This window comes from Mytilus californianus, unplaced genomic scaffold (assembly GCF_021869535.1).
Source record: "Mytilus californianus isolate M0D057914Y unplaced genomic scaffold, xbMytCali1.0.p SCAF_1, whole genome shotgun sequence".
Classification (NCBI taxonomy): Eukaryota; Metazoa; Mollusca; class Bivalvia; order Mytilida; family Mytilidae; genus Mytilus; species Mytilus californianus.
Window position 1 is genome coordinate 116,609,775 of NW_026262581.1, and position 121,896 is coordinate 116,731,670.

General features: G+C 32.8%; 2 protein-coding genes and 1 long non-coding RNA gene across 5 annotated transcripts; all 3 read left to right on the plus strand.

Moving 5' to 3' along the window:
- The first annotated feature begins 20,599 nt into the window (after positions 1-20,599).
- LOC127731988 (uncharacterized) lies at positions 20,600-57,110 on the plus strand. Of its 2 annotated transcripts, none has more exons than XR_007995959.1 (6): positions 20,600-20,641; positions 21,003-21,129; positions 22,095-22,149; positions 34,751-34,868; positions 38,054-38,364; positions 53,027-57,110. It is a non-coding gene; the product is annotated as an uncharacterized LOC127731988 (long non-coding RNA). The 2 variants fall into 2 exon arrangements; XR_007995958.1 differs by lacking the exon at positions 20,600-20,641 and adding an exon at positions 20,648-20,854.
- A 5,141-nt stretch (positions 57,111-62,251) lies between these two features.
- LOC127731701 (N-myc 2 proto-oncogene protein-like) lies at positions 62,252-66,453 on the plus strand. 2 transcript variants are annotated; one of them, XM_052240512.1, is made up of 3 exons: positions 62,252-62,471; positions 63,068-63,577; positions 64,548-66,453. In XM_052240512.1, exons 1-3 carry the CDS (start codon positions 62,348-62,350, stop codon positions 65,195-65,197), a joined length of 1,284 nt encoding a protein of 427 aa, XP_052096472.1. In that variant the 5' UTR covers positions 62,252-62,347; the 3' UTR covers positions 65,198-66,453. The 2 variants fall into 2 exon arrangements, with proteins under 2 accessions (XP_052096472.1, XP_052096476.1); XM_052240516.1 differs by having other exon boundaries at positions 62,257-62,456.
- An 11,642-nt stretch (positions 66,454-78,095) lies between these two features.
- Positions 78,096-120,766, plus strand: LOC127731660 (tRNA dimethylallyltransferase-like). Its single transcript, XM_052240430.1, has 12 exons — positions 78,096-78,255; positions 85,053-85,193; positions 86,321-86,419; positions 96,751-97,028; positions 101,448-101,590; positions 103,188-103,299; positions 105,721-105,839; positions 110,062-110,139; positions 111,678-111,787; positions 114,110-114,221; positions 117,580-117,631; positions 120,459-120,766. Exons 1-12 carry the CDS (start codon positions 78,130-78,132, stop codon positions 120,730-120,732), a joined length of 1,644 nt encoding a protein of 547 aa, XP_052096390.1. The 5' UTR covers positions 78,096-78,129; the 3' UTR covers positions 120,733-120,766.
- Positions 120,767-121,896: the final 1,130 nt, after the last annotated feature.

Consider the following 121,896-nt stretch of genomic DNA (forward strand, 5'->3'; position numbering starts at 1 on the left):
ATCTCCTATACCACTGACTGGATTTTATAGAAACGTTCATATATTTTTTTTTTATACATAATGCCATTGTGCACTCCTATTATAATTGTTGAAATGATATTTGGAGTTAGCCATATCTATGAAATAGTATACTGGAAACTATGCACCTTGTAAAGCAGCTACCCCATAACCACTATTGGATTTTAATGAAACTTCCACAGAATCTTCAGAACTTAATGGTTTTGTGTTTTAATTTATTTTATTGATCCTAATGGTTTTTGGTGTTTCCCATAGCAAAACATTGACTTTGCCTTATCTATTCAAATTAGGAGTGTGTGATTTTTTAGCCTATCTCATATCTATTTTAGTGGTTTATTTAGTTTTGAATTCTTGCATGTATAAACTATCGTATATTCCTTTTTTAATCGAATCAAATGAAAGAGCAATACCAAAGATAATGGAAAGATTCCTTTGATTTAAAACAAGATTGATATAAATTATCACCTTTTATCATTTTGAAGGTATTAATATTCTTATTCTTATTTATTCTTTATGAACTCTAAGCTGTCCTATTTAAATTTGCGCCAAAAGATATACGTAGGTAAACAACAAAGAATTAAGATATACCAGTATAAGAGATTTTGTTTGTAAACAAAGGATAACTGTTTTGGCGGGATATCCTTTACTTATACTGCATGTTGATGACAATAGCTAATCACTCTTAGACGCCATTGTTTTGAAAGGTGATAGCTCTTCATTGTTGTTTTTATTTACACAAGGACATATAAGAATACTATGTGTACATTAAAACTTTCCCCAAACAATCCTGCCCATTGTCTTTTCAGAACAAAATCAGTAAAAACAAATTAAGCTGACTAATTGCAAGTTAATTTGAGCCTTTGAAATGCATGTTTGAAATAAAAAAAATTTTTTAAAGTTTTTCTATTTAACCCATTTGTACTGTAACATTGGTCTGCATATAAGAAATGTTAATTCAATTAATAGAGAAGCATTGCAAAACATAAAACATCAAGGTTGTTTAAACTTCAGTTATTAAGGCTCAGTTAAAAGCTGAATAATCTATAAAACAAGCTGCTTAATTAAACAATTATTTAAAATTGCTTGAACCCTTGTTTTGAGGGGATAAAAGATTAATCGTTTATATCTAGGATAAATATATATATATATACATATCTTTTTTTATGTTTAGAATTTTGCAGTTGTTTTTTAGCTCAACTGGCTGAAGGCCAGGTGAGCTTTTCTCATCGCTTGGCGTCTGTCGACATCATTAACTTTTACAAAAATCTTCCCTCTGAAACAACTGGGCCAAATTTAACCAAACTTAGACACAATCATCATTAGGATATCTAGTTTAAAAAATGTGTCCGATGACTCTGCCTGCCAAACAAGATGGCCAACATGGCTAAAAAATAGAATATTGGGGTAAAATGCCAGTTTTGTCTACTGTATTATCTTGAAAACCACTATGAATAGAGAAAATCTGATTGAGGCAAAAAGATTCAGAACGTTGAGCTCTACATATTGTTCATTAACATCAATACTGTCTGACGGCTTCTAATAGGAGTTATTGACCTTAAATGACGAATTTTACTATTTTTAAAATTGTTATAGATAGACAGATACTTAAAATAGCAAAAATGATCAGCTAGACAAGATCTACAAATAAGTCAACATGGCCGAAATCTTCAGTCCACTCCTTATTAGAGTTATTGCCCTTAAACAATGTTTTTTACCAATTTTTTGTGTGTTTTCCTAATGTCTTATAAACTATGTTAGATAGATAGAAACTTTAAATAGAAAAAAATTATCAGCAAGACAAGATCTACAAATGAATCAACATGACAAAAATCATTAGTCGACTCCTTATTGCAGTGATTGGCCTTGAATGACGATTTTTCCAATATTTTCTTATTATCTTGAAAACTGTAATAGATAGATAGAAACTTTAAATTGCACAAATGATCAGCAAGACAAGATCCACATTAAAGCCAAATGGACGAAATCTTCAGTCAACTCGTTATTGGAGTTATTGCCCTTAAATGATAATTTTTTACATTTTTTGCATTTTTCGCTATTATCTTGAAAATTATTATAGATAAATAGAAATAATTTTAAAAGGAAAAATTATCAGCAGGATAAGATCTACAAATATGTCAACATGACTGAAATTGTCAATTAAATCTTAATAAAGATATACCCCTATAATGATGATTTTTTTTTTTACTAAAAAGTGGCCATTGTTGAAGATGCAGGTGAGCGACACAGGCTCTTTAAAGCCTCTAGTTTTTAATATATTTACATCAAGATGTCATTAAAAGTAATTGGATATTCTTCATATATATTTCTGTACTATAGAATAAGATAAAATCCCTGAAAAGACCCCCCTCCTAAATTATTGAAATCTATTCTTTTGGACAAACCATACCATCTTGGTGTAAATTTGATAACCCAATCAAGCTAACACTCTCACGGGTGTATTGAATACATATTCTTGCATTGTTGAATCTGACAACACTGCATATTGCTAGACAAAAGCTAAACTACTACACCAAACTCCCATATTCAACATCCTGTCACAAAATTTAAAATCTTATTTTAATTCTAATTTAGAAATTTCCCTAAATCATTTATATGTTTCAACCTCCATATAAATATAATTAACAAAGATGGCGGAACGTAAACAAACCACCTCGCCCGCGAAATTGAAATTTTTCTCTTATTTCTTGGCTTATTGTACTCTATAGTCCGCACCCCGTCTGGAAGGTCCAATTTTGGAGAATAAAACCGCGGACTATACAAGCCTTTCTACGGTAACAGTTTTCATGAATAAACTCCCATATTCAACATCCTGTCACAAAATTTAAAATCTTATTTTAATTCTAATTTAGAAATTTCCCTAAATCATTTATATGTTTCAACCTCCATTAATTTCAAATGCAGAAAAATTATTGAAGAAATAAAATGCCCCTTAACAGCTAAAATCCAGGTTAACTGGAATATGATAATAGTTTTACATGATATGTGACAAAGCCTCATCTGAAAGGTTCATTGTATACTTTATGAGGTATAATTTTCACAGCAAATGAAATGTGTATCATCTGTTTGTTATTAGTAGGAGTATGATAGTCACTTCATTGTGTAAAGTAATATTGGCTTACTTGGTTTATCTATGATATGGAATAAAAACAAATGTCAATTCTTGTAACAGATTTATAAGTATCATGTTAAACACAAAAGTGAATGCTTCATTTACGTAGTCTATTCTTCATGTGTCTCGACACTAACTTGTAGCATGTTTCAATAGTTGTTGGAAGAAAATGACTTATAAGTACTAACACTAAAAAGCAAGGAATTTGGTAGTTTGAATACTTCCAAGTGACTTACCTTTTTAGCTCACCTGGCCAAATAGGTGTAGTGAGCTTTTGTCATCACTTGGGGTGTGCATCCATCATCCGTTAACTTTTACAAATATCTCCTCTGAAACTACTGGGCTAAATTTAACCAAACTTGGCTACAATCATTATTAGGATATCTAGTTTAAAATGTATGTCTGATGATCCTGCCTGTCAACCAAGATGGACGACATGGCTAAAAATAGAACATAGGGGTAAAATGCAAGTTTTGCCTATTATTTTGAAAACCGCTATTTAAAGAGAAAATCTGACGGGAGGAAAAATGTTCAAAATGTAGAGCTCTACCTATTGTCCTTTAAGTCAAAATGTCAGACGACTTCTTATAGGAGTTATTGCCCTTAAATGACAAATTTAACAATTTTTTAAAATATCTGCCTATCATCTCGAAAATTATAACAGATAGACAGAAACTTTAAAGAGCAAAAATGATTAGCAAGACAAGATCTACAAATAATTTTACATGACCAATATCGTCAGATGACTCCTTATTAGAGTTATTGCACTTTAATGACCATTTTTACTAATTTTTTGTGTTATTGCCTAATATCTGAAAAACTATAACAGGTTAACTTTAAAAAGTAAAAATGATCAGCACGACAGGATCAATTCTTGTAACATAGCCAAAATCTTCAGTTGACTCTTTATTAGAGTTATTGCCCTATAATGACAATTTTTACCATTTTTTTCCGTTTTTGCTTAATATCTTCAAAAGTATAAAAGATAAATAGAAACTTTCAATGCAAAAATGATCAGCAAGACAAGATCTACAAATAAGTCAACATAACGGAAATCGTTAGTCGACTCCTTATTGAAGTTATTGCCCCATAATTTCAATTTTCCCCATTATTGCCTATTATCTTGAAAATTGCCATAGACAGTTAGAAACTTTTCATAGCACAAATGATCAGCAAGACAAGATCTACAAATAAGTAAAATGGTTGAAATCTTCAGTCGACTAATTATTTGAGTTATTGACCTTAAATGATAATTTTTAACATTTTTATGCATTTTTTGCCTATTATCTCGAAAACTATAATAGATATATAGAATCTTTAGAAAGGAATAATTTTCAGCATGATAAGATATACAAATATGTCAACATGCCTGGAATTGTTAGTTAACTCTTAATAGAGTTATTCCTCTTGATAATTTTTACTAAAAAGTGGCCATTGTTGAAGATGCAGGTGAGTGACACAGGCTCTTTAGAGCCTCTAGTTTAACAAATTAAATAGTTCAAAGTGACTATCTTTATTTAACAGGACCAATTAAGTTACCTTGCTTTAATTATTTTATTTCTCTCTATATTTGCCCTTTTAAAGAATAAAATAGAGCGTTTTTGTCGAGCCTGCGACTTTTGTCGCAGAAAGCTTGACAAAGGGATAGTGATCCGGCGGCTACGGCAGCGGCGGCGGCGGCGGCGTTAGCTAACTTCTTAAAAGCTTTATATTTTAGAAGGTAGAAGACCTGGATGCTTCATACTTTGTATATGAATGCCTCATGTTACGAAGTTTCCGTCAGTCACATGTCCAATGTCCTTGACCTCATTTTCATGGTTCAGTGACTACTTGAAAAAAAAGTTAACATTTTTTGTAATGTTAAATTCTCTCTTATTATAAGTAGTAGGATAACTATATTTGGTATGTGCGTACCTTGCAAGGTCCTCATGCCCGTCAGACAGTTTTCACTTGACCTCGACCTCATTTCATGGATCAGTGAACAAGGTTAAGTTTTGGTGGTCAAGTCCATATCTCAGATACTATAAGCAATAGGTCTAGTATATATTCGGTGTATGGAAGGACTGTAAGGTGTACATGTCCAACTGGCAGGTGTCATCTGACCTTGACCTCATTTTCATGGTTCAGTGGTTATAGTTAAGTTTTTGTGTTTTGGTCTGTTTTTCTTATACTGTATGCAATAGGTCTGCTATATTTGGTGTATGGAATGATTGTAAGGTGTACATGTCTAGCTGGCAGGTGTCATCTGACCTTGACCTCTTTTTCATGGTTCAGTGGTCAAAGTTAAAGTTTTTGAGTTTTGGTCTTTTTTTCTAATACTATATGCAATAGGTCAACTATATTTGGTGTATGGAAATATTTTATGATCTATATGTCAGTCGTGCAGGTTTTATATGACCTTGACCTCATTTTCACGGTTCATTGCTCAGTGTTAAGTTTTTGTGTTTTGGTCTGTTTTTCTTAAACTATAAGCAATAGGTCAACTATATTTGTTATATGGAAGAATTGTTAACTGTACATGTCTGCCTGGCATGGTTCATCTGACCTTGACCTCATTTTTATGGTTCATTGGTCAGTGTTTAGTTTTCTTGGTTAATGTTAAGTTTATGTGACAGTTGTAATAAAGCTTTATATTTAGGACTATCAACATAATATCAATGATTAGTAAAGAAGGCGAGACATTTCAGCGTGTGCACTCTTGTTGTTAATATGTCTTTTTGATTGAGTTAAGCCATTTCAATTGATATTTGATAGTGTGTCTTTCTATGTTGTACTGTTACAGTATTATTTCAGGTTAGGGTGAAGGTTGTCGCCTGTTTAAAAGTTTAAACCAACTGCATTTGTTTGCACCTATCCTAAGTTAGGAACTGGTTTCAGTGGTTGTTGTTTGTTGATGTGGTTCTTAAGTGTTTCTTGTTTCTTGTTTTTTATATAGATTAGACCATTGGTTTTCCTGTTTGAATTGTTTTACACTAGTCATTTTGGGGCCCTTTATAGCTTGCTGTTTTGTGTGAGCCAAGGCTCCGTGTTAAAGGCCGTACTTTGACCTATAATTGTTTACTTTTTACACATTGTTACTTGGATGGAGAGTTGTCTCATTGGCACTCATACCACATCTTCTTATTTCTATTAAATATGTTGAATATAAAAATAAGAAGACAGTTTTCATCAAACTAGTTCTATTGGAGGTCAGTTAGACCATAAGTTTCTGAAATATTATAAAACTAATGACTAGGGATAAAGGCTGTTCCATTATAACATATATTGGAACCCAGGGAAGGAACATACAGAATCATTACAATTTCCCTTACATTTTCACTTTACAAAAAAATTATTTGACACCCAGCCAGTTGGAGTTCCATGGGTCCCTTTAAGGAATTGTATATATATTTAAATATACAATTCCTTGGTCCCATATATTTATAAGTGTAACAGCCCTAACTCTTATCAATTTTATCAGCCTCAAGTAAAAAGGATGGATGAATATTAATTTTTGTCATAAAATTTGAATAAACATTATAGCAAATTCTAAGCACACTTTCTGATTTACTGTTTTGTTGGCACTGTTTCCTTCAGGTCATACAGCACAAAGAAACATTTAACAGAACACATGTGATGTCATTCTGTGATGTATACCAATGACAACATCTGTTTATCAAAGCATGTTTGTAAAATAAAAGTATTAATATTTGTCATAAAAAAGTAAACTAATTGATAATTGTTTGTTCCTACCTGATACATACAGGATACTAAACTTAATGTTACTATTTATTATAAATATTTAATGTTTTTTTAACGGCATACTTTCTTATGTAACTACACTAAACACTTCCTAACTGTTTTCACATAAGAATTTTGTTTTATAACAAGGAAAAAGATAACTGAACTAAATATAATCTTAGATCAAAAGAGAGCAATAGAAAAATGGAGTAAAAAAATGTTTTTGTTATTCATATGATGATTTCTCATTTGCAATCAAAATTCCACAGCTCCAAATGGCCATGTGAGATTTTCTCAGTACTTAGCACCTATTGTCTGACGTCCGTCATAAAAGTTTGCAAATCTTCTCCTCTGAAACTCTGGGCCACTTGGAACAAAACTTAACCACAATCATCCTTCTGTCTTATTATCTACCCTGCAAAACAACATGGTCGCTAAGACTAAAAAATAGAACATAAGGGTAACATGCAAGTATTTTCTATAATCTTGTAAGCCAATATAGATAAAAAAATATCTGACAGGTGCAGAAATGTTCAGAATCCTGTCCATTTTGTTTTGACCAAATTGTCAAGTCGAGAAATTGCCCTGATATGACATTTTTGACCAATTTTTGTGTTTAATTAGTTATCTTGAAAACTTTATTGGATATAGAGAATGGCAAATGGAAAAAAAGACAAGACAAAATTTACATACAAGTCATTATGGCAGAAAGTGACAGTTGACTCCTTATAGGAGTTATTGCCATTGAATGATAGTTTTTACCTTTAATTTTGCATTTTTTGCCAAAACTATAGTAGATAGAGAGAAAATGTAAAAGCTGTCTGAATACTAAACTGTGTTATATTTTGTGTTTTTGCTCAACCAAAATTGGAGTAATTTGCAAATAAAGTTATTATTATAATTTGTAGGTGGTCAAAAATCTTAACTATCAGCTAACTATCATTTGTATGCTTCTTAGCAATCTATATATCACTATATACTTTATTCTTTTCCAACCTTGTTTAAACAACGTCATCATATATCATGTCTTTTCAAAATGAATTTTTTGTATTATATTTTATAATAATATTCTATTATAAGTATCTTCGTGTACATTAATATATTCCAGGTAATTGTAAGATTATCCAATCAGAAGTAATGTACCATGCACACAATATTTTTATGAATGAAAAAAAAGTTTGCGGTTTCAAGGTGTAAATGATATAGGGATTGGTACAATATTTGGGTCAGAATTATTGACTTAAAGGCTTGCTTAGGTTAGATGATATCCTACTGTTGAATTAAATGTACCTGAAATTGGTGCAAGGTAGAAAGTTTATTAAACCTGAAATATGTTAAGTTAGATTTTGGCGGGCTTTTTTTTTTATCACACATTAGGTGTGGAAAAAAGCAGTTAACATGACAAAAATTTAAATTTGTCAAAGTGGTAATTAAATGTAATACGGATATTTTTCCCTTTGGAATCTTTTTTTATATCAACTTTAAAACTTGGAATAGCAGTCTCAGTTTAAAAGCATAGCATAAATGTCAGTGAGAATGTATCGTTTGTGTTTTGTTTGAATTACATAATTAAATTCTGTGCCTTCTTACCACAATGTTGGTCATATGTTCGCATACCTTTACTTGCTATATATTGTTGAGACATTTAATGTACATTATCTGATTATATTGATGATTTGATTAGTTTTGCCTTTTTTCAAATAAAATTCAGGCAGTGAGATATATAGATGTTTTTGATGTGCATGTGTTGTTGGATAGCGATCAAGTAGAATTTTATAGAATCTTTGATATTATTGATATCTTTTATTCATAAATAAATGATGACCACCTCTTTGCTTATTTTTTACATCATCTATAATCTTGTTGTGACTTGCTGGCTTCCAACACCAGAGATTATGGGTTCAAGCCCTGACTATTCAAACCATAGGCTTTGAGATGGTATTTTCTGTTTTTTGCTCAGTTTTTGGCATTTAGAAGCAAGAGGAAACACTGACTCGAAGTAAAAAATCTCTCTGGTATTAAAAGGGTGACATGCCTTTTTATACGACCGCAAAAATTGAAAATTTTTTGGTCGTATATTGGTATGACGTTGGCGTCGTCGTCGTCGTCGTCGTCGTCGTCGTCGTCGTCGGCGTCGTCCGGCGTCGTCCGAAGACACATTAGTTTTCGCACTCTAACTTTAGTTTAAGTTAATGGATCTCCATGAAATTTTACCGTAAGGTTCAATACCATGAAAGGAAGGTTGGGATTGATTTTGGGGGTTATGGTACCAACAGTTAAGGAATTAGGGGCCAAAAAGGGGCCAAAAATAAGCATTTTTGTAACTTCCAGACAATAACTTGTGTGTAAGTGTATGGATCTCTCTGACATTGTACCACAAGGTTCCATATCACATAGGGAAGGCTGTAATTGATTTTGGGGGTAATTGCCTCAAAATTTTAAGATAAGGGGCCAAAAAAGGGGCAAAAAACAAGCATTTTTCTAGTTTCATGACAATAACTTGTGTGTAAGTGTTTGGATATTTCTTAAATTGTACTAAAAGGTTCCATATCACAAAGGGAAAGCTGGAATTGAGTTTGGGGGTAATTGCCCAAAACGTTTAGGAATTGGGGGCCAAAAAGGGGCCAAAAATAAGCATTTTTCTAGTTTCCAGACAATAACTTGTGTTCAATTGTATGGATCTCTCTGAAATTGTACTGCAAGATACCATACCACAAAGGGAAGGCTGGGATTGAGTTTGGGGGTGATGAATCATAAGGGGGTTCAAAAAATTTGGGGGGGGGTTTCTTTTTTTTTTCTTTTTTTCCTTTTTTTTTTCTTTTAAAATTTTCCATTTTAAGTTGGTTATTTCTGATTTATATTTAAAAGCAAATAATAATGATATGGTAGGAAATACACACCAAACAGGATGTGTAAATTATTATACAATAAGTATTGTGCAATAGCAAGAAATTTTCAATTGCACAGTATTGCACAATAGCAAGAAATCTTCAATTGCACAGTATTGCGCAATAGCAAGAAATCTTCAATTGCACAGTATTGCGCAATAGCAAGAAATATCCAATAGCACAATATTGCGCAATAGCAAGAAATTGTCAATTGTACAGTATTGCGCAATAGCAAGAAATATTCAATTGCACAGTATTGTGCAAAAGAATATACTTTGTATAAATTGCTTATTTCTTGATCAATTTCAATGGGGTTTTATTCTTGAATTCTTGGGGTTCTTTAATATGCTGAATCTAACCATGTATTAAGTTTTTGGATTTTGGGCCCTGTTTTTAAATTGGTCCACATTGAGGTCCAAAGGGTCCAAAATTTAACTTTGTTTGATTTCATCAAAAATTGAATTATTGGGGTTCTGTGATATGCCGAATCTAACCGTGTATTTAGATTCTTAATTTTTGGTTCCGTTTTCAAATTGGTCTACATAAAGGTCCAAAGGGTCCAAAATTAAACTTAGTTTGATTTCAACAAAAATTGAATATATGGGGTTCTTTGATATGCTGAATCTAACCATGTATTTAGATTTTTGATTATGGGCCCAGTTTTCAAGTTGGTCCAAATCGGGGTCCAAAATTAAACTTTATTTGATTTCAACAAAAATTGAATATATGGGGTTCTTTGATATGCTGAATCTAACCATGAATTTAGATTTTTGATTATGGGCCCAGTTTTCAAGTTGGTCCAAATCGGGGTCCAAAATTTAACTTTGTTTGATTTCAACAAAAATTGAATATATGGGGTTCTTTCATATGCTGAATATAACCGTGTATTAAGTTTTTGGATTTTGGGCCCCGTTTTTAAATTGGTCCACATTGAGGTCCAAAGGGTCCAAAATTTAACTTTGTTTGATTTCATCAAAAATTGAATTATTGGGGTTCTTTGATATGCCGAATCTAACCGTGTATTTAGATTCTTAATTTTTGGTTCCATTTTCAAATTGGTCTACATAAAGGTCCAAAGGGTCCAAAATTAAACTTAGTTTGATTTTAACAAAAATTGAATTTTTAGGGTTCTTTGATATGCTGAATCTAAACATGTGTTTAGATTTTTGATTATGGGCCCAGTTTTCAAGTTGGTCCAAATCGGGGTCCAAAATTAAACTTTATTTGATTTCAACAAAAATTGAATATATGGGGTTCTTTGATATGCTGAATCTAACCATGTATTTAGATTTTTGATTTTTGGGCCCCGTTATCAACTTTGTCCACATTGAGATCAAAAGGGTCCAAAATTAAACTTTGTTTGATTTCATCAAAAATTGAATTCTTGGGGTTCTTTGATATGCTGAATCTAACCATGTATTTAGATTTTGGATATTGGACCATAATAGGTGAATGTCCAATTTAAAATTTTTAAGTTCTTAGACCACATTCATTCTGTGTCAGAAACCTATGCTGTGTCAAATATTTAATCACAATCCAAATTCAGAGCTGTATCAAGCTTGAATGTTGTGTCCATACTTGCCCCAACTGTTCAGGGTTCGACCTCTGCGGTCGTATCAAGCTGCGCCCTGCGGAGCATTTTATTTAGAATGATACCATGTGAACTAAAACCTGGATCTGAGTCTTGTTTTAATAAGGGTTCATATATTCATCACAAATTATCATGTTCTTGTTCTGAATGTGCATGTAATATTTGCCACTGAATGTTTACCTTATATTCTTTGTTTGTGCCCTCAATGATTACAGACCTTGAATTTTATTCAACTGTGGCCCTTTCAAGAAATTTGATCTACATTTTAACATTTAATTATTGATTTCTTAAGGACAAAGAAAAAGCATGTCAGTTGTTTTATTTTTTTAGTGTAGCAGTTTGAGGAAGTGGTTTAAATAAAATGTGTCTTAGCCTTGAAGGTTTCCGGACAAAGTATAGACAATAGAAAGGAAGTGGTCTATAAAGTTTAAATGCTTATTGGAGTTTTATAAAGTTGTTTGTGATGTGTATTTAATATTATCTAAACACTTTATATTGAGACTGAATACACAGAAGTAGTAAAGATTAATGACATACAATTTGACAAGTTTGTTTTTACCTGAGCTTTACCTAAGTAGGTATTTCCTGCTTTATACAAACACAACACCTACACCTGGGAGTTCCCTCACCTATAATCAAGGTGATCCATTATCTGTTTTGATCTGAAGTAGTCAGTACGATACTATCCAGTTACTCTAAATCTTGTTCTCTTTTTTCACAGTTTCTTTTGTTCATTTGAATGTCGCATTATCATTTTGCTACCAATGCAAGCACAGGGCTATTATTTAGTGACAAAAAATATAAATTTAATTAGATTTTTTTTTAAACATTGGAAGAAGAAATAAACACAAATCCTAAGCCAAAAAACAATATCAACAAAACAGGCTTTCAAAGCAACTTGTCTCTTCTTTTTTTCTACTCGTGGAAAGGCCAACATTTGCATTAAAGGGGGGGATTTTTTGCATATAGATAAATTTATTTGCAGTTTTGTACACAATTTTTTAACCTTCATTTTGTGTTGCAATATTTTTTTTCAGTTCTTTCGAGGCCAGATTGTTCATTTTCAAAATCTTTCTGCCCCTTGGTACTGAAAATAAAATATAAATCCCTCTTACTGTGTTTAATTTAACAAAGTAAATTCAATTCAGTTAAAATTTGAAGCTATCAGATATTCAGTAAAAAGGATATAAAAAACAACACAAGCTCATGCATTAGCTTTTCAAGTTGCCAGAAAGCAAGTAATCTCATAATTAAAAGAAAACTCTCATATTAAAAGTACCATCCACAAATTGGAACAAGGTAGATTATATCAGTGAAGAATGTATACAAAAATAGCTGTAGTACAGTGAGAATTATGGTAAGAACATAATGAATTCTTTTTGTAGTTTTTTTCAGTAGTAACATTGAGAGTTGATGACAGTTAAGTGTAATCTATATGTCTGGGTTATGCTACTAGAGGTTAACATCTGGTTCCCCATACTGCTGTTGGTACTAATATGTTTTATAGGGACATTTATTGTTCTCTGTCATCACTTCTATGTCATACAAACAACAAGTAGAAAGATTCCACACATAGTTTCTCTAATAGAAAGTCTGGAGATGTGTTTTGATAGTACTTCCCTTGGTATGTCTAATCCAAGGGATGGTGATCACTCCTATGTCTCATGAACAATTACTTCCTACATTATGTACTTTTGTGACACAGCTTTCCAGTATAGCATAGTCCCTATTATTGGAAACTTTCCCACTAGAATAAGATACAAAAAACATTCATCTGTTACCAAACTTTTATAAGTCACCAGTACATATAACCATTTACCTAACTATTATAAGTCACTGGTACATTTAATCATTTACCTAACTATTATAAGTCACTGGTACATTTAACCACTTGCCTAACTATTATAAGTCACTGGTACATATAACCATTTACCTAACTATTATAAATCACTGGTACATATAACCATTTACCTAACTATTATAAGTCACTGGTACATATAACCATTTACCTAACTATTATAAGTCACTGGTACATATAACCATTTACCAAACTTTTATAAGTCACCGGTACATATAACCATTTACCTAACTATTATAAGTCACTGGTACATTTAACCACTTGCCTAACTATTATAAGTCACTGGTACATATAACCATTTACCTAACTATTATAATTCACTAGTACATATAACCATTTACCTAACTATTATAAGTCACTAGTACATATAACCATTTACCTAACTATTATAAGTCACTGGTACATATAACCATTTACCTAACTATTATAAGTCACTGGTACATATAACCATTTACCAAACTTTTATAAGTCACCGGTACATATAACCATTTACCTAACTATTATAAGTCACTGGTACATTTAACCACTTGCCTAACTATTATAAGTCACTGGTACATATAACCATTTACCTAACTATTATAATTCACTAGTACATATAACCATTTACCTAACTATTATAAGTCACTAGTACATATAACCATTTACCTAACTATTATAAGTCACTGGTACATATAACCATTTACCTAACTATTATAAGTCACTGGTACATATAACCATTTACCTAACTATTATAAGTCACTGGTACATATAACCATTTACCTAACTATTATAAGTCACTGGTACATTTAGCTCTTAAAAATGCCTAGAACATATAACCATTGTTCAAGATTAAACCAAATTTTAGAAAATTATGTCAAGAAGGACTTACCATGTAATATTATACATGTATATATAATAGATTATAGTAATGTGTTCATCTTTTTAATACAGCATCAGTGAAACTGTTTATGAAATTAGAAGTCTATACTAAATATGTCTGTTGAAACTAAGGAGATGGGGTATGACTACTTTAGAGACAACTATCTACCAGAGACAACTATCCACCAGAGACAACTATCCACCGGAGACAACTATCCACCAGAGACAACTATCCACCAGAGACAACTATCCACCAGAGACAACTACCCACCAGAGACAACTATCCACCAGAGACAACTATCCACCAGAGACAACTTTCCACCAGAGACAACTTTCCACCAGAGACAACTATCCACCAGAGACAACTATCCACTAGAGACAACTATCCACCAGAGACAACTACCAACTAGAGACAACTATCCACCAGAGACAACTATCCACCAGAGACAACTATCCACCAGAGACAACTTTCCACCAGAGACAACTATCCACCAGAGACAACTATCCACTAGAGACAGCTATCCACCAGAGACAACTATCCACCAAAGACAACTATCCACCAGAGACAACTATCCACCAGAGACAACTATCCACTAGAGACAACTATCCACCAGAGACAAAAGGACAAGGATGTAAACAACTACAGGTATGGCCATCAACAATTAGCAAACTTCAAACGATATGTTTTGTACTTATTCTACAGAAGTGTGAACACAAACCAGAAATATGAATCATGACTTTGTCTGTGTTATGACTATACACTGATAATTCATTGACACAAGACATCTGTATTAGACATAAGATTTGCATGTTGCAGCACATGTTTTTGTCATTCAACAGGAATTCATTATTGTAAATTATTTCCAGATTCTCACATCAATTGACAAATTGTACAATTACCATACACAAACAAAAGAGTTATGGTGTTTCAATATATCTATATGTATTTTTTTGAAGTGTAGCACTGTTATGTACATGAACATGCTAAACTGTGAGAGCTCTTACTGAAACCATATAGTTAAGATTACTGTTTTTTTTTATCTTGAAATGAAGAAACATTGTAAAGTGAAGGAGATTGACATCTTAAAGTCATTGAATGAACTAACATTAAACAATAGCACATATTATAGGTAAGCTGTAAAAAGATAGGAAGCTATTGTATGAAATCAAATTGAATGTTAAATCTTAAAAACAAAATTGTATTTGACATTAAATAAATAATAAAGCCAGATTTCAATACTGTATTCACTTGCAATTGAAATGCTGTATGTTGTATTTTGAATAGAAAATATAAAGATTAAACAGTAAAGGTTTTCACTTGAAAGTCAGAGATGGAATGAGGGATGGACAGCTGAGAGATTACTGAAAGATCAACCTTAGTACAGATTAAAACTAATCTTTGGATCCATTGTGCACATACGTGAAAATTACTGTATAGTGCCAATCTGTCCTTAGATTAGATCACCAAAACATCATTATGTGATAGATCTCAGATATCCATTAAAGCATCTTGTAATTGTGAAATAAGATTGATTGATTGTTGGTTGCTTAACTTCCAGTGGTAAATATTGTGGAATAAGAGAATTTATGAGCATACAAGAGTATCAAAGACATCTCTGAATACAGACACCAGTGTTCTTCATTAGAACTAATGTTTCATTGGTTTTTATTAAGATTTGTTTTCAGATATATATATATATATGTATACATATATGTAAAATATTACCATAGTTCTTATTTTTAGTGATGTTAAATATGGTCCATTATTTCAGTATTCATTGGTTAATAATCTTTTTTATGAAATAGTGTTTCACATCAAATTAATTTTTGGGACCTTAATGGTCTTACCATTTGATTACTATAGCTTTAGCTTATATTCTTTCCCAATGATCTTTGGTGAGGAATAATTATTTCATTGTCAATTACATGATATTTTCTTATTTTAAGTTCACCTTTTTTTGTGCCATGCTATTTTGTGTTAAGTGTATGTTGTAAACTCTTTAGTGAACAGGGGTTTATTTAGAAACCATTGTGTCAATAGTAAATTGTTTATCATATTGTCACAATCTAACATAATGCAAACTTTGATACTATAACTGCCTAGAAAACATATGAAACTGACAACTTCAAAAAGTTTGTGTTTTGATAATTAGATATAGGAAGATGTGGTATGAGTGCCAATGAGACAACTCTCCATCCAAGTTACAATTTATAAAAGTAAACCATTATAGGTCAAGGTACGGCCTTCAAACCCATTATATCTCTTAACCTGTAACAAGGAATTTCAAGGGAGGTAGGGTACCTGCCATTATAATGGTGGGTCTGCTCAAGGCCCACATAATCCCAGTTCAAACAATAAATCAACTTTAATAGTGTTAAAAGGGTTTAAAGGGGTTACATACTCAATCCATATAGCAAGATCAGTTAAACAACACTTTCATACAGCTTTCTGTAACTATCATAGTCCAGTCCACCACAAGAAATAAATTTGGTATAAAGTGGAGATAGTCCTTGACTTGTTGATTTTTTAACTTCTCTGATAGTAAACTTTAAATTGTTAATCAATCCACCTCCCAAGGTATCGATGTCACAACACAAATTCCACAATAGAGGTTAGATTGATTGAGGTATCAAAAGGCATCTTAAAGACTTGGAAGTTTAATGCCATCTGCATATAACAGAAAACATACTAGATGCATCTATTGGTATGCCCACATTTAGATATTTTGTTTCATACATATTATTAACATAAGATCATTCAAATATACTAAAATTGATGTAGGTAATAATTGTACATTCTTGTTTTACACTCATATCTACAAACAGGAACAGAGAGGGGAAAGATACCAAAGGGACATTCAAAAGTTCAAAACAAATTGATAACGCCATAACAAAAAACGAAAAACACAACCAAAAGACAAACAACAGTATACAAAACACAACATAGAAAACTAAAGACTGAGCAACACAAACCCCACCAAAACCAGGTGGTATCTCAGGTGCTCTGGAAGGGTAAACTGATCATGCTCCACATGTGGCACCCATCATGTTGCTCAGGAAAATACAAACCCTGTGACAAAACTCCTTTTAAAAACCTTCCATTTACATCCAAGTACCTAAGGGAGCTACCATTTGATTTTTATAGGGGCTAGGATGAAAAATTTTGTCCTGCATATTTTTTTTAGTTGTAATCTCTGTCCTGCCTTTTTATTTTTCACTCTATTCGGTCCTGCCTTTTTTTTATTAGTTTATCCTGACTTTTTTTACATAAATTGTCATCCTGCCTTTTTTTTTTTACTCAACACTTCCGTCCTGCCTTTTTTTTCAAATTTCATCCCAGCCCCCCCCCCACCCATAAAAATCAAATGGTAGCTCCCTAAGTTTAAACCACAGCATATTCTCTGTACTAATTTGTACAGTATGAAATGCTTTTTTCATGTCAATAAAACAGGCAAATGTCTATTGTAATTAAAGTTATATTACTAACTAATAGGGTTAAGCATATAAATGTTACATAAAATGACGTCTTTCCTCAAAATCATTTTATTTGTAGGCTAATATGTTATTTTTCGAACAAAAAAGATAAACACACATTTAGAATATGACCATATATTTTGTATGAATTGAAGTAAAAGCCTTTCATCTCTATCCTAAAGAGTCTTATATGTGATCAAAATATGATTCAATGTTTTCGAAACCACTAATTTTTTATATGCCTGTTTAAGGGACGTATTACGGTATAACGTTGTGCGTCTGTCGTCAACATGTTGGCCAATAACTCAAAAATACTTGAACCAATTTGCATGAAACTTTGGTGAATTGATTATGTCTGTTGACGTGAGCTCCCTTTCGATTTTTGTTAACTTTAGATTTTACGTTTCCGAATTATGGGATTTTATTCATAAAAAAAGGGGGATTTTCCAGTTTTCGGAAAGTAACTCAAAAGTGCTTTGGGAAGTTTTCATGAAAATTTAGTGACTGTTTTATATTTATTAAAATAACCCCCATTTAGTTTTTTTATAAATTTCGGATATGACATTGAGAAGTTCTTTGAAAAAGCGCATTTCAAGCGCTCATGGCGCAGCTCTTTATTCAATATCTGGTATAGATGTGAACGCATGCGTTGAGACATAAAATTCAGCAAATAAAAGATCTAATCTACCTCCTATATTCATCTTTGCATGATAAAGTTTTTCCTTTAACTTAATTAAAATAGTTCAAAGTTTAATGAAAACATCATTATCTATCATTGCAGGTAAATATAGAAAAAAAACCTCTTAGTTGAAAATGTAGTCACCATCACAAGAGTTCTATGGATCTTAGTATGTGTTTTCAGCATGTCATAAATAGTATAAATATACTTGCTCACACCTCCATTATCTGAATGTTGGTCCTCTGCTAAAATAATTTTTGTGCTTTTGATGCCAATGGACTAGACGGATGCCATGCCCTGCCTTTTTTTCAAATTTCATCCTAGCCCCCTCCCCCCCCCCCCATAAAAATCAAATGGTAGCTCCCTAATGGACAATTACATAAGTATTATTCTATGGATCTCTATGAAATTGAAACACAAGGTTCCATACCACAAAGGGAAGGTTGGGTTTGACTTTGGAGGTTATGGCTCAAACCGTTCAGGAATAAGGGGCAAAAAGAGGGGGGAACAAGGTTTTTCTGGTTTCCGGACAAATACTTAAGTATTAGTCAATGGATCTCTATGAAATTGTACCACATCTGATCTATATGAAGAAAAAACAAATACTGATATGACAGGAGATACATACCAAACAGGGTGTGTTAATTATTATATTTAGTTTGTAAAAATATTTACTAAGTATTGCACAACAGCAAGAAATCTTCAATTGAAAATAAATACAAATCTTTTAACCAATTTCAATGAGGATTAATTTAAAGTCTTGAATTGTTTGAGGTTTTTACCATGTATTACTATATTGGATATTTGGACATTTTTAAATAGGTCTACACTGAGGTCCAAAGGGTCCGAAATAATACTTGGTTTCCTCAAAAACTGAATTCTTGTGGTTCTATGATATGCTGAATCTAACTGTGCATTCAGATTTTTAATTTTGGGTCCTGTTTTCAAATTAGTCCATATTAAGGTCCAAAGGGTCCAAAATTAAACTTTGTTTGAATTCATGTATTTTTTTTTTTTATATGATGAATCTAACCATGGAATTAGATTTTGGATATTGGACCATTAAGTAGATTACCGGTAAATGTCCCATTTCAAATTTTTAAGTTATCTGACCACATTTATTCTGTGTCAGAAATCTATAATGTGTCAAATATTTAATCAGTATCCAAATTCAGAGCTGTATCAAGGTTGAATATTGTGTCCATACTTGCCCCAACTGTTCAGTGTTCGACCTCTGCGGTCGTATCCAGCTGCACAAGGCGGAGTGCATTTTTAAAATTTTGGTTCATTTATATGTTTCGGAGTTTAGTGTGATGTCCATTTTTCGCTGAACTAGTATACATTATTGTTATGGGGCCAGATGAAGCCCGCCTCTAGGTGCGGGATTTTCTTGCTGTGTTGAAGACCCATTCGTGGCCTTCGGCTGTTTTCTGCTTTTTGGTTGTTGTCTCTTTGACACCCCGTTTCCATTCTCAATTTTAAATATATGGAAAAATTAAACAAAATACTTAACTCAACACAAACAATTAAAAACAATGGAAAAACAGAAAAAAGGAAATGTATAAACAAAAAAGTTATAATGAATTAAGTGATAGTTTTAATAGTAAATCACAAATCTTGAAATCATTGAGACCTTAAGAAAATACTTATGAATCCTTGGAGAAAATTTGTGAAAACAAAACTGATATTGAAAAACATTTTCAAAACCAAAATACTTGCAAAAAAAGTTAATTTTCAGACAGAACTTAGAAAATTCCTTTATAAATATGGATTGTGGCCAATAAAAAACAATTATAATAAGATAAAATAACACCAACATTTATACAACTAGTTGAACATATATGTTACAATATTAAAAAAAAAGTTAGTCTCTCAACCTTAGTTTCAATGTCTGGTTTTACAAAGGAAACTGTTGATTTAATTTGAGGTTTTTTTTTTTTTTTTTTTTTTACTATTTAATATCAAATCTAAGAATTCCTTATTTATAGTATTCATATCTTTTATTCTCTGTTATAATATATTAGGCAAATGTTGAATACATTGTCAACAGCACTTCGGGTATGGCCCCCTTTTTTTCAAAATATATTATTTTGGTAATGTTTTTACAATATTTCAATAACAGTAGTTTATACATGATGCCCCTCTATTCTTATTTTAATCGTGGATTAGTATACTAGTATATTATATCACAGTTTAAATAGAGGGGTCATATATAAACTACTGTTTATCTGAGACTACTAGTGTGTTGTTTTTATTTTTTAATTGAATCATTATTGTAATACCATATAGATTAGATCAGACATGTATTGTATTTAGAGAAGCGTCTCTGACAAAAAGGAAAATTTTACTTCCCGCGCTTTTAACTTAAAAATTTATATTGTTGTTTCCCTTGAAAAACCGGAAATGAATTTTGTTTTGGATCGAGGTTTGTTTTGGTTTTCAGGTTCTCCAGTCAGCATAAGAAATAACAAAAATTTGTCGTTGTTTTTGGCTAGTTTTAGGTTATGCACTCCTTTTGGGTTGATTTGATGTCTAATTTTCAAAGAACTCTTGTTTTTTTTGCAATCTGATCGACTATTCTAATTTGCAGATTCAGCAAATATCCAACTGATGAACATCATGGCTGCCAGAGCACATGGTAATTTTTCCTTAAGTTTCATCTCTGAATACATTTTCGATACACATCTTTATGCCAAATGAACAGATAAAATGATAAATTCAACATTTAAGTATATATTAGAACAAACAAAATTTTGATCGGACCTGAAATGTTCTTTACATTTCAGACAGAAGAACGTGTGTTGGAAACGTGCACCGGCTTGTAACAGAAATGGACGAAAGCAAATTCAGAATTTCAGTTATTGTATACTTGAAGAATCGACATTTGTTTCTTCGAGGCTTGCATATGTTTCCGTAAGTATCATGTCCACAAAGTATGGGTACATCGTTTATTTGTAAAATGATTTATTCACTATTTCATGTAAATATGACAACCCCCTTTTGAATAACGAGATGTAGGGTTTACATCTATGAGACAGCAACCAAATGAAACAAAAACAATAGAATACAAGGATGTCTTATAGGTTTATTTACATTCAGATTGATCTTATTTATTAAAGAAGTCTTTTATAGGGTAACTTGATAGCATTCGAGTCATAAATACCCCTTACAGGTTATAATCTACTCCAAGTTTCCCCCCGCTGTGTTTTTCAAAAAATTTTGGAAAACAATAATGTCAAAACAGTGATAAGAATCTAATAAAAAGACATGCAATGTTGTATATATATTCCATGAGGAAACGTTATTTACAACAATGGCCAATGCTGTTTGCAGCGATGTTCCAGCCCAGGGGTTCTAGGTTCAAATCTCTGCTTATACAGTTCTATAAATTTGAATTAAAAATCAAGCTTTCCTACCAACAAAACTGGCATCCAACTAAAAACCCACGGTAGATAAAGCACCTTATCGCTATGTAGTCAAATTTGGATAAAACAGTCACTAAGACAACTTCCTGTTTGAGACAAGTGTTGCAAGAACTAAGGTTATCATTTTTGAAACACAAATTTAAAGTCATAAAACTGCTTTGTTTGAAGTGTTAACAGTCTTCATGCTTAACCACAGGCCCAGCAGCCTAGGCTTGTAAAATTGTTTTCAGGCCTGTAAAAATCATCTCTACAAGCTAACAGAATCTGAAATTTTCTAAAATTTTCCAAAAATTGAACTCTGGGCCTGTAGATTCAAAGTTTTATCGTGAAGACTGGTAAATGATGGTTTAAACATGCCTCTTTGAAAAGCTTCATGCACAATACATTGTTTTATCAGGGTCCCAGATAGCTTCAACTGGTTTGTGACATAATGAAAACATTGTATAATTTCAGAACTAATCCCGATTGGAATAAATAACAATAAGGTGTACATGTAAAACTAACCAGGGTAAGTGATGTAGATATTGTCATTATAGAGCTACCATTTGATTTATATGGGGGGGGGGGGGGGGGCTAGGATGAAATTGGAAAAAAAAAAGCAGGACAGGAGTTTTGAGTAAAAAAAAAAGGCAGGATGACAATTTATTTGAAAAAAGTCAGGATAAACTAATGAAAATAAGCAGGACAGAGATTACAACTAAAAAAAAAGGCAGAACATTCACAAAATTTTTCATCCAAGCCCCCATAAAAATCAAATGGTATCTCCCTAATAGTATGATGACTCTTAAAGTGAGGGAAGTTGGATTAAATGGAAAATTGCAATTGTGTGAAAACTCTAGGCAAGATTTTTATGCCCCCGTCATAGCGGAGGGGCATTACGTTTTACCCTTGTATGTGTCTACATCCCAAAATTGGTTTCCGTTTTCTAACTTTAGTTTGCCTAAACCAAATACGATGAAACTTATGCACAATGCTTATTTCCACAAAACATAGATCAAGTTTGAATTTTGTGGTGTCACTTTTATCATTCTAGAGTTATGCCCTTTACAAATGGAAAAATTGCTGAATTTATTATTTCCGTTCTCTAACTTTAGTTTGCCTCAATCAAACGTTATGAAACTTATGCACAATACTGATTACCATAAAACACAGATCAAGTGTGATTTTTGGTGGCGTCACTTTTACCGTTCTAGAGTTGTGCCCCTCTACAAATGGAAAAATTGCTGAATTCCTCATTTCCTTTCTCTTAAGTTTGCCTCAACCAAATGTTATGAAACTTATACACAATGCATATTACCACAAAACACAGATCCAGTACAAATTTGGATAGCGTCACTTTTACTGTTCTTGAGTTATGTCCCTTTATAACGTTATATGCAAGCGGGGGCATCATCCGTGTCCCATGGACACACTCCCCATTTATTAGTCCCCTACTGATGAAGTCGTCAGGGACTTTAGGTTTGCACCCTGTCCATCCGTCAGTCCTGCATAACAGTTATACACACTTTTTTCTTCATGCTTGAAGATATTTGGTGTATTGTTTTATCATGACACGTTACAGATCAAGTTCAAATTTTGTTCCGGTCTGATGATTTTGTGCAGAGTTATGGTCCTTGGACTTAGAAAATTTACTCAAATAATCAGTTTTCTGCACTTTTTGTTTGTTATGCTTGAAGATATTGATTTGAAAATTGGTATTTAGTTTTTTCATGACAAGTTACAGTTACAGTTCGAGTTTTGTTCCGGTCTGATGATTTTGTGCAGAGTTATGGTCCATGGACTTAGAAAATTCAATCAAATAATCAGTTTTCTGCACTTTTTTTTGTCATGCTTGAAGATATTGATTTGAAAATTGGTATATAGTTTTATCATGACAAGTTACAGATCAAGTACAAATATTGTTTCGGTCTGAAGATTTTATGCAGAGTTATGGTCCTTGGACTTAAAAAATTCACTTAGATAATCAGTTTTCATCACTTTTTTTTGTTATGCTTGAAGATATTGACTTGATATTTGTTAAATAGTTAACACCATGACAAGTTATAGATCAAGTTAAAATTTTGTTCCAATACAATGAATTTTTAACTTGTAGGGGACTATGTATTGCCATGCAATACTCACAGAATGCTCGTTTTAAATCGATTTATGTTTTAACATTTTAAAGTTAGATAACTTAGTTCATGTTATGCAACCTTTTTATTGTTTATAGAAATTGCTAAACCGTCTTTATTATAACAAAATACCTTGTGCTGAGTCATTCATTTCTAATGCACAATAAAAGGTGTACTAGTACTTAAATAGCTCCATATTTGTACTTGTTTTAGTTCAATATCTTTATTTTTGTCTTTTTTGCTTTTTGCGAGATAGGGATTACAATCCATTGGTGACGGAGAAACTAATTGTATAAAGCTTTATATTCCAGAGGGTAGAATAATACCTTAAAGCGTCATTCAAACCTTGTATAATGATGTCTTGTGTTACAAAGTTTTCGTCTTTCATATGTCCATTGTCCTTGACCTCATTTCCATCGTTCAGTGACTTGAAAGAAAATGATTTTTTTTTGTCATGTGAATTTCTCACTTATTGTGAGTACCGGTAATAGGATATTTATATTTGGTATATGGGTTACTTGCAAGGTCTACATGTCTGTCAAACAGGGTTTACCTGGCCACGACTTCATTTCATGGATCATTGATCAATATTGAAGTTACATGATGGTCCATTTCTGGAATACTATAAGCAATTGGTCACCTATATTTAGTGTATGGAATGATTGTAAGGCAAACATGTCAGTGTGGCAGGTACATATGTATCATCTGTCCTTGATCTCATTTTCATGGTTCATTGGTCAATGTTAAGCTTCAGTAGTTTGGTCCTCTTCTTAGATACCAAAAGCCATAGATCAACTGTATTTGGTGAATGGAATGATTTGAAGGTGATCATGTCTGTATGACAGGTTTCATCTGACCTTGATCTTATTTTCATGGTTTGTTGGTTAATGTTAAGTTTTCTTTGTTAAGTCTATTTCTTAGATACTATAAGCAATAGGTCAACATTATTTGGTGCATGGAATGATTGTAAAGTGTACATGTTTGTCTAGTCTCATTTCATGTTCGCCTCGACTGCAGGAGGTTGTTGCTTTGAAATTGGCCTGGTCAATCCGAAGACTTTAAAATTGGTATTTGCTGCTTCTCCACTAAGCACGCAGCATTAATAAGTAAGAGCAAAGACTGGTTGGCTCAGAGTCGTAATAATGTGTCTGGGTAAATTGACATGTCTTCCTGAGGACTGTTACCTTGTGAGCTAGCATTTAAAAATCCGGCTCAGCATGTCGGTCTAGTACCAAGCAGGGTTAAGTATTCATATTACATTAACGTGTTCTCGTCCTGAATATGCATATTAATTTGCCGATGGACATTAAGTAGCCATCCATCATCATCATCATTTTCACATTTCAACAATCAAAGTTAAGTTTTCTTTGTTAAGTCTGTTTCTAAGATACTATAAGGCAAAAAAAAATATATGTCTGTTTTTATCGTTACATCATTAAAAAAAATTAGGTTAGGTAGGTCCTTATTTCAATTTTATTTCATTTAAGTTTTACCCTTGTCCGTCTGTACGTCCCACAAATTGGTTTCCTTTCTCTAACTTTAGTTTGCCTCAACCAAATGTTATGAAACTTATTCACAATGCTTATTACTACAAAACATAGAGCAAGTTAGCATTTTGGTGCGTCACTTTTACTGTTCTAGAATTCTGCCCTTTACAAATGGAAAAATTGCTGAATTTTTCGTTTCCGTTCTCTAACTTAAGTTTGCTTCGATCAAATGTTATGAAACTTATATAGAATGCTTATTACCCAAAAATTCAGATCAAGTACGAATTTGGATAGCGTCACTTTTACCATTCTAAAGTTATTCATAAGACAAAATTTTCATTTTGTTTTCAAAATAATTAAAATACATAAGAGTTTATATGCCTAAAATCACATAATTACTCGCGGATTTGACAAATATTTTTGATATTTTACTTACCGGAAATCATATTTTAGCGACTTATTACGAAGCAACGGCTGGAGACTTAAGGAGACTTAAGAAGATTTAGAATGTTCGAATAGTGTTCTTTGATTGACAGAAATTTGAATGATTTTCACGTGCTGACATTTTTAAAATTTACAAAAATCTGTGCCTCGTAATTTCACAGAGATCGAATAAAATTTCCCACCATTACAGTGCATTTCTTTATTGATAGAATTTACTTTAAAGATAAAAAACACAAAGAAAATATTTCATATAAAGTGATCTTCTATCATTGATTAATTTTTTTATTTCAAAACTTTCTATATTTTCAGCGCGTGCAAGAGAGTATATTTGATATAAAAACATGAACATATCGATCTTTTCCAGATTCAAAATTGTTGAGGGACGCTAAAATCGTACCACGTGACCTACAAAAATTGCACACAGCACCTAAGGCTGTCGCCCCTCCTCTGGATATGCTGAATCTAACTGTGCATTCAGATTTTTAATTTTGGGCCCTGTTTTCTAATTAGTCCATATTAAGGTCCAAAGGGTCCAAAATTAAACTTTGTTTGAATTCATGGTTTTTTTTTTTATATGCTGAATCTAACCATAGAATTAGATTTTGGATATTGGACCATTAAGTAGATTAAATGTCCCATTTCAAATTTTTAAGTTATCTAACCACATTTATTCTGTGTCAGAAATCTATAATGTGTCAAATATATATATTCACTATCCAAATTCAGAGCTGTATCAAGCTTGAATATTGTGTCCATACTTGCCCCAACTGTTCAGAGTTCGACTTCTGCGGTCGTATCCAGCTGTGCCAGGCAGAGCGCATTTTTTTTTTTGGCCTTAGTAATAGATCAAATATTTTTATACGACTGCAAAAATATTTTTCGGTCGTATATTGTTATGACGTTGGCATCGTCGTCGCCTGAAGACACAAGTTATTGTCTGGAAACTAGAAAAATGCTTGTTTTTAGGCCCCTTTTTGGCCCCAATTCCTAAACGTTTAGGGCAATTACCCCCAAACTCAAACCCAGCTTTCCTCTTGTGATATGGAACCTTGTAGTACAATTTAATAAAGATCCATACACTTACACACAAGTTATTGTCCTGAAACTAGAAAAATGCTTGTTTTTTTCCCTTTCTGGCCCCTAATTCCTAAAATTTTGAGGCAATTACCCCCAAAATCAATCCCAGCCTTCCCTTTGTGGTATGGTACCTTGCAGTACAATTTCAGAGAGATCCATACACTTGAACACAAGTAATTGTCTGGAAACTAGAAAAAATACTTTTTTTGGCCCCTTTTTCCTAAACGTTTTGGGCAATTACCCCCAAACTCAATTCCAGCTTTCCCTTTTGTGATATGGAACCTTGTAGTTCAATTTCAGAAAGATCCATACACTTACACATAAGTTATTATCATGGAACTAGAAAAATGCTTGTTTTTTGCCCCTTTTTTGGCCCCTAATTCCTAAAATATTGAGGCAATTACCACCAAAATCAATCCCAGCATTCCCTTTGTGATATGGAACCTTGTGGTACAATGTCAGAGAGATCCATACACTAACACACAAGTTATGTCTGGAAAGTACAAAAATGCTTATTTTTTTGCCCCTTTTTGGCCCCTAATTCCTTAACTGTTGGTACCATAACCTCCGAAATCAATCCCAACCTTCCTTTTGTGGTATTGAACCTTATGGTAAAATTTCATTGAGATCCATTCATTTAAACTAAAGTTAGAGTGCGAAAACCAATGTGTCTTCGGACGACGCCATCGTCATACCAATATAAGACAAATTTTTGTGGTCGTATAAAAATTGCTAAATTTTTTGTTTCTGTTCTTTAACTTCAGTTTGCCTCAACCAAATGTTATGAAACTTATGCACAATGCTTATTACCAAAAAACTCAGATCAAGTACACATTTGGGTAGCATCACTTTTACAGTTCTTGAGTTATATCCCTTTATAACGTTATATGCAAGCGGGGGCATCATCTGTGTCCCATGGACACATTCTCCATTTATTTATTTTGGGTTTTAATCATTTTTGTCTTGCGTCGACAAAGACAAAAAAGTGAGACTTAGGCATGCTGTTTTTGGGGCGGTGTCAACAATGTATTAGTATGTGATTAGGTCAGTTTAAAGGGGACCACTACTGGTTGGTCAATGATATTTGGTATGCAGTTGTTTTAGCATTGGCACATCTCATTTCCATGGAGAATGTTTGTTCCCACCCACTCAGTCATGGGCATTGACTTTTAACTTTTGCTTAGTTTACATGCATCAGTTTGTGATTTAGTCAGTTTAAGGGGAACCATTAGTGATAGGTCAATGATATTTGGTATTAAGATGTACATGTATTACCATTGGCATATCTCATTTCCATGGTGATTATTTGGCTCCCCCTCAGTCATGGTCTTTTGACCTATAATGTTTTGCATAGTTTACATGTTAAAGTTTGTGATTTGATCAGTTTAGGATGAACCACTAATGTTAAGTCAATGATATTTGGTATGCAGTTGTATATGTATTGGCAGGTCTCATGGAGATTATATGGCGCCAACGCCTCATCATGATTCATTGACTTGGAAACTTTTACATAGTTTATTAAGTTAAAAGTTTGTGTTTAGGTTAGTTATGATAAGTCAATGGTATTAGGTATGCAGTTTTATAGGCATTTCTCATTTCCATGGAGGTTATTTGGTCCTGCACCTTCAGTCATGGTTCATTGACTTTGAATTTACATTATACTATCAAAATCAAAAATAATGCTATTGTGCACCTGGATCAACAACTAAACCCCTTTCTATACGACCGCAAAAAAATTTTGCGGTCGTATATTGGTATGACATTGGCGCCGTCGTCCGAAGACACATTGGTTTTTATACAACCGCAACAAAATTTTGTGGTCGTATATTGGTATGACGTTGGCATCATCGTCGTCCAAAGACACATTGGTTTTCGCACTCTAACTTTAGTGGAAGTGAATGGATCTCTATGAAATTTTACCATAAGGTTCAATACCACAAAAGGAAGGTTGGGATTGATTTTGGGGGTAATGGTACCAACAGTTAAAGAATTAGGGGCCAAAAATAAGCATTTTTGTAACTTCCAGACATAATTTGTGTGTTCGTGTATGGATCTCTCTGACATTGTACCACAAGGTTCCATATCACAAAGGGAATGCTGGGATTGATTTTTGGGGTAATTCCCTCAAACTTTTAGGAATTAGGGGCCAAAAACAAGCATTTTTCTAGTTTCATGATAATAACTTGTGTGTAAGTGTATGAATCTTTCTGAAATTGTACTACAAGGTTCCGTATCACAAAGGGAAAGCTGGAATTGAGTTTGGGGGTAATTGCCCAAAACGTTTAGGAATAAGGGGCCAAAAATAATCATTTTTCTAGTTTCCAGACAATAACTTGTGTTCAAGTGTATGGATCTCTCTGAAATTGTACTTCAAGGTACCATACCACAAAGGGAAGGCTGGGATTGATTTTGGGGGTAATTGCCTCAAAATTTTAGGAATTAAGGGCCAAAAAACAAGCATTTTTCTAGTTTCAGGACAATGATTTGTGTGTAAGTGTATGGATCTTTATGAAATTGTACTACAAGGTTCCATATCACAAAGGGAAAGCTGGGTTTGAGTTTGGGGGTAATTGCCCTAAAAGTTTAGGAATTTGGGGCCAAAAAAGGGCCTAAAAACAAGCATTTTTCTAGTTTCCAGACAATAACTTGTGTTAAAGTGTATGGATCTCTCTGAAATTGTACTGCAAGGTACCATACCACAAAGGGAAGGCTGGAATTGAGTTTGGGGGTGATGAATCATAAGGGGGAACAAAAAATTTGGAGGAGGGATTTTTTTTTCTTTAAAATTTTCCATTTTAAATTGGTTATATCTGATTTATATATAAAAGCAAATAATAATGATGTGGTTTGAATAGGTAAATTAAAAAATTTTAAGTTCTTAGACCACATTCATTCTGTGTCAGAAACCTATGCTGTGTCAAATATTTAATCCCAATCCAAATTCAGTGCTGTATCAAGCTTGAATGTTGTTTTCATACTTGACCCAATTGTTCAGGGTTCGACCTCTGCGGTCGTATCAAGCTGCGCCCAGCGGAGCATTTTATTGCACAATAACTTTAGTTTAAGTGAATGGATCTCTATGAAATTTTACCATAAGGTTCAATACCACAAAAGGAAGGTTGGGATTGATTTTGGGGGTTATGGTACCAACAGTTAAGGAGTTAGGGGCCAAAAATAAGCATTTTTATATACCCGTTTATGGGATGTATTATGGTATACCATTGTCCGTCCGTCTGTCGTCAACATGTTGGACGTAAACTCAAAAATGCTTTAACCAATTTGCATAAAACTTTGGTGAATTGTTTATATCTATTGACGTGAGCTCCCTTTAGTTTTTTATGAATTTTAGATTTTACGTTTCCCAGTTATGGGGTTTTATTCATTAAAAAAAGGGGGATTTTCCAGTTTTTGGACAATAACTCAAGAATGCTTTCACCAACTTACAAGAAATTGTGGTGAATTTTTTATATCTATTGATATGAGCTCCCTTTTGATTTTTATATATTTTAGATTTTACGTTTCCGAGTTACAGGGTTTTATTCATAAAAAAGGGGGATTTTCCCGTTTTCGGACAAAAAAATCAAAAATGCTTTCAGCAGTTCTTTTGAAACTTTGGTGAATTGTTTATATTTATTGATGTAAGCTTTGTTTAGAATTTTATAAATTTTACATTTTACATTTCTGAGTTATGGGGTTTTATTCATTAAAAAAGGGGGGATTTTCCAGTTTTCGGACAATAACTCAAAAATGCTGTCAGCAATTCTCATGAAACTTTGGTTAATTGTTTATATCTATTGATGTAAGCTCCCTTTACATTTTCATAAATTTCTAATATGACATTGAGAATTAATTGAACTTTAATTGTTTATAGTCTGACAACAGATTTACTAAGTATTGCGCAACAGCACAGTGTATTGCACAACAGCAAGAAATCTTTAATTGAATATTAATTCAATTCATATAACCAATTTCAAGTTCTTGGACTACATTTATTCAGAAACCTATAATATGTCAAATATTTAATACAATCCAAATTCAGACCTGTATCAAGCTTGAATATTGTGTCCATTTTTGCCTAAACTGTTCAGGGTTGGACCTCTGCGGGCGTATCCAGCTGCACTCAGCGAAGCAGTTTATTGTAACTTCCAGACAATAACTTGTGTGTTAGTGTATGGATCTCTCTGACATTGTACCACAAGGTTCTATATCACAAATGGAATGCTGGGATTGATTTTGGGGGTAATATTGCCTCAAAATTTTAGGAATTAGGGGCAAAAAACAAGTATTTTTCTAGTTTCATGACAATAACTTGTGTGTAAGTGTATGGATCTTTCTGAAATTGTACTTCAAGGTTCCATATCACAAAGGGAAAGCTGGAATTGAGTTTAAGGGTAATTGCCCAAAACGTTTAGGAAAAAGGGGCCAAAAATAAGCATTTTTCTAGTTTCCAGACAATTACTTGTGTGTTAGTGTATGGATCTCTCTGAAATTGTACTGCAAGGTACCATACCACAAAGGGAAGGCTGGGATTGATTTTGGGGGTAATTGCCTCAAATTTTAGGAATTAGGGGCCAAAAAGGGCCAAAAAACAAGCATTTTTCTAGTTTCAGGACAATAACTTGTGTGTAAGTGTATGGATATTTATGAAATTGTACTACAAGGTTCCATATCACAAAGGGAAAGCTGGGTTTGAGTTTGGGGGTAATTGCCCTAAACGTTTAGGAATTTGGGGCCAAAAAACAAGCATTTTTCTAGTTTCCAGACAATAACATGTGTTCAAGTGTATGGATCTCTCTGAAATTGTACTGCAAGGTACCATACCACAAAGGGAAGGCTGGAATTGAGTTTTTGGGTGATGAATCATAAGGGGGTTCAAATAATTGGGGGGGGGGGGGGGGTTCCCTTTTTTTCCTTTTTTTGTTTTCTTTAAAATTTTCCATTTTAAGTTGGTTATTTTTGATTTATTTAAACTTAGTTTGATTTTAACAAAAATTGAATTCTTGGGGTTCTTTGATATGCTGAATTTAACCGTGTATGTATTTAGATTTTGGATATTGGATAATAATAGGTAAATGAAAAATTTTTAAGTTCTTAGACCACATTCATTCTGTGTCAGAAACCTATGCTGTGTCAAATATTTAATTACAATCCAAATTCAGAGCTGTATCAAGATTGAATGTTGTGTCCATACTTGCCCCGACTGTTCAGGGTTCGACCTCTACCGTCGTATCAAGCTGCGCCCAGCGGAGCATTTTATTACAATTTATTGAAAGTTTCTTACAATCTTAACCATATAATGATATTATGTACATCATGGTATGCCAATGTCTGTCCATCAACACTTCGTACTATAACTCAAATTTGTTTTAACCAATTCTCATATAACTCTATTCCGACATTTATTAGAATTGTTTGACTGATGGAAGAAAGCTCCCTTTCAAATTTATTTATTTTTGGCTTTATCATTTCAGAGTTACACAAATTTGACTCCTTGATTACATGCAATTTTTCACAAATCGAACATTAACTCCAGTATTCTTGAATTGATTTCCCCCAAACTTGAGATTATTGTGTGGATTGATGAAAGGAAGCTGCCTTTCATTCCTTTTTAATTTCCGTTTGTTGTTCCAGAGTTGGGGTATGGTTACAGTTGAGGCATTTTTTTCACAAATCACACACTAAGTCCAGTATTTATGACTAATTTAAGTAGTAGCTATTGAAAAATCAAGTAAGTATACATGTATGTTAGAAATACTGCACAGCTTTGGTGACCATACTTAGACTTGGAGTTGGTCAATTGGCAATATTTGTGTTCTTTTCGGATCTGTCAGACACTTACTTCCTATTTCTGATACATGAAGTATCAGTGGGGGTGTGCATACATGTAGCATTCTTGTTTTGCTTATTATTTGACAATTTTTGTTTTGTACCAATTTTAATTTATTTGCCTGTTATCTTGAAAGAAAGAATTTGTTTATAAAAATTCAGCTGGACAAGGTGTTGAAAAATTACTAAAAAGATCAATTTACAATTGTAGGAGTTGTTATCCTTCAATGATAAGTTTTTATTAATTTTAAGCAACTTTTCTTTTATTACCAGAACTTTGACCAATAGACAAACTTTAAACAACAAAATTTATCATCAAGGCCTTTCACTAGCAAACAGCCTAAAAAAATCACCATTTGAAAATAATTCAAACCAATTGATAAAAAATTAGCACATTGCTATTGTGAAAGAGCAAGAGTCATTTTTAAGCAAAATAAAAAAGAAATGTCTCTAAAGATGGGCACATTTTTTGAAAAAAAAATACTCTAATGGGTTCCAATTTATTTTAAGCTAACATATTAAACAACGCTTCATTTTTTACCTCTTCCTTTAGATTCAGAAATTTTATTTAAAGTCTGTGCATATACCGTAGCATGCTCAATAGAGCTTAATCCTATATTAATTTACCAGTATGTAAAGTACAGATCAATTTTTTTATTAGAAATTTCTATTTTAGGGTTACTTATATACTGGATAAGATTAGGCATTTCTTGTTGTTGTGAAACATATATTGGAACTACTTTATAATTGATCAATCTTTGTCTGAGTGTCATTTCATAACAGGGGGTTTGGCCAACATATGATTGACAGGTTGAGATATCACTGTTATAAAACTTTATATGATTACCACTGGTATTAGTATGCAATTTGTGAGGTCAAATTGAAGGTTAATCAACAGGGATTTAATCTACTCTGATTATATAATAATTCAGATTTCCCTAAATGATCTGAATACTCATAATATCCAAATAACAATCAAAAGTAAACAATTTGTTCACAGATTTTTTTTGTCTTTAACTGTTTCTACATAGGGGTTGTTCTTCTCCTCCAATTAAAACTGGCCAACAGTGCTGAAAGTGGCATTAAATACCTATCGATTTACCAATCAATTCTTCAATGTACTAAAGAGTGTCCTCTTGTGGAAGACAACTTCACATCTATACATGAATCACTGAATGATGTCACTCAAGGCACTGCAAAATGGCTGATGGATTTTAAGTTAGTTTCAGTTAAACTTACAATATAGAGAAGATGTAGAAAGTAGCTTAAAGAACCTTATACAACAAAATTCAGATACAGAATTGCACTATAACTGCAATAGAACATTGAACAATGCAAGTAAATATTAACTCGAATAATTCAAGCCCTTTCCGTGTCCGATTTTCTCCCACACGAGGGCTTGAACTCCTTATGATCATTGGCCGCGTCGCCTGCTCTCTGTGAGAGAGAGCCAATCGGTGGCGATCAGGATAATGAGTCTGCGCAACTGTCTTGTAATTGTCTTACCAATCACGTGTGTTCAATTAACACAAATCCGATAATAATTAATTAACATCAATTAACATCAGTTTACATCATTTAACATCAATTAACATCGGGAACTCCTCCTTCTTTAGCTGCCAACTTTAATAAAAATTCCCGTATTGCATAGCAGTGTGAATTTTCCGGTTGACGGTCTTTATCGAGGAAGACGTTAAGGCGTTAATGTAGCCTTCGTAGATCAGCGGAATATAACGACTGAATTATTCGGGTTAAGTAAATATTGTATTAGATCATCAAGCCTTTCTTTGAAGACGGTTGACAAAAAAAAGGCTCAATAGGTGGATTTTTACATTCCAGGAAACACAACTTTATAGAATTCTTATATGAAGATGATCTATGTTAAGATAGAAAATTCCTTACTCTACTTTAAGTGTTATTTATGGAATTTGTATGTAGACCCTCCTTGTTTTTGCCAGTATAATTCAGTATAAACTTCTCCCCCTCACTCTGTCAGTCTCCCTGACTTTGCTAGTCGGGAGATGTGACAACAAATAAAGATATTTTTGTGTCCAGATTTCACTTTTAATCATGGCTTTATGTAACATAGATTTAAACTTGAAAGATGAATTGTATATTATGTGAATTGAATTTTTGTACATTATTTAAGTTTTGTATTTTACAGATATTAATGAATCCTATTTGAGTATGGATGATATTGAACAGTTAACTGTTAATGACAACAAAACTCTATCAAGCAGGGCTCATGGGGCTATTTAGATGAACAGTTGGGGAAGATTTTGGTATGTAAATTATATCTTTTCATGCAGTTGAGAAGATGTAACATAAAATACAAGATTGGAGGAGGGAGATTTTTTTCAATGTTGCACAAGAAAATGTGTTGAAAAATTGCACTTTTCAGGGGCTTTTATCAATATCTTAAAAAGCAGGTGTTTTGGTTGTAACCAGCTGGTTGTAGCATCGTCAAATTGTACAAATTCACATCATCCCTCTAGTAGCAAGATGTGAGAAGGGATTACATATAAGTTTTTTTTTTTTTTGTTTTTTTTTTTTCATTTTACAGCTGCTCAGGATAATGTACACAATTATTAAAATATGCAAAAGGTTGAAAGTCCATTTCCTTTTCTGTATCAGTATTGGGTGTTTCATTTTCCTGGCCAAATTATCGTTAAGTGTCTCAAAATCGAGTGATAATGCATTTTCTATATATTTACCTATAGTAAACTTAAGTTAAACTGACCTTTAGACATCTTTATAAGAGGCTTAAAGATATGTCTTGATCTTTAATCCCTAGATAAAATTACCAACATGCCTGAAACCTGAATTTCCCCCCATTGCTGCCGCTGTTTGAGATATTGACTATACAGTTTATTTAATAACCCTTTAGACATCTTTTAGATACTTAAAGTTTGGCTTCTAGTACTAATCTCTATTATACCTGGTTTAAACTTGAATATTTTTTTGCTATTTATGCCATTGTGTCAATTGTGTGAACTATCAGATGATTATAAAGTACCAAGATAAAATTTGACCAAAAGTAGCTTTTCTCATCTAAGTACTGATAAGTACCAAATGATCTGCTCAGGACTGATTGTACAGGACTGACTTAAATGATAAGTAGATAGTACCACAGTCTGAACAAAGTGCCACCGCTTACTTATTAACTTAAAGTCTGTGTTAATCTGTTCTTAAAGTGTTTCACCATAATGATCATTAAAATAGATTTAAGGTTGAAAATGATTGTTGCATAGGTGATGCAATTATACAGTTCTTCTTTAATCTTCATTAAATTGGAATTAAATGACAAGATTTAACTACGAATTATATTTTTTTATGTTGTATGATTTGAAGACCAGAATTATATTTACATAGACAATTCTTTAGAAACTGCAAATTTGACTGTAAAGACTTCTGGTTATATTTTCCGTATTTGAAAACTATCTTTAACTCAACAAATTCAGATGTGCATTGTCATAATTTATAAGTTTCTCTGTAAAATGTTTTATTTGTTTGCGATTTGATAATATCCAAACTATGCCCTTGTGTTATAAAAACAAAGTGGGTTTGATAAAAAAACAAAAACCTGAAATGGCTTTTATAAGCCATCTTCCACCATCTGAAAAGGTAGATATTTAAAACACATTCCATATGTCACCATACTAGTTTACAAGGTCCGAAGGTCATCTGACCATAGATCAAAGTCAGACGGTATTGATTTTGGTATTATAGTATTAAATGAACAATTTTGATATTTAGATTAGTTAGCTTATATATTTTACACAGGTGATTTTGTTTGCACTGATAAGAGCCTTAAAAATAGTACAAAAAAGTTTTAATTTCTTGTGCAACTAGACCATCGAAATACCTTTGTTGTATTCATGATTGGAATGCATGCATGTTTCAAGAAATAAAATAGTTTCATTTCAACACATAACATAGATCTAAGTTCAAAGTAATGACTAACTGAAGTTAAGGGATTAAAAACAAAATATTTTGCATCAGAAACCAATCAGTAGCTCATGTGATGATTATATAATAATTTGAATTGCATAACAATGTGTGAAAAGTTTATTCATACTGTAAAGAACCTGGGGTTAAGTGTTAACTTGGTACAAGTCACTCCTTATTCAATTTTCTGACATTTCTAAGTTTTGTATTGAAAATCATTATAATAAAAATGCCAGGTTTCCATAGAAATTTTGAATTGAGAAATTTAAATACAACTTAAAAATCCATTTATAAATGTTGAAAACATTTGACCCAGTGAGGAAATGGATCAACTGTCTCGACTACAGCCTACAGGGTGGGGTTAGATGGGGGTGGGATACTTCCGGTGTAGAGATATGTGAGGTATTCTGTCTGTTATTAACAAAGAGGCTCTACAAATCAATTCCTTAGACTAATATTACAATTCAATGAATTTAATTATACTTCATTTTCTATTTGTCAAAATCTTGTTTAAGTTTATCAGGGAAAAAGATTAAACTGTTACAAAGAAATTTTGAGATTTTTGTAATTAAATGAATTTTGGGTAGGAAAGAAGATTATTTGAAAATTAAAAGAGGCAAAGAGTTGATTTAATTTTGCAATATGAATACACTTTTGTTAACTGGACTCTCATCAAAGATACCAGGCTTCTAATTGTGTATGCCAGATGCTCATTTCATCTCCAAAAGACTTATCAGTGAAGCTTGAATCAAAAAAGTTAAATGCCAAATTAGGATGAAATCATAAGGAACAATTGACTAATATTGTAAAAGAAACATATTGGATAAAAGGTGTGGGTATCTTGTTTATGGTCCTCAGATATGTGTACCTACATGTAGTGTGGCTTCTGTATTCAAATGCATGATTAATTTATACAGTATTTCTTTTGATTTTACTGTAGTTATGTGCTTTTTCATTTAAATTACATTCTGAACACTTTTAAACTCTAAAATATATATATGTGTAAAGTTCATATAATGTATTGCTGATGTTTTAATGTAAATATTATTGGTATTTATAGACTAAGTTTCCTGATTAGGCATTTTATTCTTAGAAAAAGAGTCCCATGTTGAAATTGGTTTAATTATGAATATGCATGCACAGAGTTCTTTGATATTTAATCACAAAAAAATAAATGTTAGGCATATTGTTATTTTAATAGATCTTATACAAAGTTAGCAACACAATAAGTATAAAAAAGACTTAAGACAAAAACAGAAAATTAGGTTTGAAAGGTTAGTGGAAACAAGCATTCTTGCAACACATAAAGCAAACAACACTCTAACAACACACCAAAAGGATACTAGCGGTTAATTGTCTTGCAAAAGGCACCATATCAATCAAGTGGTTAATATTGCAGGCACAAATTTTTACATCAGCAGAAAAATATAAAAAGTTAAAAGTGATATTCTATGTTGTATGATAGAATCAGTTTATATGTGTATATTATGTTTTAGTAAAATGTTCTTTATATTTGCAGGGATTCATATTTCCGTAAAGGAGTATTCATTAATGGCAAAATCTAGGATAGTTTTCTATACAAATTAAATGGAATAAGTATTGTGAAAAAAACATAATGGAATTATTCTCAAGTGTTCAAAGAGTCAGTTTTGTGCAAGTATGGATTTTATTTAATTCATTATTTTGATCATTCAGCATTGGAGTTATTGTCATGTGATGTTCAATATGCTTAATTCACTGGAATTATTTATACTACCATTTAATTCATTAGGATATATTGTGAAAAAGTGATGGATTTACTCCAGAAATAGGTTCTACAAGGATTTACATGTAAGTAAAACATAATATTTCTTTGCTACTGTATCAATACAGCTTAAGGATAAAAATCAATTGTCCTACACCTGATGTCTTGTGATTCATGTCCTTGTAACAGCTTGACTTGTAAAGAGTCTTTAATACCAGGACTGAATAAAAGAATAAAACATGTTACAGTCTAGGATCAGTACAAAATAAATCACTTGTAAGATATTAACTATGTGAGAAGGGAATATTGTCCTAGAAATGAATGCTTATAATCTTCTATGAAAGCATTTTGGTCACTTAAAAATATAGTATAAATACACTTGATGTTATGTTGAACAATGTAGTGAAGGCATAAAAGGGATGTAGAATTTCTTTTTATGCCCTCGCCATAGCGGAGGCGGCATTAAGTTTTACCCTTGTCCGTCTGTACGTCCATATGTACGTCCCAAAATTGGTTTCTGTTCTCTAATTTTAGTTTGCCTCAACCAAATGTTATGAAACTTATACCCAATGCTTATTACCACAAAACACAGATCAAGTTTGAATTTTGGTGGCATCACTTTAACCGTTCTAGAGTTGTGCCCCTTTTACAAATGGAAAAATTGCTAAATGTTTTGTTTCCGTTCTCTAACTTCAGTTTGCCTCAACCAAATGTTATGAAACTTATACACAATGCTTATTACCACAAAACACAGATCAAGTTTGAATTTTGGTGGTGTCACTTTTACCGTTCTAGAGTTATGCCCCTTTATAAATGGAAAATTTGCTGAATTTTTCGTTTCCGTTCTTTAACTTTAGTTTGCCTCAACCAAATATTATGAAACTTATACACAATGCTTATAACCACAAAATACAGATCAAGTTTGAATTTTGGTGATGTCACTTTTGCCGTTCTAGAGTTATGCAATTTTTTGTTTCCATTCTCTTACTTTAGTTTGCCTCAATCAAATGTTATGAAACTTATTCACAATTCTTATTACCACAAAACACAGATCAAGTTCGAATTTTGGTGGCGTCACTTTTGCTGTTCTAGAGTTATGCCCCTCTACAAATGGAAAAATTGCTGAATTTTTCGTTTCCGTTCTCTTACTTTTGTTTGCCTCAACCAAATGTTGTGAAATGTATACACAATGCTTATTACCACAAAACTCAGATCAAGTACAAATTTGGGTAGCGTCACTTTTACAGTTCTTGAGTTATATCCCTTTATAACATTATATGCAAGCGGGGGCATCATGTGTGTCCCATGGACACATTCCCCATTTATTTTATTTGGAAAAGTCTGATTGTCCATTAAATTTTGATTTGTATACAATCAAGTAGTCTTCTTTATTTCAATATCTGCACCAAAATGTTAATCTAGAACCATTTTAATTGAAAAAATTCTATCTGTGCAATGGCTGAATATAAGCATACATTTTGTACCTTAACCTGGCTGAATATCGTTAGGACTTTTATGCATACTGCAGTGTCTTTGACTTTGGTAAAAATCCTACTTACCACCTGGCATAAAACTGTTACCTGTACTTACTCTGACTGCAGGTCAAAAGTATTGGTACATGTATCTTCAGGGTTAAAAAAATCAGAAAATGTTTTCTTGCACTTCATTAATAAACCTAATCACCTCAAAATACTTGATAACACAAACAGACTGGGCGGTAGTTTGTTGTGCATGTGTAAAGGTCAGGTCACACTACATTATTATGAATAAAAGAAGATGTGAATGTATGTCAGTGAGACAAAAACCTATCAAAACCATGAAGCAATTTTGAAAATAGTCTTAATGTCAAATAATGGTAAAAGTACTACTGTTAGCAAAAATAACAAAAAGTTTCGCCTATTTCCAACTTATTGATTAATGCATATCTGAAAGCAGTCTTTAAAACTGTATATAGAAATATGTTTAAACTATAGATGTTATGCAAGTAATATTGATGCCTTAAAACAAATGCATCCATGCATGTAATTGATCAACATTGGTTGTTCTTGGTTGTGATGTGCATACATGTTAAAGTTTAGGGGTAACACATGGTAATATAAGAAATTTAATAAGGTAAAGTGTGTTTGTTTAAAAGAAGTGCACAAATGCAAACAAACCCATTTTATATAAAGTAAATACTTAAATCGATTGATAGTAGTCTAGAAGGTATGATAATAAAAGTTGTATTTACTCTTTGGTGACAAGTGTGGGAGTCTCATTCAGACTGCATGTACCATACCATTAGGACAATAATTTGTCACTAAGGAAGGAGTTTTAAGAAGTCCACCAACCTTACTGCTTAGAATAAGACATTTTTTTATTAGTGCCATTAAAAATTCCTGATAAATTATTTATTAAGATAAGATGTTATGGATTAGTATTCTTGCGATACCAATTATAGAGGATTTCATGGGTAAACCATGAAGTTAAATGTTCGATGAAGTATTTATTTTCTTGTATGCAAACTCTGGCATAACAATTAAATCAAATATTCATGAAAAAGACAAATTTACCTCAATCTACAAAAAAAATGGTATCCATGAAAAAGAATCCATAGTATTGTACACATTTGATTTTGTTGGGAATTTTGTAGAGTTTAAGACTTTTAGAACATGTAGAAGATGTTCTTTAGTACTACTGGTCTGCTGGTGTTGATACAAGAATCAGGGGATGAAGTGATGAGATGCTTACATGCATGGTTCCATTACATTTTGAAAATTTGGTGTTTTCAATGCAGTTCTGAGTTCTGTTACATAACCATCAGCAAAATTAAGGAAAGCCAAAGTATGATGAATTGAATGGGAACTTTATTTCCAAAAGGGATCTACAAAAAGAATAAATAAAACTATGGGCCATTTATGGTCAACTTAGGGCAAGGGAATTGCAGCATTAAAACTTGGACAATGCCAAAACATTTACAACTCAAATATAAAGCCTTTAAAAAAAAGATACACATTTTCCCTCAGGCACAATGTACAATGTTCAAACTATCTTGATGAAATTATACATGTTTCTATAATACTTTTAGAATTTTCATTTTAAGTTTGAAAGTGTTTAAAATATCCCATTGCAACATTAACTTCTTAATCACAGAGAAATGTCACAAAGTTACACTTTTTTGTTCAAATGTATAACATGAGATATACATTTGTACCTACCAGAACATCAAGTAATTAGATGTGAAATATTGTTTTGTATGAAATTCCTACAGAGGAATTAATCATACTGCCGATATATATATATGTATATTGGAATTAGGTATTAGTACTTTTGTACATGTAATTTTAATTGGTATATGTCCTCAATATATTTAGAAAAGTCGGTATGTGCACTCTTATTAAACATATTGACTCATTTTGTGTAGCACAACAGCTGTTCACCACTTAAACATGGACTAAACATGTTTTGCCTGTTATTCCACCTTCAAGCTTGAATTGATAGCACCTGATACATGTATCAATTATATTCAAATCCTATTGATATGTTTTGATTTTTTTGTTGTTGTTATGGTTTTTTTAACCTCTACTCTAGATGCTCATAGAGCAAACCTGATGTCTTTTGGGCTGTATTGAGACCATGCAAAAGTTTGTAGGAATAATACTGCTTCTTCCTTTTCTTGTACATGTTATCTTTGGATTGGCCTAATTTGTTTTTTTCAGGATTTGTGTTTCTTGGAAGGTTCCTCCACGCTTTTATAGAATTTTATCATGGGCCACAGTACTGAAATGGTGTCCTGGCCCTTTGAAGTTTTGAAGCTTGCAATGTATATAAGATTTATGGTAAATAGCGCTTGTTACTATCATACTTGCCTGCCCCTATAAGCATAAGTATATATATACATATACATGTGCGTGTAACTACAGGGTTGGCAAAGTATTACCCGGGCAGGAAAACCCGTTTTTTTCTGGGCTTGGCAATACTCCCAGAAATGGGTAATACTGGGCAATACTGGGTAATATGATTTTTCAAGCTTATTTTCACACAAAATAGTAAAGACTTGTTGTAGTTTAATAGTATTATAGCTAAATATATACATTTTATAAAAATAACCATTGAGAGTCATTCCTGAAGATTGAAAATTCAATTTCTTCATTTTCTCCACCTATTCTATGTAGGCAGAATACAAGTTTTGCACATTTCAGGATACCTTGTTAATTTCCAAGCTTTGTTTCAATAATCCAATTTTAAACTTTGAAAAAATGGTAAGTGAATTGTAAATTTTAATTGTTATACAATCATATTGCTAAATAAACACCCTAAGGGGACAGTCACAGGCCATGAACACTTATAGAAATCGCAAGGCTGATTATTGTTATATAAACAAATATGTGTATATAATCTGAATAATTACTTATTAATTAGTGGTATACATAAACATATGCTAAAACTTAGTAAACATTTTTAGTAAGGAATAAAAAATGTTTAAAAGTAATTGTCCTTACATATAACAGTCAACATGGTCAACACTTTGACCAATCTAAACAGAATGGTGATTAGATAAATTTTTACTAATTCTAGGAGGATTACTAAGAAAAATTTTCATCTTTGTCTTATGTGTCTTCATGTACACTTGCCTTAGAGTTGCTGGACCATTAATATTTTCTCAGATTTATACATTTTATATAAAGAGTCTCAAACAAGTGAACTTATAAATTAAAATACTAAAACTTATTTTTATAAAAATCTTTAATGTATTGCATTTGTGATTACCCAGTATTGCCCAGTATTACCCGGTAAAACCCGGGTTTTCCCACTGGGCTGGGCAATACTCTTAAAACCCGGGATTTTGCCAACCCTGGGTAACTATATAAAATAAGAAGATGTGGTATGATTTCCAATGAGACAACTCCCCACCAGAGACCAAATGAAGTAGAAGTTCAGATGGTGTTAACTGTTGAGAACTTTTAAATGCTCTTTTTGTACTTGGAAGACTTTTATAATTTCAATTCATTTAAAATGAACAATAAAATAGTTTTAATGCATGTGTAATGAAAATACCTATAACTGGGGCTTTTACAATGGTATTTGTGTATAGCATGACATTGGGCCGTTTCTCAGTTATCTTTGTCAAGTCACTGCTTCATAGATTACACACTATAGAGCAGAAGTTGTCTCCACAATGTAATGTAGTATTGTATTTCTGGTATTTTGTTTATATCTGGTAATCCTGATGATACCTTCCTTAATCCGATATAGATGTATTGTAATCATGGTAATGGATTAAAATTCCAGTTAATGAAGAACATTGATCTTGGAATAAAGAATAGAATAGAATATTTATTATTCCAATCAAGGGCCCTTGATGGGCAGCATAACATGTACACATAAAACAATACATCATGATTTGTAACAGAAAAACATTTTTATATATTAAAATGAAACATTAAAAAGTTTAATAAAGAATACCAACAAACATGAGAATCTTTGAAAATATTGATGTAAAAATGTAGTCTTATGTTTTGTACTATGTATAGTGTCAAATTGAAAGAAAGTATATATATAACAAATAGGATTTCAGAGATATGAACTTTAAATAAAATAAGCTGAACAAAAATTATACAGGAACAAAAATCTGCTATATATGCACATCATCTAAGAAAAGAGAAATGAGAAAATTGTCTGATTAAAAATTGTTCTTTCTGGGTACATTTACAGTAGAAGCAAAAAAGTACATCTACATTCCATAAGAAAAAAGACAATCATTGTAGGAAGTATTTCTGGAGACAAAGTCTTGGCTGTATATCAAGTGCTTCTGTTATGCCTGTAGAATATCATAATCCATCAAAATAAAACTTCGAAGTCCCAAAATAGGGCCAAATCTTATTCTCTTATAGACTTAGACCAACAGTGCCCAATCTTAATATCATGACATACTCATCTTCTTTATTGTCAACAAAAATATAATGAGATGGTCCTGCATGTATATTACCTAACATTATTTAATTATAATCATTGATTGACAGGTACAAACTGTAGATTCTTATGTAATAGTGTTTAACCCAAGGTGATAATTCCATGAATAAACACCTGTCAATTACTTGTCAAGTTTTCTACACCTACCTTGTGATCAAATGAACATTACAGTTTGTTTACATTGCCAATACACAACCTGCCTAAGGCAGTTGTATACCAATATATTACATTAACTGGGCTATAACTAGAACAGTAGCACAAATAACAGTATAAAATTTAAATGACTCATGAATGCTTGATTTATATGCACCAAAAATGTAGTTGCATATGATAACTTAGCAAAAATATAAATTTAATATGCATAAATTTTTTTTTTTTTTTCTTAACATTTTTAATATGATAAGTCCACTCATAGAGTAATTTATATGAGATTACCCTGTTAGTCTAGACCAAAGTCATGCGTAGGCAACTAGCCTTTTATCTTTTGACAGATGTAGTTCATATTTGGTATATATGTATGATGTCTTGGCATGATTGTTTTCGTTTATTGTTTTTAGAATAAATCAGGTTGTTGCGGTTTTCTTTTTTGAATTGTTTCACATTTGTCATCCTGGAGGCCTTTTGTAGCTTACAAAATACAGAATGGGTTTTGCTCATTGTTGAAGGCCATACAGTAGTGAGTAACCATGAACTTGTTTACATCCTCATCCTTAGTTCTCTGTTGTCCAATATAGTTGTTTCATTTGCAGAAAATTCTGCAATGCATATAGGTAAATTTGACCTTATACAGATTTAGATGTTCTGTTAAGGACCTTTTAATGCTTTAATACTATAATAATTATGCATATTTGGTTTCCTACTAATTAGGGGAGGGGGTCTTAGCTATGGGGGGCTATGGAAAATTTCATCAATCAAAATGAGAGAATAAAATTTTGAAAAATAGTTTAATCTAACAGTTCCTGTTTTATGCTCACCCAGTTACAAAAAGAAAAAGATGTCTAAATTGAGCAGACCTTCCTGGCCTAATGTCGACTTTACTGTGGGCAGGGACTTGTCATTTTTGCCCATGGCAAGTCCAACTGTGATGAGATTAAATTTTAGTGCTATATAATTTATTATTTCAGTCGCCATGACAAAATAGGGCAAAGAAATGACATCAAATTTTAATGATTTTAGAACTTTTGCTATAAAATGATGACATATGTGCTCAATTGATACAACATTTTACAAACTTGATGCATCTTTGGACTCGTAGTTTTAAAAATGATGAGTCAAGACAGATTTTCATGAGTCAAGGACTTGTGGACTCGCCTTAGTGAGAACCCTGTGTGGGTGGTCTGGTCAACTTCGTTTGTCAATAATAGGGACCAAGCTTAAGTGTCATGCAAAAATTATTCAAAAAATGAGAAGAAATAGAAGAAGACTCTCCCTAAGGAGATCATTGATGTATCAACTAAATACCAATCATGTCCGAGACATTGGGTCATTGAGCTTTGATAAATTGTAATGTTGACCTTTAGTACATTTATGTTTAAGCTGTTTGTGTAATTGGGTTGCTGTCTCATTGATGAATACCCACATCTCTTTTTATTCTGATTTAATTTGACCAAAGCATGGTGTCTTAAGTTAATGTTGTTGTAAATACATGTATGCACATGTAAAATTTGTAAATAAATGCAGTCACTGTCGGTCCTGCAAATGAACTTGATAGTTTCACTGTCAGAATTCTTATACATGTACTTACAAATCTCATTTTCATTTGACCAGCTTTGGTGAGACTATTGCACTTTTCAAGTAAAGAATAATTCATATGATAGTATAGTGTAATTCTGAACATGCATTAAATGTTATTGAATATCGCACATGCTTTGCAGTCTAGTCATTAAAGAAATATTTATGTATGGGCTACTGCTTTGTACATATTTCTGTATGTCAGCAAGTACAGCTGCACAATGCAGAAGCAAGGAAAATTTATTCATTATATCAATGGAACATTTATCAGTATATGTTTTGATAATGTATTATTCCTTTTATTAGCTCACCTGGCCCGAAGGGCCAAGTGAGCTTTTCTCATCACTTGGCGTCCGTCGTCCGTCGTCGTCGTTAGCTTTTTACAAAAATCTTCTCCTCTGAAACCACTGGGCCAAATTTAACCAAACTTGGCCACAATCATCATTAGGGTATCTAGTTTAAAAAATGTGTCCGATGACCCCGCCAACCAACCAAGATGGCTGCCATGGATAAAAATAGAACATAGGGGTAAAATGTAGATTTTGGCTTATATCTCTGAAACCAAAGCATTTAGAGTAAATCTGACATAGGGTAAAACTGATTATCAGGTCAAGATCTATCTGCCCTGAAATTTTCAGACAAATCTGACAACCTGTTTGTGGGTTGCTGCCCCTGAATTGGTAATTTTAAGGAAATTTTGCAGTTTTTGGTTATTATCTTGAATATTATTATAGATAGAGATAAACTGTAAACAGCAATAATGTTCAGCAAAGTAAGATCTACAAATAAGTTGTCATGACCAAAATTGTCAGTCGACCCCTTTAGGAGTTATTGCCCTTTATAATCAATTTTTAACAATTTTTCGTAAATTTTTGTGATCTTTTACAAAAATCTTCTTCTCTGAAACTACTGAGACAAATTTAACCATACTTGGCCATAATCATGATTAGGGTATCTAGTTTAAAAAAATTGTCGGATGACCCCGCCATCCAACCATCATGGCCGACTTGGTTAAAAATGATTTAGATTTATCTGCCCTGAAATTTTCAGACGAATCTGACAACCTGTTGTTGGGTTGCTGCCCCTGAGTTAGTAATTTTACAAAAATTTTGCAGTTTTTTGTTATTATCTTAGATATCATTATAATATCTAATATCTAATACTATTAATTATGATTTTAACCTTACTTTTCATGATATCCAAAGCATCAGTAAATACAGGTGAGCGACACAGGCTCTTGAGAGCCTCTAGTTTGTTCTGTCTCAATATCATAAAATATCACAGATGAAGTTTATTGAACATATCATAAATATGGTACAATAATTTTGGGGATTCAGTGCTATAATAAATCCCATGTTGCTATTTTAAAGTACTGATAAATACATATATACATGAACATTACAATGTTTGTATATTTGTCTATTTCATCTAAACACCAATTTGACCTTGAATGCATTGTACAAATGTTGTAAGGTGTGAAATTGCTATTTCCCAACTGCAGTTGCAATGAATATTGATTTTACATATATATAGACTAAACTGGCAAATGACCAAATATATGTACTATATCTAGATCAAACATACGTAGGTACATATACATTTCTTGTACAATTATGAAATGTTGCCCTACTTCTGAGCTTCAGTTACTTGGGTTTTTATACGACCGCAAAAATTAAAAATTTTTTGGTCGTATATTGGTATGACGTTGGCGTCGTCGTCGTCGTCGTCGTCGTTGTCGTCGTCGTCGTCTGGCGTCGTCCGAAGACACATTGGTTTTCGCACTCTAACTTTAGTTTAAGTGAATGGATCTCCATGAAATTTCACCATAAGGTTCAATACCACGAAAGGAAGGTTGGGATTGATTTTGGGGGTTATGGTACCAACAGTTAAGGAATTAGGGGCCAAAAAGGGGCCAAAAATAAGCATTTTTGTAATTTTCAGACAATAACTTGTGTGTAAGTGTATAGATCTCTCTGACATTGTACCACAAGGTTCCATATCACAAAGGGAAGGCTGTAATTGATTTTGGGGGTAATTGCCTCAAAATTTTAGGAATTAGGGGCCAAAAAAGGGGCAAAAAACAAGCATTTTTCTAGTTTCATGACAATAACTTGTGTGTAAGTGTTTGGATATTTCTGAAATTGTACTACAAGGTTCCATATCACAAAGGGAAAGCTGGAATTGAGTTTGGGTGTAATTGCCCGAAACGTTTAGGAATTGGGGGCCAAAAAGGGGCCAAAAATAAGCATTTTTCTAGTTTCCAGACAATAACTTGTGTTCAAGTGTATGGATCTCTCTGAAATTGTACTGCAAGGTACCATACCACAAAGGGAAGGCTGAGATTGAGTTTGGGGGTGATGAATCATAAGGGGGTTCAAAAAATTTGGGGGGGGAGATTTTTTTTTTTTTTTTTTTTCTTTTTTTCCTTTTTTTTTTCTTTTAAAATTTTCCATTTTAAGTTGATTATTTCTGATTTATATTTAAAAGCAAATAATAATGATATGGTAGGAGATACACACCAAACAGGATGTGTAAATTATTATATAATAAGTATTGTGCAATAGCAAGAAATTTTCAATTGCACAGTATTGCACAATAGCAAGAAATCTTCAATTGCACAGTATTGCGCAATAGCAAGAAATCTTCAATTGCACAGTATTGCGCAATAGCAAGAAATATCCAATAGCACAATATTGCGCAATAGCAAGAAATTGTCAATTGTACAGTATTGCGCAATAGCAAGAAATATTCAATTGCACAGTGTTGTGCAAAAGAAGATACTTCGTATAAATTGCTTATTTCTTGATCAATTTCAATGGGGTTTTATTCTTGAATTCTTGGGGTTCTTTAATATGCTGAATCTAACCGTGTATTAAGTTTTTGGATTTTGGGCCCCGTTTTTAAATTGGTCCACATTGAGGTCCAAAGGGTCCAAAATTTAACTTTGTTTGATTTCATCAAAAATTGAATTATTGGGGTTCTTTGATATGCCGAATCTAACCGTGTATTTAGATTTTTAATTTGGGGTCCCGTTTTTTAAATTGGTCTACATTAAGGTCCAAAGGGTCCAAAATTAAACTTAATTTGATTTTAACAAAAATTGAATTCTTGGGGTTCTTTGATATGCTGAATCTAAACATGTGTTTAGATTTTTGATTATGGGCCCAGTTTTCAAGTTGGTCCAAGTTGGGGTCCAAAATTAAACTTTGTTTGATTTCAACAAAAATTGAATATATGGGGTTATTTGATATGCAAAATCTAAACATGTATTTAGATTTTAGATTTTTGGCCCAGTTTTCAAGTTGGTCCAAATTGGGGTCCAAAATTAAACTTTGTTTGATTTCAACAAAAATTGAATATATGGGGTTCTTTGATATGCTGAATCTTACCATGTATTTAGATTTTTTATTTGTGGGCCTGCTATCAAATTGGTTCATATTGAGGTCAAAAGGGTCCAAAATTAAACTTTGTTTGATTTCATAAAAAATTGAATTATTGGGGTTCTTTGATATGCCAAATCTAACTGTGTATTTAGATTTTTAATTTTGGGTCCTGTTTTTTAAATTGGTCTACATTAAGGTCCAAAGGGTCCAAAATTAAACTTAGTTTGATTTTAACAAAAATTGAATTTTTGGGGTTCTTTGATATGCTGAATCTAAACATGTGTTTAGATTTTTAATTATGGGACCAGTTTTCAAGTTGGTCCAAGTTGGGGTCCAAAATTAAACTTTGTTTGATTTCAACAAAAATTGAATATATGGGGTTCTTTGATATGCTGAATCTAAACATGTATTTAGATTTTAGATTTTTGGCCCAGTTTTCAAGTTGGTCCAAATTGGGGTCCAAAATTAAACTTTGTTTGATTTCAACAAAAATTGAATATATGGGGTTCTTTGATATGCTGAATCTTACCATGTATTTAGATTTTTTATTTGTGGGCCCGCTATCAAATTGGTTCATATTGAGGTCAAAAGGGTCCAAAATTAAACTTTGTTTGATTTCATCAAAAATTGAATAATTGGGGTTCTTTGATATGCCAAATCTAACCGTGTTTTTAGATTTTTAATTTTGGGTCCCGTTTTTTAAATTTGTCTACATTAAGGTCCAAAGGGTCCAAAATTAAACTTAGTTTGATTTTAACAAAAATTGAATTCTTCGGGTACTTTGATATGCTGAATCTAAACATGTGTTTAGATTTTTGATTATGGGACCAGTTTTCAAGTTTGTCCAAGTTGGGGTCCAAAATTAAACTTTGTTTGATTTCAACAAAAATTGAATATATGGGGTTCTTTGATATGCTGAATCTAACCATGTATTTTGATTTTGGACATTGGACCATAATAGGTAAATTAAAAAAATTGAAGTTCTTAGACCACATTCTTTCTGTGTCAGAAACCTATGCTGTGTCAAATATTTAATCACAATCCAAATTCAGAGCTGTATCAAGCTTGAATGTTGTGTCCATACTTGCCCCAACTGTTCAGGGTTCGACCTCTGCGGTCGTATCAAGCTGCGCCCAGCGAAGCATTTTATTATATACAAATATAGATTCTTTTAAATTGATTATTTTTTAAAGATTCAAGTGGTTAGTGATATTAAATAGATCTGAAGTGATTGTGAGGTGTAGATACTAATTGAGATTATGGATGAATTTGATTTCTTATATAATTTGATAAGTGGTATAAATTTATTTGGAAAACATTTTTCACCCAATGCACATCCAATTGATCAAATAAAATGACATTGTTTTAACCATTAAGTTTTTTTTAGCACTATGTTATTACCATGATAGGTCCTTCATTTTGAGTCCGGTGCGTCCGCTTTAAACTTGAATAAATGTTAACAGTTGTTTAATTATCATAAAAATTAGTAACAAGGAATTTATTTATTATTTTTTGTCTATTTTTTTTTTTTTTTGGTGGGAGTGGGGGGATTCTCCTACCAAAACTTTGAATGATATTAAGTTTAATTATTAGAACTAAAAAATATCTTTTCATTTTTTTTTTTTGGAGGGGTGACTCCCTTGCAGAATTAATTAGTTTATTTGAATAAATGCACAGTTATACCCCAATGGGGTTGATGGCATACATGAAAATTAACAAAATAAGAAAGTACATAGTAAATGACAAGAATAATAAAATACAAGAGAATTAATGTAGATTTAGTGATGTAGGTTATGTAGCTTGCTAGATGTAAGGGTCTTTAATAATTCAGGTAAATTCTGCAGTTACATATAAGTTGTTGTATAAACAAACAGAACAGTTTTTGTCACGCTTCTACGAAGTTGAAAAAGCGAGACTTAAATATGTTGTTTTATAAGCATTGGCATTTTTCATTTCCGTGGACATTATTTTGCCCTGCACCTTTAGTCATGGTTCATTGACTTTGAATGTTTTGCATAGTTTACATGTTTAAATATTGACATTTTTCATCTTACTATCTACTAATAGTGTTAGCCCTTTTCACAGAAAAAATCTTGAGATTAAATAAAATTTGGTCGTAAGTTATACTGAAATGTTCATGACAAAATAAATCTCTTTACTTACATGTACATTTACCTACCTGCTTCTGAAAAGTAGGGTAGTAGTTTCAAACATTTTTGAATGTGGCTTAATGATTTTTCAAACTGTCCAGTATACATATATACTGTATACATTGCAAGGGAATATTATTGTATATGGTTGATCCCCTCTCGTTGTCTTCAAAAACAATAATTATAAAAAATACATGTACATTTGTAAGAGGCAAATCCAAAAACTCCAATGCTCTAATTCTTTGACCTACAATATATGATCTATTTATTTACCTGTAGTAATATCATTTTACACGAAAGCATTCAAAATATTATTTATTTATATTTTATAATGATGATAATAATATGTAGATATATTCGGAGAAAGTTTCTCATTAATAATTGATATCTGATGAAGCATATTTAGATAGGCTGATAGAATGACATGGTTGTTTTCCTTCTTCATTGGTCCCACATGTATTTCTCAGAAATAATTGCTTATTAATTACTAGCTTATTGATAATATTTAAACTTGGTAACAGGTTAGATTTTCCTCTCTCAAGTTCATTTACAGTGGCTTGATTGTGTTGCAGTTGATTCAAAATTATGACCCAATTGCAATTTGTTTATATCAAATGTTTTAAAATTTTAAGATGTAAATGATGACAAAATGAAAGTTTAATTTTTTATTGACAATTTTCACTTTTGCTGTTCAGGAATTATGGTCCTTGATTGATTGGAAAACTCTATGTCGATTTCATGCCATAATTTGAGAAGGACTGACCTAAATCCTATTAAAATGGAGGGCAATAATAGTTTTGGCAATTCTAACTTTTGTCATACTTTAACCTATAATGGTTTACTTTTACAAATTGTGACTTGGATGGAGAGTTGTCTCATTGGCACTCATACCACATCTTGTTATATCTACTTGAAGAAATTCTGCTGGTCTTTGCTATTACTTCTATTGAAAAATACCAAAATTGTATCTGTCCTTGCAAAATTTTGGTGATCAAAACCTATGGACCACCACTTTTCGAGAACTCTGAAGTTTGTTAAGATAATGAAGAAACAAGTAGCCAATGCTCTGTGTTGAAGGCCGTACCTTGACCTATAATGGTTTACTTTTATAAATTGTAACTTGGATGGAGAGTTGTCTCATTGGCACTCATACCACATCTTCCTATATCTAATTAGTATTAACTTGAGGACACTGTATCATTACACAACCAACTACTGTACATGTAGTAATGATAACGTATAAAGTGCCATACCCTTCAGTGTGTTCTATATAGTACAGCCGATAATCATGCACACTGCACACGCTATAATCGATCATGATTTGCCTATTGATATTTTGGTCTAGCCAATGTTTTACAAATAATTTGTTGTAATGTATTTTACAACTGCTTCTATCTTTGAGACTATCGATTACAAGCAGAATTACATAATTAAATATTATTCACCAATATTATCTCATGTGGTTCATTTTTAGTGCTTGATGACCTTTTACTAATGCTCAATAATTCATAGTTCCTTTTCTCTTTTTGTAGATTCACAGATGAAGAGTCATGAAAATGAAGAATTTTTTACTTTGTGATAAAAGGAATATGAATAAATTAAGGGAAACCAAACAAGCAAATAAATCTGAACCAAATCAACCAAAAAATATTCTTTTTAATGATTCCATTTAAACTTAACTTTTTTAAACTGTGTAAAATTATAAGTTTGGTTTATACATTTTGTTTTCCCAGGTACAAAGCACTTTTAATATGCTTTCAAGGGGAAAATATGGGACTAAATTATTACGTTTAATGCAGTGCATATTCAAAAGGCTTTGTCCTTTCATAATATCTATTTGCTATAGATGTGTAGTATGAATTCATCTCTTCAAACTGATCAACTGTTAATGTTTTAGCTCAATGCTAGTGTTGTTTGTATGAAGCAAGTACAGTGTAATACAAAATGTTCTTACCATCCATTGATTGAATGTCTGTGTCTTGAAATCGGTACAGTTTTGAACACCTACTTTATCATGAACAGGGTTTTAAAAATTTGACTTGTATATGAAAACTTCTATTATGATGACATATTATAAGAAATTAGTTCTTGAATTTGTTTTATTATGCCATGATTTATTGCTTTGTTTTCTATCAAAAAGTTTGTGTGTACTTGTAATTTGAATATATTTTCTATATTATCGTCCCTCCCTTTGCCTATATCATGTATATCGCCTTGCTCAGTCGCTCTGTAATTCTAGTATCAAGGGTTTGGGATGTGAGCAGACATTATCAGTAATAAAACGATAAAAAGATTATCAGGTTTTCTACGTATAGATAACGTAAAATATCAGCCGCTCAATTCAATGTAAAGTTTTTTGCTCGTTCGCTGAGCTAACTAGCCAAAAAAGCTTGTGGCTGATATTTTACGATATAAATGTGTAGAAAACCCTATAATCTATACATAGTACATTTGTAATTACTGAAGCTACTGATATTAGGTCCTTTAGATATAAAATATTCAGTTTATTGAAAACTATAAACTTCAACTTAACTTATTTCTAATATCTCTATAATCTGAAAAATACTTTTCAAGGAACAGATAGATATTAAACAACAATTCTGTGGCTTTTGATAAATTTGAAAGTGATTGAAAACAGTTTCGAGTGTCATGAATTAGATTCACAATGGACCCCACCATACATTGATATTTTTCAAGGGAAAAAAAAACTGCAGGGGAGATAATTTTACAATATAATAATGACATGTAATCATTATCTTTAGACTGGGCAACACACAAATAAGATTATGTCTTTTTTATTTCATGTTTTCAACCTTTTTTACAAAATTTTCACTCATCTAAACAATAAAAAAGATAGTTCAATAACCATGATAACTATGGAAACAAATGTTTAGAACAAATTACTTATACCTTGTCATTATAATGAAAGTTGATTCCCCCAAGTCAATACCAACAATGTATTAGTTTGTGATTAGGTCAGTATAAAATGGAACCGTTGGTGGTAGGGCAATGTTGTTTGGTATGCAGTTGAATTAGCATTGGCATTTCTCTCTTTCACTGAGGTAATTTGGCAATGCACTTTCAGTCATGGGTCATTGACTTTGAATGTTTTGCATAGTTAACATGTTATTAAAGTATTGCCATTTTTAATTTCAACATTTGCATTATACTATCAAAATAACATAAACTTAAAAGGCAAGACATATCTCTGTGTCAACAGTTTATATAAACTAATGTTCCTTATAACTAGGTGCTCAAATTACATCTGCCTCTTATCGAAACAGAAGTCAATGACTGGAATTGGATGGTAAAAAATAAGATTTATTACACTGCACTTGCTTCATAAACTAGTAACAACCTTTTTTTTTAGCAAAAGACCAAAATTTTTCAACATATTTGAAGAGAGGAATTCAAACTGCAGTTTAGAAAGACACTGGCCATGGCCAATTGGAATATTGAAAGGACAAACCTTTTTGAATTCACATTTTTTTGTTCCTAAGTTCTTAGGCACTGGATATTGCGCATCAGTCAGTATTAATAAACCAAATCTGCATCAACAATATGTCCATGATTGAAGAATTTTTATTCAACCCTTGAAAGTGTTATTCAAATTGTGAAATTAAAGTGGTGGAACAACATACAATGTAACAAAAAATTAAAACTTCATAATAGACCAAAGACTTATAGATTTTACAACATTACCCACAAGTATGAAATATACATAGACACACATTACACCTCATCTTGATTGGTGAATTGCAACAGAAAAAATACATGTAGTTTAAGTAAAACTTAGCACTATTTGGTCTATGTATTTCAACTGTATATAGTAAATGTGTCTATTATAGTCTCTCAGTACAGACACTTGTACTGTCTGTGTACTTCAGTGATATGTGATAATAGACATGGGTCACAGACACTCACAGTAGCGACAGTCATGACAGTACTGTCCGTCTGCTACAGTGTCCTGTGTTTTTCTACAATGGTAATAGTCACAAAACTGTCAATTTACTAGTGTCACATGATTTTAAACATTGTTCAGTCACATTTATCTATTACACTAAGTACTTTAGAGGTGTACTGATTGATTATTTAATCTGTGGAAACATGACTTATTTATAAGTTAAAAGTAGGTTTTGAACTACCAAATGTAGCTTCCTGTAACTACCAGTACTTTTATCATTTTGTTTTTGTGCTTTGTACCAAACATTTAGTCCAGCCCTTTTCAACTGATTTTTCAGTTAGTTCTATTGTGCTGTTACACCACTGTCCCAGGTTATGCTGAGGGCAATCTGTTCACAAAATATGTTCAACCCTTCCACATTCTGTATGTGAGTGTCCCAAGTCTGGAACCTGAAGTTGTAATTTTGTTAATTATTATTTGCTTAGATCAGGCTGTAACAGATAGTTATATTTTCTTTTTTGAATAGTTATTTTTTTGTTATCCAAGGATCTTTTTGTAGCTTCTGTATGGTTAGGGTTTTTTTCATCTGAGACATAGGGATTACAATCCAGCAACATTGTACACATTTTGTATATAAAGTTTTGTATTTCAGAAGAAATAAGACCTACATGACCTAGATGCTTCATACCTTGTATGCAGATGCCTTATGCTACAAAGTTTTCATCTGTAATTTATCCATTGTCCTTGACCTCATTTTCATGGTTTAGTGACTGCTTGAAACTATAAGCAAAAGAGCCACTATATTTGGTGTATGGAATGATTGTAAGGTGTACATGCCTGACTGGCAGGTTTCGTCTGACCTTGACCTCATTTTCATGGTTCATTGGACACTGTTTAGTTTTGTGATTTGGTCTGTTTCTCAGGTACTATAAGCATATGGAAAAGGACCACTATATTTGGTGCATTAATTGATTAAAGTGTACAGGTCTATCTGGCATCTGACCTTGGCCTTATTTTCATAAATTATCAAAGTTAAGTTTATTAGGCACTTGTAGTAAAATCTTCATATTTAATACTTTCAGCATAAATTCAATCATAAGTAAAACAGGTTGAGACATTCCAGTGTGTGCACTCTGGTTTTAGATTAGTACTGTCTGTATGTGATTGTAGACAATGGTAACAATCATAGTACAAATGTACTGGTCATCTACTACAGCAGTTTGTGATAGGCTTTAGTACTGTCTGTCTTCTACAGTGTCATGTGATTGTAGACAAAGGTAACAATCATAGTACTGACCATCTACTACAGCAGTTTGTGATAGACTTTAGTCACAGTGCTGTCTGTCTTCTACACTGATATGGGAATGAATTTAAGCCAGTAGCACTAACCAATTTCTGGCAAATTTACATATGACTGGAAATCTGAAACTACAAATAAGAGGTTTCTGGATCCTGAAATTTGTTATCTAGCTTCAGGTGAACAAGCTATATTGTGTGATGTATCTTCACATTCTTTGCTCATCATTTCCTGTATACCATATATATTCTTACACATAATGAACATGTATGAAATGTGTGTCCCATTTTTGTCAGGACCTACAAATCACAGGTTCTTGGGGAATTGACCCTCTTTTTCTATACAGATATATTTTTTTCATGTTTTTTTTTTGTTTGTTGGTTTTTGATTAAAGAAATTTTCTTTGATTTTTGAATAGTGTGTTCTTGCTCTAATCCATACAATATTACAATGACAGTAGTTTATATATGATGCCCCTCTATTTAAGTTATTATATCTAAAAATATTTACTTAAAAAGCACATATAGAAAAGGGGGATCCATTCCTCAAGGGCCAGTGCTTCCTGAAATTTGGTATCAACAGTTGTGTGATCATGCTATGCAGTGTGATATGTCTTTACATCAATTGCTCTTTAACATTCTTATTACAGCATTCTTAAGCAGTGGCATTATGAGTGAGCATAAGCTCAATGTTCAACTTGTTTGTTTAAGAACACTTGTGCTTGAGGACAAAATCCTATCTTGAGCTCCAATTGTCTTTTCCCTCCATTTTTATAAATATTTCATTTTCCAATATCATATGTACAAATGTATATCAGTTTACCATATATGATCTACTGGTAATATAAAAATTAGGGGGTGTGCCCAACAATATATGATTGCTAATGAAACAATCATTCTACAGAGTCCAAATGACCTGGATTTAAGCATCTAAACGGAACTGTAGGGCCTTCAATAATGAGCACAATCAATACAGTATAGTCGGTTATAAAAAGTCCCGACATGACAAACAAAAATATAAGAGATATAAACAAGAAATTAAAACAATGACAATGTTTACTGTTAATTTGCCACTCCACTTATTCTTGGTAACGGTTGCTGTTTTCCAAACTTTATTCAACAAAAAAGACAAAACAAATGTATGATCTATGCTAAGCAAAGTTTGTAAAAATAAGGAGATATGGTATGATTGCCAATGAGACCAAATGAAGAGCATATATATAAACAACTATAGGTCACCATATAACCATTCAAACAAAGCAAAATTCATAATGTAAACAGCTGATATATAACATTCTCTTCTTTCAAATTTCCCACACATAGTCCAGGTCAACCAAACCATCTTGATTGAATATGAAATATTTGCCACTGGACATTATGCAAAATATCAGTCAATCAATATATATGTTTTACTGAAATTTTATGATCAATTTCATTTGACTATGTTGTGTCTTGCTGGGTGTTTGTTGCTTGTCATCTGGTCAAGTCAAAAGAAAGAATAAGATATATTTGCTATTAAGCTGTTTAGTGTTCAAAATAATTGTCATTTGGATCAATATGACTACACTTAGGCTATTATTTCAATAAGGTGTGTTATAGGCACTGACCATTCATCTTTAATGGAGGAGGAGAGGAGATACATGCATAACATACACGTAGAGGAACAAGATATTTTTTTTAAATCAATGTTTTGAAGATTTTTTACTATTTTTAAATTTTCATTGGAAACAAAATACCTTTAGTACTTAGTTGCCTTCTAAGTATATTTTAAAATTAAAGGTTTCAGACATTTGTTTTTCATATGACCTACACTTCAAGCCCTCTAATGTGAATAAAACATCATATAAAGGAGATTTTAGCTAACTGTTTAAGCGAATATCACCTTACGATTGAGCCCAAGATACGAGACTTGCTTCGCTTTGGATCAGGGTTTCCATTGATTATTAGGCTTTCACCTAAATATGTCATCATAGAAACACTAACTGGGGAATGGATTTATCTTTGGTTGATGCAGACATAAAATACCACAGTTTTGTATGTCTGGATGATGTGTATTCAAATTATTTTGTTCACGAGAAAAACATCTGTCTCACCTGTATGTAGATGTGTGTATTGCCATTTATTACCTTGATTTTTTTTTCTCGATAGCAATGTTAAACGTGAATGATTTTCCTGAACGTGGCAGGTGCAAATTAATACTTTGACACGTTCTGTTATCATCATACAAATTTAAATTTGACATTGTAAGAATGTAAGAATCACATTGTCATCTTCGATGTCGATTTCCGCTTTCATGTAAACAAATGACAAAAACTATGTTAATGTAATCTTTGATTTCCATAATACTTCTAAAGCTAATTTTGACAAACATTGTAGAAATATCATACATGTATAAAAAAAATCATTCTTTAAAATTATAAAGCTATAACTCGAAACAAAGATATAGATAGTTGGAAAAGGTTAATGTTTAATTTGTGTTAATATACATTTACCATGTACCAGAATTTAGGTCCGAAATAGGATAACGCCAGCACTAGACGAAGAACTGTAGATTTAAAAAAATGTATACATTAAGTAAATACGTTGACTCGCAGGTCGCTTGTACACCGGGAAATTTATTTTAAAGATTTATAGCTTGATAAATACGTATACGGTCTACAAACTCATAGATACCATGCAGGATTAAAATTGTGCACGCCAGATGCGCGTTTCATCCACAAAAGGCTCACCAGTGAAGCTTGATTCAAAAAAGTTTAAAAAGCCAAATTTAGAACGAAGTTGAAGAAAATCATTAAGACCTCTCATTGTTAAAGGTCGTACGGTAACCCGTACTTGTCAACATCCTCCTCCTTTGGTATCTAGTGGAGAGTTGTCTCATTGGCAATCATACCCCATTTCTGCAATTTTATAATCATGACAATTACTATTTTCGTTCTACTCGCGAAAGTTATTGCCAGTTGTTTCTGAGGAATCAAATGGTACTTAAAACGATTGTTATAATGCAGTTTCATTGACTACCAGTACCGAAATACACTGTTGATAACAATGACATACTTCAATACCGTATTCGTTCACTCATTTAATTCAATTTAAAATGTTTGTAGAGTTGGAATATTTTATGGAATGAGGAGGAAAATATAGCCTGCTCATGTTTAAAGATGTATAAAACAAATGAAAAATCAAAGTTTTCCGTTTTTCGGCACATTGAGCAGATTTCAACATGTATGATTTGAATTATAAACAAAAATAGACTGTTTTGTCAAAAAGTATAAAATACCAAGGCACGGTCAGACTCGCCAGTCAATAAAACTACAGTTAATATGAACTAGTACTTTTTATTAGATATTTTGGGTCTCGAGCATCACTGAAGAGGCATTACTTGACGAAATGCGCATCTGGTACAGTCAAAATTGATATTGTCAAAGTTATTTATACAGTGTACCGTATTGGGAGAACGTAGTTTATGGTGTATGGAAGTTTAACAGTTCTTTCCAGAACATTGCAATACATAGAAGGATAACACAAAACTTTGCATTTGTATGGTTTTTCTCTCAATCAGATGGTTTCAATGAATAAGGTTTTAAGCGTCTTTTTCGGAGGTCTAGGCCACAAACATAATTTCAACTTTCCATATCGCATTTCCAAAGGTAAAAAAGGTGGATCAATTTTGTCAATATAGACTATAAAACCAGGTTTAACCCTCAATTTTAAATGCCTGCACCAAGTTTCGTGAATACGATGGAATCGTTATGAAGTTGAACGTCACAAACGACGATATATATGTATTTATACATCTCTGATTAGTCCGATTTCTCTGACATCTGACGGCCTCTCAGTTTAGGACTGGCTAGGGCCGAGTTTCAATCTGATGGTTGTGTGAAAAAAGTGAGTTGTGTATCGTTTTCGGTGCCTTGATTGATTGATTTCGAATGATAAAGGTTTTATATCTTGTATGCTAGTTATAAGGTTATTTGGTTTCTTGTGGAGAGTTGTCTCATTGGAAATCATACCACATCTTAATTTTATATCACATCTTAATTTTATATTTACTGCATTGTTTGTTGCTTGCGCTTTGTGGATGCAGGAGAATATGTCCCCGTGCATGTGGTGTATGTCCTTATATTTTACAGTTACGGTTTTTGCTTGTGAGAGAGCTGTCTACATATTCCTTTATGTTCACTTGGTCTCTGGTGGAGTGTTGTCTCATCGGCAATCATACCACATCTTCTTAATTTTTTTTTATATATATATCGGCATTAATATATCAATATCAACATGATCAAAGTAATGAGATGTGGTATGATTGCCATGACACAACTATCCACAAAGGACCAGGATATGAACAACTAAACTGGTCACTTGCAGGGATTCAACAACGAGCAAACTCACTCTCAGGTTTTAATTTTAATCATCAGCACTCTCATTATCAGAGTCCATTAATTTACAGTAACTGGGGAAGTCATCCTTAACGAAACTGAAAAGGTTGAAATCTACATATTTTACATTTATATATATTAGGCGGTGTTGTCGTAGAAGTAAGCAGTGAAAAGTACAGGTTCTAGCCCAGCTCGGGAGGAAGTAAAGAATCAGATCAACTCTTTAACATTGAAAGGTTGATTTTCTAGACACTTTTATATATATTAAAAAATTTAAAGGGGGGCTTAGCTTAAAAATAAAGTTATAAGCTTTGAAGTTTCTTTAGAACGAATTTGAAGGTAGACGCATGCCTTAATTATAGTCCACCGCTACACTAACAGAACTTTTCTCTCTCCGTTATATCCCGTAACCGAATGTGGGGGTACTAAAATGTTGTGCCTGGAATGCAGGATTTGTGTATTGTTTACGCCAGACCCTCCGCAATAACAGATAACACACACTTGGAAATTCCGATCTACGGGCCTGCGTTACATATAAAATATAGACATCGATTTGTTATTTCAAAATATCGGCAACATATTTAGTGTTTTGGCAGTTCATTATAAAGCTGCATATAAGTCTGCTTCAGTGAAAGTGAGTGGAAATATGAACAAAAATCCCTCAACTGATTTATATGCCACAAATTTTTTCCAAGTAGAATTCTCTGTTGACATCGTACCGTACTACGTCGGGGCTGTTATCATGCTATGAAGGAAATATAATGAGTCCGGCATTCATGGTCCTTAATGGGTAAACATATCTAAATCCCTTATTTAAAGACTGGTTGCTATCGATGGTCGGTGCTATATATTATTTTTTTGTTGAAACTTGTACAACTCGAAACATTGACCACAACAGGCTGTATTTTTTTCTTTAAGATAAAAAAAGAAAACATCGAGGATTTTATAGTAATAATATATCCTTGTTCACATGAATGAAAAATCGAAACTATGAATAGGCGTGTCTAATATTCATTGATTACGAAGACACACCTCCTAAATTTCCCGCGTTTTAACCAAACCACTCTTTCATGGTGCAGACGAAAATAGTGCTATTTTTTAAAGAATTTCTTTTTTAAAACAGCGTTTTCGAAATGTTTTAACCAGAATTTACTATCAAAATATAACTGTAATTAAAAATTAAATTTCAGTGTGTTATTATGCAAAATAAACAAAATGCGTAAATTCGACCTTGGGATAAAACCTTATGGCGTAGTAATTTTGTAATATGCATATCAATGATGCGTAAGTACACTGAAATAGTCATACCAAGACGTGAAGGGAACAGTTGCCAAGTTGTCACCGAAATTGGACATACTGGAATAGCTCAACCTCCTGACAGTTCAGGTAGGAAATTTAATGGTAAAATATTTTACTTTTAAGGTTTACATCTCTTACATGTTTCGAAAATTGTTATTTCTATGTTTTAATCAAATGTAAAGTTTTGCCGAAGAAAATGTATTTTTAGAAATATGAAGCCGTCAAATGTCAAAAAGATGTTTATCAAATTACCTGTTTTTAAAAGTGTAACGTGTGACGAAAATAGTATCAAATGATCAACAAGCATTATAATTGTACTTTTCTGCTCTAAGAAGTTTAATTAAATTAATATATAAAAGAAAATATCATAAAACATGATACACGATTAAAAGTAGGTCAAAATGCCGGCTCACGTGTACATAAGTAATGACATAACATATTGTTTAAAATTTTCAATATATACAAATGGATGTTGATATACATGAGGAGTATGCATGCTAAATATGTATTGAAGCTTCGTTTCCAACACGTCAATTATTGTGACAATATGTACTTTACTTAAAATTCTCGTGAATTTCGTGCCGGTAAAAAAGTAGGCGGGGCACCTGTTCCCACATGACATTCTTTGCGTCAGATTTTATTTGCCCTTTATATTATAAAACTTCGGAAAACTTATATCTTAATCTTTCTTTTTACAGTGAAGATGGCCAAAATGTGCAAACACTGTTATGTGGATAATTCGCATGTTCTTCAACATTGCATGTATGAAACAGAATCTTCATCACCAGCATCTCTCCCAAGTAGTGATATTTGGAAGAAGTTTGAGTTGATTCCAACTCCTCCTCGCTCACCAGAGAGAGAAGATCCGTTTGATATGGATTTAAGCTTGGATTTAGAAGATATGAATTTCCCATTTGATGCAAATTTCTTTGAAAGTGAGGATTTTAATCCCAAGGAAACTTTTGCCGAGTCGCCTCCGTCACAATTGTGCTCTAAATTAATTCAGGATTGTATGTGGTCTGGGGATACATTTTCTTCCAGTGAGCAGAAGGATAAAACATCTTCATCTTTTGACATGAAAACTGTTGATCCAATGGCAGTTTTTCCATGTTCAGTAACCAACAATTCAAACAATTCACACAGCATTATGGGCTACTTGAGTGAAACAAAGCTTCACAGTCTTGGCACTGAAACACCTTCAGATTCAGGTATTTTTGAACTTTATAATTGGAATTATTAAACATACATGTAAATGAATATCTAAACTTCTAACTTATTAAACATTAAGGTTCATCATAACAAATGGACAAATATGGCCGTATTTTCACCTCAAAAACTACTCTGTGTACAGACTTACCTGTGCAGTTTGGAAAGTTTTAAGGCCTGGCATCCACTAGATATATAAAAGTTAAATCTATTTTGCATATCAGAAAGATAAAATCTTTTTTGGAATAGGATGGGCATTTTTTTTCCTTTCTGCAGAAGGTGTAAAAATAAACAAACACCTGAATTGCATTTGATACTGTCCACACTTTTACTACCTTTAACTCACCTATAGATGTGTAGATATCTATTGTCCATGCCAATCAAGGACAATCAATACAATACAAATCAGTTGTTACCTGAGATGGAGCATCTCAAAGTTATATCCCAACTTAGTTTATTTTTACACCTTCAGCAGAAACGGAAAAAAATGCCCATCATAATCCAAAAAAGATTTTATATTTCTGATATGCAAAATAAATTTAACTTTTATACATCTAGTGGATGCCAGGCCTTAAAACTTTCCAAACTGCACAGGTAAGCCTGTACACAGAGTAGTTTTTGAGGTGAAAATACGGCCATATTTGTCCATTTGTTAAGATGAACCTTAAATGAAGTTAACTTGAGAAGACTTTATTTTTAAAGAAGAAAAAAAGTTTAAGCTGGTATATAAATGGTAAAAAAGAAATACATGTACAGTTAAGATCAAATTCATGTAAAACAAAAGTATGATAATTGAATTAAAAAGTTCACATTTTTTAATGTTGCCACAAGGACAAGATTTGACTGTAATGAGATAGTGTAAGGGAGATAACTCAATCTGAATAACTTGTCTAAATACATTTAATATATATATATCTTTCTATCATAAGTCTAATATTTATATATCATTCTATCATAATTTCTGTTTTGCAGAAGAAGAAATTGATGTTGTCACAGTTGAAAAACTGCAACAGAACTCAACAACTGCTGGACCAACTATCAACAAGTCAAATATTCAGACAAGGAATATAAAAACACAAATAAAAATTGAAAAGAACAATGGAGAGAAAGTGGAAATAATTCCTTTAAAAACAACAACATTAAAAATCCGAGTAGAAACACCAGACTTGCATAATTACAGTTTACCACATTCACATCAACCAAAACGTGTGCGGTCTTATCCAGTGTCTCCATCACATTCACCATTACCTCAGAAAAGAACTAAAAAGGATTTAAGTGTGCCAGACTTCAAACGTGTTTGTCAAAAATTACGTGCAAGCAAAAGTTCTTCTGACTCTGAAGAGTGTATAAGTGAAGGTGGAAAACGGACACAACACAATGTTCTTGAAAGGAAACGTAGAAATGACTTGAAATACAGTTTCTTTACATTACGTGACAGTGTCCCAGAACTTAGTAACCAGGAACGTGCTCCTAAAGTGCTCATTTTAAAGAAAGCTTCAGACTATGTACATTCTTTGAATGTAGATAACAAAAGACTAGAAAGTGAAAAGGCTACTTTGTTAGCCAAACAGCAGAAATTGAAACGGACTTTAGAAATTCTTCAGGATAGTGATTTTTTCTGAAATTTGTAAATTTATATTCAATTGATAGGGCAAGATGGGGGTCAAAACTGAATAATATATCTAAGGCAAAGTTTATTAGAGATTGCATTCTAAATTCTTTGTCAGTTTTGAAACAACATGTTTTGATCACTATAGATGATTTTTGCTGCAAATAGCTTGTTAACATTATTAATCCCCAGTTTGTGTTCATTAATATATATCCCAGGATGTATTAAAGGGTGTGGCATTTTTTTCTTGTGCAAATATATACAATATTATCACTGCCAAAGCAGAGCATTTTTTGTCTTTGTCCATTCTTAAGATTTTCAAACTACTTTGTTGCATCTGACCAATAATGTCTAGTAAAAGATTAACATATGGGATTTTTTGAAAATTCAATCTATGCTCATTTATCTTACATGGAGGAATTTGTTAATTTAGATAAAAGTACAATATTTTCCTGCTCTGAAAAGATAATTGTCCAGTTTATGAAGTTGTTAAAGAAAATGAAGAAATTCCATATGTTTGATGTGTGTTATGAAGTAGTTGATATTTTGTTAGGTTTGAAAAATATTTTAACATTTGTTGAGTCCTTTTTGACTAGAGTTTTTCACATTTACATGAACATGTATTTGTTTGTATTATACAACTGCAAATAGCAGTACTTGTTTTTTTTTTGTTTAAATGGCTTCAGAATGAAATGTTTTAATTTAAAATTCATTTTTATGTCTTTGACTGATTAAAGTATTTCACAAGACTTTATAATTTTTGTAGGATTTCAATAATTTTACAAGAATTGAGATGTAATTGTAGCCATTGTTTTAACTTTTAATTGAAAAAATTCAAAACCCTTTGATATACATGGATATCAGCTAAATGTGTGGCTTTATTTAATTGGCTTCAGTTGTGACAAAAAAGAATTGCAAATTTACATTCTAAATCCTAAATGGAGTCCTTGTAATCAGCTCAGATAACAGCCATTTTATGGTGTTTTAATCATCTTCCAAAAAAAAATAAATTCAACTATAATTTTTTATTTACATGAGTACTGTTTATTACTAAATTTATTTTTGGGCAATACCAATTAAATTATTTTGTAATTAAGTTTGGTGTATGTATTCCTATTCAATACTGATGCCATCACTGTATATATTTTATTTTCTTATAACAGCAAAGGAGAGGCTGCAACTATTTGGTTTTTTTTTTTGATTGGATACTATTCTTATCTTTTCATATGTCAAGATTGAAATTTTAATTAAAAATTTTGAAGCTTTAAATTTGTTTATCTTTGTATTGTACAGTATCTGTTAATACAGATGTATTTTGTAAGGGCTGATCAAGAATAACATGTACAGGAGGTTGGCTGGGTTGGAAGGCACTATATATAATACATTATCACATTATATTTTTGGGGGGATTTTTTACACAAAATATATGGATCCATTGGATGGTAGATCTTGAAAAAAAAAGTGCATTTTAACCTCCTATACATTCTTTCTTGAAGAGTCCTGTTCAAAATTACAGTACATGTATTGTGCAGTTCCACATAAGCAAACATGCAAACAAAACACTTCATTCCTTCTTGTGTATTCATTCAGATCAAACTAATCAAACAAGGAAGATAACTTGTAATCAAAGATGATATAAGTCATTTTCTGGTATATTTTTTTCACAGTGGTAAAGGTCTTTTGAAATATTGTCTTAGTCAACAAATACAGCAAAATAAGGAATGGTTGTCACTTGTGTTATAAATTAAAAATGTAACTTGACAGAACAAATGTCCCATCAAACTGAAGAATGCCTTAAAAATTACAATAGAGAATCTGATTGACTTGCATATGAATATGAATCAAAAGAGGTGAGAGGTATAATTCATCATTGATACAACAAATAACAGAAAAGGTGTTTATAAATGTAGCCTTCAACAATACAATTTCATGTATGACTTGGATCCTCTTAGTCTATCTGTCTTGTGTCTGGCCAGTTTTAAAACTCTGGCAAACTTAATGCCCAATTTAAGGAAATGGATGTCGTAGAATATTATATTGAGTGATTGACAGCAATAATTTGGTCATATTGTGTTTGTTTCTTCAATTGTTAATGTTTCTTTTTTACATCTTGCTTCTTGATAATGGATAAGTGTATTACTCTTGATACTGTTCATGCAAGCTTCTTGAATCTTCCTTGGTCCATATGTTGTGAGCTCAACGGTGTTTTTTGAATCTCTAGCAACGAAAGTTTCAGAATGCAAGACATGGCAGTGGCATTACATATTTGTATGAAGCTTTATATTTCAGAGGGTAGAAAACCTGGATGTTTCATACCTTGTATATAGATGCCTTATGTTACAAAGTTTCCCTAGGTCATTTCATATGTCCATTGTCTTTGACCTCATTTTAATGGTTCAGCGACTGCTTAAAAATGTATAGTTATTTCTCACTAAAACATGAAAAGACAGATTTGCAGTACAAAAACATTAAACATGAAATGAATGATATGAAATATACATAAAATAAATGGGAGGTTGAGATGGGACATGCAATGGGAATAAACAGGCAAAATATTGAGCATTACTTGGATACAGGTTTGGAAATACATGTACATTCAGAACCGACTACTAGTAAGACAAGTCTTTACAAAGATTTCCAGCTCCATATGATATGTTGGTTGAGTGATTCAGTGGACAAATACATGAACAACACCGATAAACAATATCTTGGAAACTTTGAAAATGTGATCAAAACTTGGTAGGACATGAAAAAGATCCTACATATATATGAAGATGCATATTGCTCCTTCAATTCTTAAATTTTCACGGTTGACTCCTCTCTTTAGATATTGATAAGTTGGTCAGTATTTGATTGTGCAATGAGCAGATTGGACTACAACATGGTCCCATATATTACCAACAGTATTGTTGGGTGAATGCTCTCATTTACGGATACATGAAAAACTCCTAATTTTGAACTAGGTTTTATTCTGCAGTTGCGAGTGGCAAATGGTCCGAAATAATCTGTCATTTCTATATCCCCTATAAAGATGCAGAAGGGGCATTTTGGGTCTTAACACAGATACCACAGCGTATTTTTGCTGAGAACTACAAGTTTTCTTTTATTTCAAGAAGTGGAGACTTTGTGAAAATTTATAAAAGAAAGGGTCTCCAACTTAATAAATTTTAGTATAATATATATAACGAAATTTGCTTACAATAGACGAGTAAAACGACGTCTATGCAAATCGACCAACTGGAAATATGCATGAACCACAGACTTGCTGCAAATACATTTGGTAAATATATCTGCATAAATGCATTCCTTTCCTGATAAAATTTTTTTTATTATAAATTCTCAATACTCGTTTACTATATATTGGTAAATCAAAGTCATTTTGCATTTCATTTCAGTCTGTAAGATTTTATTGAAAACGAACATCTTTTGGATTACATTTACTTTATATCGTATACATTAATATTGTGTATTGGTGATGAATGAGTTATGTTAGGTATTTAGGTCACTAGGAAGTTCTGACGTATTGGCGGGAAAATCTTCACAAAGAAAGGTTATAATAGTACAATTATTTTCCCGCCAAATCATTGCCAGACCGTGAAAAGCTATACAGAAAATATCAACAATATGACGTAATAATATATATTTGGAAAAGAGGAGATGGATATAGATGTTCTAACCTTTGACATAATATTAAACACAGTTTCTTTGTATCTAGAGAAATTATTGATTTTAACATTTCTATTTATCACGGCAACAAATTAACGTGCAAATTAACAACAAACGTATGATTCTTCATCACGGCCAGATTTTTCAAAAAGGATTATTTTTTTTAGCAAAACATTTTAAAACTTCTTGAATTTAAAAAGAATAAAGGTTTCAGTATATGCTTCAATGAAATTAGGGGAGAACGATGGGATAATCCCCATTACATTCCACTGGTTGAAATTTACAATAAAAGATTGCTGTTATTTTTTATTATTTTTGTTGGCTTTTTTTTGCAACGTTCAAGTTTTTTGATTTTCTCTCCTTTTCTTGAAAAACAACGAATATTAACTGTAAATGCAAAAGTCAGCAACCCATCAATATTAGTTTACCCCCAAAAATATAACATTTAGAGCTCGTATTATATTTTGCCAGGCTCGTCCTGAACTATGATATCAGGAAATATTTGCTCTAAGGACGTTTAATAGCCAACAACATGAATCAATCTTGTGGCAAGTTTTGTGCTCAACATATTCACGGTTCAGCAACTGCTTGAAAAAATGTACAGAGTTTTGCCATGTGAAATATTCACTTGTTATGAGTACTGGGACAACTATATTTTGTATTTGGGACCCTTGCTATCAATTCAATGTTTACTATCCACAGCGATTATAACAAGAACAAGAACATATTTTATTACCAATTAAAGGCCGACAAGGGGCATGCATATAGAGCATACCTGTATAGATACATAGAGTTTAAATACACAATCACAATACAATAAGACTAATAAAGCCCTTGTTTTATACTATATATATATATATATATATATAACCACTGAAGACATTTGTTTTGCATGGCGTACACGTTTAAAAATTGCGGTTTGGATAAAAACCGCAATTTTTATACGTGTGCATGCAAAACAAATTTCTTGTTAGAGGGGTCTAAATACAGCACAAACAACATTTTCCAAAAGACCAAAAAAGTGAAAAAGTATATTTTAACAAAACGCATTTGACTAACAGGTCGAACAACAAATGTTCTTAAACCCTGCTGATAAATATATATATATATATATATATCCACAGCGGTCACTGGCTATACATATACCAGTGACCACTGTGGATAGTAAACAAGGAATTGGTAGTATATAGCAAATACATGTTATTTCTAGTATATTTATGTTAATATAACACAGAAAAACGCAAAAAAAATTGAAATTAAAACAAAACAAAAAAATAAAGGATTTTGGAAAAAAGGGGAGGGCTGAAAAAATTGTCCTGTCCGCAAGAACCTATGCCCTATAAAACTTCATTTTTTTAAACAAATATTTTATATTATTTCAAGTTTGATTGATTGATTGTTGTTTGATTAGCATCCAGTGACAAATATTTCATGCATTTTTCAAGACGATTTTCAAATTTGAAAATAAACCCTTCTGAAAACAAAACTTTACGACGTTGAAAAGAGATGATTCCAGCTGCCCAATTGTGAACTTTCCATTTCTATGTAGCAACATTACATCATCGCCTGCATACGGAGTATATATCTCCCAGTTGATACGATATTCCAGGGCTTGTATTTCCTATCATGATTTCCTGCTCACAAGGAAGCTATTAAACCAAGAGTTCCAAGTGATGAAGTTGAAATCATCGCTTTGTGAGTTTACGGATGCCATCACGAGTAGGTTGACCCTTATGGAATATCCGTTTCACAGATGATAGCGGATATGTTCCAAATGTCGTAACTATAATCCCGTCCCCTTTCCCCGTATGTGACTTACCGAATTAGACTTATTGCCGGGTTTGTACTAACATGAGCAACACGACGGGTGCCACATGTGGAGCAGGATCTGCTTACCCTTCCGGAGCATCTGATATCACCCGAGTTTTTGGTGGGGTTCGTGTTGCTCAGTCTTTAGTTTTCTATGTTGTGTTTTGTGTACTATTGTTTGTCTGTTGGTCTTTTTCTTTTTTAGCCATGGCGTTGTCAGTTTATTTTCGACTTATGAGTTTGAATGCCCCTTTGGATATCTTTCGCACCTCTATTTCTGAAAATGAATACATTATACAAAATAATGATAAATGAATAATTCAATGTTACTTGTTATGAAAGTCTTATCATTTTGCAAGAAAAGTAAGTCTTGAAAATGAAATTTCTTAATCCTTTATATAATTTTAATTTGTATAAATAATTTTTGAATAGTAAAATAATAAAACTCAAGTTTCCTATAGTTAAAACATGTTGAAAGGACCTGTCCACTGTGCCTAACTTTTAATTTACAAAAATGGAACATATGTTTAACTGTTTTCCTCTGTTAAAAGCATTTTTTATATAACTGAAGCTTATCTATAGGTATAGGTAACGCATAAAGCAACCGAAGCACGATTTGTCAATTAAGGGCATAAAGGAAATTGTGTTTATGAAAAATCGATCTCGTTTGTTTGAATTTTCCCCACCAGAATGGACAAAGGGAGACAATCCCAATTACATTAGTACCCGCCGTTTTGCCTATGAAGGGTGACTGAATGTTGAAATATTTTGCATACTATACAACGTTCATACACAGTTGGATACGTCTTTGCATCTAAGTACCTTGTATCAATATTTGTGACATCAAAGAATTCGAGATAATTCTAAAGTTGGCTGAATTTAATTTTCAAAGGACATGCAAATGAAGCATTTTCAAATAAACCCGAGGAAAGTCTACCAGATTTAGTAAAACAATACACTAAAGAAATGTTCAGCTACATAACAAGGATTTCATATGGTCAGATCATCGGGATCTGAGCAAAATTTTTCAAAAGGAATTGCTAGCTGATGACATTCAAAAGATACTACTAGTACCATCGGGAGTATAAAATATACTTTATTCCAAATTAATAAACCAACCGGGGCAACATGATATTATTAGAATAAACAATTAAATAATATCTCGATTGATAGTATACAAAGTAGAGAAAAAAAACATGAAAATCCTTCGTACATGCATATTAATAATAATTAATAATATATCATGTAAAGTCAGCAAACGTGTCACCCTGTGCTCTATATCATTTAGAAAACGCGATTAGTAACCAATATGTATTTCAACCAGTTCTTGTTTTCGAGCATCACACATTTCATCCTTACTAGTTCGGACAAATTTGATTATCAGGTTCATATGAGTCATATAATAGTGTGAGCTTGGATGTATCATCAATAATAAAGTCAGTTTTGTTCCCCACTCGGCCATTAAAATCTCCACAAAGTGTAGCGTTTTCCATTTTTTTATATTTTGTAATGTCTTTTCAAGATTTTCAAGTATGCCAATTTGCGTTTTCTTTCGAGTTCGAAGACAGGATTGGTGGTTTGTGTTCGAGGCATACATACAGATCACTGGTGAACCCGAAACCTATTTTTCTATTTAAGCTGATTGGCAACCTGGGTTTGTATTGGGTAAAACTGTTACGTTAATTTAATGTTATCCTAGCTCTCTTCAATTTTATTTTGGGTTCTTGATACAAGCACTGCATGCAAGACTTTAAAAGCTAAATTTATTTAACATAATTGCACTTGTTTTTTTATTGTAATTTTTGGGTCGTTACCTTAATATGCTATTGGTGTAGAATAGTTTGTTATGGTCATCACTTTGCTTACGTCCCCGTCGTCGTACGTGAACAGCTTCCCAGAAACCATTTCAGGTGGATTTCTGGCGACAAACAATACCTCCCTTCCATGCAATTAAAAGTTTTCGACTTTGCACGGTATGTTCTTCTCCAGGGTGGCTTACTATTGATTATATTTTAATAAGAAAACTAACAACAAATGAAAAAATAATTTAAGATTAATATAAAACATCGTTAGTACTTACCAAATAGAAACTTATCAAAAATAGCAGGCTTATAATTTGTTCTCCAGAAGCGTGTTCGATCACATAACTCTGTCAATGCAACTCGAGTCAAAAGTTGGAAGGCCAAGGTCGAACTCAAAGCTGAAGAGCATTGCAATATCAATTTTCGTGACATTCTGAACCATGTTCTTCGTTGCTGTTTTTTTTTCTTTGTTTGTAACCTGTTCTTTGATGGAGTCGCCTGCTCGTGGTTGGTTTGGTCTGCTGTAAGATCCTGTACTGATCAAAATTTTGGAAATACATGGTTTCCTTTCTATGTATTATGTACAATTCTGATGATTTCATGAAAGCGGAAATGCGGTCAGGTTTATATGACAACATCAAATAAAATGTGTATTTGTTTTCATTTGTGAAACATTTTTTGTAATGCTCACCCAAGTCATGATGGTGACCACTAAACACTCTAAATGATCATAAAACCTCTGGTTTTAAATTAGTAGCCAGTAGCGGATCCAGAAATTTTCATAAGGGGGGGGGGGGGGGGGGGGGCACTGACTGCCCTAAGAGGGGGCCCGCTCCAGTCATTCTTCAGTGATTCCCTATATAACCTACAAAATTTTTCCCACAAAAAGGGGGGGGCGCCCCCCCCCCCCCCTGGATCCGCCTATGGTAGCTCCCTTGTAACAATCTGCTAAGTATAAAGGAATTATTGATACGAAACACAAGCTGTTGAATATTACAACAACTTTAGAGATATATGAAATCTATATGCAGATACTAGAATATTGTTACATGCATGTAGTTGGAGAGTTTGCAGTGGCAACGTTGAAGTAATCTCTTTTGCAATACTAGTATCATAGACTGTGGTTATGAACTGCTTCTAGCTGAATTCTATATTTGTAAATGAAGGTGTGCAGCTGACATATAACTGTATACCAATGATTCAATTCAATAGATGCGAACACAGCATTGTTACCAAACTTGTGTTTTAATGAAAGGACATCAACTTTATAGAGTACTCAGTTCATGAAGTTAAATAGTACTAGCTGTTTGTTCATTTTCCTTGAAAGTTTCCTAATGGCGTCTGCTTCATTCGCGAATAGAGGAACAAGTCAGCGGGCATTGTTGGTTTCGACAGTCTGTGAAAAAAAACACCTTGATAACCAAACACAAAGGGTAGATAAATAGAATCATCCAACAGGGGCAAACATGCGCAGTATGCCAAGATCTATAACGACTGTCTATTTTTCCCAAAATGTCAGATGACTCCTTATAAGACAATGTTTAACCATTTTTGCGAGATTTTTGCTATCATCTTGAAATTTATCATAGACATAGAAAATCTTGCAGCATAAATGATCAGCCAGACAAGTTGAAGATCTACAAACAAGCAAAACAGTGCCGCAATCGCCAAACGACTCCTTACAAGAGGCAATGATTTGTATAGTGCACTATACAAATCGTTGCAAGATCTATTGCCCTCAAATGATGATTTTTATCAGTTTTCCGTTGAAGACTATTGTCTGGAAAACATAATAGATAGAAAGAAACTATAAAACCAAAAATGATCAGCAAGACTTGATCTACAATGAAGTCAAAACGGCCGAAATCGTGAGACTACTCTTTTTATGGGTTCAACCAATTTTTGGCGTTTTGGCTTTGATGTTGAAAAACACAATAGGTAAACAGAAACTTTAAATAGAAATATAACGAGCAAGACAAAATCTCACAATTAAGCCAAAATGGTCAAATCGTTACACGAATCCTTATAGGATGAATTGCCCTTAATTGAGATATTTGCCTATTTTACTTGTTGGATCTTTTATTTAACAAGAGTGTACACTCTGAAATATCTTGCCTGGTCTACTGATTATGATTGAAATGATATTGAAAGTATTCAAAATGAATGTTAAATGCAACAAGAAATGATTGTAACAGGATGCTGTTACGAAGTCTCCCAAACGAAGCTCCCATAATTCGTAATTCCCAGGGTCGCCTGACATTGCATTGGGCAACGTCCAGTGAAAATTGGTTTGGTCCAGTAAAGTTATATGCATTAGTGATGCCTGGGGACTAACCTTGTATATCATTCAAATCATCTTGGCATGACAAACCAGAATATATATGGTTTAGGGGTGGGGATCTCGACCATTTACAAGATACTAGAACATTGGGGGTGGGAAGGAACCCCTGGGGACTGGCCCTATACGTCATTCAAATGTGCATTACATGACGAACAGGAATATATATGGTTTAGGGGTGGGGATCTCAACCATTTACAAGATATTAGAAGATTGAGGGTGGGGGGAACCCCTGGGGACTGACCGTATACATCATTCAAATGTTCATTACATGACGAACAGGAATATATATGGTTTAGGGGTGGGGATCTCAACCATTTACAAGATATTGGAACATTGAGGGTGGGGGGAACCCCTGGGGACTGACCGTATACGTCATTCAAATGTTCGAGACATGACAAATAGGAATATATATGGTTTAGGGGTGGGGATCTCAACCATTTACAAGATATTAGAACTTTCTCAAATGGCAGGGGGTCGGGATGACCCCTGGGGACTAACCCTGTATATCATTCAAACCATCTTCGCATGACAAACCAGAATATATATGGTTTAGGGGTGGGGATCTTGACCACTTACAAGATATTACAACTTTCTTAAATGACAGGGGGTGGGGGTGACCCCTGGGGACTAATCCTGTATTTCATTTGATGTGCTTTATCATGACAAACCAGAATATATATGGTTTAGGGGTGGGGATCTCGACCATTTACAAGATATTAGAACTTTCTCAAATGGCAGGGGGTCGGGATGACCCCTGGGGACTAACCCTGTATATCATTCAAACCATCTTAGCATGACAAACCAGAATATATATGGTTTAGGGGTGGGGATCTTGACCACTTACAAGATATTAGAACTTTCTCAAATGGCAGGGGGTCGGGATGACCTCTGGGGACTAACCCTGTATATCATTCAAACCATCTTAGCATGACAAATAGGAATATATATGGTTTAGGGGTGGGGATCTTGACCACTTAAAAGATATTAGAACTTTCTTAAATGGCAGGGGGTGGGGGTGACCCCTGGGGACTAACCCTGTATTACATTTGATGTGCTTTATCATGACAAACCAGAATATATATGATTTAGGGGTGGGGATCTCGACCATTTACAAGATGTTAGAACTTTCTAAAATGGCAGGGGGTCGGGATGACCCCTGGGGACTAACCCTGTATATCATTCAAACCATTTTAGCATAACAAACCAGAATATATATGGTTTAGGGGTGGGGATCTTGACCACTTACAAGATATTACAACTTTCTTAAATGACAGGGGGTGGGGGTGACCCCTGGGGACTAACCCTGTATTTCATTTGATGTGCTTTATCATGACAAACCAGAATATATATGGTTTAGGGGTGGGGATCTCGACCATTTACAAGATATTAGAACTTTCTCAAATGGCAGGGGGTCGGGATGAACCCTGGGGACTAACTCTGTATATCATTCAAACCATCTCAGCATGACAAACCAGAATATATATGGTTTAGGGGTGGGGATCTTGACCACTTACAAGATATTAGAACTTTCTCAAATGGCAGGGGGTCGGGATGACCTCTGGGGACTAACCCTGTATATCATTCAAACCATCTTAGCATGACAAATAGGAATATATATGGTTTAGGGGTGGGGATCTTGACCACTTAAAAGATATTAGAACTTTCTTAAATGGCAGGGGGTGGGGGTGACCCCTGGGGACTAACCCTGTATTACATTTGATGTGCTTTATCATGACAAACCAGAATATATATGATTTAGGGGTGGGGATCTCGACCATTTACAAGATGTTAGAACTTTCTAAAATGGCAGGGGGTCGGGATGACCCCTGGGGACTAACCCTGTATATCATTCAAACCATTTTAGCATAACAAACCAGAATATATATGGTTTAGGGGTGGGGATCTTGACCACTTACAAGATATTACAACTTTCTTAAATGACAGGGGGTGGGGGTGACCCCTGGGGACTAACCCTGTATTTCATTTGATGTGCTTTATCATGACAAACCAGAATATATATGGTTTAGGGGTGGGGATCTCGACCATTTACAAGATATTAGAACTTTCTCAAATGGCAGGGGGTCGGGATGACCCCTGGGAACTAACCCTGTATTTCATTTAATGGGCTTTATCATTTAGAACATTTTCAATTAAAAAGATTGTGTCTATCACAAACGGTTTTCAATTTATAATCATTTGAAAATTTTAAAAAATAAAATCCCATAGGGTTCTATAGTAAAACCCTCTTTTCTTTTTGCCCCTCAAAGTACCCCTTTATAAACCCCATTGCACAAACAAAACCCTGATTGCACCACTAGACATGTTAGTCTAACATATTGTGAAACCCTAAGTTAATCTGACAAGCGGTTTTGGAGAACGGGTGCGGACAAGTTCAAATTTAAAAGCGGCGGAAGAAGAAGAAGAAGAAGAAGAACAATAAGTCTTCCCAAACTTCGTTTGGGAGACTTAAATATCATAAACGATCATAAACTTATCATTATCGATGAACTATGTAAAGATGTCAAGATCATATAAACCCTACCAGACGAACATGTTCATCGTGCAATCATCCCACACATCTATTATACATTGTAGTAGATCTTTTGTTTATAGTATCTGAAAAAAACACACCTAACCACTAAATTTAGCATTGATGAAAGAACCATGAAAATGAGGTCAAGGTCAGATGAACCCCGCAAGACTGTTTGTTCACCATACAATCATTTCATACACAAGAATTAGTTGATCTAATGATTTTAGTGAATAAAAACGGACTTAACCATGAAAATTTAACATTGACCAATGAAAATTAGATCATGGCAAAGTCAGATGAACTCTGTCAAGCAGACCAGTGAATAATATACTAGACTAACAATTTATTATGTCCCAGGCCAGACATATACATCTTAATTGCAATCATTCCATACATCAAATATAGTTGACGTAGTTACAATATCTGAGAAACACGGGACTAAACCACGAAAACTGAACATTGACCAATGAACCATGAAAATGAGGTCAATATCAGATGAAACCTGCCAGACGGACACTCAGCATTCACCTACGTATTACAATAATGTCCATACACAAAATCGCTAATATTCATGATCTGAGATATGGACTTGTCCACAAAAACTTAACCTTGTTCACTGATTGAGGTCAAGGTCAGGTGAACACTGTCTGGCAGACATGTAGACAGTACAAGCACAGGCTCTTATCTCTGAAATAAAATTACGGACACTATAGCAGGTTAATAGAATGCACCCATCGTATCGGCTGTAAAAGAAGGGACACAACTCTTTACTTTCACTTTAATTTTTTTTAAAGATGTCAGCCTCCATGCGGTTGCCTTTGGTTGTAATTCTTGGAGCAACAGGGTCCGGAAAATCTAAATTGGCGTTAGAAATTGGACGTTTATTTAATGCTGAAATAATAAGTGCCGATTCAATGCAGGTTTGTGAGCAGACATCTCCAAACTTCCAATAATTTCAACCTAATACAAATTTTTACATGATTCTTGAAATGAAGGGGATTTCTGTTTGTTATTAAGGACAAAGTCCTCATAACAATAGAAAAATCAACAAGAAGAAAAAAACAATATACTAGTGGAAGATCCTGATCCACTTTCTACCAACTCGCCCCATTCATACCTGCCAACCTTTCAAAATCTCTATGGGGGAGTTTGAATCCGAGTCCGTTCGCCCCAAAAAAAGTTCCCGCCCATTCACGTTCGCCCTTTTTCACTTTTGCACCCTACACATTCGCACCCAAAGTCCGTTCGCACCCTACACGTTCGCACCCTTTTTATTGGTTTTGTGTTTAATAATTTTGTACTCGAGTTTTGGTAAGTGTATTGCTGTAAATATTTTTTTTTTTCATTGTTTCAAAACAAAGTGAGATTCTGATAACGTTTGTTTATTGTGTTAAATAAATCTTAATCATCTTTTGGTTAGTGTATTGCTATAAATTTATGTTTTCATTGTTTCAACATGTTCAAAATAAAGTGAGACTCTCGCGTTTTTCTTTTTTGTGCTGAATAAATCTTAAATTATGTTTTGGTTAGTGTTGTGAGATAAATTTTTTTTTTCATTGTTTCAAAATAAAGTGAGATCAAAAGGGCCAAGCTGTTAAAATCAATTATCTTTTGTGTTTTCTTTTAAAATCTATGTTTTACTCATACCTAGCTAAATACATGCAGTATTTACATCAAAGCAAGTTAAAACAACAATCATGATTTTCAAACACACAACAATAATACCAAATATATATTTTTCTTTTGGTATATACATATAAAAAATATCTAATAATTCAACTTGAATTTGAATAAAAATTGGGTGCGAACGTGTAGGGTACGAACGGACCTAGGGGGCGAATGTGTGAGGTGCGAACGTGTAGGGTGCGAAAGTATATTGGGCGCGAACGGACCTGATACCAGGGAATTTCAGCGAAAGAGTAACTTATGCTCCTCTGTAATTGTCTTGTGTGTTTTTAATCTCCATCTATATTGTTTAAATGCATATGTATGTGCTTAAATACCCTTTTAACTCATTTTAATGCCTGTTTTGAGGTGTTCAAGTTATAAAATAAAGAATTTCAAAATTCAGGTTGAGACCTCTCATGGGAGATATCCCGCATAAATCGGAATAGTTGGCAGGGGTCTCACTAATTAGCGCCAAGAAGCGTCAAGAAGCGACAAGAAGAAACAAATTAGCGATAAGAAGAATAATTTAGCCACAAGAAGTATAATTTAGTGACAAGAAAACAAATTAAGCGTAAAAAATCTAACCATTGATTATTCTAAATAAATAAATATTGAAACATACATTAAATTGTCTTTTTTTAAATATATGAGAAAGATCGAGAAACAAGAGAATAAACTTTGGTTTTTTTTCATTATCAAGGATATGTTTAAGATAATATACCTTCAGTTTATAGCATAGTGTATAGATGAAATTCAGAATGAATCAATATGTATGTAGAGTCGGCATGGTTAATATATCAAAGATTCAAAACCAAATTATGAGATAATCTTGATTTATTTCAGACTCAAAAGGTCAATATATATAAATACATGACACACATTTTTCTGTCTTAATAGGATAAAATGTTCAAATATTTACATTATTAATAAAAAACAAAAGGTATACACGAATGTTTGGATAAAAAGGGGGGTCATTTTTTACTTTTTGTCTTGCCTTGACGGTGTCAAAAAGCGAGACATAGGTATGCTGTTTCCGGCGGCGGCGTCAACAATGTATTAGTTTGTGATTAGGTCTAGTTTAAGGTGAACCACTAGTGGTTGGTCAATGATATTTGGTATGCAGTTGTATTAGTGTAAATGCTCTTTTGTTCCGACATTGGAAAGTTCTGGGCGGAAAGAACTAACTAGCTGAAAAGTTCCGGAGGAACTTATTAACTAGTTACTTTGTTCTTCCTCTGGTTTAAAAGTTCCACCGGAACAAAGTGACTAGTTGAAAAGTTCCAACGGAACATATGAACCAGTTAGAAAGTTCCTTTTTGCCAAATTAGTCAAAACCGGAACTAACAAACTAGCACAAAAGTTCCAACGGAACTTATCAACCAGGCAGAAAGTTCCATTTGGAGAATTGATGCAAAGTAAAAGCGCAACATATTATATTTGAACCTTTCAAAGGGAAACCAAGATACTGATTACAAAAGTCAAAAGGAACTTATCAACTAGCCACAAAGTTCCTCTTTGGCAAATAAGTCAAAACCGGAACTAACAAACTAGCCCAAAAGTTCCAACGGAACTTATCAACCAGTCACAAAGTTCCATTTGGAGAATTGATGCAAAGTAAAAGCGCAACATATTATCTTTGAACCTTTTCAAAGGGGAACAAAGACACTAGCCACAAAAGTCAAACGGAACTTATCAACTAGTCACAAAGTTCCTCTTTGTTAGGGTTAGGGTTAGGGTTAGGCTAGGGTTAGGGTTAGGGTTAACTATTCAACTAGCTACATTATTTCTGGACTTTTCAACTAGCTACTTTTTCCGGGACTTTTCGACTGCACTCGGAATAAAACAACTAGTTGGAAAGTTCCATCGGAACGAAATAACTAGTTGAAAAGTTCCGCCGGAACATAGTGGCTGTTACATTAGCACTGGCACATCTCATTTCCATGGAGATTATTTGGCCCTGCCTCCTCAGTCATGGTCTATTGACTTTGAAACTTTTGCTTAGTTTACATGTATTAGTTTGTGATTAGGTCAGTTTATGGGGAACCACTAGTGGTAAGTCAAAGATATTTGGTATGCAGTTGTATAAGCATTGGCATATCTCATTTCCATGGAGAATATTTGGTCCCGCCCCCACAGTCATGGTCTATTGACTTTGAAATTTTTGCTTAGTTTGCATGTATTAGTTTGTGATTAGGTCAGTTCAAGGGGAACCATTAGTGGTAGGCCAATGTTAATTGGTATGCAATTGTATAAGCATTGGCACATCTCATTTCCATGGAGAATATTTGGTCCTGCCCCCTCAGTCATGGTCTATTGAATGACTTTGAAACTTTTACATGTATAGTTTACATGTATTAGTTTGTGATTAGATCAGTTTAAGATGAACCGCTAATGCTAAGTCAATGATATTTAGTATGCAAATTTATTGGCATTTGCAAGTCTTGTTTCCATGGAGATTATATAGCCCCACCCCCTCATCATGGTTCATTGACTTTGAAACTTTTACATAGTTTACAAGTCAATGTTTGTGTTTAGGTTTTTGAAAGGGAACGACTTAGGATAAGTCTATGGTATTTGGTAGTCAGTTAGTTGTATTAGCATTGGCACATCTCATTTCCATGGGGATTGTTTTGCCATGTACCTTCAGTTATAGTTCATTTACTTTGAATATTTGCATAACTTACATGTTAAAGTATTGCTATTTTAATTTCAACATTTGCATTATCAAAAGTACAAAAAGGCGAGACATATCTCTGTGTTAACAGTTTAATTTTTAATTTTTAACTGCCATTTTTCTCTATTTTCTAAGGATCCTTAGTATAATCAGATGATTTATTTTCTATAAATCTATTGTTTTAATAGTAAATAAACTTTCTTGTCACTAATTTTTTCTTCTTGTCGCTAATATTTTTCTTCTTGATTCTTCTTGTTGCTTCTTGTCGCTAATAAGTGAGACTGGTTGGCAGGTCTGCCCACTCTTGTTTACCAACTCGCCCCACATATTAAAAAATAGTAAACAGGTAAAACCCCAATAAATTTAGTCCTGCCATTTCGCCCCAATTATGAAAAAGAGTAAAGTTCTGATGAATTTAGTCATGCCAACTTGCCCACTTTATATGAGAAGTAGTTTAATCTACACAATCTCTGCAACTATACTGCTAAAATAGCAGTAGAAAAAATCCACTTGAATACTAATGAAAATAGAAAATTTAATGTATGGTTCCGATTGAAATTATTGATGCTTCATTTCTTAAAATAAAATTGTAGTTACATTAATTATCATTATGTAATTGTATTTATTTGAGAATAACTTTATTTTTGCAAGCTTACTTATATTTGCATGATAATGGCAAAGAAACCAGTTAATTGTATCATAATGCAATATATCATCTCAATAATTTAAGGATTCTAATTTAACAGTAATTTGTCTTTATAGCAAGTAACGGATTGGTAACTTAAAATTGTCTTTGAATTGAGAATACACAAACGCTAACAAATGAGTCCTTTATTCAATGGGATTAAACACCTTTTTACAAGTGGGGCCAGTTGGTAGTCCTTAATGCAGTGAGATTCATAAGTGGGGCCAGTTGGCAGACCTTTATTCATCGGGATTAAACTCCTCATCATAAGTGGGGCGAGTTGGTAGTCCTTAATGAAGTGAGATTCAAAAGTGGGGCAAGTTGGCAGTCCTTAATGCAGTGAGATTCATAAACAGGGTAAGTTGGTAGTCCTTAAGGCAGTACGATTAAATTCTTATTTATATAAGAGGGGTGGGATGGCAGACCTTTTTTCATCAGGATTTTACTCTTTTTCATAAATTGGGCTAGTTGGCAGGACTAAATTCAACAGGATTTTACCCTTTCATAATTGGGGCGTGTTGGTGAAAAATTGGGGCGATTTGACAATGGGGCAGGTTGTCATGGATTTATACTAGTGAATCCATAATCTTTCATATCAGTTATCTGTCTTTCCCATCTGCTCTGAAACCCATTCAGGGTTTTGATCTTGTTCTGGATTTCTTTTTATAAAATCATAAAGCATACATTTTCCAGTAATTTTGTAACTGATTACACCGAAAAGGATTAAATGATTTGTTGGAATTCAGTTATATAACTGCAAAAAAGTATGACAAAAAGTAAACCGAAAATGCAAAATCCACTTGTTAAGGTTCATGTGTGTTATGAAATAGAAGTTCCTTCATAATATAAGTTCCAAGTGGAAGAAATATTCTGTAATGTTATTCCAACTGGAACAAATATTACAGTATTTGTTCCTAATGGAATAAAGGGTATAGAATATTTGTTCCAACAAGAACAGATATTATGGCATTGTTTATAACAAAGGTTCCGGGGGAACTTCTGTTAGATGGAACAATTATATACGTTGACATGTGGATCCTTAGGCTAAAATGGCTGTGTTTACACCACAAAATTTACTCTTGAGTGCAGAAAACCTGTGCATCTGGAAACATTTTAAGGCATAGCATGCCCTAGATAAAATTCAAATGCATTTTACATTCCAGAAAATTAAATGCTTCACTTGACTTTTCTGTCCACTTTTTCTTAGTCCTTCAGAAGATGATGACAGTCTCTGGACACATTAATCTGACTCTGAGCTGACCCTTCTTTGAACTGACTCCTCAATGCCAAATAAGAAGCTGCAAATAAAAATTTTTAAATCTTTGCTGTTACTCTGCTGGGATCAAACCCGCAACCTCCCATACTCAAGGCAGGCACAAGTCAAACCATGTGATGCCCTTACTGATGCACTATTTTGGCTTTTGCCATCGTAATCACTTAAGAATGTCAATATTTAATACAACACACCATAATTACTTTAATTGCTGGATGTGTTACCGAAGAAATTATTATATTGCTAATTGACAGTTTAAGATAAACTACATGCCTCATGTGCCAATATAACCGCCTCGGTGGTCTCGTGTTAGCGTGTTCGCCTCGAGAACGGGAGGTTGTGGGTTCGAACCCAGGCCTGGTCAAATCAAAGACTTCAAAACTGGTATTTGCTGCTTCTCCACCAAGCACGCAGTATTAAGGAGTAAGAGCAAAGACTGGTTGGCTCGGAGTCAGAATAATGGGTCCGGGTAAGGTGACATGTCTTCCTGCGGACTGTTACCTTGTGAGCTAGCATGTTAAAAATCCAGCTGAGGCGTCGGTCTAGTACAAAGCATGGTAAATTTTCTTATTAATTAACATGTTCTCGTCCTGAATATGCATATTAATTTCCCACTGGATGTTAAGCAGCCATCCATCATCATCATCATCATGTGCCAATACTTTTATTTTTTCAATAGGTTGAATGAACAAAATTTTTGTCACCCTTTTCTCTAGTACATATTCCCTTATGTATTTGTAAGAGATCGATCAGAAACCCACTCCCTGTTTTCATATACTTTGAATTACAAGTGGTGTTAATCCCCCATACTTTGTATGATAATGCATACACACTTCATTGTACTTGTTTAATTCGGCGTCTTCTCACTTTTTTATGCCCCCGCCTCCATGGAAGGGGCATTAAGTGTTACCCTTGTCCGTCTGTATGTCTCAAAAAAGTTTCTGTTCTCTAATTTTAGTTTGCCTGAACCAAATGTTATGATACTTGTACACAATGATTATTACCTCAAAACACAGATCAGGTTCGATTTGAGGTGGCGTCACTTTCACAGTTCTCTAGTTATGTCCCTTTATAAATGGAAAAATTGCTGAATATTTAGTTTCTGTACTCTAACTTTAGTTTGCCTCAACCAAATGTTATGAAACTTGTACAAAATGCTTATTACCATAAAACACAGATCAGGTTCATCAAATTGATTGATTGTTGATGTTTAATGCCACATTTTGCTACAGAGGCCCTGGATTGATTGAAGAAATCAATACTTATCATGCTTATTATGAACTATCAGTACGAATTTCAAAAGCTTAACAGATATTAAATCAAATGGATCTAAGTAAAACAGTAAAACCCTCTTAGGACACCAAGACATCAGGGAATATGGTAGCAAAAATAATATAGTTATTTTATTTTCTTTCAGATTTATAAAGGTCTTGACATCATTACAAACAAAGTAACAAATGAAGAATTGAAACAATGTCCTCATCACATGATAGATTACCTGGATCCTCTGAAAGAAAATCATACTGTCGTGGATTTTAGAGACACGGCTGTACCTATTGTATCCTTGACTGTTTTGTGGACTATTTTCTCTTCAGTCATTTATACTATAATGTTTTGTTGTGCATATTAATTTCTACTTTGATTTTCAACTTGATGCATCTTGTAAAATAAATCTTTCAAGGATATTGTTACTCATGAACCTTTGGTGCAAGTGTGCAATTACCACCATAACTTATCTTCACTAATAAAAACAGAACAACAAAAAATTGGAAGGCTTCATTCTTGCATGTCTGTATATTTCATTTCCAATGTTAATTCAGATATGTTATTAGATCAATCAAGGAACATAAGGGAACAAATGACAACAATTATAATTCCAAACATGCATATTAATTTATTACAACATATAATAAGGCTTGTATAGTGTACTACAAAACAACATGACTGATTTTATGAAAAAAGGGTTTCAGTTATATCTTTTATTTCAAGTTCAATGTGATAGGGTTGGCCAACATAGCCACCAAACTTTGAAATATACAGTGGCTGTATTTTTCAATTGCCTGATAGATGAAAAAAATAAGGAGCTGATATTACTCAGTAGTGCAGATATCATTGATGTGTAGAGCTTTGTAAAAGTGGAGGTAGAATCATTTGTTGCTTCTATAATTAAAAATCTTTCAAAATTGTTATGTAGAATTTCAATCAGAATTATGTTAATTTTATAATCAAATAATATTGTAATCAAGACACTTGCGTTTTATTTCATGCATTATTTGAATAAAATTTAGTATATATATAATGCAACAACATTAGCCATGACATTTGAATCACATTTATCATGTTTATAACTTTAAAAAAGACAATTTGTTGCAAAACATAAAGCTGATATCAATTCGAAGAGAAGATGGGCTAGTTGGGAACTTTTTCTTTAAATGGACTGTTTTATGGTTGAGAGAAAATTTAAGATGTTGTTATTGTTATGTGACATGATTAAATGATATTATTTGAATGGTCATTAATGAAAGATTTACAACATTTTGTGATTTTTTTTTCATTTTAGAGATCAAAAGTGTCTTTAGATTTTCTTAATTTTTTTATGAAGAGGAACTCTTTATTTATTATACATGTATTTTGAATTTAAATTTTGATTGTTTCTAATAGATATTTTCTTTAACATATATACAGATAGATAAAATATTTAAATCAAACAAGATTCCAATTATTGTAGGTGGCACAAACTATTACATTGAAGCTTTAATGTGGAAATTTCTTATTGATAAACAGGTATAGTAATGCTAACATCTTTTAGTTTATTTTTTTAACATTCCTGAAATTTCTTTATTGGACACCTTGCTGTTTCTTCTCCTAAGCCATATATATTCTTACAATTCTTTCTTCTCCTGAGCCATATATATTTTTACAACTCTTTCTTCTAAGCCATATATATATCCTTACAACTCATGTCAAACTGCCTCCATCTTCTTTAATCATCACCTCCTCATCCAAATTAGTATTCCTTCATTATCTAAAACTGTCTAAAAAGTTTTCTACTTGTTAACCATATGCACATATATTCTTATTCCACATGACAAGATATAGTATCAAATATACTGCAACTCCCTGGTGAGTCAGCTCATCATTCAAATGAGTAATCCTTAACTCTTCTAAAACAATTTTGAGATCCCCACCTCTAAACAATAAAAATAGTTGTGACCAGATGAATTTACTCTTCAGCATCCCTTTGAAATCTGTTATTCTTATTCTAAATCAAGCAAGCAGCAATAAGTTAATCTCAATTATCTCAAAATTGTTGAGATACAAACCCTTAACCATATATATTATAATTATTCATTAACATGAATTTGGTGGCTATACATCTCCCTCTCAGTAAATTTGAGAAAAAAAAAACAATTGGAGTAGCCTCCATGACCATGTACTTTTGTGCTTACCTTCATGTCCTTAAATGTCTGTGCCAACTGCAATATCTCAGTAACTAGAAACCAATAATCATGTAACATTTTATCTCACCTCGGATAAATAGTGACGTTGTGATTGGTGAAATGCCATCACGTGGTGACCCTATGGATCTGTATGGGGTAAGTAGATTTCATATGGGGTCATGACGTCACGTCCTCTATTAATGGTGACGTCATCTTTTGATGTTATTGTATTTCATTGTTTATTTTTATACAAAACTTGGCAGGAAAAGATCTGTGTGCGATAAATTTGTTTTCCTGTTCACTACTGACCCTCTACGGATATGTAGGGGGTCAGCAGCAAACCATATAACTTATAGTATGTAAGTACATCAAGGGGAGAACAATTTTGTATTGCCAGAAGTAGGTCATACTGCGCATATTTCATTGTTCAATGACTTTGGTTATTGTTTATGTCAAAGCTGATACGATTCATGTTTTATATCCGAGTTCAAATGTCTGTTATTTTAAGTTATATGATCATTATTACTTGTGTAAATCTGATTTCTGGGAATATGTTTACAGCATCCAGGCAAAAGTATGTAACTGTAACCTACATTCATACTATATAAACTTTGGTTAAGTTTTATATCTAAGTTAATATCTCATCATATACAAGTAATAGTATCCTTTAAACTTGAATAATTACGTTACATGTATATTTCATTTGAATCTGTAATTATGATTTGCTGACAACAATCGTGAGGCACTCCAAAATCCAATTGTATCTCCGTATAAAATACAACAGCTTTGACTGCACGCGCTATTCTTGACAATGTTAAAACAATGCATAGAAAAACAAATGAAAAACTTAATGTAACTTTTGATTTCATGGTTGTAGCATAAAAATGTACAAACTGTTATTATAAGAATTGAATGCTTCTTTTTATAATTTTATTAGGGAGGTAAAAGTGAAGCGCACATTTTTGATATGAATCACTTTCTCATGTTTTGAAATAGCCCATTTGATTAAATGTTATGACAGTTAATACATATTTCCATGAACAACTCACATCTTACATCTAGTTTGTAAATAAGTGCAAAGATATCTATTTTTAGCCCTAAATATTTTTTACTTACAGTTTGATGAAACCTTTCGTTAACATTCTTTTTAAAGAAGGGAAATAACTGATTCAGATTACAAACTCACATGTACACACACAAGAGCACATTTATCAAAACTTGAAAAAAATCAAAAGAAACAACCAAGGCCAAATTTTAGTACCTAAATCAAATATAAAATAAGTGAATTAGGAAGACCTCAAATACTGGACTTCTAACATTGAGCATACTCAAAAAGTGTATTGTGGACTTTAAATATATTTTATACCCTTGAATTCAAATATTGAAGAGTTTGCTGTGAATAAATCATGAAGAATTTTGTACTGTAATGTAAACTTCCTATTATTACAAATTGTATATGATTCCTTGTATCCTAGAATGAGTTGAACAGGCTTGTTAGGGCTCAGGAGTGGAAGTTTGTGAGTCATTAATGATGATGTTATGCAAGATATCTGGTCTTAGAAGCCAGGGTTTTGGTATTCCAGATATGATTTTATCATATGCTTTGAATATCATGAAGAATTTGAATTAATGCCAGTTTAAAAGAAAACACATTTTGTGTGGCAATTTAAGTTTTTTAGGATTTATTTGAAGACCAGAAAGATTTTTTTTAGAATGAATAAACTACTTGTAAAGACAAGACAACAAAAATGAATGAAATAGGTCAGGAAATAACAAAGAGAGATAAAGAAATCATCAGTCTAGACATAATCAAATGGAATCAGATAATGTTATAGTAACTTCTGGTTAATTCCCAAACTACTAATTATTGCAGGAATTAACCCAAGTCCTGACAAGTCTTCCTTCTGTGTACTAATTACAGATTGAATTAGTTCCAACTTTGACCTGAAAACCTCCTGTGTTACAGGTGTCTGGACATGGTAAAAGGTTTGACCTGTAGTTGCTTAAATCAACCTCATGTGGTCTATAGTTGTCTCATTGGCAATCAAAACATGTTTACCTGTACATATTTTTAATATTGGTTATTTGTTAGTGTATTTTTTATGTGTCAGAGATGATACCCTCCTTGTCAAATGTTCAAGGTGTGACCCTTTTAGTTAATATCTTTGAATGCCTGTAGCATAGATGTATAGGGGTTTATACATTTATGCCTGTTGCAAAACCCATATAACATAGAAAGCTATAAAAGGCCCCACAAATTCCTTTCTTTAAACCTGTAGATCTGTCCACCCTTAAAGATAAGGTTTCATATTTAAAAATGTATAATGGTATATCAAATGTTTCACTAATGCATTAAGTACTCTTACATAGTATAACACTTAACTAAATATGTATCAGTATTAACTACATTTGTTTTTGTACTTTATGCCTTGTTTTCCATAGTAGGGTGCATTATGTTTTCTGGTCTGTGTGTCTGTAGGTTGTCTGTTTGGATTCAAGTTAATTTGTTGAAAGGTAATTTAAACATGAAGTTGTGGTCACATCTTCGTTTAAACTTTGTTTATTATGATGAGAATTTTTTTAATATTAGAGTTTGGACCCAGATTTTCTGAACACTCAACATGGAAGTGTGATAGTGTGAGCAGGGCATAGTGTCCTATGAACACATATTTTTTTATGCTTGAATCACTTGCAAAAGTTTTGATTTTGAGGTTCATTTCTGAAAATCAGTCGATATGCAGAATGATCAGTATTGCATGCATTTAACTTATTTAACAAAATAAATATTCTTAATGATTAGGTCATTGCTACCTACATCTACATTTCACATAACTAACGTTAAAAGTACATTTCTAAGAAACCTACAAATAGAGATATATAAGACAAAGGTTTTTATGACATGTAGGTCACCATGACCTACATGTTTTGTTTGAAGGGCTGTTGAAGTTTTGCATTCACCGTTTATAATGTGGTCTGTATGGTCTATTTATTTATATTGATAAATCTGAACAACTCTGGTTTAGTTGTTTATTTAGGTCAAAGGGTAGTTTGAGATAGGGAATATTATTACAAATGTATGAAAAGTTTTTTTATGCCCCCGCCGTAGCGAAGGGGGCATTAAGTTTTACCCTTGTCCATCTGTACGTCCGTACGTACGTCCCAAAGTTGGTTTCCGTTCTCTAACTTTAGTTTTCCTCAACCAAATGTTATGAAACTTATACACAATGCTTATTACCACAAAGCACAGATCAAGTTTGAATTTTGGTGGCGTCAATTTAACCGTTCTAGAGTTATGCCCCTTTACAAATGGAAAAATTGCTGAATTTTTCGTTTCCGTTCTCTAACTTTAGTTTGCCTCATCCAAATGCTACGAAACTTATACACAATGCTTATTACCATAAAACACAGATCAAGTTAGAATTTTGGTGGTGTCACTTATATTGTTCTAGAGTTATGCCCCTTTACAAATGGAAAAATTGCTGAATTTATCGTTTCCGTTCTCTAGCTTAAGTTTGCAACAACCAAATTTTATAAAACTTATACACAATACTTATTACCACAAAACTCAGATCAAGTACAAATTTGGGTAGTGTCACTTTTACTGTTCTTCAGTTATGTCCCTTTATAACTTTATATAATATGCTAGCGGGGGCATCGTCTGTGTCCCATGGACACATTCCCCATTTATATATTACATCATATTTAAAAAAAAAATTTTTTTAATAAATACCTATCTTGAAAAAAAAACATTTTAGATTACTGGTAGTACAAATATAGAAATTCCTCAATAAAAAAGTGATTGAATTGTGGAGAGAGTTGGTAAAAGTTTTTTCCTCTTCTTGGTCAAACATCCTTCCTTATTGATTTGAATTTGATTCCTTAACGAATACTACTTCATATACTTTCTATACTTCCTAAATCAGAACATAGTAGTACCATATATCAATTGAGTACTTATCAGATTTCGATACTTTAAAACATAATAACTTCCTAATTTCAGGTCTTGAAGTCCAACTTGTCTGTGACATTGTACTGATAATGGTCTGACCCTCTTGACATGTCCTAATGGTCATGACCTGCTTTGACCAAGACATGATGTGTTTATCCTTGCTTGACCAGTACCACTACTTTGCCATGTGAGTGATGATATAGATAAGCCTTTATTCACATGTTTCAGTTATTATACAGTCCCTAACAATCATAATGTGTAGGTTATTTATATTGTTAGAAGTTCTCATCAGAAATTGATGGTTTTAGTCTTATTAATTGTTCTTTTTGTCCTTGCATCCCACTTTTAGGTCTGCTACTGCTCCTGAACTGCTCAACAATTTTTTATGAAACTCTCAAAAGAATCTTACTCACATGATGTTTTTTTGCACCTCCTATTTTATTTTTCATCCAAATGTTTTTTTTTTTGTGTCTGCACACTACAGTACACATTTGTTTCAGCTTCTTTTTAGAATTTATTGAAACAATCTCATAATCTTAACCATAAAATGCCATTGAGTACCTTCTATTTTGTTTTTTGATCCAATTACTTTTGGGGATTCCCTAAGCAACACATCGGGCTCCAGTAGGGTACCCTCCTTAGGTAACAAGGTCACGTTTAAAAAATTGGTCACTGGGCTTTTTAAAATTTGGAGCACAATTATCGAGTCAGAATTCAACCAAGGAAAATGCTGGACTTGGTATTTCGAGCACAAATTTCATTCTCCTAGTATTGAATAAAGTTTTATGAATGAAAGGCCAGGTCACTAAACAGTTCTAAACTGACCTGATTCTCAGTTTTGAACATTTTTAAAGGTCACAGGTCCTTGTAAATGAGACATCAGGTTGCAAGGTCACCTACCAAACCCTAAAGGTCACAGGTCAGATTTGACCATGTTAGAACCATACTCATAGACTGCCATTACTTTTATGTAGGAGCAGGGGGTATCATTTTGTGAACTTTGCTTGCAGTACCTGTAGTTGAAATATATATGGTTTTTTTTTGATAGGTTTTTCACTATGTCATATTTTTTCAAAATTTAACCTTGATGTTGTGGTGGGAAGTAAAAACCAGCATGTTACACAGTAGGAAGTACAGATCATCAGTTATGATCAATTAAACTTACAAGGTTGATTTGGAGGTTAAACTGATATCATTTTATTATTTGTTAAATAGCATAGGCAGTCTAATTGCTTCCCCCCATAATCCATAGAGTTAACAGCTATTTATTACAGTACTTGAATTTACATATTGTTATTTTATTGACTTAATTGAAAAATAATTGGTAAAAGCAAATTAGCAGTCATAAAATCTTAGGAATTGCTTTATATACCAAAATAATGTGCAATAAACAGTTAAAAATGATTGTTATAGCCAAATTATGCATGATAAATATTAAAACAGCCACATTAAAAGTCCTTGATGGAAACATCCTTAGTATCCCAAGGTTACCTATTAACCTCCTCAGTGGTAGTTGTATTGTAGTGTTGGTTTGTTGTCACTTGTCATTTGATGACAGATCTTTGGTAGTCTCTATATTCACATCTTGTCTAGATTTCTGATGTATAAGAGTTTGACTTATGATACAGACACTGACACATGTCTATTGTTGAAACAATTTGTGGACCACTAGATGTATTTTGGAGGGTTTTTTTTTGTTGTTGGATTATTCTGTCATTGCTGCAGTTTCCTTTCTCCATCTAATTTTGTTCATTACAGAAAAAATACACAAATTTATGATTTTTACTTGTTTTAGGAAACATTGCATTGGACAGTTGGGGGAACATACTCTTGTCCTTTCCCTCTAAATTTCACAATACTGTAAATATAGAAACTATTGCAAGGTTTTATTACAAATAATGCGACTGGGTGAGTATCGCCATAATAATAAAAACTCACATTCTATAATTTGATGCATATATTTGTGTGCAGCTTTTCCTGTAATCACAATAAAAATGCACTCAATAATTTCTCAATTTACAGTATTTAATTTTTAATTCAAAAATATATATGAAATAATGATATAAAACACACATAAAATTTCACACAAAAAATTAACACCCAAGTTATGATTTAGTAATATTGAATACTAAATAAGAGGATTTAAACTCTGGGTCTATGGCACATTACTTAACTTTTGGTAACCCTTCAAATGTTACATAAATATTTTCTAATGGAGATTCAGTTAAGCAATATTAAAGAAAATCTGTGAATATAAGTCCTGTGTCTTAAAAGGAATTATAACAGTAACACTATTAAAATTAAAATTCTTTTATTATTACTATATATAAAAATTGGATAACCAGAATTAATTGTAACTGAATAATACATATAAAGTGATAACACATATGTTACAGAACATGACCAGTATACTGACTTCTTGATCAGGTATTTTTGACAATTTTGCAGATGTAATGTTTGAATATTTGTTGAATTGCCAATTATGTGCGCTTTCTTTTGTCAGTATTCCTATGAGAATATCAGTAACTATTATGTTATGATAGAAATGGCAATTTCTAAATGTTTCAGTTCAAGACTTATCTTACTGCTTTTACTTACATGTAGTTTACAACAAATCATAACCTATTGTTGAAAATTCATCAGATTCTAAAAGAAATCAAGTTATAATGGAAGTGATCTAGATAAACAAAAATTTTTGAAGAACATAAAATGTCCTTTTCACATACTTTCAATGTTTTGATATGGTTACAGCAGAGATTGCCAGGGGCAAACTGTCAACTGTCCTATTTTTGAATCCTGCATAGGGTTTGTATTCGAAAAACTACAGGTCAATAATATAAAAACTACTGATGCTGAGCTGTATTATTCTTTTCATAGAGTATTTCAAAAGATAGTTGTTTAATGTACTTCAACTCGGTACACCCTTTCCTCTCCCCTCAATGTTTCTTATAAAAATATCATATTTTAGAAGAATAGATAAAGGAATAATTCAGATCAAACAGGTTGTTTACTATCACCATGGGAGTCACTTCACAATCAATCTCTCTTTATAAATCAAAGACCTGCAGCTATCAATGTTTTCTTGAGAGATTTTTAAAACAATAAAGCTTTCAGACTTCCTGTCAGGCAAGCCTGTTGATGAACTAATTGACTCAGTGGTTACATAAGTGAAATAGTATAGCCTTGTCTTACTGTTCCCATACAAGAAAACAGTGTAAAACCATAAAACCAATTAAAATCAGCTGATTTGACTGGTTACAGGTGAACTGTTTCCCCTCAACTTCATCAAGTGCTAGAGAGACAGGTCACAGGTGAACTGTTTCCTTTCACCCTTCATCAGAATTCTGTAAATCATATTTTGTAGAATTGCAGGAATGACCCCCCATGGATACTGTGAGAATTTTCCCAGACACAATATAAACATTTAGCAATCCCATTCATACATTAACCACACACTGTTTATCAGCTGGTAGTAATTGACAAAGTTGTAGGTTTTATCACTGTAAATTATGTAAAATGGAGTTTGAATTGTCAGAAAAGTGACTGATGAAATACATTCATTACATTTGTGAAATTGTTCACTTAATTTGTAAAAAATATAGATGACATGATTTCAAAGTATGAGGCATAAAAACAGTTTGAAATGACTTGAAACAAGAGTGATTAATGAACAAATGAATAGTAAAAACATGAATGAATAATTTTTTAGGAGTGTTTAAATAAATTACATCTTACCATTTATCAACCAGATTTTGGACAAGGAAAGTACAACTCTAGTTTGTCCTTTATGTACATATTGTAGATTCATTTATTTTTCGTGGGTACCAATTTTTGTGGATTAAGGAAAATATGTCCATTGAAAAAGCATGCATAGTACGAATTCATATGACGTACGAAAACATATGATCTGACCATACATGTATTACGTTTTGTGGTTTTTCGAGGTCTGCATTCAGCCAATAATGTGTATATCGTGGAACATTTAAATTCATGGTTCACCTGTACCCACAAAATTGGTGAAATTTGGTATCTTATGAATAATAATGAATCCGGGGTAATAATTGGCAGTTTGTGATAATGGTAGTTCTCAGACACTGTGTAGCTTCTTTTTTTTTTTAATTGGACTTTTTTTATGCTAGTCGAAATAAATATAAAAGATACACAGAGTTATGGATTTCAGGACTAGTGATAGAGTTGTTTCCATTGTTACACCATTTACAGATGTACAAATATATATTTGTCTAGATGTTAGACGAAATGTTAATTAATGTATGTAATAACAATGATAATTGTAATGATTTTATAGTTCTGATCCTGCCTGGAATTAAATGTATGTGATTTTTTATAGAATGAAGATAATAACATCTGTCTGAACTTTTTAATGTTTCATTTTAATATATAAAAATGTTTTTCTGTTACAAATCATGATGTATTGTTTTATGTGTACATGTTATGCTGCCCATCAAGGGCCCTTGATTGGAATAATAAATATTCTTATTCTTATTCTTATTGAAATAGCAAGCTAATGTTAAGTCAACTTTCTATATTATACAGAATTACCTTCGAGACATAGTTTACATGTATTTTTAAAATATTTTCTGTATCCTTAGAACTCTGGTTGACCTTTAACCTTTCTTACATCCAAAATTGTTATGTAATGAACTTAACAAGTGGTTAATATATCTGTTAATTGCTCACACATGGGGAAAAGCAATAGCATTTATCTATATGGGTCATTCTGACATCCAGTAGGTAAAATGCATCCCACCTGGAGTGAAGTTTAGACAGTCAAATTACATTATAATGAGCATGGGAAAATTCTCATTTACATTCATGTTTGCACTGTTGGGATCAAGTTGACATGCACCAAAATAAACTTCATGGATATGGAAACTAATTAACTGAATTTATGCCAGTAATTCCAGTTATAGATACATAATTGACCCACATTAACTTAGTATTGTTTTGATCACCAGTACAATGTCCACCTTTTCCCTCCCCGATATACATTACTGGTTTGACATTGTTTATTTTAGATTTGTGGAGTTCAGCTGGTTTATGAATGATTAAAAAATGAAAATCTTATTATTGAAAACAAATGTATTTTACATGTATTGCTTCTTTTTCAATGTTTGAAGATATATATGAGTTCAATGTCATATAGGAGTCAGAGATTTTAAACCCTAAAGTTATATTTTAAATATATTATCTTAGGTAGCTCAAAAATATACAACATTTGGAAAGATATTAACCTCTGAAATTCTAACTTAGCACATAAATAATGTGTTTCTCTACAGTAGGCATCAGTGGATTATAAAAAAATATGTGAATTTACAGCTTCCACTCATTTATTATCTACTCATATTCACTTTTTGTATTTTTGTATTTTTTCTGGACCCAGGTGTTAAAACATTGTTCACATAACTTTTGTATTTCTATAATAGATGATATATTAATTGTAATTAAAATGTCCAGTGACAAATATTCTTGCACATTCAAATTGAACAGATACTGGTAATATTTGTTTTTATCTGGGTTCTTTTTGTTGTTGTTTTTTTGTGAGCATGGGTTAACCTGTAAAAAGGTTTGGCTATATGTAGTATTGTGTTTTTTAAGTGTTTTAGCAGGTTTTTCCTCCATCATTACCTTATTGACAACATTTTTTTTTTTTGCATAGTTATTGGTGCAAGGGAGATTACTCTAAAGACATATGATTCACATTGCAGGATATTGAAAAGGCATCTGCAAAACTTCCCAAACTATCTACAGTTGATGTTACCTCTGAGACAGCAACACAATGCAGGGAATCAGAAAACCCAGAAGTAAAAAAAGAAATAATTGAACAGGATGAATGTAACAGAAATTGTGATGTTGAAAGTGTTGACAACAGTTTCAAACAGTCATATGAGGAAGAAGATACACTTGTTCTACATCAAAAACTGATGGAAATTGATGAAAAACAAGGAAGAAGGATACATCCTCGTAACAAACGAAAAATAATTAGGTGAATGCATGATCTCAAAATAGCACCTTCAAAGTTTTGAATGCATTTTCATTCCATAATTTTTTGGAATAAAATGTATTTCCCCCTATAGGTTGCACTTCTGTAAATATAGACAATGCAATTTCCCATAGAAGCTCCTTTTACGGCTAAAATTGTGCCACTTTTACTATGAAGTTTCGTAAAAAAAATTATATCCTAGAATGGAAAGTTCATATGCACTACTACTACTTTTTTTTTAAAGGTCAAAACATAGGGCTGTGCAGCGGCATATTTTCAACATTTATATGCCTCGAATTTCTGAGAGTTTAAACTTATACATGTACTATAATTCTGTACTATCCCTCCCTTCACTTTGGGTCTTCCTCAGAATTTAATTTGGCCGCTATCCATGTGTATTCATACTGGTAAATTTTCCATTTTGTGTCTCTCTGAGATGAAACATAGAGATCATATCTGGGAACCAGTAGGTAAACAAAACAAAATATCTATGAATTTTAAATATCTCCTCAAAAGAGGCGCGGTTTATGAAATAGCTGTATTTACAAAGTGCAACCTATAAAGTTGTACAAATTATTTCTAACCTGATTGCTATAACTTTTTTAAATTCTTAGCGGTACCATTGTTTATTTTTCATAAGTTATAATCACTTCATGTTTAATACTGTGGATTCATTATTATTGTGATACACCAATTTTCATGGATTTCTTGGTTACAGGTGAACCACGAAATTAAAATGTTCAAGGAAGTAAAATTTCTATAAGTTTGTATGCAGACTTTTGTAAAACCAGGACATCTTATATCCACAAAAATATAATTTTTCCGTAATCCATGAAAATAAATGGATCCACAGTAGATAACTAAGGGTAAATTAGATTTTTCTTTCTTTTTTAGATTCTGATTAAGTTACCAGCTGTATTGAATTTTAAATTTCAAACTAAAGCTTTAACAGTTGTCCTAGTGATCAATGGAGAGTTGTATTTTATGCCCCTGCTGCAGCAAAGGGGGCATTAAGTGTTACCCTTGTCCATCTGTACATCCATCCGTCAGTACGTCCCAAAATTGGTTTCCGTTCTCTAACTTTAGTTTGCCTCAACCAAATGTTATGAAACTTATACACAATGCTTATTACCCCAAAACACAGATCAAGTTTGAATTTTGGTGGCGTCACTTTTACCGTTCTAGAGTTATGCCCCTTTACAAATGGAAAAATTACTGAATTTATTGTTTCTGTTCTCTAACTTTAGTTTGCCTCACCCAAATGTTATGAAACTTATACACAATGCTTATTACCACAAAACACAGATCAAGTTTGAATTTTGGTGGTGTCACTTTTACCGTTCTAGAGTTATGCCCCTTTACAAATGGAAAAATTGCTGAATTTTTAGTTTCTGATCTCTAACTTTAGTTTGCCTCAACCAAATGTTATGAAACTTATACACAATGCTTATTACCACAAAACACAGATCAAGTATGAATTTTGGTGGCATCACTTTTACCGTTCTAGAGTTATGCCCCATTACAAATGGAAAAATTGCTGAATTTTTTGTTTCCGTTCTCCAATTTTAGTTTGCCACAACCAAATGTTATGAAACTTATACACAATGCTTATTACCACTAAACACAGATCAAGTTTGAATTTTGGTGGCATCACTTTTACCGTTCTAGAGTTATGCCCCTTTATAAATGGAAAAATTGCAAAATTTTTATTTTCTTCTAAATATCAAGTAATTTTTAAAATTGGAGTTATCTTCCTTTGTCCATGATTATAGTTGAATCAACTACAATCAATGCTTTATACAGTGCAATGTTTAATTTTGACTTCCACTGATAAAACACAGATCAGGTTGAATTTGGGTAATGTCACTTTAACAATTATTGAGTTATGCCCCTTTATAAATCGAAAGATTGCAAAATGTTTAGTTTCCATTCTGTAACTTAAGTTTGCCCCAACCAAACATTATGAAACCGTTACACAATATTACCACAAAACTAAGATCAAGTACAAATTTTTTGTTTCCATTTTCTAACTTTAGTTTGCCTCAACCAAATGTTATGAAACTTATACACAATGCTTATTACTACATAATACAGATTAAGTACGAAATTTGGTGGCGACACTTTTACCATTCTTGAGTTATGTCCCTTTATAAACATAAAAATTGCTGAATTTTTCGGTCCCGTTCTCTAACTTTAGTTTGTCTCAACCAAATGTTATAAAACTTATACACAACCATTCTAGAGTTATGCGTATTGGCTTCCGAAGCTACACAAAACACCTTACAAATATAGATTCATTTCGTCTTCAAGCCATTGTTCCACTACTAAATTGTCTATTCTTCTTACCAGTTCACTTGATACAATCAAAAACCTGATAATAAATTGTTCAAATAAGGCCTTCGAAAATAGTGGAATTAATTACTTTTGGAGTGTCAAGAACTCGTTGGAAGTACTTGATAAATTACATGCATATATTGGTGATTTTGAATCTGTTCAAAGTTTTGATTTTTCTACCCTATATACCACATTGCCTCACATTCTCATTAAGAAAAAATTCACACACCTAATTAAATGGGCATTTAAAAAGTCAGAATGTGAATATATATGTTCAAACTCTTTTAGGTCAATTTTTAGTAGCAATTAAACAAAAAAACTATGTCAATTGGACATGCTTTGATACTATATATGCCCTTGAATTTTTACTAGATAACATTTTTGTTGGCTTTGGAGATTCCGTATATCGTCAGGTTATCGGAACTCCAATGGGGACTAACTGTGCACCACTTATTGCGGACCTTTTTTTGTATTGCTATGAGTTACAATTTATGACAAAAATCAGCAAAGACTCATCAAAACAACATCTGATACACAAATTTAATAATACTTTTAGATATTTGGATGATATTTTGGCTCTCAATAATGACGACTTCAGTATGTATACTAAAGAAATTTATCCTGTTGAACTTACTTTAAATAAAGCTAATACTTACAATGACCACTGCCCTTTCCTCGATCTTGATATCTATATCATTAATGGAAAGCTTAATACTAAAATATATGATAAAAGAGATGATTTTTCATTTCCTATCGTTAATTATCCATTTTTAGATGGTGACGTTCCCTTGTCACCATCTTACGGTGATTATATATCTCAACTTGTACGATTCGCTCGTGTATGTAACAATGTTTTAGATTTTAACGAGAGAAATTTATGTATTACTGAAAAATTATTACACCAGGGTTTTCGATATCACAAACTAGTCAAAACATTTACTAAATTTTATCATCGGTATAAGGAAATCATTCGTAAATATAGCTCAACATGCAGACTTCTTATACGTTCAGGTATTTCACATCCAATTTTTTATGGTAATATTCTTTATATGGCACAAAAATGTCAGTATTCACCTCTGAAGCTAACAAAACCTTTAAATAGACTTATTAAGAAGGGATATAGTTACGATACTGTTGTCAGGTCATTAAAGATTGCATATTTTGGCGTTAATATTGATTCACTTATAGGATCTTTGCATCGGTACTAAACACATTTATTTAAAAACCAGTTGTTGGCATGACACGGGTTATGTTCTTCTCATATATGTTATGATCGTATGATACTAAACCCCTAACGGGAAGGATTGTGCCTGATATTCATATGATGAAGACATAATCTTTCAATCAGTTTAATTGAAGTCTGGAGCTGGCATGTCAGTTAACTGCTAGTAGTCTGTTGTTATTTATGTATTATTGTCATTTTGTTTATTTTCTTTGGTTACATCTTCTGACATCAGACTCGGACTTCTCTTGAACTGAATTTTAATGTGCGTATTGTTATGCGTTTACTTTTCTACATTGGCTAGAGGTATAGGGGGAGGGTTGAGATCTCATAAACATGTTTAACCCCACCGCATTTTTGCGCCTGTCCCAAGTCAGGAGCCTCTAGCCTTTGTTAGTCTTGTATTATTTTTAATTTTAGTTTCTTGTGTACAATTTGGAGTTTAGTATGGCGTTCATTATCACTGAACTAGTATATATAATTGTTTAGGGGCCAGCTGAAGGACGCCTCCGGGTGCGGGAATTTCTCGCTGCATTGAAGACCTGTTGGAGACCTTCTGCTGTTGTCTGTTCTATGGTCGGGTTGTTGACTCTTTGACACATTCCCCATTTCCATTCTCAATTTTATTACAAATAGAAAATTTCTGAATTTTTAGTTTCTGTTCTCTACTTTAGTTAGCCTCAACCAAATTTTATGAGACTTACACACAATGCTTATTACCACAAAACTCAGATCTAGTTCAAATTTGGGTAGCGTCACTTTTACCGTTCTTCAGTTATGTCCCTTTATAACTATATGATATGCAAGCGGGGGCATCATCTGTGTCCACATGTGGACACTATCCACATTTATCTATTATATTTCAGGGCTTTAGAAGTATACCAAAACCATGGTGTAGAAATGAGTAAAATTTTAGAAAGTCAGAAATCAGAGATAGGAGAAGAATCTCTTAGAGGACAGCTTCGTTATGACAACACATGTATATTCTGGATACAAGCCGATAAACAAGGTACCTTGTCAAAACTCATGCATTCGTTATAATTCCGTCATATGTAGTTACAAAATTACTAGAATTTGAACCCCACTAGTTACAAAATTACTAAAAATGTTGCACCTGTACTGTTTCAGGCTATCTGGACAATGTGTTGTTCTTTGTTTTTTGTCCTTGTTTGTGTGTGTTTTTTTTCAGAGGAGTTGTTGGTTGGTGTGTACTTTCCAATAGTTTTGGTCATTCCTGTTATCCTTGTTATGCAACACACATTCTATAAATAGTATATAATAAGGAAAGCTAGTTATGCCCCCGTCGTAGTGGAGGGGGCATTAAGTTTTACCCATGTTCATCTGTACGTCTGTCCGTCCGTACATCCCAAAGTTGGTTTCCGTTCTCTAACTTTAGTTTGCCTCAACCAAATGTTATGAAACTTATACACAATGCTTATTACCACAAAACACAGATCAAGTTTGAATTTTGGTGGTGTCACTTTTACCGTTCTAGTGTTATGCCCCTTTACAAATAGAAAAATTGCTGAATTTTTCGTTTCCGTTCTTCTCTAACTTTTGTTTGCCTCCATGAAATGTTATGAAACTTATACACAATGCTTATTACCACAAAACACAGATCAAGTTTGAATTTTAGTGGTGTCACTTTAACCGTTCTAGTGTTATGCCCCTTTACAAATAGAAAAATTGCTGAATTTTTTGTTTCCGTTCTTCTCTAACTTTTGTTTGCCTCCATGAAATGTTATTAAACTTATACACAATGCTTATTGCTACAAAATACAGATCAAGTTTCAATTTTTGTGGTGTCATTTTAACCGTTCTAGAGTTACAAATGGAAAAATTGTTGAATTTTTGTTTCCTTTCTCTAACTTATGTTAGCCTCAACCAAATGTTATGAAACTTATACATAATGCTTATTACCACAAAATGCAAATGAAGTTTGAATTTTGGTGGTATCACTTTTACTGTTCTAGAGTTATGCTCCTTTTAATACAAATGGAAATATTGCTGAATTTTTTGTTTCCGTTCTCTTACTTAATTTTTAGCTTAAGATGGAATTTTAAATACGAAATTCTTATTGACCTTGGTCATCTCTTTGTAGCATGCCAGCCTGAATCGTAGGGAGTTGGGAATTTGATCCCTGACTGAGCCAAACCAAAGACTGTAAAATTGGTATTTGCTATTTCTCCACTAAGCTCTAGGCATTTAGGAATGGAGCAAAAAATGGTTTGCTCTGAGTTAGAATAATGTTTGGGGGTGATTTTCTTCTTTCAAGGTTACATTGTGTGCTAAGAGATTACAAATACAGCTTAGCATATGTGTCAAGTACAAAGCAGGGTTTATATTCATATCACATTAAAGGGGCATTAGCTACAAATTAGACATAAAATAAAAATATGATTTTTTTGTTTTAAATATTTATAAAAGTGGAGTATAGATGTGATATTATGCTTTTAGCAGTCAGTTTTGTTCAATTCTGTCAAATTAAGTTAAAAAAACATCGCTGCTGTGAATGCTGTATTATTGACTTTTTTTTCTGGTTGACATTAAACATATTTCAATCAATCCATCCATACAACCAATGAAATTCTCTGCTATTAATTCAGTTTTAGATTCACGAACAGATAAAAGAGTAGATGAGATGATAGATAAAGGACTTTTAACAGAATTACAGGACTTTCACAAACAATACAACTCGTCTAGAATCAAGGATAATAAGTATGTGGTATTCTCCAATTTTGTAGAAGTACTTTATCACAGCTTAGGCAGTGGTCTTTAAAAATAACATACTAGCAATATGATATATATTAGCCTTCCCTTAAAAAATAATAGGAAATTTGAAAAACTCCTTATCGCCTTCCCTTGAAAAATAATAGGAAATTTGAAAAACTCCTTATTGTCTTCCCTTAAAAAGTAATAGGAAATTTGAAATACACCTTATTGCTATTTATTCCATTCCGGATCAGTTCCAAAATAAACAACTCTTTCAAACCAGTTGAAGCTATCTGGGGCCCTGTTTAAATGTTTTGTGCATTAAATTTTTTCAAAGAGTTATGTTTAAACCATTGTAAACTCTTCAAAAAAAGCATTTTTCTTACTTTAATTTGTATTTAAATAATTGGATCATAAACTATACAAATTTTAAAATGTGTACCTCCTACATATTTTCCTCCCACAGCTCATTACTGATGACCTTTATTTTGCGACAATTGACCCAAACAGGAAGTTGTCTAAATGACAGTTTTTTCCGGAATGGACTAAATAGCGATAAGGTGTATTTGACAGACTTCAATTTCTTTTGTAGTATAGGCTAAGTGATTTACTAAAAAGTTATTGAAGAAATAACTTACTACTCCTTTTGTCTGTAAGTAAAGATAATTATCCACTACTCCTTTTGTCTGTAAGGAAAGATAATCATCCACTACTCCTTTTGTCTGTAAGTTAAGATAATTATCCACTACTCCCTTTGTCTGTAAGTAAAGATAATTATCCACTACTCCCTTTGTCTGTAAGTTAAGATAATTATCCACTACTCCTTTTGTCTGTAAGTAAAGATAATTATCCACTACTCCCTTTGTCTGTAAGTTAAGATAATTATCCACTACTCCTTTTGTCTGTAAGTTAAGATAATTATCCACTACTCCTTTTGTCTGTAAGTTAAGATAATTATCCACTACTCCTTTTGTCTGTAAGTTAAGATAATTATCCACTACTCCTTTTGTCTGTAAGTAAAGATAATTATCCACTACTCCCTTTGTCTGTAAGTAAAGATAATTATCCACTACTCCTTTTGTCTGTAAGTTAAGATAATTATCCACTACTCCTTTTGTCTGTAAGTAAAGATAATTATCCACTACTCCTTTTGTCTGTAAGTTAAGATAATTATCCACTGCTCCTTTTGTCTGTAAGTAAAGATAATTATCCACTACTCCTTTTGTTTGTAAGTAAAGATAATTATCCACTACTCCTTTTGTCTGTAAGTAAAGATAATTATCCACTACTCCTTTTGTCTGTAAGTAAAGATAATTATCCACTACTCCTTTTGTCTGTAAGTAAAGATAATTATCCACTCTTGTTGTTAGTTCACCTTTACAAGATACTATTTGCCTTCATGTTATGATGTCATATCTGTGTGTGTCCACATCCAGTTTTCAAGCTTTGATTGACATAAAGTCATTAATTTACACTTATCATGTCATAGTCTAGTTCTCAGATACTATGTTGCTTATATTTAGGCAACTTTATGTGAGTATGCATCTATAGGAGTAAATCAGCTTCTCATCCAAAGTAGGTCTCTTTGATCTACATTTTTTGCTTTAGTGACATGGGTTAAGTTTATGTCCATGTTTGGTTCTCAGAAACTGAAAAAGTATACTGATAATCCTATGATTTGGTTTAAGGATGTGTCTAGAGGAGTATGACAGCCTCCAAAACAAAAGTACACAACCTAGACTTTTATTTCACTCTTCAGTGACTGTGGTAAAGATTCAGTTATCAGAAACTAAGTGATCAACAATCATAAAACATGGTTGCAGGATGAAGCTATGGGAGTTAGATAGCTTCCCAGCAAAAGATGTTATTTTGACCTACATTTTTGTATTTTACATCTTCGTACCTTTCTTCAATGCATGTTAACCTGCAATCATGTACTCAGGTAGGTTGGATTGATCCAGTAGTTGATGTAGTTTGGCCACAAACCATATCAAATTAAGTCTTTTTTGCATAGAATATTTTTCTTCAGTGACAGTATTTATGATTAAGTTAAGTTTTAAAAACAATTAGGATTGATTGTTGGTGTTTAACGCCACTCTTAGCAGATTAGCCTATATCTTGGATGCCAGTTTTTTATTGGTGGAAGAAGGAAGAGAGCATGTTGAGAACCACAGCCCTTTGGCAGAAAAACTGGCAATCCTAGTCAATGAAAATTGCACCTGCCACAAACGGGATTTAAACTCACAACCTGAGTGTTTACAGGCTAGCAATCGCTGTAGATGAACTATATAGACCACTCGGCCACTGATGCCATTTAGGGCAATTAATAGAATGAGGCAAATTGTATAATAGTTTATTACTTTGAATTTTACATTTTGAACATTTTCCCCAAAGCTCTCACTTAACGCTGCATTTTATTATTTACAGTGAAGTAGACTATACACATGGAATATTCCAAAGTATTGGATTCAAGGAATTTCATGATTATTTACTTTTACCTGATGTTAAAAGGGATACAGAAAAAGGGAAACAACTTTTACAAAAAGGTAATGAATTTTTATACGACCGCAAAAAAAATTTTGCGTTCATATAATGGTATCATGTCGTCGTCGGCGTCCAAAGACACATTTAGTTTCTGGAAAATAACTTTAGTTTAAGTGAATGGATCTCTATGAAATTTTACCAGAAGGTTCAATACCACAAAAGGAAGGTTGGGATTGATTTTGGGGGTTATGGTACCAACAGTTTAGGAATTAGGGGCCTAAAAGGGGCCAAAAACAAACATTTTTGTAGTTTCAGGCCAATAACTTGTGTGTAAGTGTATGGATCTCTCTGAATTTGTAATACAAGGTTCCATACCTCAAAGGGAAGGCTGGGATTGAGTTTGGGTGTAATTGCCCCAAACGTTCAGGAATTAGGGGCAAAAAAGGAGGCCAAAAACAAGCATTTTTCTAGTTTCCAGACAATAACTTGTGTTTTAGTGTATGGATCTCTCTGAATTTGTAATACAAGGTTCCATACCTCAAAGGGAAGGCTGGGATTGAGTTTTTGGGTAATTGCCCCTAACGTTTAGAAATTAGGGGCAAAAAAGGGGCCAAAAATAAGCATTTTTCTAGTTTCCAGACAATACTGTAAAACAACTAATTTTCGCGGATACTTTATTTCGCGTTTAGCCCTCTCTAGCCCATTTCGCGGCGATTTAATTTCGCGATTTTCAGATTTGTTTAATGTAGTTAAGTACGGAAAGATCCAAGTTTTACATATTCTCGATGATTTATATTCGCGTCATTTTTCTACTCGCGAAAATAAATCGCTGGCGAAAAATAAGTTGGTTTACAGTAACTTGTGTTAAAGTTTATGGAACTCGCTGAAATTATACTTTTTTCCTGAAAAGAAAATAATCTTCAAAATTTCAAAAAAATTTGGGGAGTTTCAAAAAGTTTGGAGGGGGGGATTTTTTTTTCATCATTTTTTTTCTAAAAAATTTTTTTACATTGATTATTTTCTGATTTATATATAAAAGCAACAAATACTGATATGGCAGGAGATACACACCAAACAGGGTGTGTAAATTATTATATATAACAGATTAACAGTATTGCGCAATAACAAGAAATCTTTAATTGCACAGTATTGCGCAATAGCAAGAAATTTTCAATTGCACAGTATTGCGCAATAGCAAGAAATCTTCAATTGCACAGTATCGCGCAATAGCAAGAAATCTTCAATTGCGCAATAGCAGGAAATCTTCAATTGCGCAATAGCAGGAAATCTTCAATTGCGCAATAGCAGGAAATCTTCAATTGCACAGTATTGCGCAATAGCAAGAAATCTTCAATTGCACAGTATTGCGCAATAGCAGGAAATCTTCAATTGCACAGTATTGCGCAATAGCAAGAAATCTTCAATTGCACAGTATTGCGCAATAGCAAGAAATCTTCAATTGCATAGTGTTGGGCAATAGCACAGTATTGCACAATAGCACATTATTGGGCAATAGCACAATATTGCACAATATCACAGGATTGCGCAATAGCAAGAGATCTTCAATTGCGCAGTACTGTGCAATAGCAAGAAATCTTCAATTGCACAGTATTGCGCAATAGCAAAAAATCTTCAATTGAAAATAAATATAAATCTTAACCAATTTCAATGGGATTAATTTAAAGTCTTTAATTTTGGGGGGTTCTAACCTTGTATTACTATTTTGGATATTGGGCCCCATTTTTAAATTGGTCTATATTGAGGTCCAAAGGGTCCAAAATTAAACTTTGTTTGATTTCATCAAAAACTGAATTATTGCGGCTCTATGATATGCTGAATTTTATTGTGCTTTTAGATTTTTTATTTTGGGCCCTATTTTCACATTAGTCCATATTAAGGCTTGAAGGGTCCAAAATTAAACTGAGTTTGATTTCAACTAAAACTAGATTTGTAATTGCTAGCAATAACGGATGGCACCCTCGTTCCCCAACCATCCATTTTAAAAATTCCAAGGTCAAAGAGCGTATCTACACATGCCAATTATCATTTTTGTAAAGTTTCAGTAAGTTTTGAGCATTTTGAAATTTTGGACATTTTTGCTGCAGCCATGCTTACAGTGGATAATTCCAAAATTCTAAAAGCAGACATCTCATTGCCACATGTCATGTTATATATCAATACAGTTTCATTGACACTGGTGAAATACTCTTGAAGAAAATGCTGATTTTATGCGTTTTCCCATAGGGTCAATGTAAAATTGTTCTCCAGTTTCCATGACAACGGTGGGCATTTTGGAATATCCATATATTGTTTTGACATCTTGGCATACTGGGTAACATTTCCATAAAGTTTCATCCAGTTGAGTCTTATAATGAAAGATTTAGCATTTTTCACATTTTAACTGTTTCCATGGTAATGGCAGCCATTTTGAAAATTCCAAGTTCAAAATGCAGCTCAGGCCATGCCAGTTACTATTATAGTGAAGTTTCGTCCAGTTTGGAACACTTTGAATATTTTCGGATTTTTGCTGTTTCCATGGAAACGGCAGCCATCTTGACCATTCCAAAGTTAGGTGCACAACTTCACATGCTGGTCCACATTGAGGTATAGTTCCATCAACATTGGTCCATTCAATTCCAAGAAACTGCATGGACAAAATGTGTGGAAGAAGATTAAGGAAAAAAAAAAATCGTAGAATAACAATACGTCACCCCAACTGTGTTGAGGGTGCCATAATTAAATTTTTGGTGTTTTTTATGTGCTGAATATAACCATGTTGTTAGATTTTGGATATCAGACCATACTAGGTAAATTAAATATCCCATTTCAAATTTTTAAGATCTTTGACCACATTTATTTTGTGTCAGAAACCTATATTATGTCAAAAACTTGATCACAATCCAAATTCAGACAGTATGAAGCTTGAATATTGTGTCCAAACTTGCCTGAACTGTTCAGGGTTCTATCTCTGCGGTCATATCAGGCTGCGCTCTGCGAAGCATTTTTTTGAAGAACTGTTACATTGGAATTTGATGGTTATATATACTGTGGATTCATTTATTTTCGTGGGTATCAATTTTCGTGGACAGAGAAAAAAAGACGTTTCGTGGTATACGTAAATTCGTGGATCTCTGATTAAAAAAAAATAAAAAAATTCAGATACGTAATTCGTGGATTTCTTTTTGATTTTGGAGATCATATAACCTCCTTGGTTTGATCAATAATAAAACAAACAAAAAAGAAGGAATTCATTGAAAAAGTTTTGAATTGTCAAAATCCTCCCTTGGTCAATCTAGGTTAAAGTGTTCATTGAAAACTTCTATTACAATAATGGACAGAGACAACTAATTATTTGTTTGTTTTACAATTTATAAATTCTTGTCGGAATTTTATAAGGCATTCAAAACTCTATGATTGAAAGCTCATTTCCCTAATCACGATATAATAAACAGTCATATAAGTAAAAGGTGTGAAAATAAATGTTCCTGTCATAAACAATGTTACCTACGGGCAATATCCCCGTACTTAATCCTATTGATTTTCAATCACCAGTAAACCAAACTATGACACGGTAATTAACAATTTGCAGTTATTTTCCATGAACAGTTTTAATCAATTTTAAAAAGTAAATTATCACTGATATTCGATATATTTATTATTGATTTAATCAAAATACTTGTATCTTTTTTCAATACACGTGTAATGTTACAATGTTTATCGCTAGTCAACACTATACTAGAACTGCATAACATAACCCGAAATAAACATCCGACTCCATACACATTTCTCGGGATTATTCTTCACTGAATTCTTATATTCGTGGTTCGCTGTGACCCACGAAACCCACGAAAATTGGTATACCACGAATAAAAATGAATCCACATTATATATATATATATGGAGCAATCATATCTCTCAGTTAAATTTTTATTTTAAGTTTCACTTTTTTATGTTGTTTGGTTGCTGTCGCATTGAACTGCATATACCCAGCATTTCCTTTTATTCAAATCATTTATTAATTGCTTTTTTGTGTCAAATTTCTTATTTGGCATTATAGTCTGATACATCAGTAAAAGTTCTCAATTAGAGCCAAGTGAAATTTCCCTGTAAGTCACAAAAAAAAAAAATTTGGTACAGTATAGAATTATTACATTTTGTATATATCAATGTTAAATTCTTCTTCCATTATGACTCTAGATTTATATCTTATGACAATTTTTGATGAAAAAAATTAAGTTTAAAAGTGTGCTCAAGATAATTGACACATATCTGGGTTTTTTTCAGGCATTGAAGAAATGAAATTAGTGACAAGAAGATATGCTAGAACTCAAGTTCGATGGGTAAAAAACAGATTCTTAAGATGTAGGTTCAAATTTTATTAGTTTTTAGCAGGCCAGAGTGAGCTAATCTCATCACTTGGCATTCATCATCAGACTTCTATAGTCCATCAACTTCTACAAAAATCTTCTCCTCTAAAACTACTGGGCTAATTGGAACCCAATCTTGACTGCAATCATCCTCAGGGTATCTAGTTTAAAAGATGTGTCCATTTGTTAGACCAGAGATGAGAGTGCCTGATACACTATTTCTTTAGATTTGTAACAATCAATTAGTAGAATTATTGTAATGTATGATTTGTAAATCGGTAAGAATATCTATTTAGAGTTGATGCTGCACGGAAAGGGTAATTGTTATTACAAACTATTTGAAAATTTCCTGCAAATGTTTATTGACTGAAAACCCATTGAGAAAGGAATAAATCATTGATCAATAATCTATGTATAGTTGGTTTAATGTATGCAATAAATATTATATGCCTGTAGTAGCAGTTTCTTGTATTCTTATAATATTTTGTTTTGTCGTTTCTACCTTTGATTCAATTGTGTACCCTTTATTGGGCCTCTCATGTGACCACATTTGTTAATTATTCTGCTGTAATATCTCTTTTTCCACACTTACCTTTTGCTTTGAATTGCAACATTGCTTAAATCATGAATATATGTGACTTTTACTATTCACTCACAGTTTCATTATATCTCTTAAAAGTGATAAAAGTACTTCACATGCTAGTCATTATATATCCGTTGTGTACATTCAGGTGAAGTTTTTGCAACTTTTCAATTTAAGTTCATTGAGGCCTTGAGACTCATCTACCAGTTCTATTTCCCTATATCTATTGTTGATCTAGCATATCTTGCTAAAACTTGTATATGATCTCTTTTCTAGGCGAATTTGTCTAAGTTGTCGGTCTACCACTATTACTTGTTGTTTTGGTAAACACATGTTTTTATTCAATAGAACTTTATATGGCTGTGCATTTATTAGGTTAATCAAGGGTTATATGAATATGAGGCGGGTTTTCAATTAGATTTTTGATTGATAATACTTCAACTTCTTGATAAAAAGTAAATTATCACAAAAATAACAGTAAGATTTGCACCCAAATATCTTTCATTCTTATTTTATATTCAAAATGTGATATATTCTTGAAAAAAATTGTCAACCAAATTGTGAAAACTGTAGATACTGTCTACTTTTTGTATGTAAGAAGGAGACAGAGTTACTTTCCAGCTGACCTACTACATGACTTAGATGATAAAAAATGTTCAAGAGTCCAAAATGTTTGTTGCCATGTCTGCTATGTAAAGCTGATATTTAGTATGTAACTGTATGATCAAAAGTGATAGATTTGTTTTTATTGACATTATTTCAATAGAATTATTGCCCTTTAATATTTGGTAGTTTGTTGCTTTCTGACTATTTGCCCAGAAACATTGTTGACTTGCAAGTTAAAAATCAATACAGTTTTTAGAATAACTTCGATTATATTATGAAGCAATTTCTGGGCATGTCCTTGAATTAATGTAAGAATAAATAAATCTTTATGTAATATTTTGTAGACAGAGGTTCCTGTCTCCCTCCAGTATATGGATTAGATTCTACTGATGTGTCACAGTGGGAAGACAATGTCAACAAACCAGCTATAAATATACTCAATTCTGTTCTGAAGGTTTGTATCTTATATATGTAACTGAACAAAATATGTTCAAGGCCTAAATGAACAAGACTATTTTGCTGAGGCAATGGAAATGCAATATGAATACTGCCTCAGTGGCCCCATGGTAGCATGCTTGCCTCAAGTGTTGGAGGTTGTTGATTTTATTAACTGCAAGGTCAATTCAAAGATTTTTAAATGTGCATATTTATTTCTGTACAAGCATTTAGAAGTAAAAGCAAGGACTAGTAGTCTTCAAGTAAAAATAATGTTCCAGCATCGTTAGGCCAGCATAGTTAGGCCTGAAATCCTGTTGTCTGTTGCATTCTGACCTAGCATGTAAAAAGTTCTGCTTAGCATATCCATTTAGAACAAAGCTAAGTACATACTTACATCACACTATGGTATTTCATCATGTTATTGGCTAAAAGATTGCTAGCTGAATGTTTCATGAAAGAACATTTGTTGTAAAACATGAGAGAAAAAAGTACAGTCAAACCTTGTTGTGTCGAAAACTTGTGCTCGGTCCCGGCAAAATTCCTGTTTAATCAACGCATTATAACCTTTGATGAGTCGAACTAGGATGATTCGAAATTCTCGGTTAAGTCGAATAAATTTTATAGTCCCTTCGATGGAAAATTTATGTAAACTACCCCCAATGTCTTGAAGTTCGAAAGTAAGAAATTTCGAAAAATGTAGACTTAAAGATAAAATTTCAAATCAGACGTTTTTCTTATGTAAACTTATCGTTTTCATAAGTGATTAAAGCTGTGTATATAAACATACTTTTTTGTAAAACAGTTAAAATGACATGTTTATGGTGACCAGTAATTAACATCTTTGTTGATCGTCCAAGCGGAACTTTAGTGGGATGAACATATTTCACCTGATATGAAAACGAAACAAATTCTAGTGACCCAAGCAGAGATTAAATGAATCGTTTGAATTAAAATTCATTAATTACAATAATTAAAAGGATTAAGACAATTATGAAAAATTTACAATAATTGAAAGAAAAACAGACGACCCTCATCAGTGATCTCTGGGTGATTCCATAATTTATAGTGGCTGACCTTTGTAAATAATTGTGTATTGATTTTATTTGTGAATGTTTTGTATCTGAACTTGTGTGTTTAATTACTATGAAGGACCAAAAAATATAGAGCTTGAAAAAGTCACAATGTTGAAAGTATTTAGTTTACACAAATGCCATACCGTATTTCATGCATTCCAAATTTATTATGACACACATGACCTCTGATGAGTGGAAACCTCGGATGAGTCGAATGCTTTCGTCCGGTCCCTTCAACTGACTTAATGAGGTTCGACTGTATTTATCAAATAAAAATGATTTGAACTTTAACAAACATATTATATAATATATAAGTGACTGTAAGCAGAGAATCCCAAACATCATCTTTGTCTAAAACTTAATCTCTGTTGCCATGGTAACCAAACAACATGCAGTGTGACACAAACATACTGTTTTCATATTTTATGTCAATGTTTGTTGTCAGAAGTTTCAACAAAATTGGTGACCTTCCAAATTGTGTTGATGAATACAGAGAATTGGTATTAATCATCTATCCATCCTGACATGACAGAAATGTTCCTTAGCATGACTGCTTTCAAAATGTAACAATCTCCCCAATTTTTCAGAACTACTTTAGTTTATATATAGTTCCATTTGAAACTGTATTAGAATTTTACTTAAGATCATTGTGAATCTCTCATTTTATTTTTCCAATTATATAAGCTAGGTGCTTTTCGGCAGCAAAGCATGGACTTTGTAATATTCCATATATTTGAATGGAGGGGTAGGTTTGAATTTTGAGCAGAAATAGTTTGAACTGCATTTTGTCACTTATACTTCTGCTTTACTTTCAACTCCGATCATTGAAAATAAACAAAATATCTGAGAATTATTACACAGTTCTAAGAGACATTAGAAAATAAAAACTTTCTCATGTATCATGCCAGAAGTAAATATATTTTGTTTCAGTGAAATGAAACTTTATTTTCATGCATCATGAGTGTTATCCTTTTTTTTTATTTTATTTATAAATGTTATATAGCTATAAAATGGTTAAGATCAATATGGTTAAAGTTACACAAAGCCAGAAGCTTTTATAAGGCTCATGCATAATTGGGTTTAGAGAAACTGTTTCTTATTATAGGGCTCAGTGTTTGAAATATTTCTCAGATGATTTTTTTGAAAGATCATGTATTAACAGTCAGTTTAATTGCTACTAAACTTACAGAGAATTGAATCAGTTGAAAAGGCTATAGAATGGCCATTGTCAACATTTTGTAAATTCTGGTAACTTCTACTTCTAGGGAGAGAAGACTGAATATGAACCTATTCCTGCAGAGCAATCCTACAATGTTCCTGTTTACAATATCTGTGATGTCTGTGATATGGTGTTCACTATGAATCAGGAATGGGAAGGTATACACTTACAAAAACGTACCCATTGATATTACTATTTAAAGTAGTCAAAGGATCATTGTATGAATTTGCCAAACAACTTGAAGCTGATTAACTTGAAAAAAATAATTGTATAGTACAAATAATGAAGCAGCAAAATTTTTGTTGATTTCAGGATTTCATATAAATTTTTTTTTTGTATAAGATGATAGAAGTCTAACATCTTTGCTTAGTTATGTTGTCTTGTTGGGCTACTGTCTCATTGACATGTCCTATTGACATGTCCCATATATCATCATTTGTTCATATTTGGAAAATAGGACACCCATATACATCATAGATCTGCAACCTTATTTCTGATTGGACACAATGACAGGTTATGTAAATCTGAGTATTTTGTACCTTTTTCAGTATTTATACGACTGCAAAAAAAATTTTGTGGTCGTATATTGGTATGACGTTGGCGTCGTTGTCCGGCGGCGGCGTCGTCGTCGTCCGAAGACACATTTGTTTTCGCACTCTAACTTTAGTTTAAGTGAATGGATCTCAATGAAATTTTACCATAAGGTTCAATACCACAAAAGAAAGGTTGGGGGTTATAGTACCCACAGTTAAGGAATTAGGGGCCAAAAAAGGGCCAAAAATAAGCCTTTTTGTAACTTCCAGACAAAACTTGTGTGTAAGTGTATGGATCTCTCTGACATTGTACCACAAGGTTCCATGTCTCAAAGGGAATGCTGGGATTGATTTTGGGGGTAATTGCCTCCAAGTTTTAGGAATTAGGGGCCAAAAAGGGGCAAAAAACAAGCATTTTTCTAGTTTCATGACAATAACTTGTGTGTAAGTGTATGGATCTCTCTGACATTGTATCACAAGGTTCCATATCACAAAGGGAATGCTGGGATTGATTTTGGGGGTAATTGCCTCCAAATTTTAGGAATAAGGGGGCAAAAAACAAACATTTTTATACGACCGCAAAAAAAATTTTGCAGTCGTATATTGGTATGACATTGTCGTCGTCGTAGTCGTCCGAAGACACATTGGTTTTCGCACTCTAACTTTAGTTTAAGTGATTGGATCTCTATGAAATTTTATCATAAGGTTCAATACCACAAAAGGAAGATGGGGATTGATTTTGGGGGTTATGGTACCAACAGTTAAGGAATTAGGGGCCAAAAAGGGGCCAAAAATAAGCATTTTTGTAACTTCCAGACATAACTTGTGTGTTAGTGTATGGATCTCTCTGACATTGTACCACAAGGTTCCATAACACAAAGGGAATGCTGGAATTGATTTTGGGGGTAATTGCCTCCAAATTTTAGGAATTAGGGGCCCAAAAGGGGCAATAAACAAGCATTTTTCTAGTTTCATGACAATAACTTGTGTGTAAGTGTATGGATCTCTCTGACATTGTACCACAAGGTTCCATATCACAAAGGGAATGCTGGGATTGATTTTGGGGGTAATTGCCTCCAAATGTTAGGAATTAGGGGCCAAAAAGGGGCAAAAAACAAGCATTTTTCTAGTTTCATGACAATAACTTGTGTTAGTATATGGATCTTTATGAAATTGTACTACAAGGTTCCATATCACAAAGGGAAAGCTGGAATTGAGTTTGGGGGTAATTGCCCAAAACGTTTAGGAATAAGGGCCAAAAAGGGGTCAAAAATAAGAATTTTTCTAGTTTCCAGACAATAACTTGTGTTCAAGTGTATGGATCTCTCTGAAATTGTACTGCAAGGTACCATACCACAAAGGGAAGGCTGGGATTGATTTTGGAGGTAATTCCCTCAAAATTTTAGGAATTAGGGGCCATAAAGGGGCAAAAAACAAGCATTTTTCTAGTTTCAGGACAATAACTTGTGTGTAAGTGTATGGATCTTTGTGAAATTGTACTGCAAGGTTCCATATCACAAAGGGAAAGCTGGAATTGAGTTTGGGGGTAATTGCCCTAAACATTTAGGAATTAAGGGGCCAAAAACAAGCATTTTTCTAGTTTCCAGACAATAACTTGTGTTCAAGTGTATGGATCTCTCTGAAATTGTACTGCAAGGTACCACACCAGTAACGGAAGGCTGGGATTGAGTTTGGGGGTGATGAATCATAAGGGGGTTCAAAAAATTTGGGGGGGGATTTTTTTTTCCTTTTTTTTCTTTAAAATTTTCCATTTTAAATTGGTTCCTTCTGATTTATATATAAAAGCAAATAATAATGATATGGTTTAAATAGGTAAATTAAAAAATTTTAAGTTCTTAAACCACATTCATTCTGTGTCAGAAACCTATGCTGTGACAAATATTTAATTACAATCCAAATTCAGTGCTGTATCAAGCTTGAATGTTGTGTCCATACTTGCCCCAACTGTTCAGGGTTCGACCTCTGCGGTCGTATCAAGCTGCGCCCCAGCGGAGCATTTTATTTTATTCAGAAATTTTTGGCATTGACTTTCTACATCTATTGAAAGGGGAAAGCATCATGCATCCACAACTCATCCTAAACAGCTAGTTAACTTTTCAAGAAACTGTTTATATTAAAAACTTATATATGTAACATTGTTGTTGACCTGAATGTGAAAAGCTGGTTGGTTTTTAGCTCACCTGATCCAAAGGATCATGTGAGCTATTCTCATCACTTGGGGTCCATCATCTGTCATTCTCATCCTTTTACTTTTACAAAAAGCTTCTCCTCTGAAACTTACTTGGTAATTGGAACCAAACTTGGCCTCAATCATCATTGGGGTATCTAGTTTAAAAAAAAATTCTGATGAACCCATCTGCCATCCAACATGGCCAACATGGCTAAAATGCAAGTTTTCTCTATTATCTTGATAACCATTTCAAAAAAAGAAAAACTGCTTGGGCAAAAATGTTGAGATATACCTTCTGTCCATTTACAGCAACTCTATGAGACCACTTCTGATGAGAGTTGTTGCCCTTTAAAATGAAGACCCATTTTTGTGTTTTTGGCAAAAACTAAAGCAGATAGAGACAAAGTAAACAGAAAAAAATGATCAGCAATACAAGATCAACAAAAAAGAGAATTAAGTCATGAATCATAGTATAGTCTACAATGTTGGAGAGTGGCCATTGTTGAAGATGTGCTTAGATCCAGGTGAGCGACACATGCTCTATAGAGCCTCTTGTTTGTATAAGCAACTCCCCTAAACCTACTCACTTGATATCAATGAACATTCACAGAATTTTAGTACCTAATGACATTTTGCACCTCTTATTTTTCTTTTCTTTTCCATTTTTTTTATATTTCCAACTTTGTAATATATATATACAAATAGGGGGAGCATGAGGTATGAATTTGCTCACAGTAGTTCTAGTTTTGACTTAATTTTATGATATTTAAAAATATGTTTTTATATTTCTAGCACATTTGAAGGGAAAAAAACATAACGGAATGCTTAGAGCAAAAAGAAAAAGGTTTGTATATCTTGTGAACTTTCTTCACTTTAGATTTTTAATTTTTTGTCCCCTCCTGGTTGCACTACAGGGGACCCAAAATTAATCTTTTTCTGACCATAATCCACTTAAACAGAGACTATGGCCAAAAATTATCAAACTTGGTACAACAATTTTACATTATATTTTCTTCACAATACTATAAAATTGAGAATGGAAATGGAGAATATGTCAAAGAGACAACAACCCGACCAAAGAGCAGATAACAGCTGAAGGCCACCAATGGGTCTTCAATGCAGCGAGAAAATCCTGCACCCGGAGATGCAGTCATTTAAATTTGACAATTGTCATGGAAGTTATGGGACTTGGAAATGAGGAATTTTGTCCTTAGTATTTTGTTTGATTTTAACTTTTGGGCTTCTAAACTATGTCAAAACTTTTCATAATGTTGAATTTGAATAAAAAAATTCATGAGGACCCAATGACTAGTTTGCGGTTTATATAGTAATCACACTGTTAGTTCAACTGTCAGTTCATCAGCATTTCTAGGTTGTACCATAAGTCAAGATTGCCAAAACTTATTTCCATAATTTTTATGCACAACGTTAAGGTCCCTTTCAATTATTTAGAAAGTTTGACACAAATTGTGGTAAAAAACTTAGTTTTTGTATAAAAAATTATGAATATTGAGAAACTCTTTTTTTGGTAGATTTCAACAATACTTTTTGTTAAAAAAGATCACACTTTTTTTTTTAGAAGATTTTTAAATAATATGATAAACATGTATAATTTTCCATTGTAAATTGATTCCTAGTGTCAAATTTGGGGTAAATAATTTCTTTTTGTTTTAAAAATGCACAAATTTTAAGAAACATCATTTTGTGTTTGTTGAATTATTACGAAAAATTGAAATACAGTTAACTCTCGTTGTCTCGAACTCGGTTGACTCGAAATTTCGGATGAGTCGAAGGTTTTCTCGTGGTCCCGAACTTTGTTCCATATAAATATATGTATTTCGACTCCTAATGAGTCGAAATTGGATGAGTCGAAATTTCGGTTGACTCGAACTAAATTTATGGTCCCAAGGTTAACAAAACCATTCAAAATTCATTATTTATCTCGAACTAAAACACATATGTCAAAACATGACCTCGGGGATTTAAATGGATTGAAGAGTTAATCTTACAATACACGTGTAATTAATTTTCCGGTCACTGACCACTGTATTGATTTATGACATGCTTTTTCCACGAGTGTTTACCCAAGATTCTTTGATCACCGTGATAAATAATTAGTGATACATTTCTATAGATTATGAAAAATTATTTAAAATGTTTTAAAAACAATTAATCGTAATCATACACTAATGAGCTTGGCTGTGTATAAAGTGGGGATTAAGACTTCCGTTGGTGATCAACCCAAAACTACTCAATCGGCGTCTTTATTTTTTTTGTTGTATTTTCTCATGCAGAAAAAAATTAAATGAAAGAAAATTAAAAGAAATCTTAATTTTCTAAAATCTCTTGTATACGAGAATGAACAATTCTGTCGACTTTAAATAACTCTAAGATCAATTGGAAATGACTCTCTAGGCTAAAAGCCACAGGGACAAATTGTAACTGTACAAAGAAATAAATAAGAAACATAAAATGTTATTATAATAATAATAGACCATAACATAGAAAAACATCGATCTGAGACCAGAATATCGATCCCCTTCCCATCCTGATTTATTTTAGCCTTACCAAGCTAAGCAAGAGTTATGTCCCTTGGACTGTCAAACTTCCGGTTTTCGTTTGAGTCGAACTACAGGTATCTCGAAATATTTCTTTGGTCCGGCTGACTTCGAGATAACGAGAGTCGACTGTATAAGCATAATATGCATTCACAAATTTATTCTTGATGTCAAAATTGTGGTTAAAACTTTGTTTTTGTTAAAAAAAAATCACATATTTAGAGAAACATTTGTTTTTGCTAGGATTTCATGGAAAATGGATTTGGTATTATATACTGATCTGATTGAAATGAAATAACTAAGTATTTTGATTTTACAAAACTTTATATTTATTAAGAACACATCCTGAATTAATTCCTGGTGTCAAAATTGAACAAAATGGCTACACTATGACCATGAATTGCTTTGTTTGCACAAGTATTGATGATTTGAGTATGTACCTCACACAAAAATGGACATGCAGGACCCTTGCTGTCAGTTTTCTAGTTTAAATAGGCTCAAATATGAAGAGGGAATGCTGACAATATATTGCATTTTCAATAGTCTTCTTTTGTATGTAAGAGTAATGTCTGCTACAACATGGAGAACTCTTGAAAAAGAATATGTGGTCTTATTGTAGTTGCATGAAGAAAAGAATAAAAATTGATCAATTCAAATTTTGCAATAACATTTATATATCTCTTCCAATTGAAACAAAAGGTGGACATTCAGTACAATATTTTTGACAAGTTAACTGTAAATTCAAAAACTTTTGTGTGTATTAATTTAGAATTTTTTATTTTTTGCAAAACTTTCAAGTCACAATTTTCACAATGATAAAAACATTGCATAAATTTCTGAATTTACAGTAATTCAGACTGACCATGACTGAGGGGGCAGGGCCAAATACTCTCCATGGAAATGAGATGTGCCAATGCTAATATAACTGCATAAGAAATATCATTGATTAACCACTAGTGGTTCCCCATAAACTGACCGAATCACAAACTAACACATTGTTGATCCCGCCACCGCCGCCGGTACAGCATATCTATGTCTTACTTTTTGACTCCGTCAAGGCGAGACAATGATTAACTTATTTAACTGAAATATTTCTTTTGGTTCTGTTAACAGAGAGGAACGTGAGGAGTATAAAAGACAAGTTGAAAAGAAGGAGAAACATGAAAAAGATACATCACTACAAAAAGAATTAGCTGTGACGAGTGCAATATTAGACTGTTATGCAAATAAAGCATCTTCTAGCAACACGCATGAGGATATTGTAAGACAGGATACCAGTACTACATCAGATAAACATAATGTCATATGTGACCAGAACAATGAATCAGATTGTAAACCAGATGAGAAAGATGAAATGCCTGTTATGTATACTGCTGAAGAAAGTTGATGGCAATTTATCTTAAATAAATTTGAAATATTTGCTTGAATGTTTTATTTGCTGTATACCGTAGTTTCCTTGTAAATCAGTCTATCTCTCTTATCATGCATCATCACAGATATACTGCAAAAGTGAACACAGAACCTACTGGATTAGAAGTTTCGAAAGTTAAGGTGATAGAATATTTGTGCTTGTAAAATGTTTCAGGATTATAAAATTAAAAACAAGAATTGAAGTAAAATACTGGTAGGTAGTTTCATTAGGGCCCCGCCTAGTGGCAGGTCGCCCTATAGTGACCAATCTGTCCGTCCGTCCGTAACAAATTGTGTCTGCTCTATATCTAGAGAACTGTTATAATTTCATACTTTATACTTGACATGTATATTAACCAACACCAGAGGGTGTGTCATAATGTTTGTACAACTTCCTAGGTCAAAGTTCAAGGTCAAAAATTTTGGTTTCAGTCGTGTCCGCTCTATATATTGAGAACAGTTATGATTTCAAAGATTATACTTGACATGTATATTAACCAACACCAGAGGGTGTGTCATGATGTATGTACAACTTCCTGGGTCAAAGGTCAAGGTCAAAAACTTTGGTTTCAGTTGACAACCCCATGTCCGCTCTATATCTTGAGGACCGTTATAATTTCATACTTTATACTTGACATGTATATTAACCAACACCAGAGGGTGTGTCATAATGTTTGTACAACTTCCTAGGTCAAAGTTCAAGGTCCAAAATTTTGGTTTCTGTCGTGTCCGCTCTATATATTGAGAACAGTTATGATTTCAGAGATTATACTTGACATGTATATTAACCAACACCAGAGAGTGTGTCATAATGTATGTACAACTTCCTAGGTCAAAGGTCAAGGTCAAAAACTTTGGTTTCAGTTGACAACCCCATGTCCGCTCTATATCTTGAGGACCGTTATGATTTCAAAGTTTATACTTGACATGTATATTAACCAACACCAGAGGGTGTGTCATAATGTTTGTACAACTGCCTAGGTCAAAGTTCAAGGTCAAAAATTTTGGTTTCAGTCGTGTCCGCTCTATATCTTGAGAACCTTTATGATTTCATACTTTATACTTAATATGTATATTAACCAACACCAGAGGGTGTGTCATAATGTATGTACAACTTCCTAGGTCAAAGGTCAAAAACTTT

Excerpts from the sequence above, each read along its gene's own strand:
- LOC127731660 (XM_052240430.1), top strand. The coding sequence starts at position 78,130 with ATGTCAGCCTCCATGCGGTTGCCTTTGGTTGTAATTCTTGGAGCAACA. Across the intron at positions 78,256-85,052 it reads TAAGTGCCGATTCAATGCAG|ATTTATAAAGGTCTTGACAT; the intron begins GTTTGTGAGCAG and ends ATTTTCTTTCAG. Across the intron at positions 117,632-120,458 it reads CTTAGAGCAAAAAGAAAAAG|AGAGGAACGTGAGGAGTATA; the intron begins GTTTGTATATCT and ends TTCTGTTAACAG.
- LOC127731701 (XM_052240512.1), top strand. The coding sequence starts at position 62,348 with ATGATGCGTAAGTACACTGAAATAGTCATACCAAGACGTGAAGGGAAC. Across the intron at positions 62,472-63,067 it reads TTCAGGTAGGAAATTTAATG|TGAAGATGGCCAAAATGTGC; the intron begins GTAAAATATTTT and ends TTCTTTTTACAG. Across the intron at positions 63,578-64,547 it reads TGAAACACCTTCAGATTCAG|AAGAAGAAATTGATGTTGTC; the intron begins GTATTTTTGAAC and ends TCTGTTTTGCAG.